This window comes from Choloepus didactylus, chromosome 13, assembly GCF_015220235.1.
Source record: "Choloepus didactylus isolate mChoDid1 chromosome 13, mChoDid1.pri, whole genome shotgun sequence".
NCBI classification, from domain to species: domain Eukaryota; kingdom Metazoa; phylum Chordata; class Mammalia; order Pilosa; family Megalonychidae; genus Choloepus; species Choloepus didactylus.
Window position 1 is genome coordinate 56333680 of NC_051319.1, and position 144179 is coordinate 56477858.

The window sequence follows — 144179 nt, forward strand, 5'->3', positions numbered from 1 at the left end:
AAATTACAATTTGACAAGTAGCTATAGGACAAATTTCAAAGGATGCTATGTGTTACAGTTCCATCATTTTAATTCTTTCCTTCTAAGGAAAGCAACTAAGAAAAAGAAAATTATATATTATATATTTATATATATATAAATTATATGTTATATATATAATTCTTTATATATTATATAAAGAAAATTATATAAAGATTCAGTATTCATAATCCTTTGTTAAATTCCATCTTGTCTGTTGCTACCCCTTCCTCTAGTTTAATCACTTTCCCGATCTTCAGGGATGTTTAGGCAATGATCCCCCTAACCTGTTCATGATGAAAAGGGGTGTCAGCTTTATGAGCAAAGGGGACACATCTAGTTGATATTCTTGAAGAGGCTATTACCTCTGGGTTTTGGGACTTAGCTGAAATAGGAGAACTCTGAAGAATTTAAGTTTCTGAAGAATAGTCTTAGTGAGTGAAACTGTTATAGAATCCCAGATAGGGATCCAGGTATTCTTTAAGGTCTTAACGACTACTGTGACTTGGGCTTATCATATTGTGGTCATTTGACATCTAGGTGAAGCTTGCATAGGAGTAATCTCCAGGACAGCCTCTTGACCCTATTTGAATTCTCTTAGCCAAAAAAAAACTTATTTTGTTGCCTTTCTTTTCCCCCTTTTGGACAAAAAGGCATTCTCAATCCCTCAATGCCAGGGTCAGGCTCATTTCTGGAATCCATGTCCCACATCACCAGGAAGGCCCATTCCTTGGGGGTCCTGTCCCACATCAGGGGGAGGGTGATGAATTTATTGGCAGAGTTGGGCTTAGAGAGAGAAAGTCCACATTTGAGCAACAAAAGGAGTTCTCTGGAGGTGACTCCTAGGCATAATTATAGGTGGGCTTACTCTCCCCTTTACAACCATATGTTTACCCAAGCAAGCCTCAATATTGAGGGCTTGACTTAAAAAGTAGGGGGTTCCTAAGTTCACATAGCATATGTTATGTCCATGATAGTCCATCCATATCTCACATTATCATCACTTAGTTGTACAATCCTCATCACTCTCCATTTTAAACAATTCTCATGACCCAAAACATCTCATAGCTCTTGTCAGCCCTTAATTATCTGTCCCTAGCATTCATGTAATGCTAGTGTGGTATTCCTATTAATTATAGTCACTAGTATGCAATATGTAGATTTTTCCCATATACCTTCTGTTGTCAACTCTCTGTGCCAGTGTCATAGCTTAGATGTATATCATGCAAGCATCTGTGTATATTTGTGGTGCTGATCTGTGGGAAACATGCCTTTAAATAACCCCTTTCAATCCTAATCACCTTCAATACACCTCTGATACTTATTATCCCATTAACAAACAATTGTCACCCCTATTCATTACCATACATTTGAATTCACCATCTTTAACATATCTGAACATATTAGATTATCATTCCCCCTCACTAGCTACTATCTATCACTAGGCCCCCAATATTCTATATTACAAGATACTGATTTTACATTGCTCAGAGAGTTCATATAAGTGATAACATACAATATCTCTCCTTCTGTGTCTTACTTATTTCACTCAGAATTATATCTTCAAAGTTCATCCATGTTGCTATATAATTCAGGACCTTGTTGCTTCTTACTGCTACATAGTATTCCATCATATGTATCTATCACATTTTGTTTATCCACTGATCTGTTGAAGGACACTTGGATTGTTTCCATCTCTAGACAATTGTGAACAAGGCTGCTATGAACATCAGTGTTGCAAATGTCTATTCATATTACTGCTTTCAAATCTTCTGGGTATATACCTAGAAGTGGAATTGCTGGATCATAGGGTAATCCAATATCTAGTTTTCTGAGAAACCACCAAACTGTCTTCCAGAGCAGCTGTACCATTATACAGTCCCACCAGCAGTGACTAAGAGTCCCAATTTCTCCACATCCTCTCCAGCATTTGTATTTTCCTGTTTGTTTGATGGCAGCCATTCTTGTTGGTTTGAGATGACATCTCATTTTGGTCTTGATTTGCATCTCCCTAGTAGCTAGTGAAGATGAACATTTTTTGATGTGTTCTTTAGCTATTTGTATTTCCTCTTCAGAGAAATGTCTTTTCATATCTGTTGCTCATTTTATAATTTGGCTATTTGTACTATTGTTGTTGAGTTGTAGGATTTCTTTATATGTGCAAGATATCAGTCTCTTATCAGACACATGGTTTCCAAATATTTTCTCCTATTGTGTTGGCTGCCTCTTTACCTTTTTGACAAATTCATCTGAGGTACAGAAGCTTTTGATTTTGAGGAGTTCCAATTTATCTATTTTTTTCTTTTGTTGCTTGTGCTTTGGGTGTAAGGTCTAAGAAGCAACCTCCTAATACTAGGTGTTGAAGATGTTTCCCTATATTATCTTTTAGGAATTTTATGGTACTAGCTCTTATATTAAAGTCTTTGATCCACTTTGACTTAATTTTTGTATAGGGTGTGAGGTAGGGGTCCTCTTTCATTCACTTTTAATGACTATCCAGTTCTCCCAGCCCCGTTTGTTGAAGAGACTGTTCTGTCCCAGTTCAGTGGATTTGGGGGCTATTCCAGTTTGCTAATGCTGCCATTTTGCAAAACACCAGAAATGGATTGGCTTTTTCTGGGGGGCATAATATTTACAAACCAGAACATTCCACCCTCTGCACCCCAGAAAAAACATATTCTTTCAAAATACAAAATAGATTCATCCTGTCGCAATATCACAAAAACTTAAATCATTTCAGTAAAATTGGTAAGTACAAGATCCCATCAAAATCAGTTACAGGCATGGTCTGTCCTAAAGCAAAATTCCCCTCTAGCTGTGGACCTGTGAAACTTAGAAAAAGTTATCTGCTGCCTGCCAATATACAAAGGAAGGACAGTCAAAGGATAAGCATTCCCATTGCCATAAGGAGAAACTGAAAAGAAAACAGGGTTTAAGGGGCCAAAACAATTCCTAAACCTCACAGGGCAAACTCAATTAGATTTCAAAGTCTGAGAGTCATTTAGAGAATGACATTTTATCCTAGGGGCTTGAGAGAGTGGGAGTGCAACCCTTTCCAAGGGCCTATGTGGCAGCCCTTTTCTCTCCAAACCCTGGAGTGAGTGCTCCAATATATCCACACATTGGGGAGACCACTTTCTTCTCAGCCCCACCCTCCTCAAACATTGGGGTGCCACCCAGACTCCACCTCTCTGGGACAAAGGCTGTCCCCCCTCTGAAGAGTGGGATGGCAGCCAGGATCTCCCCAATCCTCAGGGAATGTGCTCCACCCTCTCTGGGACCTGGGGTGGCAGCAGTCTTCCTGAGCATCCAAGCAGAAGGCCTGCATTCTGCCTCCAGGGCAAACTCACCCTTTCCACGTGCAGGGGCTGCTCCAGACCTCAATCTCCGTGGCTCTGTCTTTGAAGAAATTTTTCCTTCAATTTGCTCCTTTGTCCCTGCCAGTCCACACCATGGCTTCAGCTATACAGTTCTCTCAAAAATCTCACTGGCTTGGTGTGAAGCACACAGGGGTCAAAAACATCAGACAATTGGACTTTCCACAGATCCTTTCTGGATAACTCCATCTCCAATCCTGGCTTGTACTGAAATGGCGGTTTGGTTCCGTATTTGGTTAAATCCTCACGTGGTGCTGTAGCTTCTGAGGTCCCACTTTTTGGAAGCCTGGAATTTTCCAAATGATCAGTTTCTTATGTCTTCATACTCAAGTCTTCATTTTGTAGCTTATCTCTGTCCTGTCACATTTGACTATAAGCTGCAAGGAGAAGCCAGGCCACACTTCCGGTATTTAGTGTCAAAATCTCTTCAGCTAGGTATCCCAGCTCATCATTTTCAGATTCTGCCTTCCATCCAACACCAGGACACAATTTTGCCAAATTCTCTGCCATTTTAAAAACAGGATTGCCTTCCTTCCAGTTTGCAACGACACATTCAATATTTCTGCTCAAGACCTCATCAAAAGTATCTTTAGACTCCATATTTGTGCCAACAGTCTCTTCAAAGCAGTCTAGGCCTTTTCTATCAAGCTCCTCACAATTCCTCTAGAATCTTCCCCTTACCCATTTAAAAAGCCTTTCCAACATGTTTGTTATTTGCAAACTCAGCAGCACCCCACTCTAGGTATCAAAATATGTTCCAGTTTGCTAATGCTGCTGTTTTGCAAAACACCAGAAATGGATTGGCTTTTTCTGGGGGACATAATATATTCAGAACAGCACAGGGCCTTAACAAAAATCAGTTGACCGTGTATCTGGGAGTCTCTTTCCAAATTCTCAATTCAATTCCATTGATCAATATGTCCATCTTTATGCCAATACCATACTGTTTTGACCACTGTAGCATTTAGTAGCCTTCAAAGTCTGGAAGTGTAAGTCCTCCCACTTCATTCTTCTTTTTTTAGGATGTTTTTGGCAATTTGAGGCTCCTTTCCCTTCCAAATAAATTTGATGACTAGCTTTTCCAAGTCTGCCAGGTAGTTTGTTGGAATTTTTATTGTAATTGCATTCAATCTATAGATCAGTTTGGATACAATTGACATCTTAACAATGTAACTAAACATTGTTAAGATGTCAGTTGAGCATGGAATATTTTTCTACCTGTTTAGATCCTTTTTTATTTCTTTTATTAAAATTTTATAATTTTCTGTGTAGAGGTCTTTTATGTCCTTGGTTAAGTTTATTCCTAGGTACTTGATTTTTTCAGTTGCTGTTGTGAATGGAATTTTGTTTTTTGATTGCCTCTTCAGTTAGGTCATTACTAGTGTATAGGAACATTACTGACTTATGTACATTAATTTTATATCCTTCCAGTCTGCTGAATTTTATTAGCTCAAGTAGCTTTGTGGTTGAATTCTCAGGATTTTTCAAAGATAAGATCATATCATCTGCAAATAATGACAGCTTTACTTCTTCGTTTCTAATTTGCATACCTTTTATATCTTTGACTTGGTGAATTGCTCTGACTAGAACTTCTAGCACGATGTTGAATAATAGAGGTGACAGCAGGCATCCTTGCCTCATTCCTGACCTTAGGGGGAAGGCTTTCATGCTCTCACTGTTGAGTACTATGCTGGCTGTGGGTTTTTCATATACGCCCTTTATCATATTGAGGAATGTTCCTTCAATTCCTACCTTTTGAAGTGTTTTTATCAGAAAAGGATGTTGAATTTTGTCAGATGCCTTTTCAGCATCTATTGAGATGATCATTTGATTCGTCCCTTTTGGTTTGTTAATGTGTTGAATTACATTAATTGATTTTCTTACGCTGAACCACCCTTCTGTGCCAGGAATGAACCCCAGTTGGTTGTGGTGTATAATTCTTTTAATGTGCCTTTGGATTTGATTTGCAAGTATTTTGATTAGGATTTTTGCATCTATATTCATTAGGGAGATTGACCTATAGTTTTCCTTTTTTGTAGTGTGGAATTCTATTCTTAATTTCATTTTCAGATTGTTCATGGGAAGTTTATAGAAACTCAGTTGATTTTCTTTCTTTCCTCTCTTTCTGAGACTCTCATTATCCTATATTAGTATGTCTGATGGTGTCACACAGATCTCTTATGCTTTGTCCATTTTTATTTATTCTTTTTACTTTCTTTTCCTTAGACTGGCTAATTTCATTTGGCCTATTTTCAGTTTCACCAATTGTCTCTTCTTCCTGGTCAAATCTGCTATGAACCCCTCTAATAAAATTTTCAATTCAGTTATTGTAACTTTCAAAATTTGTATATGGTTCTTTTTGATAATTTCTGTCTCTCTATTGATATTTTTTAATTGGGGCAGTGTGGCAGTTGACAACTCTGCCTTGGCCTTCATAGTCTCCTTGCATAAAGCTTCAGGATTAGCCAGATGTGAGAGTTTAGGGCCTTCTTAGGTCTTTCCTGAGCATGCTTGCAGCTTGGTCATGCATACAACCCTATACTTGGGTACGGCCTTCTAGATTTTTGGGAATTTGTTGGAGCTTTTCAAAATCCCCTGTGCCAGTTTGAATGTATTATGTCCCCCAAACACCATTATCTTTGATGTAACCTTGTGTGGGCAGACCTATCAGTGTTAATTAGATTGAAATTCTTTGAGTTTTTCCATGGAGATGCGCCCCACCCAATTGTGGGTGCTGACTGGATAATTTCCATGGAGGTGTTGGCCCACCCATTAGGTGTGTCTGAATTAAATTACTGGCACACCATATAAGATCAGACAGAAGGAGTGAGCTTGCTACAGCCAAGAGGGACACTTTGAAGAAAGCACAGGAGCGCAGATGAGAGACATTTTGAAGATGGCCATTGAAAGGAGATTCTTGATCCGGAGAAGCTGAGAGAGGACAAATATCCTAAGTGCAACTAAGAGTGACATTTTTGAGGAACTGCAGCCTAGAGAGGAACGTCCTGGGAGAGAGCCATTTTGAAACCAGAACTTTGGAGCAGACACCAGCCACATGCCTTCCCAGCTAACAGAGGTTTTCTGGACACCATTGGCCATCCTCCATTGAAAGTACTCGATTGCTGATGTGTTACCTTGGACACTTTATGGCCTTAAGACTGTAACTGTGTAAACAAATAAACCCCCTTTTATAAAAGCCAATCCATCTCTGGTTTGCATTCCGACAGCATTAGCAAACTAGAACATCCCCTATTGACAGCTCATTTCCAAGCTTTTCCTTTTAAGCTTTTTGATTAGTCTATTGTTTGCCGCAGTTGTTAACCTCCACGTCAGGCAGCCATGATGTTAGCAATTGCCTCTATTCTTTTTAACAATTGCTCCTGGGGGATGGTTATTGGTATATGCCAAATTCTGAGTCAGGTCAATAAAGACAGCCTTGAGTGTGGGATTTTCCAGAAAATCATCTGATAGTTCAAATAATAACAATTCTCTGAGAAAGGGGTTTTGAAGGGGCTCTAACCATTTTATGCTCTTTCCAGTGGCTGCCATGGCAGCCACTTCATGGTGATTGAAGGCTACTGGTTTTCAATGTTACTACAGAGCTGGAAAGAGGAAGATGAGAATAGGGCAAGTTAAATTCCATAAATACAATCTTTTTTTTTAAAACTGATATTTGGCTTTTTTTTTTTTTTTTTCATGAATAAACACTTCCAAGATTGTTGCAAGCCTTTGGTTAATTTCGAGTTCTGAGAAAGTTAACTCCGACAATTTTTGTTAAGTGTTCTCATTGTTTTCTTGGAGGAGAGAATTTTCAGTGGTCTTAACTTCTTATTTCTGAATATCTGGTTTTTGACTCTTGGCCAATATATGATGTGCTGATTAAGGCCTGAAACTCCCTGAGGTCCCCTAGGTTTGGTATCTTTACAGGTGGTTTGCAAATGGACTTCAGATTTAACAAGTCTGGTTTGATTGTTTGAAGGACCTCTTTAAGAGTTTATCCTTTGAGCTCTTGGTGGTTTAAGCTGGTGACATAACATGGTCCAAATAAAGGCCCCTGGGGAGCTTGGACATGGAATTTCTCTTTGATTTTTGATGCTTGCCTGTACTCTCTTCCTTACTCTCTTTCTCTTGTTGCACTGTATCCTTTGCCTTTAAATAAAAGCCAATGTAAATATACTCTGTGGGACTTGGTGAATCTTTTCAAAGAACCAAACTGGTGAAATCTTTACAATAATATATCCACACAATAGGATACTATGCAGCTGTAGAAAAGAATGAAAAGATATCTATGGACATATATGGAAAGAGTTCCAGGATATACTGTTAAGTGAAAAATGCAAAGTTCAGAGCTGCATATACAGTATATTATCTTTTATATAAGAAAAGGGAGAAATACAAGGATACATCACTATATTTGCTTGATTTGCATGAAAAAACATAGAAAGGATACACAAAAAATCTATTAAGAATTATTAACTATGGGAGAGGTGGAAGCAAGATGCCTCAACATGTAAAATTCCATATTGTTTTGATTTTTGAATTTTGTGAATATATTAACCATTCAAAAAGTTAAATTGCCAAAATAAATAAAAAAAATTGTCATGTGGCTCAATAGGGGCTCATAATAAATACCAAGAAATAAATATGGAAAAAGAATAGACATGCCATAACATAAACACAAACAACAAAGGTAAATAGCAGCAGCACAAGATACAAAGCAGAAGATTCACCTAGGTAGCATATAAAAAGTTTGGATTATTGCTTTAGCTCAGGATTTCTGAACAGAGGTACTATTGACATTTTGGATGGGATACTTCTTTGTTATGGAGGGCTGTCTTATGCATCATAAAATGTTTAGCAGCATCCCTGGCCTCTACTCATTAGATGTAAGTAGCACCTATCACTAGTTGTGACAACCAAAAGTGTCTTGAGACACTGCCAGATCTCTCCTGAAGGGCAAAATCACCCCCAAGTGAGAATCACTGTTGTAGCTTATCTGAATAGACATTTTCTGAGCAGCTGATTAAAAAAATTAGGGGAGTGGGGATTATTGTAGTGAATGCTTTCCTGCCAACTGATCTATATTCCAGAACTACTCTTTCATTGAAATGTCGACTCTTTCACATTAATAGTATTTTCCAGTTCTTTTTTAATGTAATCATAATCCTGACCCAGCTGATATGTTATTTTGCAACTTCTTTTAAGTAACATTAATGATATATCAGAACATCATCCTTTTTAATAAGATTTAAGTTATTGAATCATTTGGTATGATGTTATTACTTTGAAACCTTTTGTGTGGGAACCAATCCTTATTTCTTTAATGATATTAGAAAAATGGAATTAAATACTACCTGTCCATGTACATACTTTTCAGTAGCACCGCTGATGAGAGTTTGAAGCAAACCTGTTACTGAGTTTTAATTTTTCCTTTGAAGTCTGGAATCTTTTATCTTCCTTCAAGAAATTGTCCAGGGGCTAGTAATATAAGCAATTAATTAATTAGCGCCATGTCTGTTACAATCCCTTTCTGAAAATGACCTAAACCCACAGGCCCCTGGAACGATCGCGGCAGCTCACAATTCTAGCAGACATAGGTATGTAGGGAGAAATAGGAGTTTCTCCTCCCTTAGCTCTACCCAGGGCCTCTGAGAGTGATGCATATGGTCTTAATTATTTTTAAATAAGATTGCTCCGTTTCTGAAGAAACCAAATGCAGCCTGGGATCCGGAGACGGGTCCACAGATTACAGCAACAACCACCTGTGTGAATTTGGTGTCGTCTCCACCCTTTTCCCTGTCTTGTTCCAGAGACTTTTTAGTTAATATGATTCATTTCGGTTCCAGGAGCAGGGAAGTGCACATTTCCCCAGAGAATCACAACGCTTTACTCCGAGTTTGAACTCAGGTGGAAGGGTTTCCTCGGTGGAAGGGAAATATGGTTCGAAGCAGGAAAGCGAAATCCGTTCTATAGCTGCGACGAGAAAATCCACTACGCTTTGAAAAACTGAACAAATCTAAAGACTAGAAAAACGCCCAAATAAATCTGCAGCCGGCAATCAGATCTTTCAACATCCTCCCCCAGCTCCCCGCCCCCAGTGTCTCCAGAGTACTTGCAGTCCCAGCCCAACATCAGCCCGGTGAGTGCGTGCCGACTCCGAACCCCGCGCACCGGCTAAACAGCAAACAGATGCCCGGCCTGCCAAAGACCTCAGCGGCTAGGGCACCGCCCGGGAAACGAGTTCCAGCCCCGTAGTTTCCCGATGGAAAGGCTGACCGCCTGATTGTTTTACTCTCTTTGCTTGAAACGAAAAGGTTTTCAAAGTAGGAGGTCCCCATTTCCCCCAGGCAGGAGTGTTTCGTGCGGGGATCCAGACCCAACCCGAGGACAGGAACTCCCAGCCCGGGCAGATGCTTTCCGCTGGCCCTGCCCTAGGTAAGGCGCCCCTCCTCTCCCCTTTGCTAGGGAGGCAGACACCGCACTCTCTAGCTTTCTCTTGCTCCCTCCTCCAGCGCCGCTCCTCCAACCTCCGAAAAGGCTCCGGGTCTGGTCCGCGTTCTCGCATTCGCTTCTTGGACCAGTGCACCCAGGGCTTTTTCAGGAGGTGAATTTAAGGCCAACGATCTGGCTCTGGAAGTTTGTTCCAACTTGGGTAGTCGTCCCTCAAAGGTTTACTTCAGAGAAGCTCTCCTGCCCTTCCTCCCTGGAAGGTCCCCTTGCACAATATACCACCGCACCCCCTAGCACTATAGGAAGCAGAGATTGCAGACAGCTTATCACGGTGGCTAAAGTGTCCAGGGTGCTCGTATCTGGCCCTTTTTAAACAACTGCTGAAATTTATACCGATCGAAAGCAGTGAGTTCTTCATACTATGAGTTCAAATGACCAATTCCTGAGACAAAGGAGTTTCAAAGAGAGTTTATTGTTAAGCATGAAGCAGGAGATCAGATGGCCTATTGGCCTAAAACTGTCTCCCCCAACTGAAGATAGTCTGATAGTTTTACAGTATCAAAATATGGGCAGGTTTTAGGATAATGAGCACAATGGCTTAAGATGACAAGGTAAGAGATGATCTCATTCTTGAGCATGAGCAAATTGATGACGTGCTTAGTTACAGAATGTATGTGAGAAACTGGTGGATAATGGCTGTGATTTTTAGTAATATAATGAGATCTGGGTCACTTACAGGTTAAAGTTTAAGCTACTGACATGTTAGGTGGGCCAATTTTGTTTGGATCAAACCACATCTAGCAAGATAGTTTTGGAATTGGGGTGATTTCATTCTGGGCTGACTCAAGGCCTTTCATTAATAAACATTAGGGGCTGTCTTTAGTGATCATAAGACTCTAAAGTTGAGATACGGGGTAAAGGGATACAAGTGAGGGTCAGTCACAAGGTTTTTATAGTCACAAGATAAAGGCTATATGGTTATACAATCATTATCAGAGATTAAGGCAGCTAGATTTCAGTTCAGCAATTTCAGGTATTTCTCTCTGTCTATTCTAACCATTAGAAAGTAAAATAAATGTCTATATAATGATTCAGTAATCATAATCATTTGTTAAATCCTGACTTCTCTGTTGCAACTCCTCCCTCTCATTTGATCATTCTCTCAATCTTGAGGGATATCTGGGTGACGGCCATTCTAACTTCTTCATGCTGAAAAGGGGTGTTGACATTATGGGGTAGAGGAATAAAACTGTTTGTTGTTCTTGGAGAGACTGGTACCCTGGGTTTCAGGGCTTATCTGGCCTAGGAACAATCTGGAAACTTTAACTCCCTAAAAAATAAACTTAATAAGTAAAGTTTTTATAGAGTCTTAGAACCTGGGGTATTCTTTAGGATTTTCAGGAACACTGTTAGTTGGAGCTTGGCATACTGTGGCAGTTTGCACTAACTGGCTGAAACTTGCATAAGAGTAACCTCCAGAATCTCCTCTTGACTCTATTTGAAATCTCTTAGCCACTGTAACTTTATTTTGTTTTATTTCTTTCCCCCCTTTTGGTCAAGAAAGTATTGCCAATTCCACAATGCCAGGGCTCATCCCTGGGGGTCATGTTCCATATTCCCAGGGAAACTTACACCCCTGGAAGTCATGTCCCATGTAGGGGGGGGAAGGTATTGAGTTTATTTGCAGCATCTGGCTTAGAGAGAGAGGCCATACCTGAGCAACAAAAATGGTTCTCTGTGGGTGACTCTTAGGGATTAATAACAAGTAGGCTTAGCTTTGCCATTACAGAAATAAGTTTCATAAAGGCAAACCTCAATCAAGGGCTTGGCTTATTAAATTGGGAGCCTCTATTGCTTAAGAGTATACCAGGAATTCCCCAGGTAGGGAAGTTTAATAGTTCTGTGTTTTTTCTCCAGTGCCTCAAGGGACTTTTCAAATATTTTTTCATTTTCTACCCAAAATACTCTGAACTGCTTCAGGGTATTATGTTAACTTGTATAGAATATCAAGATCTCATTCTGTATTCTAGGTTCTGTGGCAAACAAAGCTGAATTAGGTTGTTTAAATAAACTGACCAGAGAGGTTAAATTAGATATTGTGCGACAGAAAATTTAAATTTTGGACAAACTAAATATCTCTTCCTTTGATCTCATACAGAAGTTAAAATCTGAAAATAGAGACAATATCATCTTTTACCCTGTATTCTGGTTTACTTTAGTCCTAACCAAGTCAGCTTCATTCACATCTCTAATTGAAGTCTGATCTCTTTTTCAGCTTCTTTAACAGTTGCTGTATGGAGTAATGCTGACTTTCAGAGCTGGAGAACTCTAACTTTGACGCTTGGGTGTCACACAGATACCCAAAGTTCCAGGGAACTACCAGATTATACACAAAGAACAAAGCATCTCAGAATTAAAGCAAAGGAATAAATGTGACTGCTGTATGAGCTTACAGTCTAGGCCCTAAGTTTCTTATAAGCATTTGCTAAATGAAGCTATTTTCAGAAATAAAACATTTGACAGCTGACTTATAATGGTGTCATCAACCACAACTATAGCAGAAGTTTTGTCTTATCTCACTTTTATTCATTTATGAGGGGTATGTAAAACATAATTTATATACTTGCCTTGCTTATCTTTTAAAGTCCCTTTTGTCAACCATTTGCACTTTTAGAGAAGCATTAGAGCAAAGTAGTGTAACTGACAAGTAAATTTGGTTGTTTCCATGACCTGTAACCTCTTTTAAGAATAACAAAAAAATGACTAACAACATCATACTGTTGCCTAACATCCTGCAGACCAGTATCAGGATGTAACATGGACAGTGAGAACATTGTCAAGTAACTAGGAATTTTATACAATCTCTAAATATATAACTAAAATTTTATCCATACAAATTTAGCTAACAGAAGGATAGAAAATTCCCTTTAATTATTGTAATACTTCCTGAACACTTCCTATGTAATATGCTAAACTATTTTAGCACCTCACTTTTACAAGGTGAAAGATCAAATCCTTTCCAACAGTCTTTCTTTAAAAGGAAGAAGACTTCTGAAATAAAGGATGATAAGGTCAACATAAACATCCACAAGGATATTGTCCTGATATGATATAAACTCTTTCTCTTCTAGACAGAGTATTCAGATGGTTAAGAAAAGCTTTTCATTAAGAGCAGATCAACAATCCACATTATTTTAATAGAGAGCAAACTATACTCCAGTTTTGTATGAATACACAGTTTGACACAAAAGCTCATTAAAAAGTATTATAAATAGGCCTATCAAATTTTTGGTCATTGTTGACTATGACAGAATTCACTTTCTCAAACCTTCTACAACTTTCCATATCCATTCAGGTCTTGTCTTACATATTTAAATGAGTCATTTTATTTTAGGACAAACCATACTCCCTTAAACAAGCTTATCAAATTTTAGTCAGTATTGACTACAATAAACAAAATTCACTTTCACAAACCTACAACTTTCCATATCTACCCAGGCTTTGTCCCACACATTCTTGAGGATAAAACTACACACTTTTCTTTAAAAAGCACATCTTGTATATTTTGCATCTCCACATACTTTAAGTTACCAAAAAGATCTTTGAAACTGTCTTTAAACATCTTACAAAACATAATTATTTTTAAAATAAAGTATTCAAAATAATTTAATTTCATTAAACACAAGCTTATATATATTTTTATCATAATAAAGATCTAATACATGTAATGCTAGCTTATTTTATCAGTAAACTTGTATAAATTTAGGGAGAACATACCTAAGTAGAATAATATCATATTTGTTTGATGTTTTATGTCATCACAAAACAGGAATAGGACTAGACTTTGTCACTGCATTTTTTGCAGCTGTATTTGCTTTTGTTAAAATTTTTTTTAACCATATAATCATCCACAGTGTACAATCAGTTGTTTACAGTATCATCATATAGTTGTATATTCATCACCACATGTATTTGCTTCTTTATTCCTTCTATTGGAGATAAAAAAAAAAAAAAACTCTTTGTTTTCAGAATATCCTAAAATTATGAAATACCTCAAAATCATATGGACTATCAAGCTCTAAAAAATATACTACAATGGTTTAATTTGTCCCAAGCATATCCAGGAAAACTTTTCCACAGCTATCAAGGACATTTTTTTTACTTATTGAATTCCAACAATTAGATTCTATTCAATTACTCCTATCCAAAGGCTATTTATATTTTAATAATAATTTGTTTACTACAGTTGCCTTTGCAAAGGTCATTTTTTTCTGTGCCTACCATTTCTAATCTCCAGGCCCAGTGGAAAGAATTCTAAACCAAGCCCACATCTCTCCCGTCTTTCTGCACCCAACTCTTCCCCCATAGCTGCCTTAGCTGGTTCACTTACATCTGGCAAAGGTTTAAGAGGCCCTGAGGGCAGGGATAGGTGAGACAGAAAGAATAAGCCTGGTCTGTTGAACTTGGATTTTAAAGTTTTAAATGAGGGCAGTGTGATTTAGGACCCTTAAGATGGCCTTGGTGTTGATGAGAGTTCCTATGCTCTTCTTTTAACTGTTTCCAATTATTAAATCTATTTCACATAAAAGTGTGACCTGGACAATTGAAAAAGTCTTTGCCGTTTCCTGAGGCAGACCTCTGCTGCCTTTGGGAAATTCCAGGTGGCAGTTTCTTTCCAATCCAAGTTTGTTTACAGTAATTATAAATTATAATGCCTTGAACCCTGGAGTCTAGAGGATTTTTTTTTTTTTTCCATTTTCTCTGGGACTCTAGGAGTACTAATTTACATATACATATACATATATATATATATATATATATATATACACAGATATATATATATATATATATATATAGTGCTTATTTAAGCAATTTGAATAGAGTTCTTTAAGAATTTTTTTGTTAATTTGCTATTACCATCCAGAGGTATGAAAATAAACATTGACCATGCAGACACAAATAGAAAGTTAGTCACACAAAAAACAGAATCACAGAAATATACTTTTGAGAGGGACAAATAAAGGATTGATATACATCATCTCATCCCATTTCTGCTGTCTTTTGCAGAACAACTCTAACTGTAATACAGTGTCCTTTTCTATAGAACCATTTTCAGGCCATTCCTTTTCTGATTCTAAATCATACTGAGGCCAGACTGTGTTACAGAAATAAACTATTTTTTGTTGTTTTTTCATAGGCTCATAACTAAAATCTTCCCAGCGTTTAAAAAATAGCACAAAGGGCTGTCTTCAGGAATGTTATTAGAATTACAGTTTCCCATTTTAAAGAATTTTCACAATCAGTAATCAGTTAGGAACACTTGAACAATATAAATGCAGTAACACACCAACCAACAAATTTAAACAGACACTTAACACTTACTATATATTTAAGTAACACAGCAATTATTAACTAGAACAAACACACAGATTAACAGTTAAACAGGCATTATACACTTACTTAATTTCATTAAATACCAATTATTGTTGGATTACTTATTTTCTAGGAGTATACTCCACAGACAAACTCAGGGTAAGGCCTTGAACCTCATACAGAATAGTATCCAGAAAACAGAAAGGTTTAGAGGTCGGGGCAAAGGGGGATCATTCTGGAAACGGGACCCAAGCCTCAAACCCAGGTCCAGGGGACTCGAGCCACCATACTAACTTCCAGACCTCCTTTCACCTTGATGACCCACTCACCCAGTCTGATGTCCAGACTTGGAACTGGAAAGTGTTTCTCTGAAGCTTTTTAAGGTACCAAGGGTCTGGCGTGCTAGCAAAGCAGAGAAAAACCCAGTTGCCAAACCTCTAGGCTAAAAAGTCTAGTGCTGCATAAGGCTTGACTGCCGTGTTAACCTGTTCTGCCAGGGCTCTAGAACTTTCGAGCATTCAGACTCCTTGCTTCTTAGGAATCTCGTCCCTTCGTGGTCACCAAATTGATACCAACCAAAAGTGGTGGGTTTTCGGCCCAATATGCTCAAATGCCCAATTCCTGATACATCGGGGTTTCAAGGAAAGAGTTTGTTGCCAAGTGTGAAGCAGGAGATCAGATATCCTACTGGCCTAAAAATCTGTCTCACCAAACTGCAGATAGTCTGATAATTGTATAGTATCAAAAGATCGGCAGTTTTAGGATAATGAGCACAATGGTACAAGATGACAAGGTTAGATATGATGTAGTTATTGAGCAAGCGCACATTGATTACATGCTCAGTCACAGGACATACATAGAAAATGGTGGATGATGAGTGTGAATTTTAGTATTATAATGATGTATAGGTCACTTATGGGTTAAAGTCTAAGCTATTGCGCTTGTCAGGCATTATACAGAACAAATGTGGTGTTCTCTGCTCCATGCACACCACAGCCAATCTATGACACAGTGGTTTCAAAGAGACAAAGAGTTCATTGCTACTCATGAAGCAGGATATCAGACGGCCTATTATCCTAAAAATCTGTCTATCTGCATCTAAGGCGTTCAGAGACTTTATGGACTCAAACAAAGTGGATGGAGTTGCTAACATTACAATAGTAAGTATACACAGGGTTGAGACTAAGCTAGAATAACCATTACAATAGTAACTCTACATAGGGCTGAGACTAATTGAGGTTAAGTAATTTCAGGTATTAACTTCTGCCTATTCTAGAATAGAGAAAGAAAAACATCTATATAATGATTCAGTAATCATAATCATTTGTTAATTCTTAAGTTCTCAGTTACCGGTGGGCCAATTTTGGTTAGAACCAGCTTCCTCTAGCAAGATAGTTCTGGAATTGGTGTGGGTTGGTTCTCTACTGACTGAAGGCCCACTATTAATAAACATTAGGGCTGTCTTTCCTGATCATAAGACTCTAAAGTTGAGAAAGAGGATAAGGGGGTATAAGTGAGGGTCCATCACAAGGTTTTTAGAAACACAAGATAAAGGCTATATAGTTATACAATCATTATCAAAGATCAAGGCAGCTGGATTACAGTTTAGCAATTTCAGGTATTTCTTTCTGGCTATTCTAATAAACTAAATAGTAAAAAAAAAAAAAAAAATCTGTAAAATGATTCAGTAATCATAGTCATTTGTTAAAACCTAACTTCTCAGTTACAAAATCGTAATGGAGAACACCCCAGCAAATCCCATTAATCCAAATACTCCAGCCTTTGATGTCCAGATCTGACCACCCCCTCCCCAGCCGGATCCTAGGAAGCCTCTACCCTATGGTCTTTCCCTTCGGAAACGAAGGGGCCCGCAGCTTAGAATGCCAAGTCCGCCTCTTCTCCCGCCCGGGGGTGGGGTGGGCAGGCAGGGACCTGCATCTGATTAGCTGGGGGTGGGAATCCGTGGTCCCAACTACTCTCTCCAGCCTCTCAATCCTCCCAGTCTCTTTGAGGAGGAGTGACGGTATAAAAGGAGAGGCGGGGGTCTTCTTACCAAGCATCCCGGCCTGGGGCTTGAGCCGCCGCTGTTTTCGCCGAACTTCCACCTGGCCCACGCCCCAGACTCCCGCCATGGGGCCCGCTTCCAGTTCGGGCTTCTATGTGAGCCGCTCGGTGGTCGTTCTGCTGGCGGGGCTGACGACCGCACTCCTGCTGTCGCTGGCGGCGTTCTCCGCCCTGGCCGGCCACTGCGCGTGGGTGCCGCTGTCCGAGCTGCACCGCCGGGAGGCTCCCAGCGCCACGCCTTCCCCGTCCCGCGAGCAGGTGGAGTCGCCGCCAACCCTGCAGCTCGGCCCAGCCCGCCGGCTGGCGGTGGCAGCCACTCCGCGCAAGAGGCGAACCCCCGAGCCCTGGGACCAGCTGCGCCTGCCACCCTGGGTCGTGCCGCTACACTATGAGCTGGAGCTGTGGCCCAGGCTGCGGCCCAACGAGGTCGAAGAGCTGTCGTTGCGCTTCACGGGTCGCGTGAACATCACGGTGCGCTGCGCTGTGGCTACCAAGAGGCTGCTGCTGCACAGCTTCTTTCTGGACTGCGAACGCGCGGAGGTGCGGGGTCCCTTGTCCCGGGGCACCGGGAACGCTACCGCGGGCCGCGTGTCCGTGGACAATGTGTGGTTTGCGGTGGACACCCAGTTCATGGTGCTGGAGCTCGGCGAGACCCTGCAGCCCGGGAGCCACTATGAGCTTCAGCTTAGCTTCTCCGGTTCGGTGTTTCTGGAAAGGAGGAGGGGGCTCTTCCTCAACACCTATACGGACCAGGGCGAGTTCAGGTAAGGGCGGCCCCAAGAACGCACGCAGGACGCCACACCTGGCGCCAACTATCTCCAAGTGCGCGTTTCCTACCCCTTTCCAAAGAGCCTCCAGCCCATAGCTCAAGACGTTTTCTTCCAGTGCCAGGGCATCTCCTTCCTCCCTCTCCTCCAGAGACCTTGATCCTTCCCCTGGCCAGTTTTCGGTTCCTTCCCTGCCCATCCAATCTGTTGCTCATTGCCCCTTTTAGAATCCCTGCTGCTCCAGAAGTATGTTGTCCTCAGAAATGGCACCCCTTTCTTATCTCCTCTATCCCAGGTATTTTTCACCAACGTGGGCAAATTCCTTGCTACTCAAAGTGTGGTCCGCGGACCAGCAGCAGCAGTATTACTGGAAGATTGTTAGAAATTTAGAATCTCTGGCCTCAGCCGATTAAGGATTTGTGTTTAAAAGAGATACTCGGGATTTGTGGCACAAAAATTGGAGATGCGCGGATCTAGAGCTTTCACCCTCAAACCCTTCCCTGCTCGGCTGTTTTGCCTCACCCAGAGCCACTCCTGGCTCAGCTCCCTTCTCTCATTTTCTCTCCGTGACTGCTCTCTGTAACTGCTGCTCTTGCAACAAATGTGCTCACGTTGGAGTTCTTTGTGCCCATATCCGTTTTGGTTAAGGTTCTCAAAAACTAGCCAATTCCCTTAATTCATCCTCTACCAGCCCCTGCCTGGGACTTGAGTCTCGTTTTGCCCTGGAGCATCCCCTACCCCCTCCTGCTTTTTTCAAGCTCTGCAGAGCTTAGGAGCCAGAGCTTTCTGGATTCCTCTGATGAATAAATTAAATTAAACTAAACTAAACTAAATGAAATTAAATTAAAGCGATGGCAAGAGAGCGCCTTTCTGAGTTTGCAAGTCCACGTAATTCACGTGTTCTCTTTACACCCATTTGAGATAAAGTTTCCCACATGGAATGTTTCTATCTCTTGCTCAAGAAGAATTGCCTCTTTCCACGCTCTGTGACCCCATTACTGACTTCCACCGAGAGCTGGGGAGATGGTTTATGTGGAAAATGCCAAAAAGGTCCTTTTTCAAACTGGCACTCTCCTTCACTCACACTCTGGGGGAGAATTTGCAGTTTACACAACTGCATGTACTTTGCCCTTTATTATTAGAGAAAATGTTCTCAGATTTTCTCTGAGGAGGAAGAAACCCACTAAATTACCCCTTAACCCATACCCTGTACTATTTTAAGAACTTAAGGGTTTTAAAAATAAGTTTATTGAAACTAAGATGGCTGCTAGCTGAGACAGGGTGAAAAAAACGCCTCCGTTAAAAACACTAGCTAAAAACCAGAAAGTGACCTAGAATACCAGTTACAGCAATGCGCCAGCTGGACGAGGGCTCCTAGCTCCAGAGGGGCCGTACACTTGGTGAAACCAGGAGTCGGCATTCTGAAACAAGTGAGTAAGCTGGCTGGAAGACCCGCAGCTGCACGGTGGGCTGGGGAAGCCAGGGTTCAGCGTTTGGAGACCGGCTGGCTCTTTAAAAAAAAAAAGGGGGGGGGGGAAACCCAGGAGCGGCTTCAGCTGCAATTGTGGGAACCACGCAGTAAAACACAGCAAGAGGGGGCTGGGCCAGCCTCTCGGTGTCTGGCCAGGAAGATAGCCTGCAGCAGATAACCTTGGGTCTAGGAGAACGGAGGGGAGAGCCGGAAGCAGAAAGAAACCCCGTGGCTAGCAGCTAGCCCCCAGAGGGCTGGATAAACTCCTGCCCGGGGCCATACCCACAGCCCAGAGCCCCGCCAGTTGTCCCACAGCTGGGAAGGAGAAACTGTGCGAGGAGGAGGGGGCTGAGACGCCCCATTCGGCCATTTTTGCCTCAGGCTGAGAGTGTGCCACTGTATGGCCCTGCGGCCCGGGGCTTCCCTTGTGGGACGGTGCACACTGGTGACGTAGCACGGCATTCCCTCGGCTGAGCTCCTGGAGGAGCGTGGCTGGGAGTGGGGATCCGCTTGGAGAACCCAGGGACCCTACGCCAAGTCCGGTGGTTTGTGGATCAGCGAGAGAGAGGGTCTGGGGCTGAACTGAAATGAAGGCTTAGACTCTTGTGGTGGCCTTGAATCTCCGGGAACCTGGGGGATTTGAATATTAAAGCTGTCTTTCCTCACTGGCCTCCCATACACACGCCCCACATTCAGGGCAGACAGCTCCAGCAACACACCCAAACTGAGTTCTCCAACTGAACTCACAAGAATCATTTCCCCACACACCGCGGGAACAAGGTGGAGAACTGACTTGAGGGGTATAGGTGACTCACAGACGCCATCTGCTGGTTAGTTAGAGAAAGTGTACATCACCAAACTGTGTTCCTGAAAAATTAGATGGATATCCCTTTTTCTTTACAACTTGAAAGAACCCTATCAAGCAAAACAAATGCCAAGAGGCCAAAAACAACAGAAAATCTTAATGCATATGATAAAACCAGAAGATATGGAGAATCCAACTCCAAACACACAAATCAAAATATCGGAAGATACACTATAAACTGCAAAATTAATCAAAGAACTACAATCGAGGAATGGAAACATGGCAAAGGATTTAAAGGACATCAAGAAGACCATGGCCGAGGAGATAAGCAACATAAAGAAGACCCGCGAAGAGCATAAAGAAGACATTGCAAGAGTAAATAAAAAAATAGAAGATCTTATGGAAATAAAAGAAACTGTTGGCCAAATTAAAAAGACTCTGGATATTCACAATACAAGAGTAGAGGAAGCTGAACAACATCTCAGTGTCCTAGAAGCCCACAGAACAGAAAATGAAAGAACAAAAGAAAGAATGGAGAAAAAAATTGAAATGGATCTCAGGGATACGATAGATAAAATAACATGTACAAACTTAAGACTCATTGTTGTCCCAGAAGGGGAAGAGAAGGGTAAACGTCTAGAAAGAGTATTCAAAGAAATTGTTGGGGAAAACTTCCCCAACCTTCTACACAATATAAATACGCAAAGCATAAATGCCCAGCGAACTCCAAATGGAATAAATCCAAATAAACCCACTCCAAGACGTGTTCTGATCAGACTGTCAAATACTGAAGAGGAGCAAGTTCTGAAAGCAGCAAGAGAAAGCAATTCACCACATACAAAGGAAACAACAAAAGACTAAGTTGTGACTACTCAGCGGCCACCATGGAGGCGAGAAGGCAGTGGCATGACAAATTTAAAATTCTGAGAGAAAAATTTCCAACCAAGAATACTTTATCCAGCAAAACTCTCCTTCAAATTTAAGGGAGAGCTTAAATTTTTCACAGACAAACAAATGCTGAGAGACTTTGCCGATGAAAGACCTGCCCTACTTCAGATTCTGAGGGGAGCCTTGCTGGCGGAGAGACAGGGAAAGGAGAAAGAGATATAGAGAATTTTAACAGACATATATAGTACCTTACATCCCAAATCACCAGGACACTCATTTTTCTCTAATGATCACAGATTTTTCTCCAGAAGGGACCATAAGCTGGGACATAAAACAAGCCTCAAGAAATTAAAAAAAAAAATTGAATATACTCAAAACACATTCTCCAAACACAATGGAATACAAATAGAAGTCAATAATTTTTGAACTGTAATTCCACTGTTTACTTCCTACATGACATAAAATACACAAACTCTAAGGACAAATCAGTGGTTTTGAACTGAATGTAAAATATGTAATTTTAGACAACTATATAAAGGTGGGGGAATGAAGGAGTATAGAAACATAGTTTATGTGTCCTATTGAAGTGAAGGTGGTATCACAGAAAAACAAGATTGATAGGGATTTAAGAGGTTAATTTTAAGCCCCACAGTAAACACAAAGAAATTATCAGAGAATATAACCATAGAGATGAAAAGTAGAGTTTGGGTTAAGAGAAATGGGGGAAGGGGCAATGGGGAGTTAGGAAATGAGTGTAGGGTTGCTGTTTGAGGTGAAGGGAAATTTCTAGTAATGGATGTTGGGAAAGAGCATTACAACATTCTAAACATGATTAATCCCACTAATGAAAGGCTAGGGAGGGGTGGAATGGGAAGATTTAGGCTGTATATATGTTTCCACAACTAAAAAAAAAAAAAAAATACCGTTTAACTAGATAACTATTGGATGCTAAGGATGAACTTGGATGGGACTGGAGGATAGAGGACAAGTGGCTCAAAGAGACACAGTTGAGACATAAGGAAAAAGAAATATAGAATGTAAGCTTTGTATCATTGTTGAATCTACTGTACTTCTTAGCTGTGCTTAATGGGATTGCATAAAAGAATGTTCTTGTTCATGGGAAGTATATATGAATTATAGTGTATCTTCAAGGATGTGTGCAGCTAGCTCTCATATGTTCAGAAGACAGCAATAGATGATGGATGATAGATAGGGAGGAAAAGAAATAGCGATGTGACAGCAGGTTAAAGTTGGTGGATTGGGCTATCAGGGGAGGGGGGTCAGGGTATGATGGAATTCTGTGTATGGGGCTAGTATTGTTTTTGCAACTGTTCATATAACTTTGAATTTATTTCAAAATAAAAAAATAGATTAGGGTGGTGAATGCACAACAATATGATGGTACTGTAAACAGCTGATTGTATACCATGGATGATGTATGGTATGTGAATATATCTCAATAAAACTGAATTTAAAAAAAATAAGTTTATTAAGCTACCTTCATGAATGTGTAATCCATAACTTTTATTTTAAGTACAGAATGCCTGGGTTTTCTCTTTTAAATATGCATTCATGCTGGAAAAATAATTTTGAAAAGTTTCTCATTAGGATGATATGTTATAGGACTTATGGGCACTTGAAAACTTGAAATTGTGTGTGTGTGTGTGTGTGTGTGTGTGTGTGTGTGTGTGTGTGTGTAGTTCAGGGTGCAGGATCCTTCACAGAAAAAATGGATGCTTTTGGCACACATAGCTGTGAATGTTTTCTGCTATCGGTCAGTAAATTTTCATCTGCTCACCCATCTCTTCCTTCTTCCTGTCTTAGTGTGGCTATTGCCCAAACTGCCCTCTGCAAATATGGAAAACAGAGGTCCCTTTCCATTTTTCTATTGTGCTGCCAACTAGCAGTGTAACTAGAAGCCATATTTTGAGAACATCAAAATTCAAACAAGGAAATCGTAAGTCCTACAGATGTTCATAGACCATTGGGCAGCAAAGGCGGAGACAGAGCTCCAGAACTGTGGTGCCTCAGAAGAGCAGTTATCTTGAAGTTGTTCCTCTTTGCCTCTGCTTCTGAAACCACAAGATTGTGCTTGAAGCAAAGGTCACCAAGAAGCCTCGACAGAATGATGGCTTGCAGTGAGGCAGATTTTTGAAGCCCCACAGACCTGGGTTTGAACCTTAGCTGTGTGACTTAGGCCAGTCTCCTAACCTCTCTGGGACCAGCCTCTTTGACAGAATAGGGGTAATAACTGTCAGTCTTTTCAACTGTGAGGATTAAGTGAGGAAAGGGTGCATGGTGATGGGCACACAGTGGAGCAGCGGTAGCTACTATTATTAAGTCAGATTATAATTGTTAGGGAGAAGCCTTATTGTTATCTAAACATGGACCCTGCCAAGTTCCTGGTAAATGTGAGTCGGAGAAGATTTCCAAGTAAGAAGAATTTGCCCACATTCATGAATTTGTATTTTTCCTGGGAGTCCCCTAATTTTCACTAGAGCATTTGGAGCATGTTTACCTCTCTTCTTTGGTGACTCTTTATCACAGTTCAGCTTTTAAATGATTTTACTTCACGCTAAGGGAAAAGAGGAAATTTGTCTCAGAAAATACAACACATCAATATCTCACACCTCTAAGGTTTAGGATCTTAGGGTTACGATTTTCTAGCCCCAGAGGGTGCCCAAGGATACTTCTCATCTGCCTTCTGCCTTTCTCCACTTGGCAGGAGCCATCATATTGCCGCCATAATGGAGCCTGGGTGCCTTGAACCTGTGCTTCTCGGTGTTGGCATCTGGACCCCTCCTTCCTCATGTAGAAAGTTGAGAGGAAGAACCAAATGTTAATGTCCCTCAGAACAGTGTTTCCCAAACTTCATTCACTGGCATATCACTGTCTTGGGTATTCACATACCTACTGACACATTATTTACTAAAAATGTTAGCTGATTTAAACAAAAATGTTACGTAGTTTTATTCAGAAGGAAACTGTATGCCATTATCATAAATGGAAAATTTATAGAAAGTAATGGTACTGACTGCTACTGAAAGAGTTACTCAATTCTACCTATTATTATTGCCTGATGAGGGCTCTGAAGGCTCTGAATCTGAAAGGTGCTTTCTCTTTGCAAAAAAGGGAAAAGAGAATGAGATGCTTAAGATACATAACACTAAGCCGAGATTTTTCTGTTGATGTAATCAGAAAGACTCAGAAAATTGGAAAAGGACTAACTTTCTCCTGTGAGTACTGTATCTATATAGTAATGTGTTTGGGGGCTGCCGAAAATGTTTTTGCATCCTACACTTTGGAAAAATCCTGTCATCAGAATCACCTGAGAAGCTTGTTAAAAAAGTAGATTCCTGGGGCACAACCTCAACAATTCTAGATCAGTGAGTTTAGAGTAGGGTTCAGAAATTTACATTTTTAACGCTTTCCTCAGGGAATTTTGATGCCCACAATCAGTGCCCCACACTTTAGAAAAACTTTTTATTTTGAAATGATTACAGATTCACAAGAAGTTGCAAAGATAGTACAGAGAGCTCCCTTGTACCCTTCATCCAGTTTCTGCCAGTGGTTCCATCTTACACAATTATGTTAATGTGCAATATCAAAAGCAGGAATTTAACTTTGGCTCTAAGTGTGTGTATAGTTCTATGTCATTTTTTCACCTCTGTAGGTTTGTGTACCCATCACTACAATTGAGAAACAGAACTATCCTGTCATCACAAAGCTCTCCCCTATGCTACCCCTTTATAGTTATATCCACCTCTCCCCACCCCACCCCTAACCTCTGGCTCCACTAATCTGTTTTCCATCTCTACAATCTGGTGATTTTGAGAATTTTATATAAATGGACTCATACACTATGTGACCTTTGGAAATTGGCTTTTTTCAGCATAATACCTTGAGATCCATCCAAGTCATTGTGTGTGTCAATAGTTTGTTCCTATTTATTGCTGAGCAGTATTCCATGGCATGGATGTATGACAGTTTGTTTAACCATTCGCCTATTGAGGGACATTTTAGTTGCATCTGGCTTTGGGATCTTACAAATAAAGCTGCAATATATAATTGTGTGTAGGTTTTTGTGCAGATATGTTTTCATTCATCTGGGGTAAATGCCCAGCTGTGCAATTTCTGGACCATATGGTAAGTGTATCTTTAGTTTTATAAGAAACTACCAAATTATTTTCCAAAATGGCTGTGCCATTTTGCATTCCCACCAGTAATGTATGAAAGACCCAGTTATTTTGCATGTTGCCACCATTTGGTGTTGACACTGTTTTTTATTTTAGCTATTCTGATAGGTGTGTGGTGATATCTTATTGTGGTCTTAATTTGCATTTTCCTAATGGCTAATAATGTTGAACATCTTTTTATGTGCTTATTTGCCATCTGTATATTCCCTTAAGTGAAATTTCTCTTCATTTCTTTTGCCTATTATCAAACTGGATTGTTTGTAGTCTTTTTTTTACTGTTGAGTTTTGAGAGTTATGTAACTATCCTAGATGTGAGTCCTTTGTCAGACATGTGGTTTGAAAACATTTTCTCCAAGTCTGTAGCTTGTCTTTTCATCCTCTTAATGGAGTCTAATTTTGATGAAGGTTTTGATTTTGATGAAGGCCAATCTATCACTTTTTTCTTTTATGGATTGTGTGTTCATGTCTAAGAATTATTCACTAATTCCTAGGTCCTGAAGATTTTCTCCCATGTTATCTTCCGAAAGTTTTGTAATTTTGCATTTTACATTTGAATCTATTATCCATTTTGAGTTAATTTTTGTATAATTTATGAGGTTTAGGTTGAGATGCATTTTTTACCTACCAATATTCAATTGCCCCAGCACCGTTTGTTGAAAAGACTATCCTTCTTCCACGGAATTGTTTTTACATCATTGTCAAAAATCAGTAGGCCAGACTTGCATGGGGCTATTTCTGAGTTTTCTACTCTGTTCCATTGATCTATGTGTCTGTTTCTCCATCAGTACCACAGGCTTGATTACAGTAGCTATATAGTAAGTCCAGAAATTTGCTGAAGTGATTTCCTCACTTTATTCTTTCTTTTTCAGAATTGTTTTAGCTATTCTAGTTCCAGTGCTTTTCCATAAAAATTCTAGAATATCTTTGTCTATATCTACAAAAATTCTTGCTGGGATTTTGACAGGAATAGTGTTAAACCTGTATATCAGTTTGGGGAGAATTGACATCTTTGCTATGTTGAGTCTTCCAATCCATAACCACTTACTATTTCATTAGCTGTTTGTAATTTTCAGCATACAAGTCCTCTACATGTTTCATTAGCTTTACACCTAAGTATTTCCTTTTATTTGCACAATTGTAAATGGTGTCTTATTTTTAATTAGTTTTCCATGTGTTTGTTACTAGTATATAGGAATACAATTGATTTTTGTGTGTTGATCTTGTATCCTGTGAACTTGCTAAACTCGCTAGTTCTAGGAGTTTTTCTTTTAGATTCCTTGGCATTTTGTATGTAGACCATCATGTTATCTGCAAATGGGAACAGTTTTATTTCTTACATTCCAATCCATGTGACTTTCCTTTCCTTGCCTTGCCTGATTATGCTGGCTAGTACTTCCAGCACTATAGCAAATAGCTGTAGTTAAGTGTGGATATTCTTGACTTTTCTTGATCTTAGGGGAAAAGCATTTAATCTTTCATCATTAAGAATGAGTTAGCTGTAGGTTTTTTTGAATATGTTTTTTATCAAGTTGAAGATGCTTCTCTCTATTTCTATTTTTCTAAGATTTTTAAAAATTATGAATGGATGTTAAATGAGGGTTTGTGCAGATTAATATGTTTTTCAGCGTCAATTGCTATGACCATGTGATTTTTTCTTGTTTAGCCTGTTTAGCCTGTCCATATGGCTATGATTGATTTTTGAATTTTGAACCAGTTTTAATGATCCCTCACTCTCTCTCCACCCCTGCTCTCTCCTCTCTTTATGATAAGAGCAGTTGCTGTATAGTAAGCAGCTATTGAAAACTCTTCCAGTGCTGGAAAGAAGGGCTAGAAAGAGAGGAAAAAAGATAAGTGAGAGAACAAGTGTATTTACTTCCCACCTTCCTCCTTCTCTGACAGTGTGACCCTGAGACAAATTTTCTTGTGAACATAATTTCTTAGAAAGTGTTCCCAGGAAAATGGGGAAGCACAACTTGGAAGGTGTACTGGTTTGTACATATATTGTCCCCCAGAAAAAGCCATATTCTTGAATGCAATTTTGTAGGGGCAGATGTATTACGGTTGATTAGACTGGAATTCTTTGATGAGTGTTTCCATGGAGATGTGAGTCAATCAACTGTGAGTGAAATGTTTGATTGGATAATTTCTGTGGAGGTGTTACCCTGCCCATTCAGGGTGGGTGTTAATTGCATCACTGGAGCCATATAAAACAGCTAACAAACAGAAGGAACTCAGACCTGCAACTTAAAGAGACATTTTGAAGACAGCCGTTGAAAGCAGACTTTTGCTCTGGAGAAGCTAAGAGAGGACAAAACACCCCAAGAGCAACTGAGAGTGACATTTTGGAGGAGCTACAGCTTACAGAGAATGCAACCCAAGAGCAAGCACATGCTTAGAGAGGAATGTCATGGGAGAAAGCCATTTTGAAACCAGAACTCCGGAACAAATGCCAGCCACGTGACTTCCCAGCTAACAGAAGTTTTCTGGACGCCATTGGCCATCCTCCAGTGAAGGTACTCTGTTCTTGGACACTTTATGGCCTTAAGACTGTGGCTCTGTAACCAAATAAACTCCTTTTTATAAAAGCCAATCCATTTCTGGTGTTTTGCATAATGGCGGCATTAGCTAACTGGAACAGAAGGGAAAGAAGCCAAGGCAGGGTATGATATCAAAGTCCCATGGAGGAGAGTTCTGGAGAGAGTGTAAGTCACACCTCAGGGTTGCTCCCATGAAGAGCAAGGGAGCAGCAGCATTTATACCCCCACTTAAGTCATTGGTTATGGGCTGGCCCTAGGACCAAGTTAATACCCAGGTACTCTGCTCTTCAGGGTGCAGGCAAAGCTGTTCCACAAGGAGACACAGATGCTGGCTGGTGGGAGAGAGCAGTAATGACAGAGATCTGATGTGATATGGGCAGAGGACTCACATTGTCTTTTACAGGGTAGAACCTAACAGAGGGTGGAGTGCACAGCCAAAAAACCAAAATAGGGTCTGGGGAGGACCTTAGAGTAGGAGCCCTGTTCTTCCCTTTATGGTCAGTGTGACTCTGCAGCTAACCTGACTTCTAATTCACCGAACAGAAGTGACTTAGGCCAGTGGGCCCTAGATAGTGCATCTGGTCCCTGCGGTCTGTGGAAGGTCTGAGGAGATCTAGAAGTTTCCTCTGGGCTGCAGATGCTGACTTGGGAGGTATGGAGGACCACCGTGCAAGGGATCCAAGTGACTGTGTAGCAGAATGCTGCAGAAGTGGTCACCCAGGTGTTGCTCCAAAGGGAGTTGCAGTCAGGCTCAGAGGACTGGCCTGTGAGCAATAGCCCAGGAGAGGGTCACATCGTCAGTGCGAGCCACCAAGCTTGACTGTTATGGAGGAATGACACACAAGACATATGAGTCAGAGAATCCAAGAAGTCCCCTTCTTTCAAAAGGCCTCCTCCTTTCTCCCCTTTCCCAATATGGCAAACGGATGCAAGAGGAAGTTTCTTAGTTCCCAGGTCCTAAGGAAATAAAATAAAAGAACCCCCAAAAGGAAGTTTTGGAGTTTGAATTGACTAGCCACCTGAACAGGACTGTTTTAAACTTGATAGCGATGAATAATCTTTAATTGGCAAGACTGAAAATTTCTTCTCTACTATCAATGAGAATATGCATTCCAATATGTTAAGAGATTACTTATAAAGCAATTTGATTTATATATCTGAGTTCTGGTAAATACATTTTGACAATACTCTACAATGCCTCCCCCTGCCCAATAGTACAAAATAAACATGTCATTAAACACAAATGGCAGTAGTTTTAACATGCTGATTCATCCAAGGTTTCCAAATAAGTATTATCAAGGACTCCATAAAATATCACAATAAGAAACTCTGTATTTTGCAGCAATTGCTCCCAAACTTTGAAAACTATTGTAGAGTATTTTCCCATGCTAAAGGCCAGTTACTAAGCTGGTTGAAGGTTGCTTGTTCACCTGATAACAAATGCATTGGGAAAGTGAAAAAAAAAGTCTGTGTTTTTCCCTTTGCTGGTAAGGACAAATCACTCAAATAGCCCTGGACCATAGAATAGCTACAAGTCATTTTTGGCCATTTTTTAAGAAGTAAGGAGGTCTTTTCTAAAATTAATCCCAATGAATAAATACGGGTCCTTGGTATCCCTTTAAGTAGGGTGATATTGTACCATAACTAGTTACGAGGTTTTTTGGTTTTGTATCCACGTCCTCATTTACTGTGTGAAAGACTTATGTAAGGCTCGAATGTGAGACACAGGGGATCTAACTCCATGGAAAACATTAAAAAACAATGGAAAGTACAGAGCCACCTCCTTTTTTCAGTGGCATAAGTAGATTAAGGAGATTTGGAATGAAGTCTTTTAAATTAACCCGAAGAAAATGCCTTTGTTTGATAAATCTGAAGAATAAATCTACATCAAAAATGCCAACCCTTCTTGACTTGCCCATAGCCATTTTGAGATAATATGCCTTATACAGATCATGTTTTGTACCAGCGATTCTCTCTCCCATCTTTCTGTTCCAGCTTTCTAATGATTACTGTTTCATATTTTTGCATATGGAAATTAAACTGTTTCAGCACCATTTCTTTTTGTTTTTAAAATAACATTTATTTTTTCAAACTTTCAAGTTTATTGTGCAGTGTAGAAAACTGAAAAGCATAAGAGGCAAAAAAACACAAAAGTCATCCAGAATCACAAATAGTTTACAGTCTGACGTATCCTTCTAGGTCCTTTATGTGTATACACACAACTGAGCATACATTTTTATGTGGCGGAGATTACAAAGAGTGTATCATGCTTTTTCATGAATATTTGCCAATTCAGAGTCCCAAAGCCACAAGTATTGGGATAACTAAGAATACATGATAGCAACTCAATTAGGGGCAAAAAATATATTCCTGCCTTTCTTGGGGACAAATACTGCATTCCCTTAATGTTCAATTTAAAATGAGACATAAAGCAAAACTACAGTAAGTATAATGCATCTAAGAGTATTCATTGTCAGATTTATATTGAAATATAACTATAATATTATAATATAATATAATATAAAATTCAATGTTTCCATTGAATTATTTAACAGTGTTTTCCTGTGGTACAGCCAAGAGATGCACATACAGTGGTTACACCAAAATGGAAATATGAACACATCTGCATACATCTGTCCCCCTGCACTTTCTTCTGTCCCTCTGCAGCCAACCTAAAGAAGACGTCCTGATGCATATTCAGCACCATTTTTTGAAAGTCTCTTCTTTCACCACTGAATTGTCTTTGCTTCTTTGTAAAAAAAATTTGTTTCCATATATATGTGGGTCTATTTTTGGACTGTTTATTCTGTTCCATTGATCTGTTTGTGTATCTTTATGCTAATTCCACACTGTCTTCATTACTGTAGCTTTATATTAAGTCTTGAAATGAAGTAGTCTTGAATTCATCCCCCAACTTTGTCCTTCTTTTTCAAAGTTGGTTTGACTATTCTAGGTCCTTTGTGTCTCCATTAGAATTCTAGAATTTTTACACAAAAAAAGAGCCTGCTAGGATTTTGACTGTGATTATATTGAATCTATAGATCAATTTGGGGATAATTCAAATTTTAAAAATTCAAGGCTTCCACCCCTTGAGCATGATATATCTCTCTCTTTATTTAGGTCTTCTTTAATTTCCTTCAGCAATGTTTTGCAGTTTTCAATATACAGATTTTACACGTTTTGTCAGATTTGTCCCTAAGTATTTCATATTTCTTATTCTGTTGTAAATGGTATTTTTAAAAATTCCAATTGCCAAATGTTTGTGGGTGGTTAATTTTTGTATATTGATCTTCTATGGGGTAACCTTATTAAATTCACTTCTTAGCTTAAGCAGCATTTTTGTTAATTCCATTTGGGGGGAGAACCTAAGATGGCGGCTAGGTAAGACAGGGCAAAAAAATGCCTCCGTGAAAAATACTAGATAAAAACCAGAAAGTGACCCAGGACACCAGTTCCAGCAATGCACCAGCCGGTCAAAGTCTGCTAAATCCATAGGGACCATGCATTTGGTGAAACCGGGAGTCTGTGTTCTGAAATGAGTGAGTGAGCTGGCTGAAAGTCCGGCGGCCACGCTGTGGTGTGGGGAAACCATGGGTTGGCATTTGGAGATGGACTAGTTCTTTAAAAAAAAAAAAAAAAAAGGGAGGAGCTGCAGATACGGTGGCGAGAACTACACAGTGAAGCGCCGCAGGAGCGGGCCTTGTGAACGCCTTAATATCTGGCGTGGAAGATAGCCCCTCCTGCACTCACTGCTAAGTGTCTCAGAGCCAGGAGGGCAGAGGGGAACCAAAAGGAGAAAGAAACCTCACCCCTTGCAGCCATCTTGCTGGCGGGCTGGGGATGCTCCTGCCCGGGGCTGGAGCTGCAGCCCAGAGTCATGCCAAGGGTACCAGTGGGATGGGAAGTGTTTCCTTCAACACTGCGCACATGCCACAATATCAGCCATGGACAGTGGCCTTTAGTGCACCCACAGCTAATTGTCCCAGACCTGGGAAGGCGGAGCTGTGTGAAAAGGGGGAAATTAACACGCCCCATTCAGCCATCCTTACAGCAGGCTGGGAATGCCCTTGCACAGCCCAGCAGCCCAGGGCTTCCCTGGAGGGCCGGCATGCACTTGTGATGTGGCAAAGCCTTCCCTCAGCAGAGGTCCTGGAAGAGCACGGCTGGGAAGGGGGACCCACTCAGAAATCCCAGGAACCCTACACCAATACCAAGGACTTGTGGGTCAGTGGCAGAGACAATCTGTGGCGAGACTGAAATGAAGGTTTAGACTCTTCGAACAGCCTTAAATCTCCGGGAACACTTGGGAGGTTTGATTATTAAAGCTGCCTGCCTCCCTAACCACTCAGACACATGCCCCACATTCAGGGGGGACAGCACCAACAACACACCCAAACTTGGTGCACCAATTTAACCCCACAAGAATCAGACCCCCACACACCACAAAGAAAGACAAAGTTGGGGAGAACTGACTTGAAGGGAATAGGTGACTCGCAGATGCCATCTGCTGGCTAGTTAGAGAAAGTGTATGCCACCAAGCTGTAGATCTGACAAATTAAGATTGGGGTTTTTCAAGTCCTAAAAGAACCCTATCAAGTAAAGCAAATGTCAAGAGGCCAAAAACAACAGAAAATTTTAAAGCATATGGTAAAAACAGATGTTCTAGTTTGCTAATGCTGCCAGAATGCAAAACACCAGAGATGGATTGGCTTTTATAAAAGAGGGTTATTTGGTTATACAGTTCGCTCTTAAGGCCATAAAGTGTCCAAGGTAACACATCAGCAATCAGGTACCTTCACTGGAGGATGGCCAATGGTGTCGAAAAACCTCTGTTAGCTGGGAAGGCACATGGCTGGAGTCTGCGCCAAAGTTCTGGTTTCAAAATGGCTTTCTCCCAGGATGTTCTTCTCTAGGCCACAGCTCCTCTTGAAAATGTCACTCTCGGTTGCTCTTGGGGCATTTGTCCTCTTAGCTTCTCCGCAGCAGGAGTCTGCTTCCAACGGCTGTCTTCAAAATGTCTCTCATCTGCAGCTCCTGTGCTTTCTTCAAAGTGTCCCTCTTGGCTGTAACTTCTCTTCAAATTGTCAGTCTCAGCTGCACTGAGTTCCTTCTGTTTGTCAGCTCATTTATATGGCTCCAGTGATTTAATTTTGACGCTGAATGGGCGGGCCAACACCTCCATGGAAATTATCCAACCAGAGTCATCATCCACAGTTGGGTGGGGTGCAAAGAATTACAGTCTAATTAACACTGATAGGCCTGTCCACACAAGATTACATCAAAGGTCATGGTGTTTGGGGGGACATAATACATTCAAACTGGCACACCAGACAATATGGAGAACCCAAACCCAAACACCCAAATCGAAAGATCAGAGGAGACACAGTACTTAGAGCAATTAATTGAAGAACTAAAGACAAACAATGAGAGCATGGCACAGGATATAAAGGACATAAAGAAGACCCTAGAAGAGCATAAAGAAGAAGTTGCAAGAGTAAATTAAAAAATAGAGATCTTATGGAAATAAAAGGAACTGTTGACCAAATTAAAAAAGATTCTGGATACTCGTAGTAGAAGACTAGAGAAAGCTGAACAATGACTCAGCATCCATGAGGACCACAGAATGGAAAATTAAAGAACAAAAGAAAGAATGACAAAAAAAACAAAAAAAATCGAAATGGATCTCAGGGATATGATAGATAAAATAAAACGTCCAAATTTAAGACTCATTGGTGTCTTAGAAGGGGAAGAGAAGGGTAAAGATCTAGAAAGAGTATTCAAAGAAATTGTTGGGGAAAACTTCCCAAACCTTCTACACCATATAAATACACAAATCATAAATGCCCAGCGAACTCCAAATAGAATAAATCCAAATAAACCGACTCCAAGACATATTCTGATCAAACTGTCAAATACTGAAGAGAAGGAGCAAGTTCTGAAAGCAGCAAGAGAAAAGCAATTCACCACATACAAAGGAAACAACATAAGACTAAGTAGTGACTACTCCGTGGCCACCATGGAGGTGGGAAGGCAGTGGCATCACGTATTTAAAATTCTGAGAGAGAAAAATTTCCAACCAAGAATACTTTATCCAGCAAAACTCTCCTTCAAATTTGAGGGAGAGCTTAAATTTTTCAAAGACAAACAAATGCTGAGAGATTTTGCTAATAAAAGACCTGCCGTACTTGAGATACTAAAGAGAGCCCTATTGACAGAGAAACAAAGAAAGGAGAGAGAGATAGAGAAATTTAACAGACATATGTAGAACATTACATCCCAAATCACCAGGACACACATTCTTCTCTAGTGATCACAGATCTTTCTCCAGAATAGAACATAAGCTGGGACATAAAACAAGCCTCAATAAATTTAAAAAAATTGAATTTATTCAAAGCACATTCTCTGACTACAATGGAATACAAATAGAAATCAATAACCATCAGAGACTTAGAAAATTCACAAACACCTGGAGGTTAAAAATGAGGGGGAGATGAAAACATTTCCGGATAATCAAAACTGAGGGACTTCATCACCAGTAGATCAGTCCTATAAGAAATGCTAAAGGGAATTGTGCTGGCTGAAAGGAAGGGACACTAAACAATTGACTGAAACCACATGAAGAAATAAAGATTTCCGGTAAAGATCACATGGTAAATATAAATACCAGTACTACTGTATTTTTTATTTGTAACTCCATTATTTACTTCCTACAGGATCTAAAATACATTAACTGTTATGATAAATCAGTGGTTTTGGACTCAATGTAAAATATGTAATTTTTGACAAGAACTGCATAAAGGTGGGGGAATGGAGGAGTATAGAAACATAGTTTATGTGTCCTATTAAAGTTAAGTTGGTATCAAAGAAAAACAAGATTGTTACAGACTTAAGATGTTAAATTTAAGCCCCAAAGTAAACACAAAGAAAGTGTCAGAGAATACGACAATTTGATTTCTACATAGGTGACTTTTATTTCTTTTTCTTATTTTCTTTTTCTATGTCTAGAACATCTGTTACAATGTTGAATAGAAGTGCTAAATGCAAACATCCTTTTCTTATTCTTCATTTAGGGATAAAGCATTCATTCTTTCACCATTAATTATAATTTTTCCATATTTATTATCAGGAATGGATGCCAAATTATGTCAAATACTTTTTCTACATCTTTTGAGATGGTCAAATGGGATTTCTTTTTAGTTTGTTAATATGGTAAGTTGCACTGATTGATTTTCTAAAGTCAAACCTTGCATTTCTGGGATAAATATTACTTGATTGTGTTGTATTATCCTTTTCATACTCTGTTGTATTTGATTTGCAAAAATTTTGTTTAGAATTTTTGCATCTATGTTCATAAGAGACATTGGCTGGTAATTTTTTTTCTTGCAATGTTTTTATCTGGTTTTGGTATCAAAGTAATGCTGGCCTGAGAGACTGAGTTGGCAAGTATCCTCTCCTCTTCAATTTTCTTAAAGAATTTGTATATAATTGGTATTATTTCTTCCTTAAATGCTTCATAGAATTTCATCAATGAAGCCACCTGGGTATGGAGCTTTCTTTGTAGGATGATTTTTAACTACAAATTAAATTTCTTTGATAGATATAGGGCTGCTACCTATTTCTTCATGAGTGAGCTTTGTTTAGTGTGTCTTTCAAGAAATTTGTCCATTTAATATTCTTTTAATGTCTGTAGAATCTTTAGTGATATCACTTCCTTCATTACTGATACTGGTAATATATATCTTCTCTCTTTTTTTTTACCTGATCAGTCTGCCTAGAGATTTATCTACTTCATTAATCTTCTCTGAGAAACAGTTTTTGCTTTCATTGATTTTCTGTTGTTTTCCTATTTTTTATTTCACTGATTTATGCTTTGATCTTTATTATTTCCTTTCTTCCTCTTGCTTTGGGCTTCATATCCTTCTCTTTTTCTATTTTCTTAAGGTGGATGTTGAGGTCATTGCTTTGTGATCTTTCTTCTGTTCTGATGGAAGTGTTTAATACTAAAACTTTCTTACTGCTTTAGTCGCATCCCACATTTGATATGTTTTTTTTTTTTTCACTTTCATTCAGTTCAAATTGTAATTTCTCTTTTGGTTTTTCTTTGATTAGTGGGTTATTTTAGAACCATGTTATTTAGTTTTCATTAATTTGGGCATTTTCCAATTTTTTACTGAAAACCCAACATTAAAAATTTTATGTTTTTGAGTGCTAGGTTTTATTTTATTGCTTTAAAGAATCTTGGTATTTTGGGGATAAGCACTTAATTTACTTGCAGACCAGTTTGATCCTCTTGAGGCTTGTTTTTAAGCTCTTTCAGGGTTGTTCTAGAGTAGCCTTTACTTTAGGGCTATGTTAGCTCAGTTTTCAGGCATTACTCTTCTGGTCCCTACTGAAAAATTGTTGTATTCTGGAGTTCCTATACTCTGGCTTGTGGGAATTTCAGACAACTCTAAGCACTATTTGAGCTCTGGGATTTGTTCAGCTTCCTACTCCCTGGAAGTTTTTTTCCTGATACCTGCTCTTTGAAGTTTCACTCATGCAGGTTAATATTGGACCAAAGACTCAAGTGGAATCCAATGCAGATTTCTGGAGCTCTTTCTCTCCATAGCTATCTCCTCTCTTATACTTTGCCATGCAATTTATAGCTGTCTAGGTCTCCCAGAACACCATTCTCCATCTCCTCAACTCAGTGACACTAGTGGCCTGTTTCAGTTCCCCTTCCATGTGCTGCAGTTTAGAAATTGCTTCCAGGTACAAAGGCAGGGCAATTGTAGACATTTTTCGTTTCTCTTCTCTTTGGGATCATAATCTTGTGCTTCCTGTTATCCAAAGTCTGAAAAGAGTTGTTTCATATACTTTGCTAAGTTTTTTAGTTGTGAAAACAACTAAAGCAGAATCAGCAAAAGGTGAAATACAGCCCACATTACTCTCTAATGATGGAAAGCAGACATCTCGTCATCTCTAAAATAGGGGATGATATTAAATATAAAGTGATTCCTAAGTCATCTTCATGATATCTTCGTTTACTTTTAGTATTCATTATATTTCATACTTCAAAGCGGGCAGTGCATTGGAAAGGACCCCAGGGTGGGGAGCTGGAGTCCTGGTTCTTGTACTACTTCTGCCGTTTACTGGTTGTGCAAGCAATTGCACAAACTCCCAGGGCCTCAGCTTCACATCTGTGAATTCACCAAGGTCTCTTCCACTTCTGAAATTATAGAGAATGTATAATCCCATTCTTATTCAGAGATTCCTTTAGGCATATTTCTTGCATTCAGTTCACAGCTTTCCCTTGATAAAAGATAAGAAGGAATTGAGAAATATTTTTAGAAAAGAAAATAGAATGATCAAAAGAACAGAATGGCTTAATAGTGTGCAAGAGCTGGAAAAAATTAAGATCTTTTGTTTGGGACAAATGAAGGTGGAAACAGTATGTTATAAATAAATTTTTCAAATTAAAAAAAACAATCAATTTGTGCAGGTGTAGTCAGAGCAAAGAGAGTTGACTTCCTTGCAGTAGCTGTTTATGCAAGTTAATCTGGCACAGTACTTATGGTATGACACACAATAGTGAAATTTTAGTAATATTAGGAAAGAATTTGGAACTGTCAAAACAAGGTCTGTGAATCAAATGTCAGGTACATGGTGTCATTGATGTCACAGAGAAAAAATGTCATTGTTATCCTATGGAGGTATGGAACTCATGTATTTTATGTGGTTGAGCAATTTTCTCTGAAGATGGTTTTGCTAATCAAAGATTTAGATCCTCTATCTTTTGAAAACAAGTATAATTGCATATTGAAAAAGTACACTTTATGATCCAGTAAAAACGCAGCTTTGTTCCTGCCTCTATCCTTTAGTCTATGGAGTAATCTTTCCTGCGTCTGCATGAAAACTCAAGAAGCCCAGGATTTCCTGCTCTTTCATAGGTCACAGATGATCTACAGTCGCTAAGTCACAAACACAGTCCTGATGCAGAAATTAGAAAATCCCTCACTTCCACATGCTTGGGCTTCAGGATGGAAGCCTGCAGTAAGGCATTTCCCCACTTCACGTTTCTACTCCTCCCTTCCCATCTTAATAGCTGCTTTTTCAATCCCACCAGGGTCAGTGGGGCTGGGGGAGAGAAGTGATACATAAAGGAGTTCTTATTTGAACTAATACTTTTGTTAGTCACTCTCACTCTGGTCTAGCAGATGTCTTCATTTTCCCGCACTCTTCAGAGTTTCCTTGCTGCTTCTTGTTCTCTTATAATTTCCTTGACCTGGCAGGATGCTTCTCTCATTTCTTTGTTCTGATGATCACTTAAGACTCTTTTCTTGGCCCCTGGCCATTGAGTAGTGCATCTCCAGGCTCCCTCAACTCATTCTGTGCCTCGAAGCCCCGAGTGCTTCCAAGGAACACTCATACATCCTTTGCCTGGGACAGATGTGTGTCCCAAGGCAGCAGCACTTTTCTGGCTCTGCCTCCAAAGAAGTCAGCCTTTCTCTTGCTTTTTAGATTCCTACCTGATACAAATTTGATCCAGCCACAGTGTCAATTTCAGCTTTCTCAAGAGTGAATTGAGCACCAGCCTCTAAGTCTCCCAACCTCAGGAAATTCTTTGTACTCTTCTCCGAGTGGTCCTGTCTCCCTAGCTCAGGGTTAGAGGGTTTCACATCCTCCCCATTCCCGGGCAAAGGGCTTGGCAAAATCTTAACCCATCCTCTGCCAAGATATCTCTTCTCTGATCACATTTCTCTCCATTCCCTGACCCTCTTCTATGTCCTTGACCTTCTGGAGGGGCCCAAGAGACATGGAACAGGTTCTCAAGGTCATTTACATTGAAAATCTTTATAGGATGGTTTGGCAGCTTTCTTTGGAGTTTTATATCTATTATGTTTTGTTGCCTGGTGGAAACAACAGTTTTAAGATCCTATTACGCAAGTAATAAACAAACATGATTCATGGGCTGATCCTTGAACCACAGTCTGATGCTGTAACATTTGGCTCTACTAAACATTTTGATTTCTGGGTGTGTTGCTGTGTTAAAAAAACAAAAACAAAAACAAAACTTTTCTTGGAGAACACTCTGAAGAGTCTTATTTAATCCTTGACCAGCTTATGTTATTTAGCACTTGTTAACTAGAGCTGTAGGCATACAGAGTTCATAAAATAATTTGAAATGAAATCCCTTACCATGTGGATATTTTTATATGGTAGTAGATTGATCCCCAGGGGCATCAGGTGGTTCTTGACCACTGAGATCTCTTCCAGCACAAAAAAAGTGATGAGTCCATGATTGTCTGGCTATACAAGAGGGCAGAAAAGTGGTTCTGCAATAGTGAGTCCCTGGAGAACAAATTCTTCCAAATTAGCTCCCTCACCAGCTGACCACTCAAAACACAGACTTAGTGGGCACCATGATAGCATGTTCTAGTGAGGTTTCTGAGGTCATGATATCCTTACAGGGTTGCTTGAGCCAAGTGCAGAGAGTGAAGGGAATGAAACACCAGCCTGAGTTTCCCCAGATGTGGCACAATAAACTTGTGTGTGTTGCTTTTCCTGATCTTTGCAGTTAAGGTTGAGAGCCAGAAAGGCTATGTGTTATAGGAGGTTTTCCCTAACTTTGGTCTCTTTGTTTAAAACTGGGTCGGAAAATAGTTGAGTAAAATCCAAAAGAGGTTTTTTTGTTTCATTTCTCTGGAGACCTGAATCATGAAATTGGAATGCACTTGACTAATATTTGATTTATTAAAATAGTAACTCTCTAAGGTGGTCTCTCTTAGCCTTTTTAAACCCATAGCCCCTTTTAATGAACGTTTCCCACTTCTTTGGAGAGTCCAATTTTCTCCCTGCTTCCCAACTTGCTCCTTCTTTGAGATTCATATGCTCTATGAAGTCATCACAGCTGAGATGATGCAGTTGAACTTTACCTTCTGTAGTTTCTGTTACAAAAGCATTGGGCATTTTTTGGCTTGGCAAGTATATAAATGTATATTACAGAATTGGATGTGTTTTTTCACTTTATACTTTTTCATGTTAGTATATCCTCCTTTCTACAATTTTGGGGCACTCATAGACCTCCTGACGGCTGGGCATGAACTCCTGAGGGGACTGCTCCCCTCAGCTCTTGGTGACTCAGTCATGACTACTTCATGGGCTCATTTTTCCATCCAGATGGATTTCTTTTTTTTTTTTTTTTTTTTTTTTTCTTTTACAATGGGGATTTATTAACTAGCAAGTTTACAATTCTAAGTCCATGAAAATGTCCAAATTAAGGCATCAACAGGAAGATACCTTCTCTAAAGAAAGGCTGCTGGCAATCTGGAGCTCCTCTGCCACATGGCCAGGCATATGGAAACATCTGCTGGTCCTTCTCTCCCAGGTTTCAGATTTTAGGTTTCGTTGCTTTCAGCTTCTGGCTTCAGTGGCTTCCTTCTCAGCTTCCCTGGGTTTTTTCTGTCTTTTATCTTCTTAAAAAGGACTCCAGTAAGAGGATTAAGACCCACTGTGAATGAGGTGGGTCACATCTTAATTGGAATAATCTAATCAGAAGGTCCCACCTACAATAGGTCTATACTTACAGGAATGGATTAAAAGAACATGATCTTTTCTGGGGTATAGACAGCTTCAAACCATCACAGGTATTCGATGAATAATAAAAGATCACTTAAATATCAATCACAAACTCTGTGTTCTCCAGTTTCTAAATTCATGAAATAAAGGAATTAGATGGATGCTGTTGGAAGCAGAATAAAGCCATCTGTGTCCTCACCCCAGAGCCTGTCTATATGAAACCTGACATGCAAAGGGGATTCACATTGTAGGTGGAATTGAATTTGCTGATCAGCTGACCTTGAAACACGCTGAGTGACGCCTGCAGATCCATTTTAGTTTGGAAACGCCCTAGAAAACCTGTGGGTGCTGTTGCTGGACAGAGCTCCCTGATGTCAATCCAAGTGTTTGGAGCACAGCTGGGGATGAGTTTGTTTTGGCCCAAATACTGAACTTTGCTCTGGGATACTCCAGGAGCAAATTGCACTTAATAGAGTCACTTGTCTCAATTCAAATAGTTGCCTAGAAGCCAGAAGACCTCCTGGTTCTGAAGATCTTCTATCAACTTCTGTCCACACGTCAATAGATTTCACTCTCAGCTGTTCCATGCATTCATTAGTGTTGTATGAAGTATGTCCAAAGTCAAATTGCTCTGCTGCTTCTGGTCCGCATAGTTCCTGGCTTTCTACCAACTGCCCTGGAGGAGTAACTAAAACCCACACCTCACAACTCTGCCATCTTTTTCCCTCTAGGATCAGAGTTTTATAGCTTGAAGTAGCCCATGAGATCATCTCCTCCCATCCTGGTATTTTATAGAAATGGATGTCTGAGTTTCACTGCAGATCCCAAGTAGGAACTGTGGTAGCTGGATTCCCTGCTCAGCATTCTTTCCACTCTATTGTTTTGGTTGAATCTTCTCTACTTGATCTCATCCCTTTGAAAGACAGCAGTCAAAAACTACAAAACAAACAAATTCCAGTGAAACAAACTCTGCAAATGTACTTCATATTATTTTTGTATATACTAATATCAAGCTGCCTTTATACTATAGTAGCTCCAAGGCTGTGCCCTTACTTATTTGCTATGAATCCGGCTTTTTGTCAAGTATTGTAAGTGATACAGAAGAAGAAAGACATAATCTCTAACTTCCCATAACTTAAAATTTGTTGGCAGAGATAAACTTAACTCATTTTCAGCTTGTGGTCATCTGTGACCTATGGGACCTTTTTAAAATGCATTTGTAATTAGTGATTTCCAAGCTTCCACCCCTACCCTGTACCGATCCCTCTTTGAATTCCTCTATAGTTTATGTGAGTCAAAAATAATTTGTGAGATTGGAAGGAATTTAGGAGAATTCAGGGTTCATATTGTTGGTAAATTTAGTTAAAATTAATAATATAAGAGGTCTAAAAAAATCACAGTATGAGGTAGATAATGTCATTAATTTTTAGCTGGGGAAACAGAGGCTCATAGGGTTATGTGACTTTTCCAGAATTGCTCAGTAGATGGTAGCTGGAGCAGGGTCTTACAGCTGAAGTGGCTGGTGCCAAGACCTGAGCTGAGCTGAGAGAGCTGAGTTGCCAGGCATTGAGGTAGTCAAGATAACAAGCCCAAATGAAAGGAATAGTCAAGTCTTTATTCACTTACTGCGGTGGTGTAAGCAAGAGGAGAAAGTGCTGGCTCCCCTAGTTTTCCATTTTCCTCCTGGAAAAGCGCCGGGGGAGGGTCAGATAGATCATCACAGATGTGGAAATCCTGTCATTGCTGAGGGAGCCCCAAACAAAGAGCTCCTGCCATTTTATGGACTCAGGGACTGAAGGGAGAGAAAAGGGAAAGGACTAAGAGTGGAAAAGCACTGAGTAGTGAGAGTGGAGAAGTGTCTTCAAATGCCTACCTCCTCCCACCCCCACCCCCACCCCTATGGCCCTACCACCAATAAGGAGATCTCAGCAGAGCTGCCTGGGGAAGGCCTTGGCTAAGGGCCCCTGGAAAGGAGGTCTCCAAATGGAGTCGCCTGGGCTAGGAATGCAGATGTGCATAAAGCATGGCCCGCGAGAGGGGCGTGAGTCCTTGACCACAACTCTCTTGTGAGACTGCAGTGCATGGCTGGGCACCAGGGCTGTGTGAGGAGGGCAGCTTTCCCCAAGTCCTGACAGCTAAAGCCTTTGTAGTTGCCTGTGGTCGAGCCTGAAAGATCACACGTAGGATTTTGGCAATGAACTGGACCCTTCAGCTGGTGTTGGAGTCCACAGGCCCCTTCACATTTCACGCAAGCAAGAGTATAATAAAGTGGGAGAGAGTGACTGGGCAAACAGGCTTGTGGGAGATGATAGTTCGGTCACACTGAGGCAATGGATATATCCAATTAGCTGTGAGAAGTTTCTGAATGTACTGACAACAGTGTGTGTCCTTCCTCAAGCTGTGTGGATTTTTATGTGATCGGGCCTCACAGTGGTGGAGGATGGATTCACAGAGGTGGGTAATGGATAGGGCAGGCACTCTAGAGATGACGATGTTATTGAGTTCAACTTTTATTTATCTAAGAGCTGGGCTTGAATCAAGGGTAAAAGTATCAGAGATGCTAAGTCTTAGGTCCTTAGGAAAAAGAGGATCCACAATTTAAGATCCACAACTGTCATCCAAAGCAGATTCCCTGGTCACTGGGTCTTGGAAAATGGGGTAATGAGACTGCAGGTTTATTTTGAGGTAAAAGTTGTTTACCAGGACCCTTGCTGTTGTCAGACTCAGGTAATGTTAGCAGAGAGCGAACCTGACAATTTCCTTAGAGTACTCTTGGCCCTAAGCTTTTTCCTATAATTATCAGTCACTGTGGGATAATGGCATTTTTTGCATTTTCCCATGCAGATGAAGGAAGGAGCAACAGGAATTTGAAAAATCTACCCTTATGTAGGGTATAGTTTACCCTACGGTTATCCAAAAGTAAACATTTTATAAGTTTTCAACAAGGAAGAAGGGGGTATGTGGGAAAAAGAGAAAAATGTAGACGTTCTTCAACTGACTTTTACCTTGGTAGACGATGAAAACAATGAAATATTCCTAAAGAAGTAATCCTAGTTTGAAAAACATCTGGTTCTCAAAAGACTGGCATTACATATTTGCTATAGCTTTTATTGTTTTGTTTGGAAAGGTTTTATAGGCTAATAATGTAATGAAGAAAATATAAGTTTGTGTTTGCATATATATATTTTTTTCTGTCTCAGGTCTTACAAGAATTCCAAGTGCAGTGAGAAGTGGGGTTTGTGTATGGTTTATGGGGAGGGTAGTGAGGAAGATGAACATTCTTGCTCCTTCCCACACAACAGGCTTAATTGTAGGCCATAGTCCCTCAGTATGTGTGTGTGTGTGTGTGTGTGTGTGTGTGTGTGTGTGTGTATGTATATATCTGATTTGTTTTTTAAATAAATATTTTTATATAAAATAGATATTTTAATTTATAAAAATGAACAGATATATTTATGTTTTTTGCTGATTTATTGAGATAAAATTAAATGGCTTTTTCCCACAACTGTATTTCAGGATGCTGCTGGTATCTCATATGGAACCAATATATGCCAGGAATGTTTTTCCTTGTTTTGATGAGCCTGCTCTGAAGGCAACCTTTAATATTACAATTATTCATCATCCAAGTTACGTGGCCCTTTCCAACATGCCAAGCCTAGGTAAGTAATGCTTCTGGTCATCATATACATTATATATATAATATATTTATGTATGAATTTTGTGATAGCTTTTATATCAATAGTTTATCTTGGTCATGTTGATAGTATAATTGTTGCATAATAATTACGTGTTGTTATCAGTGATGACAGTTCACCTAAAATATTCAAATTCTCTAGAAAACTCTGAAGAAAGACAGTGACTTTAAAACATTTTACTTGAGTATTGTCTTCCAACAATTCTGTTGTCAATTTATGTCAGTGCATTCAACCTGCAGGCAGGTCTTAGGGAGAGATAGTAACCACGTAGATGGGTGTGTTTAGAGGGAGTAGTCACTTGGGGTGTGTGTCAGCACCTACATCCAGAAGACGGTAAATCCTAATTGTTTTTATGTTAGAAGCTGAGGACATTAAACTTTTCTAATGTGCTGGAAGCCTGCCAACATATAAGAATACTCAGGAGCTTGAAGAAGTTTGGAGAAGTTTTGGCTTCAACCACTGTTCTTTAGTGATAACAAGCAGGTGGACTTGGTCTGAATCTGGTATACATATGAGTTTTATTTGGCTCACATGTCTTTCTTCTTTTGATTGAATGAGTTTCCTCTTTTTTAAAATCCAAAGATTTCACATCAAAATTTGAGATTTAAAATTTTTTCAAAATGTCAGAAGATCTAGCAACCCTTGGCTGGCAATTCCTGTTTGACAGCAAGCAGTTACAGCTGAGAAGTGGCTGCCTCTGGCAGACTGGGTTTGTGCTGCCACCATCAGCCTGTTTCATATTGAATACTTGGCCCTCGTAGGCATTTGACTTTGTGATTTCTGTTTTAAAGGTCCCAGACTGCCATCATTGCAAACTAGCTGAGACCCAAGTGTGACAGTATTACATCTCATTGACCTAACCTGGGCCTGGGCAGCTCTAGATTAAGTACTGTGAGAAATGGACAGGACTAGGCAGCAATAGAAGTAGGTGGGAGTGGAGATTGTGGGAAGATGATCGAGTACAACAGGAATCAGTCCCTTCACCAGAACAACTATTAAAAAGGCAAGAACTTTTGGAATCAACTATTTAAAAAAGTCTGAAGTCCAGGAGAACACTGTACAGCATCCAGAGAAGAGGAGGTGGAAGAGGTTGGTAAATTATGTTAAACCACCAATTTCACTCTCTGTGCAGCGGCAACCATTGCACATTTGCAGCAGGCAGCAGTAAGGTGCTGGCACAGCTTGCTGGTGCCAGAGTGGGACATAAAAACCTAGATCCCCAAAATCCAGGGGTATTCAGTCTGAATGCTGATAACTCTTTGGACTAGCTACTTCAGATCATTGGGGGCCCCAATCAGAGGGTGGCCATTATTCTAACCCACCCAGACAAAGGTGGTAGAGGAGACTTAAAGATGGTCTGTTTCCTTAGAGCTGCAAAGGACAGTGAAGAGCTGCAATTCCTAGGCAGGTGCTCGCTCCTGCTCAAACTCTTCCAAAAAAACTGAAGAGGAGGGAAGAAGCCCTAATCCATTCTATGAAGCTGACGTCACTCTCATACCAAAGCCAGGTAATGATACCACAAGGAAAGAAAGTTACAGACCAATATCTCTTATGAATTTAGAGGCAAAAATTCTCAACAAAATACTGGCAAACCAAGTCCAACAGCACATTAGAAGAATTATGCACCATGATCAAGTGGGATTTATGCCAGGTATGCAAGGGAAGTTCAACATAGAGAAAATCAATTAATTTAATACACCACATTAACAGAAAGAAGGGGAAAAATTATCATCTTAATTGATGCAGAAGAAGCACTTGACAGCACACAGGATTGCTTCTTGATAAAAACACTTAGAAAACTAGGAATAGAAGGAAACATCCTCAACATCATATAAGAATAAATGGAAACCTACAGCTCACTTCTTACTTAATGGTAAAAGACTGAAAACTTTCCCTCTAAGGTCTGGAACAAGGCAAGAATGGCCACTGTCACTACTATTATTCAACATGATTCTGTAAGTTCTAGTCAGAGCAATTAGTCAAGAAATAGAAATAAAAGTCATCCAAATTGGATAGGAAGAAGTAAAACTTTCCCTATTTGCAGAAGACATGATCCTATATACAAAAAAATCTTGAGAAAGCCACAACAAAGCAACTAGAATTCAGCAAATTCGTTGGGTAAAAGATCAACACCCCAGAATCAGTAGTGCTTCTATACACTAGTAATGAACAATCAGAAGAAGAAATAAAAAGTCCATTTTCAATAGCAACTAAAGGAATCAAATATCTAGGAATAAATCTAACCAAGGGTATAAAGGACTTATACACAGCAAATGACAAAGTATTGCTAAAAGAAATCAAAGAAGACCTAAATAAATGAAAGGGCATTCCATGTTCATGGATTGTAAGACTAAATATTGTTAAAATGTCAGTTCTAACCAAAACAATTTACAGATTCAACACAATTCCAATCAAAATTCCAAGTCTTCTTTGCAGAAATAGAAATGCCAATCATCAAATTTATATGTAATGGTAATCAAAATAGCATAGAGTTGGCACTAGGATAGACACATAGACCAACAGAACTGAATTGACAGTTCTGAAATCAACTCTCACTTTTATGGCCAACTGATTTTTTGAATGCATTTTTTATTGTTAACTTTAACATATATACATAACAGTGATAACTTTCAAAGAACTATTTAACAAGCAGTTGGAGAGCAAATTTCAAAGAATATCATGGTCACAGTTCAACTTCAGCTATTTCCATTACTGTAAAATGTAACATATATACAGGAAGGTGCTAACATTTGATGTACAGATCAAGAAGCAGTCATATAGGTAATTTCAAAAATTGTTATGAGTTACAGTTCCACGATTTCAGTTCTTTCCTTATTATGCAATACAAGGTATATAAAGAAAGGTGAAGACCTTCAAGACACAATTCAACAAGCAGCTGTAGAGCAAATCCCAAGGGATGCTACAGGCTACAGTTCCACCATGTCATTTACCTCCTTCCAGCCATTCCAGCATCCAAGTGTTGGAGAGGATGCAGATAAATAGGAACAGTCATTCATTGTTGGTGGGAATGTAAAATGGTGCAGCCACTGTGGAAGACAGTTTGGCAGTTCCTCACAAAGTTAAGTATAGAATTACCATATGACCCAACCATCCCACTTCTAGGTTTTTCAATCCTCAATGAGAATTGAAAGCAGGGACTCAGATAATTGCACACCAATGTTCACAGTGGCATTATTTATAGTTGCCAAGAGATGGAAGCTACACAAGTGTCTATCACCCAATGAATGGATAAACAAAATGTGGTACATACACACAGTTGAATATTATTCAGCCATAAAAAGAAATGAAGTTCTGATATATTTGACAACATGAATAAACATGGATGAACCTTATCAGACAAAATGACAAATATTGGATTATCTCACTGATATGAAATGATTAGAAAAAGCAATTTCATAGAGTCAGAATCTAGAATATAGGTTACCCTGGAACAGGATGGGGGTAAGGAATAGGAAGTTAATGTTTAAGTTGTGCAGCGCTTCTGTTTGGGATGATGAAAAGTTTTGGTAACAGATAGTGGTGATGGTAGCACAATAGTGTGAGTGTAATTAACAGCACTGAATTATATATTTGAATTTAGTTAAAAGGGAAAAGTTTAGGTAGTATATATGTTACCAGAACAAAAATTTAAAAATTTACATGATGGTACAGCACAGTGAACCCTAAGGGAAACCATGACTATAGTGAATAGTACAAGTAAAATATGTGCTTTCCTCACTTGTAACAAATGTACCACACATTTGAAATGTTAATAATAGGGTGGTGTAGGGGAACCCTGTATTTTAAGCATGATCGTTCTGTAAAACCACAGCTTCTCTAATTTTTTTAAAAAAGAAGTGACTGGAAAAGAGGGGCGGCAGACTGGGTTGCAAACTTGCAGTGCTCAAGGATTTAGCCCTCAATGATGTTCATGTTACTCAAGATACTAATTTGGAACCTGAGATGCTATGGTTTCAATCTTTCTAGTTTGCTTCTCGATGGCTCAGAGGTAGAGAAATCCAAACTACTAGACTATGGGGAGTGCTTGGGAAGAAGCAGCTGTGATAGGTGACTTGAGTTATTTCAAAGGCAGATACTAGTGCTCAGGTTTACAATGATTTGGACTAAAATGAATTTCTCTAGGTCAGTCTGAAAAAGAAGATGTGAATGGAACCAAATGGACTGTTACTTCCTTTTACACCACACCCCAAATGCCAACATACTTAGTAGCATTGGCTGTATGTGACTATGACCATGTCACCAGAACTGAAAGGGGCAAGGAGGTGAGTAAGGAAGATTATTTAGGTAAGAGAAAACTTGCTGACTGCAGCTTGTTCCTCTACTTTTTCTGCATCCAGGGGTTAAGCTTATGATATATCCCATTGTCACCTCCTTGTTCTCTCTGCAGCTTTTTTCCAAGCCCTGATGAAGCTCTTACGTGTGATTTTGCAGAGTGGGATGCCCTAAATCCCACTGCAGCTCTGGAGGGTTTCTGAGGAGGGGCTGCCCCCTAAGCCCACCCCTCACAGGATGGTTCTGAGCCCCTTCTTCCCAGCCTGCTGCGGTTCTCACAGGGGATGGGAGAGAGCAGGAAGGGCTGCCACACTAGCACCATGGAGCTCGGGTTTAGTACATGCTGTTTCCTTAGCCCACGACGTTAATGTCACTCTTAAAGCTCAGGAGATACTCAAAATGTTTAGCAACCAGTATGGCACATGGCACACACCAGCTGATCCAGACAGGCAGAAACAACTGCTGTGGCTGAAAAGACGCATGCAGGCTAAACATCATTCCTCTCCAGAAGTGGGATGGCCATGCTCTTTACGGACACCCCAGAGTTGTGTCTAGTGGGGACTTTGTCCTGAAATACCAAGTTTTTAGCCAATTATACAGTCATTTATATAATAACATTTTAGGAAAATATCAAGGTTATGGCAGGGCTTTATGATCATTTATAGGACTGGTTCACTCCCTATAATAGAGTAGGGAGGTAGGTGAGATCAGTACCTTAGACTCAGTTCTTTCTAGTCAGATCGACTTCACAGGTCTGAGGAAAATTCCTCCCCACAGCAGGCCATGGCCCTTTCCTGGGCCCCAAGATCTTTGAGGCTATTGCCATTGACTCTTGGACACAAGAAAGCTCTGAAAGCCAAGTCCACCACCAGAGAATCATTCAAAGCTTCACCTCTTGCACTTCTCATAATCTAACAATGAAGCAATAATGTGGTGCTGGATGAAACAGTTCATCTTCCTCAGCTGTTGGCTGTAGCCCGAGCCCCCTTACTGAGTAATCACTAATAGATCCTTGACATTCACAGACAGCATGTTGGCTAGGTCAAATGTTCACGATACATGTTGATCAGTCTGTTCAGACATGGTTTGGAAGCACGGACTTAGAGCCTGGCTTGAAGGAGCATGCCCCATAGCTAAAGAGTGTCCATGGCGGCCCCTCAGCATCCACGTCTCAAGTTCCTCATTGCTTTCAGAGCTGCTACAGGTCAGTAATTCTTATAAAGGGATGAAATCTGTTTTGTTGTGAAAGATCAGCTTGGAAAGAAAGCTGGCTGACACAGAAGCAAAGAGGAAAAGGAGCATGGCTAAGAAAGTAATGTTCTTAGCTAGAAAATAGAAGTATGGGATGAATTTATCAGTGGAATGTTGCATTTGGCTATGGCTCAGCTCAATGCTGTGAATGAGTCCACCATATACTGTACAGGGGCACCAAAATATACTCACGGAACAGCGTCCAGCCTATACAGAAATTGCTCATCAAGTAAAAGATAAAAATTTAGTGAAATTGAAAATGTGGTTAATGGGTGGCATAAGGATAAACACAGGAAATGTGACAGAAATTACGTACTTAGAGTAAAATTTAGCTCATACATATGTTTTTAAAGCTATTGCTGTCTTAGACATCAAGGTCTGCTGTGTCTAGAAAAGGCCACAAGAACACACTGGTGGAACAGGTATGATTTTGAAGAGACATCATAGCTGCACTTCTGAAATGTGTTCCTTGCTGACCTGCCATTGTCTACCCTCTCCTCCTGCTCAGTTTGAAATCCCCATCATTTGCTTCTCTATGGGCTTATAGAGGGGTAGTTTATGGGGAGGAACTTTGCAAACTGAAAATGAATTTACAAACATTAATTGTTACTACTGTTATTTTCTAGCAGGCTGCAGTTAAAATGTACATGTTATCTTGAACGTAGGGAGTGAAGACTCATTTCCACTTAGTAGCAGGCCTCCTAACTGTTGCCTTGCAAGACAGAAATGAGGGGAGGTTAAGCAGTATAGAAGCAGGGCCAAGTCCTGGGCCACTGTCCCCAGGATAATGAGGCCCCTGCTGCATGGGGGAGGCCTTAAGGAAGGAAGAGATCCAGGCAGGAGACTTCACAAACAGGTGGTTGCATTTTGTAAAAGAGGAGCATTCCTGAAGCCCTCACATCATTCAAAATTCACATAAATCAAGACAAATTTTCCAGCAGAAATTAAAGTAAAGTAAGGTGGATGTGTTCTTAGAGTGCAAAAACCTGCAAATTTTGTAGTGCTGCTTTTTATTTTCTTAGCATCATCTCCAGTGTTTTGCAGAGGGCTCTTTCTTAAATTAATGGCATTCACATCAGGTCATTTGTTTTAGTTTCCTGATCTCTAATTTTTGTTCCAAGGTTATTGAGTTTCAGGCATGTACTTTAACATTAACGTTAGCAAATCCATAATTTAAAAAAGCTGAGATGATGTTGTAGGATATGAAGTGATTTTATATTACAATAATAATGTATGTTCAAACAAAAGCAGGTTAGTTACTAAAACCATGCAGAGAAGTTTCCAGGTGCCTAAACAACAGCATGGTTACAAAAAACTGACAAAACATGGCAGGGATTTCGTTTTATCTACTAAAGTGGAGGTGCCACATGACAATACCATTTATAGAGTTTGTAATTTGCTTTCTTTTCCAACTTTAAAATTAATGACATTTGTTGATTTTTTTAAATTAGGGGAATTTACCTTATTTAAAAATTTGAAAATTAAATGGGAGTATTAATGTTTTAATTATACTTTTTTTAATTTGCATGATTCAAATTTGCTTTTAAATTGACCATACAGTGTAACACCCACTAACTGCACAATTCTGTTTTCAGTCATTAGAAATATGTCCTAAAGAGGAAAACAAGCATCCAGTGTAATTTTTCATCCTTACACAGAATCTAAATCATCCTTACATAGAATCTAAGTTTTCTGGGGGAGTAGATGTTGGTGTGGACCTTTTTTTCAAAGACTGTTTCTCTGTTCATTTTTCTCCAAAATAAACAGTTCTTTTATTTTTATTTTTTGAGGAAATGTCAGCAAAATAAAACCATTTTTGGAGTAGTTTTAAATATGTATAATGTCACAGGTAGCTATAGCACAAAAATTCCTTTGTTTTTGTAATACATTTATTTTTATGTATTCCTTCTCAATTAAAAGTGCTATATTAAGGTGGCATGCTTAGTTTATGCAGAAATTATAGGTAACGTTGGAATTGGAAATTGGGAGTTAAAATCCTTCTTGAGCATAGCAATTTTAAAAAATTTGATTGACATCTCCTTGTCATCCACCTTATCTCCAGGATGTATAGATCCCCAAACTGAACAAAGATTGCTTTTCAATTACAAAAGTTTTTTATATAAACGATTGAAATAACACACTCTCCAAGGGAACTACTGTTTACAGCTTAAGTGAGCAGCCTTCCAGGCTTTTCTCAACATATGTACACATTTAAACATTTTATTATGTGGCTGCTCCTGAAAAGGTTAAGACTTTAGCTCTAGAGCAGCAGGCAAGTGGGGCAAGCAGGCTGGCACTTTCAAAAATCACTACTTGTTTTCCTAATCATTGCATAATTGTTTTGATTTAGATACGCATCTGGGCCCGGAAGGATGCCATCGCAAATGGGAATGCAGACTTTGCTTTGAACATCACAGGTCCCATCTTCTCGTATCTGGAAGATTTATTTAATATTAGCTACACTCTTCCAAAAACAGGTGAGGTGTCTTAATTTCCAGTGCATTTGGTTTCCTGTTATGGGGATCCTTGGCTGAGGTCCAAGAGTACCCAGATGAGTCTCCAAGCACCATTGTCATTTAGCTGCTATTTTGGAGATAGCCCTGCTGGCCTCTCTTACACATTCCTGAATATATAAAGGTCTGTCTGCTCTTTCTCTGTACGGTGCCATGTGCCTAGAGGTTGTTCAGAGAAATCTCAGGCTTTAGCTCCCTCCTGGGTACTCAATGGCAGCCTAACCTCCTCCAGCCTCTGCTTTCTGTCCTGTGTTCTGTCCTTTTCTCATAATGCACGTGTGCAATGCAGTGTTCTGGATCCTCTTAGTGGGCTTGCATGAGTTACTCCAGTTCCCTTTCATAAGTATTTTTAAAAAAATATTCTTTAGCTGTGAGTCATTGGATTAGGACTTGGTGGTCCCATCTGTAAATTTTCCAGGTATAAAATTGGAATCATGTGTGGATATAATTTGATCCTTGAGGAACTATGTAAATGTTTTCTCTCTCATGGATCTACACAGTATGTTCTTATAACTCTATGAGCCACTCAGCTCAGAAAGTTGTTCAGTGCTTTCTCTCTCTAAATGGAGAGTAGCATTGAAATGTTTTTTGTTCCTCTGACATGTTTAGTTGAAATCTTTGGAAAAAATATGCTCTGCTTCTACTGGCATATGATAAAAGAAGATGGGGAATAAATTTTTGGGAATTCAAGCCTCCTGAGCACCAGGAAGCCAAGAGCCCTGCACTCTAGCATCCTGGCTAAGCAGGAATGGGGACTGAAAGCACAGGGACCACTTCTGCCCACTCAGGGCTCCTGGAAGTGATGCCTGTCAGTTAGGGGATCAGCAGCAAGCAGGAGCCCAGGCTTGGAGACTGAACTCGTGGTACTTCTGTGGCTGGAGGAACTCAAGATAACCCTTGCCTCAAGAAAAGTTCCTTTTGTGTTTTTTCAGAAAAAGAGAAAATCAGAGTTATCCTTGATAGCCTATTCCCTCAAAGCACCCCCTCCATCCATTAGTCACCTCTTCATTATCTGCTACATCCCTACAATTACGGTCATCCCCCTCCTTCACCTTAATATACATCACCAGCATCTCTACCACAACAGCCCTCACCTGGTCTCACCACTTCCCATCTTGCTTGCCCCACGCTGAAGCCAGAGGGGTCTTTTCAGGACAAAATCTGGTCATGTCACTTCCTTCTTAAACACCAAAGGATAAAGTCCAAACTCAGTACTATGTCGTTATAACAGTGCATCCCTTGCCAAACTCTTGGGACTTTTGGTAGTTCCTCACAGTGCGGCAGGTGCTCTAGCACTGTGTCTGCCCCTCCTACGTGCTTATTTTTGTCCCTTATCCTCCAGATTCTTGCACATGCAGTTTGTGCATCCTGGAATGCATTCTACCCATTCTACCCACCTGAGTTATTTCTGTATTTCTCAATGCAGTGTCCCTTCCTCCAGGAAGTCTTCCCTGACTACTTTTCTCATGCTTCCACAGCATCCTGTGCACCCCTCCATCAGAGACCTTGCCCTGCTGTACCTTAATTATCTTTCCTGTTAGATCAAGAGCAACTTGGGGTCAGAATCTGGATTGTCTTTTTCTTTGTACCCCCAGGGTCTGTGACAGTGCTTGTCTCAGAATGGGAAACAATAAACTTTTTTGATGGGAGGAATAAATAGATGCAATTAGTTCAGTAATTCCACTTAAATTCTGACTAGATTATCAACTCCTGGAGTCAAGGCTATATTCAACATGATTTTGTATCTTTGACAATATCTTGCCCAATGTTAAACATAGGAGGTGCTCAATTGAAAATGTGTTGATTGATAGGTGATCAAAAAAAGCAGCTTCTCTACTACTTGATTTTTAGGAGAAAGATAAATGAAAGTTATCTAATTATTTTAACTTCTTGCTGAATCATTAAAAATACAAAACAAAACACCTTCTGTACCAGCATTCCCATAGATGCCATACTCTTCTCAGTGAGTCAGGCGAAAAGCCATTTGGTTTATTACTCCCATATTGTTCTTTTAGCTTATCTTCTTGCAGCTTGTTCAGTGAATTCTAAGCCTTAGAATCTAGGTAATATAAACTGTGCTTATGTGTCTATTTTATAGAATAGCATTTTTCTGCTAGGCTATCATTTTAATTCAGTCTATTTAAAATCAATGAGATCATATATTGTTTGTCCTTTTGTGTCTGGCTTATTTCATTCAACATGACATCTTCAAGGTTCATCCATGTTGTCACACATACCAGGACTTCATTCCTTTTTATGGCTAAATAATATTCTATTGTATTTATATACCAGTTTTGTTTATCCATCCATCGGTTGATGGACACTTGGCTTGCTTCCATCTTTTGGCAGTTATGAATAATGCTGCTATAAACATTGGTGTGCAAATACCTGTTTTTGTCCCTGCTTTCAGATATTTGGGGTATATACCTAGTAGTGTGATTGTCAGGTTATATGGTTGTTCTATACTTAGCTTTCTAAGGAATTGCTAAATTGTCTTCCACAGCAACTGCACTATTTTACATTCCCACCAACAATGAACGAGTGTTCCTGTTTTTCAGCATCTTCTCAGCACTGTTTATTTTCCTGTTTTTAATAGCAGCCATTCTAGTGGATATGGAATGGTATCTCATTGTGATTTTTATTTGCATTTCCCTGATGGCTAATGTTGAGTGTCTTTTCATGTGCTCTCTGGCCATTTTTGTATCTTTTTTGGAAAGATGTTTGTTCAAGTCTTTTGCCCATTTTTAAGTTGGGTTGTTTATAGTCTTTTTGATACGTTAAAGGAGTTATTTATATATTCTGGATATTAATCCTTATCAGATATGTGGTTTCCAAATAATTTCTCCCATTGTATAGGTTGTTGTTTTAGTTTCATGATAAAATTCTTTGAAGAGCAAAAGTTTTTTAATTTTGATGAGGTCCCAATTATTTATTTTTTTCTTTTATTGCTTTTGCTTTGGATGTAAAGTCTAAAAAAACCATTGCTAACACAATATCCTAAAGATGCTTCCCTGTTTTCTTCTAGGAATTTGATAGTTTTAGCTCTTATATTAAGGTCTTAAATCCATTTTGAGTTGATTTTATATATGGTATGAGGTAGGGATACTCCTTCCTTTTTATTTTTTGCAAGTGGAGATGCAGTTTTATCAGTAGCATTTGTTGAAGAGGCTATTGTTTCCCAGTTGAGTGGTCTTTACTACCTTGTCAAAAATCAGTTGGCCATAAATGGGAAGGTTGATTTCTGAACTATCAGTTCTATTCCATTGGTCTATATGTCTGTCCTTGTGCCAGTACCATGATGTTTTGATTACTGTGGCTTTGTAAATAAGTTTTAAGATCAGGAAGTACAGGTCCTCCACTTCATTTTTCTTTATCAAGATGGCTTTAATTATTTTGGGCCCCTTACCCTTCCATATAAATTTAATTATTGGCTTTTCCATTTCTGCACATTGGAATTTTGATTGGGATTGCACTGAATCTATATATTGCTTTGGGTAGTATTGACATCTTAATGATATTTAGTCTTCCAGACCCTGAACATGGACTATTCTTCCATTTGTTTAGGTCTTCCTTAATTTCTTTTAGTAATGTTTTGTAGTTTTCTGTGTACAAGTCCTTTACAGCTTTGTTGAGATTTATTCCTAAATATTTAGTTCTTTTAGTTGCTATTGAGAATGGAATTTTCCCCCTTGATTTCATCTTCCAATTGTTCATTGCTTGTGTATAGAAACAATACTGATTTTAGGGTGTTGATCTGTATCCTGCCTCTTTACTGAATTAATTTATTAGCTCTAGGAGCTTTGTTGCAGATTTTTCAGGGTTTTCTGTATATAGGATCATATTACCTGCAAATAGGGAAAGTTTTACTTCTTCTTTTCCAATTTGGAAGCCTTTTAATTTATTTTTCTTGCCTAATTGCTCTAGCAAGAACTTCCAGTACAATGTTGAGTAGTAGTGGTGAGAGTGGGCATCCATGTATTATTCCTGATCTCAGAGGGAAAGCTTTCAGTCTTTTGCCCTTAAGTAGGATGTTAGCTTTGGGCTTTTCATGTATGTTCTTTATCATGTTGAGGAAGTTTCCTACTATTCCTAGTGTTCTAAGTGTTTTTGTCAAGAAGTTTTTGACACTATATTTTGTCAAATTTGTGCATCAATTTGAGTTGATCATGTACTATTTTCCTTCATTCTATTAGTGTGGTATATTAATTTATTTTCTCTCTGTTGCACCAACATGCATACCAGGATAAATCCTGCTTCATCATGGTATATAATTCTTTTATCATGGTGTTGAATTCAGTGCTAGTATTTTGTTGAGGATTTTTGCATCTGTATTCATAAGAGATATCAGTCTGTAGTTTTCTCCTCTTGTGGTATCTGTATCTGGCTTTGGGATGAAGGTGTTGTTGGCCTCATAGAATGAGTTAGGGAGTGTTCCCTCATCTTCAATTTTTTTGGAAGAGTTTGAGAGTTTAAGCAGAATTGGTACTAATTCTTCTTTGAATGCTTGGTAAAATTCACCTGTGAAACCATCTGGTCTGGGCTTTTCTTTGTTGGGAGGTTTTTGATGGTTGATTCAGCTTCTTTACTTTTCATTGATTCTAGCTCTTCCAGTTTGAGGTTAGGTCTCTGATTTGATGTCTTTCATCTTTTTTAATGTAAGTGTTTAGAGCTATAAATTTCCTTCTCAGCACTGCCTTTGTTGTATCCCATAAATTTTAGTTTGTCTTAGGCTATTTTCACTTTTAGTATTTCTTTTTTCTCCTTGGCCTGACTCGTTTTAAGTGTCTTGTCTTTGAGTTCACTGATTCTTTCTTCTGTCATCTCCAATCTGCTCTTGAAACCATTATGGGCATTTTTCATTTCAGTTATTTGGTCTTCAACTCCAGTAGTTCTGTTTGGTTCCTTTTTAAAATTTATATCTCTTTACTAAGACTCTCATATTGCTCATTCATTATTTTCCTCATATTCTATAGTTCTTTCTCTGTGCTTTCCTTCATCTCCTTGAACAGTTTTAAGATCATTATTTTAAAGGCTTTTCTTGATATAGCTCTTTGTTTGTGTTTTCTGTATTTTCATTTTCTTCCTTTGGTTGGGCTGTTATTTCCTATTTCTTTGTTTGTCTTGAACTATTTTGTTGCACACTGTTCATTTTAATATTTTAAAATGTTAACTCTGGGCTTTACTCCTTGGGATGTCTATTTTTTGGTTGTGTAACCAGCTGGTGATAAGACAGATTTTCTTGAGCTTCAGCCCTCCTATCAGGAAGGTCTCCTGAGGTGAATGCAGTGTACATGGGCTTCCCTGTCTTTCCTGGCCTATGTCTTGTCCTGGGCTTATTCTTGTTCATTGTTTTGTTTTCCCTGTTTACAGGAGTTTGGTTGTTCCCTCTGTTTCCCTGTTTTCCTGGAGACATACCTCCCTCTCCCAGGTGTTTGAAGCCAGCAGGATTTTGTCCCAAACTGTCAGCCTCTATGGTTTTTTTACATTCCTTTTGTTGGCTCATACTACATTTGCAAATTCTGGGAGGAGGGTCACCCTGAAGAGCACTTTCCCAAGTCAGTCTTTCCCACCCAAAATGGCCAAAGACTCACAAAGGGGTCACAGTGTCCTGGGGAGGGGATCAGGAAGGGCACCAAAATCTTCTCTGATGGCTTCCCACAGCTGAGCTTTCCTGGCCTGCCCAGCAAATGCATCCCTTCAGCTAACTGTCCCTGCAGCCCTGAGGAAGTGTTCTGTCTTTAAATCTCCCCTGTCTCCTGTCTGAGGAGGGTTGAAACAATGACTGTCACTACCTTTCTCTGTGGCAGGTTGAAACAGTAGCTGCTCTAGGAACCAGGACCCAGTGATCTGACTTCACTAATCAAAAGCCATGATCAGTGATTGGCTGTGTTTACCCCTGTTCTTGGGGAAGAGGATTTGTAAGTCCTCTTTTGAAGCTAGCCATGGACTGGGCCCTGAGACAGCCTGCCATGAACATGGGGGATGGGTGCTGGTAGCCACAGAACAGAGAGAGCAGTTAACAGTTCTTTACTTTAATTTATCTGCCTCTTCCTCTAGCTCTTCTTTGGATGCTGTACAGTGTTCTTCTGGCCTCTGGAGTTTCAAAATAGTTGTTTCAAACTGTTCCTAATGTTTAATAGTTGTTTTGGTGAAGGACTGAGCCCTGGAGCTCTGTACTCTGCCATCTTCCCTGGAAGTCTCTCTCCATTTTTGAGTTTTGATTATGCTCTTAGCTTGTAACAATAGTGGATTGTATTTTGGTAGCAAGAAAACTCAGGTGATAGTACATGAGGTCAGTTATAAAGCAGTGATATAATGACCATAATCAATGAGAATTTACTGAGAAAATACTGAGTACATATTACTTTTGTAGGTGCCATATAAATGCAGAAGAAGTGGATGGTTGGGGCTTTTTTCAAGTAGTTTAAGGAGATAACTTCTAAATCTTAGAAACAAAAGCAACAAGTTACATAAGCAAGAGATAAAATAACTAGCTAAGTAGAAGTCTGAAAATAGAATGGAGAAGTGGCCATTGGAGTACCCAAAATATATAAAGAACATCTACAAATGAATAAGAAAAATACAACCCAACAGAAAAATGAGTATAAGGCATGAGTAAATGTTTTGCAGAAATGGGTCCTGTTAGGTTGGAGTCGTTCAGGAATCCACACAACACAGCGAGTCATGGTTTAAGTAGAGTTTAAGGTTTATTAGAGGAAGAAAGCAGGTGGGAGCCAGCAAAAAGAAAGAAAGAAAATGGCTCCAGCTCTCTGTCTGAGAGCAGCATTTTTTAAAGGAAAAACCCACACTGGGATGGGAGGGTGTTGGTGGGGAAGGGTGCCTGCTGAGTGTGTCCTGTGCCTCGATTGGGTGAGTGCCTATCAATTTCTGGGCTGATTGGTTGCTAGGGTTCTGAGCATTATTCTTCTTTGAAATGTAACTGTGTTATCTATCTAGGGAGAGCAGGCCTTTCTGGTTGTTCATCTTATGGGCATATCTGATCTTGCCTTATCCGCCCCCTGGGGGTCAAGGCGCCACCATGGCTGGAACAGCCTTGAACAGCCTTCATCCTTTAGTTTATGGCCCACCTGGTTTTTCTGAGATAAACTGCAGGGTCCCTAGTTCATAAATTCCTTGTATATACTAGATTCTTTTTCTGGAATCTGACATTCCTGCCTTTTATTTTTAATAAAAAATTGGTACAGGTTTGGGTTGAATTTTGGGTTAACGCTTTAACTTAGCTCAAAGCAACCTTTGTAGGGAATAGGGACGTCACACTCTTAGCTACTTCAGGCTGGGCATGGACAGAATTGGGGAAGAGTTGCTTTGAACTAAGTTCTGGCATTATTAGATTGATGTTTGGATATCTTCTGCTGGAACTGGCTGGTAGTGAGGCTTTTGCTGTGGCAGGAGCAGATTTTCAAATTTTTGTTGCAGTAGTAGTATGTTTTTGGAGTTTTGCTGGTGAGTCACGGCTGCTATTGACCTATTGATAAATTTAATTAGACATTGTAAGAGGCTAGGAGCAAAAAGGAAAATTAATATAAGAATAATTACTGGCCCCATAAGGGGGAGTAGAATAGCTTGTAGAGGCATAGAAAAGAATGAAAGAAAATTTGAGAGAAAGTTTTATTGAATATTGCTTAGAAAAGAATGAAAGAAAGTTTGAGAGAAAGTTTTGTTGAATATTTCTTACTTACTCAGACTTACTCAGCATTTTAATCCCTCCTTTTTATGAGACATTTTCTTATTGTTAAGAAATGGTATCTTGTGAGCATCTCTCATGAAAGGGAAAGTGAGTGGAGGTTTTTTTTCTTATAACTGATTTTTGCTGAGCAAGGGTGAATAGGTTCTTATATTAATTTGGAAGATGCTCTGGACATAAACTTACAGATACAATACAGGCAACAATGAGACAAATGACAAGCAGAATAAAAACTATGGTAATAAGGGCTATTTTCTATTTCATAGTAAATTCATTGACCATTTAGAAATGCATTTAGTTTATTATGGGATTTTAACATGATTATTATTATCTTGCATATGATTTAATATTGAAGAGACATTGTTATATTTATTTGGTATATAAGTGTAGTGCTTAATGCTAATGAATGCTTATGTTTTTTTCCTGAGCTGCATTGGGTGTTAAGTTTACAATACCATACATGCTGTCCCCTCATAGGAGCAGGCCTTAGTGTTAATTATGTTTTTAGGTTTCAACCACACCACACTGGCAATTACAGCTCTGGGAGGTATCTTCTTTGTACAGTTGTTGTAGCGCAGCATCGTTGGTCCTCTGGGAAACAGGACAGTGGACTCCAGGGTTCCATTGGACTGTTTCACAGCACCCTCTGGCACTGTGCAGCAGAGCCAGTCTGGAGGCAATGTTCACTTGAAAAGCTAAAGTGATTGAGTCTTTTCTGGCAGGCAGAGGCAAAGGTGTTTGTAGTAAAAGGTGTTTGCAGTAACAGCATGTGTCCATTTACTTCTGGAGCACGTCCATGTGATGTGGTTGACACCCTTATAGTTTTACGGACCACAGAAATGGGTCTTACCAATAACTCTGATGGGGAGAGAGCATGCAGGCACAGTACTAGGAGCCTGGTTTAAACATGCAAGCACTTTCATTAAAACAGAGGTTTAATTTTTCTTTGCATTTTATTAGGGTTATGTTAGATAATGGGTAGAACGTAATTTATATATTTGCCTTGCTTCTTTTAAAAGTGTTTCTTTGTTGTTGTTGAAGATGAAGCTTTGACTTGTAGCTAACTGCAAGCACTTTTAGAAAAGCATTAGAGTAAACATAGTTTTATTCACTGGCTAAACAAGGCTGTTAAAGGGACCTTGTGCTAGTGTTATGGGTTTGTTTGTTACACTTTAAACCTATGGTTTCTATTAGAAAAGTCCTGAGCCTTCTCAGGTCATGGTTCAGCCAGTTTGGGTTTCATTAAGTAACCTCCCATTCAAATGAGAGTATAGGAATAGACAATAATTTAAAAGTAAAGAGTGCTTAATACAAGAATTTAAATGAACAATCAAGGACATAATACTGTTAACATGAAGTGCAAGAAGTTATTTTGATAAAACAGACTTTTTTTGCTTCCTACACTGGTTACTCAGAAAAACACTTCTACAATCTTTCATTAAGAAATAACATCTTAATAATTTAAGGATGCAGGGGTATTGGCCTACCCCACCTCAATGGTTGCTAACATGACCACAGACATAGGGGACTGGTGGTTTGATGGGTTGAGCCCTCTACCATAAGTTTTACCCTTGGGAAGATGGTTGCTGCAAAGGAGAGGCTAGGCCTCCCTGTAATTGTGCCTAAGAGCCTCCTCCCGAATGCCTCTTTGTTGCTCAGATATGGCCCTCTCTCTCTAGCTAAGCCAACTTGAAAGGTGAAATCACTGCCCTCCCCTCTACGTGGGATCAGACACCCAGGGGAGTGAACCTCCCTGGCAACGTGGAATATGACTCCCGGGGAGGAATGTAGACCTGGCATCGTGGGATGGAGAACATCTTCTTGACCAAAGGGGGATGTGAAAGGAAATGAAATAAGCTTCAGTGGCAGAGAGATTCCAAAAGGAGCCGAGAGGTCACTCTGGTGGGCACTCTTATGCACAATATAGACAACCCTTTTTAGGTTCTAATGAATTGGAATAGCTAGCAGTAAATACCTGGAACTATCAAACTACAGCCCAGAACCCATGAATCTCGAAGACAATTGTATAAAAATGTAGCTTATGAGGGGTGACAATGGGATTGGGGAAGCCATAAGGACCACACTCCACTTTGTCTAGTTTATGGATGGATGAGTAGAAAAATAGGGGAAGGAAACAAACAAACAAACAGACAAAGGTACCCAGTGTTCTTTTTTACTTCAATTGCTCTTGTTATTCTTGTTATTTTTGTGTGCGTGCTAATGAAGGTGTCAGGGATTGATTTAGGTGATGAATGTATAACTATGTAATGGTACTGTGAACAATCGAATGTAGGATTTGTTTTGTATGACTGCGTGGTATGTGAATATATCTCAATAAAATGAAGATTAAAAAAAGAAGCAAAAAAAATAATTTAAGGAAACTTTTTTTTTTAAATAAAAATAGCAGGAGATAGTAACATGAGGAGCTTGCAGTATGGTGAGGAATGTTTATATTTTGTGGATTATACCCACAACATTGAATATTAATTACTGCTTTGGGTGGTGGTTAAAATATTTAATGCTATTTTGTTTTATAAAACAACTTTTTTTCTTTGCATTGTGAGGTTCTATTGTTAAGCAGTGTTATTACTAGTTTTTACCATTTTTTAACTTTGACCACAGAAATAATTGTTTTCACAAACTTTTTACAGCTTTCTGTATCTATCTTTCAACCTTGACTACGGAAATAAATTTTCCATTCTACAAAGCTTCTGCAACTTTCTGTATCCATCCAGGCTTCATCCCACATTCCTATCCAATCAGTCATTTAGGACAAAGCTACTTTCCTTTTCCCCTTAATTAGAAAAACATTCCTTATACCTTCTAAGCAACATGCTATTACCACCAAAATCAAACTTGTTACAATGATGCTAAATATTTAAAATATTTTAGTCAATGCATTTTGAAACAGTAATAAACAATCTTTTGGCCTTTTTAAAAAAAAATATTTATGGCTTTTAACTGCTTAGCTTGTCTTGAAGTACCAACTTCTAATATAGGACTTGGAGGAAATGAATCATTTGTTTTAGTTATTATACTAAGACTTTTTACTTTTTATTATTTGGAAATTGTATTTTAGTGTTTTAGGGTGAAACTCTGTTAAATATGCTTTTATATTAGAAGGAATAACTGGTTCTTTACCATCAGAACACAAATCATTAGTTGGCATATGAGAACAACAAGGCTCCTTAGCTTTTTTGAGCTCTATAAGAGAGGGAGTCAAAGTTCTTATTATCAGATTCCTCAGTAGGGATATTATTTTATGATACTGGTTTGACAATTTGCGCTTTTGCTGATTTTTAAATTGTATTAGTTACTTTTGATGTTCTTCCAGCAATTTCAGGTTTTTGCAAGGGCTCTTTTGACCAGGTCCTTTCTTGACTTCTTAATTTTAAAAACTGACAGGCTAGCACATTAACATTATTATTTCTTTTATTTAATTGCTTTGGAAGGCTTTATATTAAAGCAGAGGTGGAAGTCCGCATATTTTTAAACTGTAACTTTTCTTTTAACTTAGAGATTTCTTTGTCTTTCTTGAGACAGTTTGCTATAGCTAGCCATACTACACATAAAGGCCAGCTGACTGCAGCTATAGCTCATTAACAATTTTAATGACACTTTCCAAATTTAGACCAATTATTAAGAATAGTTTTTAAGGGAGATGTAGCTGGCACATTTTCAGTTTCCCATGGCTGAGCAGTAGCAAAAGAAATTATCAAGACAAAACATAGAAGTAGGAGCTGTTTAAATGTAACTGGTTTTTCACACAACTGCAAACTATGCAAACTGCACAAAATTTAAAAGGAGAACTACAAATCTGGGGTTATGGTTAGTGGGGCTCAAACCCACTGAGTTTGCATACACGACCCTTGGATTAACTTAATTAGCCTTTCTACACAATAGACTAATTGAAACAAAAGAAAGCAAAGTGACAATAAACAAAAGATTACACACTTACCCAGCACAGGGAAAGTCTCAATTGCAAAGTTACCTTAACTCAGATGCATTTGGTGTTCGTCTGCAGCAGGTGCTGCCACCTGGACTTCCCAGTCCCGGTACTCTAGGAAAAATTTCTGGGCAGCTGGTAGGCACAGAGCTGAGGGGTCCAGGGGAGCCCCACAGCTGATGAGACATGGATCAGGGCTGCAGTAAAGGCAGCAGGTGTCTCTTCATGGTTGCTAATTGTTACCGTTTGAAAACACGGTTTGAAATAGTTTTAAATAGTTAGGCTCGCCTGATCTCGCATTAAATAGAGAAATAACTTTTCTTTTTGCTAGGGGAGAGGGAAATTTCAAAGTAAGTGATTTGTGGCTTAGAAAATTGTTTTTTATCTTTGGAAACTTTATATCCTTTCTTTTGGAGTTAAAGAGAGTGACTGTTTTTGCCATAAGACTTTAGAGGGGCTGCACTGTAGGAGGTGAGGAGTTCTTGCCTTATCCATCCATCTTCCGGTTGCGCCAGGTGCATGCACTCCGGGCTTGTGCTGCAACCCCCTGCCTGGGAGAGGCGGGCTGGAGTGGGAGATTCATGGACAGCGAGCAGGTGCACACACAGGTGGGGTGAGGTGAGGTGGAGGCGACAGCAAAGGGACGAGAAGGGAGGGGAAGGGGTTAAGGAAGAGGGGAGGGGAACAGAAGGGGTTAAGGGTGAGGGAAGGGGATCAGAAGGGGTTAAAGAGGAATTGGGAGAGGGAGTGTAGTTACAAGGGGGATGGTTTGCAGGGTTAAAGAAGCAGAAGCTGCTTAAAGGCTTTTCAGGGTTAACCTGTAGAGAGGAAAGCGGAAGACTTAGGAGGTTTTTTTGTGAAGGAGGAGGATTTGGTAGGAGGCAACGGAGTGGCACAAAGATAGTCAGGTCTGAACAGTTTAGAATGAGATTAGGAGCTTCAGATTACTTGTCATTGCGGTGAATAAAATTATCAGGTTCAGTGAGAATTTGCCAATCGAAAGTGCCATTTTCTGGTCAATGCTTTTGTTGCTCTAAAGGATATTGCAGCCAAATTGTATTGGTTCTACTTCCTCTTTTAACAGAAGTTTATCAAGATTGAGGAGTAAACATCCGAGGGGAGTAGATTAAGGAGGAAATGCAGTTTTGGAGTCACTTAAAAGTGACTGGATATTACCCATGATTATTTAAGAAATTTGAGAGACTTGTGGTTTGTTAGGGAACTTTGCTCGCTGGAGGCTTAAAGAGATTGCCCCTTAGAGATTTACGGTCCCCCCTCTTCTTTAGAGGCTTACGGTCTCCCTGAATGAGGCTGACACGAATTGGGGCTATGCTCGTGGGAGGCTTACGGAGATCGCCTGTGAGAAATTCACGGTCTCCCCACTCCTTTGAAGGCTTATAGAGGCCACCCAAAATGTTGTTTAAGTGAGACTCACAACCCAGATCCATATGACCCGTTGCAACAACAAAGCAGGCGTCCCTGGTTTGTCTTTGAGGGTCAGGAAATTGCATTCAGTCTTTTGCCCAAGGCATCCCCTGGGTTACTTTGACTGCTGCAATAGGGAAAAATGCTCCCGGAGCATTACAGAGTTTTGACTGAGAGCTCAGATTTTGCTAGGCTTACAAAGCCGGGGTGCTGTGTTAGAGCAGGCTTAGGCACCACACTGGGGGCGGGCCGGAGTTTCCATGGGACACCAAACGAAACTCTTGAAGGGAGGATCTGGGCAGAAAGATATCACTTACTACCTAGGGCCGAATTAGTTGTAGATATGTGAGAGCTGTGAGGGTGTGGCCAGCATCGCGTCAAGGTGGTCTGAGTTGATGGACTCAAGCCGCTGAATGCATGGAAATCTGAACAGCTGTAGTTCAAGGAACAGAGTTGACTGGAAGACTGCCCAGTTGCCCTGAGGGGCCGGGAAACTCAAACCTCAGTCGGTCCTCCAAATGGGATTGACCAAGAGGCTGTCCCATTGCCCCCTAAGGGGCCGGAGACTCAAGCCTCAGTTGAACATCTGTCCTGGATTTTCGGCACCAAATGTTAGGTTGGAGTCATTCAGGAATCCACACAACGCAGCGAGTGATGGTTTAAGTAGAGAGTTTAAGGTTTATTAGAGGAAGAAAGCAGATGGGAGCCAGCAAAAAGAAAGAAAGAAAATGGCTCCAACTCTCTATCTGAAAGCAGTATTTTTTAAAGGAAAAGCCCATGTTGGGATGGAAAGGTGTTGGGGAGGAAGGGTGCCTGCTGAGTGTGTCCTGTGCCTCGACTGGGTGAGTGCCTATCAATTTCTGGGCTGATTGGTTGCTAGGGTCCTGAGCATTCTTCTTTGAAATGTAGCTGTGTTATCTATCTAGGGAGAGCAGGCCTTTCTGGTTGTTCATCTTATGGGCATATCTGATCTTGCCTTATCCACCCCTGGGGGTCGAGGCACCACCATGGCTGGAGCAGCCTTGAACAGCCTCATCCTTTAGTTTATGGCGCACCTGGTTTTTCTGAGATAAGCTGCGGGGTCCCTAGGTCATAAATTCCTTCTATATACTAGATTCTTTTTCTGGAATCTGACAGGTCTAGAAGAATTGACTCAAGAATGAGTTGGGAAGAAACACATATATGTCAGCGATTCTCAAACATTAGCTTGCATTGGAATCTCCTGGAAGACTTGTTAAAACAGATTGCTAGGCCCAACCCAGAGTTTCTGATTCAGTAAGTCTGGGGTGGGTCTCCAGAATTTTGCTTTCTAATAAGTTCTCAGGGAATGCTGATGCAGCTGGTCTGAGAACCATGATAAAAGTTATTGGTACTATTCTAAATTAGGGATTGGCAAGCTATAGCCTGTGGGAAAAATCTAGCCCATTGTCTGTTTTTGTATGACTCATGTAGTAAGAATGGTTTTTACCTTGTAAATGGTTGGAAAAAAATCAAAATAAGTTTAATATTTCATGATGTGAAAATTATACAAAATTTAAATTTCAGTGTCCATAAATAGTTTCATTGGAACCCAGTCATGCTCATTCATGTACATAGTGTCTATGGCTACTTTTGCACTACAATGGCAGGGTTGAATAGCTGTGAAGAGAGGACATGGCCCACAAGGTCTGAGTGGGTTTATGGGTGGTCATATTATTATTTAAAAATAATTAGTTAATCATTAAGATAAAAATATTTTATTAAAATAAGATAAAACAGAGTCATGTGCAGACCAATGATGATAGTTTATCAAGAAACAAGGATTTTGTTAAATCCAAGTCTAGTAAAAAGTAAAATTTTTAAATAGTCATGAGGGTTTAAAAGAAATGGCTTCTTAGAGGTGGTGAGCTTTGACTGATAGCTTTCTTGGCATTAGTGGATTGAGCAGAGAACTTCCTGCAAAATGGAAGGATATGAGCAGAGGAAGGCTCGGGGGTTGTATAGAGCAAAAAGTATTGGTTTGAGTGGAGCAAAGCTGTCTTGTGTGAGGGATGGAGTGGGTTGGTGGTGGTTGGCAAAAAGGAAGTTTAGAAGAATGGGAAGCTCAGGTTGAGGCCCCTCCCTGTGTGCATGCGCAGATTTTAAAGCACCAACCAGAGGAGGCTATGTAATGACCTGCATATACTTTACTACATGCTGTGGACTTCAGCTGTGTGTAACGTTAAATTACTTAACCTAGCACAGCCTAGAACATTCCCTAGGCAAGTATAGCATGGATGAATTCATGGTATTTCTTCCATTTAGAAAAAGAAAATAACAACAAAATATTTGTTTTTTGAATTTTAAAAGTAATAAATGATCACACTGTAGAAAATTTGGAAAAATAGAGAAAAGCACAAAAAGGAAAAAAGGTCTTTGGTAATGCTACCACGTGTTGACAACCTTTACTAACATTTTGGTATGTATTTTTCCTGGTATCTGTATTACTCTCAATTTCTTTCTCTATATTTGTTTGTTTTTAACAAAAATGGCATTACAGAGTTGACACTGTTCTTTGAATTACCTTTTAAAATTTCACAGTATATAGCAACATGATCCAGATAACTAAATATTCTTTTGTGTTATCATTTGTAAGACATAGAATGACTACATATCAATTTACCAAAATAATTTATTTATTCCCCTGTGGTTGAACATTTGGACTGATTCCTCGTTTTTTCTTAGTTACTTTAAAAACACTAAAGAAGTTTTGTAAGGAAATGTTTACAAATATCTGTGCTGTTTGCCTTCGTATAAATCCCCAGAGTAGAATGGTTCAAAGGGTATGAGCATTTTAAAGATTATAAACCATTTTGCCAGATTGCTCCAGAAGCTTGTGCCAAGTTATACTCTTATCAATATGCTATGTGCCAGTTTTCCTATACCTACACCAAATCTTATAAATTTGAAAGATAAAATTATATCATTGTTTTATTTATTTATTTGTTTGTTTATTTATTTACTTATTATTGAATTATTTAAAATATTAAATAAATAAAAATTAAAGAAATAAATTAAATAAATTTTAAAAATTAATAAAATATATAATTAAATAATTAATATAAATTAAATAATTTATTTAAAATTATTTTAAATATTGGATTTTTAATTGAATATTAATTTAATTTAATATTTAATTTTTAATATTTTAAAAATTATTAAAATTTAAAAATTAATTTATTAAAAATAATATAAATTAAATAATAAATTAAAAATAATTAAAAATTAAAAATTAAATTAATTAAATAAAAAATTGCAATATTTGATTAAATTATTTATTTATTTTAAGGAAGTTGAACACTTAAACAAGTTTTTTGGCTGTTTGAATTACCTCTGGTGAATTGTTCACACCTTTGTTTTTTTTACTTTTTCATTTGTCAGAGTTCTTTAAGTATTAAAAAATATTGTCTAGTTTTTTTAATAAACAGCCCATATTTTTTGAAGTTTGTGGTTTGTCTTGCACGTTTGTTTATGGTGTCTTTTTGGTTAAAAGTATTTGATTTTTTTACAGTGAAAACAATTTATGTTATGTGTTCAGTCTTTGGTATTAGTCTTTGGAAAGCCTCCTTTTCCTTCAAATTATAAATATTCACCTCCAATTTCTTTCAGCACTTTTATCATTTTATGTTGTGATATTTATATCTGGAAATACCAAATTTTTCAGAAGAGATGATTTCATTTTTCCCTCCTTTTAAATCCACTCAGATATGATTGCCTTGCCTAATTTTGACAACCGTGCAATGGAAAATTGGGGACTACTGGTGTTCCATGAGTCACTGTTGTTGCTGCAACCAAATGATCAACTGACAGGGAAAAAGACGACCATCTCCTACGTTGTCTCTCATGAGATTGGACATCAGGCATGTGGTGAAATGTTCTTTCTCATTTCACAGGAGTATTCTGCAGCTGCTCTACCAAAACAAGAGCAACAAAAAAAAAAACCCTGTTGTGACAATGATTAGAGCAGGGAACAGAGCTGTGTGATCAGATTCTGGGTGGAATTGAACTACTGGTGATGGACTATAGTAATGAGACCTGACAGTCCAGTTGAGGACTGGATATTTACCTCCAGAGGCTAACTTTGCCCCCACAAAATCTGCTTCAGGAAAAATAAGCCAAGCAGAGCTAAGATTATTTGTTTTTCATTCCATCTTAAAATAAGGGATTATTCAGAAAGCTCTCTGAAGGAGAGCCACATTTTATCAGCAGATTGTTGTAAAGGGCTGCATTACTAAATGTCAGTGTGGTGAGCAAGAATTAATCCTCAGGCAGCATCCTCCAAAGCAGGATACATAAGAATTCATTTCATTAGATCTATATGCTTTCACACTGGTGATTTTAGAAGTTTAATTATTTGATTTGACAGAGATTAATACTTGCATTTGGGCCTGTACTCCACTAACACAAGTTTGTCAAGAAAGAAAATAATCTTCAAAACTGTTATCTTCTAAGTTATGTAGCTCCATAAGAAGTTTTGGAAAAGAGTAATTTACTAGGACTGAGTGACACCCTGTTCCACAGTCAACATACACTTTCATAAACTTTGATCAGTCTCTGAAAGTGTCATTTCTTTTTTATTATAGCCTAATAAAACATTGTTTTGGAGTACAGGCTGCTAACGATTAGTACATCACAGATATTTTAAGAATTTGGTTAAATACCAGGGCATGGAGTTATTGGTTTGGAAATGATTGTGTTTTTCTTTCTTGATTCTGTTCATCATCCGTTTAATCCTTTCTTTCTCTTAAGCTCCAATAGAAAATACTTACAACTGAACCATGCAGCAGAATATATGATTACTTCAGTGAGTTGTGCATGGCACAGATCAAATCATGTTCTTAAAACATAACAACAGCTTACAGCAAAATCCTGATGTAGCCTGTTTAGAGTATGAGGTGCTGTGGTTCATATGTGTTAAATCAGCATCCAGGACTTCTGCCTTATTTAGCTTAACACAACTTTTGGACAAAGTAGACAGTTTAAGAAATGTTACTCTTGATGGGTTGAGCCCTCTACCATAGGTTTTACCCTTGGGAAGACGGTTGCTGTAAAGGAGAGGCTAGGCCTCCCTATGGTTGTGCCTAAGAGCCTCCTCCCGAATGCCTCTTTGTTGCTCAGATGTGGCCCTCTCTCTCTGGCTAAGCCAACTTGAAAGGTAAAATCACTGCCCTCCCCGCTACGTGGGATCAGACACCCAGGGGAGTGAATCTCCCTGGCAACGTGGAATATGACTCCCGGGGAGGAATGTAGACCCGGCATCGTGGGATGGAGAACATCTTCTTGACCAAAAGGGGGATGTGAAAGGAAATGAAATAACCTTCAGTGGCAGAGAGATTCCAAAAGGAGCCAAGAGGTCACTCTGGTGGGCACTCTTACGCACAATTTAGACAACCCTTTTTAGGTTCTAAAGAATTGGGGTAGCTGGTGGTGGATACCTGAAACTATCAAACTACAACCCAGAACCCATGAATCTCGAAGACAATTGTATAAAAATGTAGCTTATGAGGGGTGACAGTGGGATTGGGAAAGCCATATGGACCACACTCCACTTTGTCTAGTTTATGGATGGATGAGTAGAAAAATAGGGGAAGGAAGCAAACAAACAAACAGACAAAGGTACCCAGTGTTCTTTTTTACTTCAATTGCTCTTTTTCACTCTAATTATTATTCTTGTTATTTTTGTGTGTGTGCTAAGGAAGGTGTCAGGGATTGATTTAGGTGATGAATGTACAACTATGTAATGGTACTGTGAACAATCGAAAGTGCGATTTGTTTTGTATGACTGCGTGGTATGTGAATACATCTCAATAAAATGATTGAAAAAAAAAAAAAGAAATGTTACTCTCACTTACCTAAGTTTTTATTTATTTATTTATTTAATTTTAGTGAGATTGTTCATATACCGTACAATTATCCAAAGATCCAAAGTGCACAATTAATTGCCCATGGTACCATCATACAGCTGTGCATCCATCACCACAATTTTTTTTTCAATTTTTATAACATTTTCATTACTCCAGAAAAGAAATAAAAACAAAAAAGAAAACTCAAATCCTCCCATACCCCTAACCAGACCCCCTCCACTAATGACTCACAGTATTTCGCTTACCTAAGTTTCGAACATCACAATTTTAAAACAAAAATTATTTTCAGTCATTGGATGTGAAATATTTCAGAGCAATATGTGGCTGATATCTCTTCATGTAAAAACAATGTGATTTTTGGAGTCCTGTTTTTAAGTTTTCTTATTGATGGCAAGTAGTTTAATTTTGTCTTTTGATCTTATATTTATCTAATGTGAAACTACAATAAATATCACCTAAATTTAAGAAAGTTTTTTTCCTCCCATCTCCAAAAAGTGGTTTGGAAACTTGGTGACCATGAATTGGTGGAATGATATCTGGCTCAACGAGGGCTTTGCATCTTATTTTGAGTTTCAAGTGATTAAATACTTCAATTCTGAACTCCCAACAGTAAGTATTTTCATTAAATTTAATTAATAGTTTTTCTTGAAATTAATTATAAAAGTAATGTACATTTTTGAAAGTGTGTAAAATACAGAAAATACAGGAATATTAAAATATCTATAATAACCAGAGATAATCAGTGTTATCTTTTTGGTGTGTTTTTCCTTTCAGGCTTTTACTTATCATAGATATTTATAAAAGAGGGGATTATACAGAATTTGTAATGCTTTTTCTACTTCTTATTATATCATGAGAATTTATACAAATCATTAAAATTTTTTGAAAACAAATTTTTAATGGTGGTCTAATATTTTATTGTATCACCTTATCAGGTGTATGTATATAACTTTTCCTAATATTAGATTTTAGATTAACTTCACTTATAGGAATAAATTAAGCCTAAATTTTAAAGCAGCTGCTATAATCATTAGTCTATGACTTTAATAAGTAATATGCTGCTTTAGTAGCTTATATTAAATATTATCACTGATATTGTTTTGCTGCTTTGAGTAAAGAGTAATACTGAAAAATAAATTCATGGACAGACAAATCTGACTTTTTCAACTATGGTTTATATTTCTGATACTTACCAGAGTAATTAGATGGTGCTTTCGGAATGGTATGATAAAGTCAAATTGATTGCTTTTATTTAAATATTTAAATGTTTAGGTATAATATATCTTTTTTTTTTTTTTACTATTGTGTAAACATACAACATAAAGTTTCCCATTTTAATCACTTTCAAATATAGAATTCAGTGGTATTAGTTACATTCACAATGTCATGCTACCCTTACCAGCATCCATTACCAAAACTTTTCCGTCATCCCAAATAGAAACTCTGCACCCATTAAGCATTAACTCTTCATCCCACTCCTGTCCCTACTAAACTGTAATCTACTTTTGTCTCTATGAATTACATATTGTAGTCATTTCATACAAAAGAAATCATGCTGTCCTTTCGTTTCTGATTTATTTCATTCAACATAATGTCTTCAGGGTTTTTACATATTGTCGCATATATCAGGACCTCGTTCCTTCTTATGGCTGAATAATATTCCATTGTATATATATACCACATTTTATTTTTCCATTCAGCAGTTGATGATGGATATTTGGGTTGCTTCCACCTTTTGACTATTATGAATAATGCCACTATGAACATTGGTGTGCAAGTGTCTGTTTGAGTCCCTGCTATCAATTCTTTTGGGCATATATGTAGAAGTAGGATTGACAGGTCATATGGTAATTCTATGTTTAACCTTTTGGGGAACTGCCAAATTGTTTTCCACAGTGGCTGCATCTTTTTACATTCCCACCAACAGGTTCAAAATTTCCTATTTTTCCACATCTTTGCCAAAACTTATTTTCCATTTTTATAATAATAGCCATCCTAATAGGTGTGCAGTGCTCTCTTATTGTGGTTTGCATCTTTCATGTGCTTATTGGCCATTTGTATATCTTCTTTGGAGAAATGTCTATTCAAGTCCTTTCCCCATTTTTAAATAGGGTTATTAGTCTTTTTGTTGCTTTGATTGTTGCGGTGTAGGAGTTCTTTATATTCTAGATATTAAACCTTTATCAGATATATAGTTTCCAAATAATTTCTCCCATTCTGTAGGTTGTCTTTTCACTTTCTTGATAATATCCTTTGAGGCACAAAAGTTTTTAATTTTGTTGAAGTCCAATTTATTTATTTATTCTTTTTGTTGCTCGTGCTTTTGGTATAAAGTCTAAGAATACACTGCCTAATCCAAAGTCCTGAAGATGCTTCCCTATATTTTCTTCTAAGTGTTTTATAGTTTTAGCTCTTGTATTTAGGCTTTTGATCCATATTGTGTTAATTTTTGTATATAGTATGAGGTAGGGGTCCATTTTCATTCTTTTGCATATGTATATCCTGTTTCTCCAGCATTATTTTTTGAAGAGACTGTTCTTTCCCCACTGAATGGGCTTAGTACCCTTGTCAAAAAGCAATTGGCCATATCTCTATGGGTTTATTTCTGAATTCTCATTTCTGTTTCATTGGTCTATATGCCTGTCCTTGTGCCAGTACCATACTGTTTTGGTTACTATAGCCTTGTAATAAGTTTTGAAATTGCGAGTGAGTCCTCCAACTTCATTCTTCTTTTTCATGATGGTTTTGGCTCTTCAGGACCTTTTGTCCTTCCGTATGAATCTGATGATTGGCTTTTCTATTTCTGCAAAGAGGGTTCTTGGAATTTTTATTGGAATTTCATTGAAACTATAAATTGCTTTGGGTAGTATTGATATCTTAACAATATTAAGTCTTCTGACCCATGAACATAGAATGTCCTACTATTTATTTAAGTCTTTTTTGATTTCTTTTAGTAATGCTTAGTGGTTTTCTATGTGCAAGTCCTTTACATCCTTGGTTAAATTTATTCCTAGATATTTGATTCTTTTAGTGCTATTGTAAATGGAATTTTTTTTCTTGATTTCTGCTTCCAGTTCATTACTAGTATATAGAAACACTACTGATTTTTGTATGTTGATCTTGTTTCCTGCCAATTTACTGAACTCAATTATTAGCTCTAATAGCTTTGTTGTACATTTTTTGGGACTTTCTATATATAGGATCATGTCATCTGCAAATAGTTAAAATTTTACTTCTTCCTTTCCTATTTGGATGACTTTTATTTCTTTTTCTTGCCTAACTGCTCTGGCTAGAACTTCTAGCACAATGTTGAATAACTTTGGTGACAGTGGGCAACTTTATCTTTTTCCTGATCTTAGAGGGAAAGCTTTCAGTCTTCCACCACTGAGTATGATGTTAGCTCTGGGTTTTCCATATATGCCCTTCATCATATTGAGGAAGTTTCCTTCTATTCCTATTTTTTGAAGTATTTTTACCAAGAAAGGATGCTGGATTTTGCCAAATGCCTTTTCTGTGTGAATTGGGATAATCATGTGGTTTTCTCCATTGTTTTGCTAATGTAGTATATTACATTAATTGATTTTCTTATGTTGAACCATCCTTGCATAGCCAGGATAAAACCTATTTGATCATGGTGTATGATTTTTTTTATGTGCTGTTGGATTTGATTCGCAAGTATTCTGCTGAGGATTTGCATCTGTATTCATAAGAGAAATTGATCTGTAATTTTCTTTTCTTGTAGTATCTTTATCTGGCTTTGGTATTAGGGTGATGTTGGCCTCAGAATAAGTTAGGTAGTGTTCTCTCCTCTTCAAATTTTTGGAAGAGTTTGAGCAGAATTGGTATTAATTCTAAGAATGTTTGGTAAAATTCACCTGGGAATCCATCTGGTCCTGGATTTTTCTTTTTTGGGAGGTTTTCGATGATTGATTCAGTCTCTTAACTTGTAACAGGTCTGTTGAGGTCTATTTCTTCTAGAGTCAGTGTAGGTTGTTTGTATGTTCTAGGAATTTGTCCACTTTGTCTAAATTGTCTAGCTTGGCCTACAGTTGTTCATAGTATTCTCTAATGATCCTTTTTTTTTCTGCACTCAATGATAATGTACCCCCTCTCATTTCTGATTTCATTTATTTGCCTCTTGTCTCTTTTTTTTTCTTTATTAGTCTAGCTAAGGGTTTGTCACTTTTATTGATCTTCTCAAAGAACCAAATTTGGTTTTGTTAATCCTCTCTATTTTTTTATTCTCAATTTCATTTATTTCTGCTCTAATCTTTGTTGTTTCTTACATCTGTTTGATTTGGGATCAGTTTGATATTATTTTTCTAGTGCCTCCAGGTGTAAAGTTAGGTTTTGATTTTAGCTCTTTCTTCTTTTTTAATGCATGTGTTTAGGGTTATAAATTTCACTGTCAACACTGACTTCACCACATCACATAAGTTTTGTTATGTTGTGTTCTTGTTTTCCTTTGTCTCAAGATATTTACTGATTTCCCTTGCAGTTTCTCCTTTGACCCACTGATTAAGAGTGTCCTGTTTAATTTCCATATAGTTGTGCCTTTTCCAGTTCTCTGCCTGTTGTTGATATCCTGCTTCATTCCATCATGATTAGAGAAGGTGCTTTGTATTATTTCTGTCTTTTTAAATTTCTTGAGACTTGTTTTGTGACACAACTTGTGGTCTGTCCTGAAGAATGATTCATGTGCACTTGAGAAAAATATATATCTTGCTGTTTGGAGGTGCAATGTTCTGTATATGTCTGTTAAGTATAGTTCATTTATCATATTATTCAAGTTCTCTGTTTCCTTATTGATCCTCTGCTTAGAAGCTGTATCTTATTGATAAGAGCAGTATACTGATGACTCCAACTATTATTGTAGAGATGTCTTTTTCTCCCTTTAGTTTTGCCAGTATTTGCCAGGGTATCTTGGGGTACCCTGGTGTTGGGTGTATGAATATTTGTGATTGTTATTTCTTCTTGGTAGATTGCCCTTTTATTAATATATTGTGTCCTTCTTTGTCTCTTACAACAGTTTTGCATTTAAAATCCATTTTTTGTCTGATATTAGTTGAGCTATCCCAGCTCTTTTTTGGTTTCTATTTGCATGGAATATCTTTCTCTAAACTTTGGGTCTAAGGTGTCTTTGGGTCTAAGGTGAATCTCTTGTAAACAGCATACAGTTGGATCATGCTTTTTTATCCATTCTGTCAATCTGTGTCTTTCGATTGGGGATTTTAATCCATAAACATTCAATATCTTATCCTTTCAGCCTGCAGAGCTCCCTTTAGTAATTCTTATAGAGCAGATCTCTTGTTAATGAACTCTTTCGGTTTCTGTTTATCTATGAATATTTTAAACTCTCCCTCATGTTTGAAGGACAGTTTTACTGGATAAAGAATTTGGGGTTGACAGTTTTTCTCTTTCAGTATCTTATATATATCATACCACTGTCTTCTTGCCTCCATGGTTTCTGATGAGAAATTGTCACTTAGTCTTATTGCAGAGCGCTTATATGTGAAAAATTGCTTTTTTCTTGCTGCTTTTAGAATTCTGTCTTTGTCCTTGGCATTAGACATTCTGGTTAGTATGTATCTCAGCATAGGTCTATTAGGATTTATTCTGCTTGGGTATGTTGGGCTTCTTGGACATGTATATTTTTGTCTTTCATAAGAGTTGGGAAATTTTCAGCCATTATTTCCTCAAATATTCTTTCTGCCCCTTTTTCTTTCTCTTTTCCTTCTGGGACACCCATGATGTGTATGTTTGTGCTGTCATTCAAATCCCTAAAACCCTGCTCAATTTTATCCATGCTTTTCTCTATCTCTTCTTCTGTGTGTAAGGTTTTGATTTTCCTGTCTTCAAGGTCGCTGATTCTTTCTTCTTCCTGTTCAAACCTGTTGTTGTATGCCTCTAGTGTGTTTTAAATCTATTCTATTGTGCCTTTCATTCCCATAGTTTCTGTTATCTTTCTTTTTATACTTTCAAATTCTTCTTTATGCATGCAGATTTTCTTAATATCCTTTATCTCTTTAGCCATATTTTCCTTCATCTCCTTGAATTGATTTAGGAGATTTGTTTGAACATCTCTGATTAGTTGTTCCAAGTTCTGTGTTCCCTCTGAAGTTTTAATTTGTTTCTTTGACTGGGCCATATCTTCCTGTTTATTTGTATGGCTTGTAGTTTTTTGCCTAGTTATCAGCAAAAAACTACAAGCCATAGATAAACAGAAACTGATTATATTGATTAGTTTACTCTGAAGGTCAGTTTCTCTTTCTTGCTTAGGGTTTTATTGTTGATTAGCTTTCTGTTAAGGCTGTTCTTTGACACTTGGTTCAACTTATTCTAGACCTTTAGAAGCCCATGTTTAAGATTTTTCAGCCCTTCTTTATCTGCTTCTTGCCCTGGATATGTGATATAATTTTTTTTTTTAGATTCCAGTGTTTGTGCAATTGTTTCACCTCCAGGAGAAAGCTTCCTTTCCTCTATTCCTTCTCCAAGAATCTTGATTTGTTCTATTTCTTTCTGTTTTGCCTTTATAGTTTTTTTTTTTTTTAAACTTGTTTCATTGTATATAGCTGCCTTTGCCTGGATGGAAATTTCTGGGAAGAGGATCACCCTGCAGAGGACTTTCCCAAGTCAGTATTCCCCAGTCAAAATAGGACGAGGGACCCATGAAGGGAGTACAGAAGAGCTCCAAAGTGCCTTGGGGAGGGGAATCAGGAAGGATGCTAAAAACCTCTTTGATGGCTTCCCAAAGCTGTGATTTCCTGGCCTGCCCAGCAAATGCAGTCCTTCCACTAGCTGTTGCCCACAGCTCTGAGGGAAACCCTGTGTCTTTAAATCTCCAGGGCCTCTGCCCCTGTTTGGGGTGGGGTTGAAACAATGGCTGCCGCTGCCTTTGTCCAGGGCTAGTGGAGACAGTAGCTCAGAGACAGGACCCAGCGATCCAACTTCACTAATCAAAAGCTGTGATCAGTGATCAGCCATGCCCATCCCTTTTCTTGAGGAAGAGAATCTTTATGTCCCTTTCTGTTTCCAGCAAGCTGGCCAGGGACTGGACCCCAAGGTGACCTGCTGCAAGAATGTGGGATGGGCGCTGGCAGCTGCCACATGGAGAGAGCAACTCACTGGTCTTCACTGTAGTTTGTCCTCTACAGTCCTCTCGCTCTTCTCTGGATGCCGTGCAATGTTCTTCTAGCCTCTGGAGCCACAGAATAGTCACCTCAGACAGTTCCTGCCTGTTCAACAGCTGTTTGGGTGGAAGGACTGAGTCCTGGAGCTCTCTACTCTGCCGTCTTCCCCAGAAATACCCCTAATCTCAGTATTTGAAAGTGTTTTAGGAACATTGGAGTTTGTGTTTCTGGGATCCCTCAGAAGTTGATGTGGCTCAATCTTTTCTTTTATAGAATGAGATCATTTTTTCTAACATTTTACATGGCGTCCTCAGAGAAGATCATGCCCTGGTGTCTAGAGCTGTGTCCATGAAAATGGAAAATTTCAAAGCAACAACTAAAATAAGTGATCTCTTTGACATATTTACTTACCACAAGGTAAAAGCAAATATGTATGTATGTGTGTGTATATCTTTTTTTCTGCAATCTTCCAGAAAGCTATACAAGATAAAGTCCAACGATCATAGATTATTATGCTATGAAATTTTTGATACAAATAAGCTTAACTTTATTCACTAGGTGAGTTTCAGAAAATATGGTTAAATCAGTTCGCATCTAATAAATACTTATCAAGCCTATATTAGGTACCTAGTACCATTTAACCATTATAAATAGACTTAAAGAATTTGCTTTCTAAAGGCAAGCCCTTCTGTTTGGTTGAAACTTATTTTTGCCATATAAATATCTCAATTTCAACAAAAGTTTGTTTGCCCTATACTCTTTATATGTAGGACATTTGCTCACCTTTTACCTATTAATCACTGACAGTTACTACTTTATTGGCATATTTTGGGATAACCCAAACATTCAACTAAGGTGGAAAAATGCAATCAGGAGCATAGCCCAGAATACTGTTTACAAAAATAGAATATGTTAGTATTTAGACATTTAGAATTTTGCTCCAATAATGGGTGGCTTCTTACATCCTAGGGAGCATGTATGGTCCAGATGCTTTCTAGTTTCCTGAATGAGAATTTGTTTATCAGCGCACTCAAGGTGAGTTTACAACATTTCTGTTATATGGATGGCAGTGGATGTAAGTTGCTTTGGCATGTTATTCTTTTTATCCTTTTTTTTTTTTTACAGTCATATTTGGAGGCATTTTCTTACTCAAATGCTGAGCAAGATGATTTATGGAGGCATTTTCAAATGGTGATTATCTTACTTTCTGATACATATTTGCTGATTTATTTTTTACAATATAGGGTAACAGGATCTGGAGACCATTTTCGTGTACAGCAGTACCACAGGGAAACAATTTTGCCTTGTTTGTGAAACTTCCTTACGTCAGAGGTTGTTTTTTTTTTGTCTTCATTACTATATCCCCAGTGCCCAGAACAGAGCATGGCACATGGGTCCATAAATATGTATGAGGGAATGAATGTATGACGTAAGGAGTCATTCATATGTACAGATGAGCATCATTCTCTATTTGGCTCAGAATATCATACATTGGAGATTATTACTTAAATGAGGAATAGAGTAGCTCCCTAGTTTCTTTTAGAAGATTGCTTCCTCAAAAAGGTTTTGATGATAAAATATCTGCTTTTGTGGTGGTTTTTAAAAACAGGCCATAGATGACCAGAGGGAGATTCTTTTGCCAACAAATGTAAAAAGCATAATGGACAGTTGGACATACCAGAGTGGTTTTCCAGTTATCACCTTAAATGTATCCACAGGCATCATGAAACAGGAGCCATTTTATCTTGCAAAGGATAAAAATCAGACTCTCCTAACCCACAAGTAGGTAGATTTTCTCCTCTTTGTCATCACCTTTCTTGGGGTTGAGCTCCCTTCATATGGAAACCAGACTGAGGGTGCAGAAGCAAAACCCCTGCTGGGTACATACCCTTCGGAAAGTGACTCAGGGACAGTGACCTTGTGTTCCACTCAGGGATGTTATTGAGGTGCTATTGATGAGGCAGAACCCCAGATGTGCTGAGTAAGGCCAGACACCTGCATTTAGGGGTCTGAGGCACTGCCTTTTCCCCTGGAATTTAGGGCCACATCAGTGACAAAAGATACAAAGCTTTGGGGTGTTATGTTCTCTCTTTTTTCCTTCAGACAGATGATGAATTACTCAGGAGAGGCAATAAGATGCCCACATTATTAGTTAAGAGAAAAAGAGGTCCTGTTGCAAGGTAGTATTCTCTTCCCTGGAAATGGAACTGAGCATAAGAGGTGTGTGCATGCCTGTGTGTGTGTGCTTGTGTCTATGAGCAGATGTGCATGTGAGTGTGTTTGTAGTCATTCCTACAATATTAGAATTATGGCCTTGAGATTCAGTTAGACCTGGGTTCAGATATTGATTTCATCAAAATTCAAACCGTAGATAAATTTTATTGAAGTCTCTGAGCTTCAGTTGCCTTATCTTTAAAATGAATGCAATAACACACATCCCAAAGGATTGTTCTAAAACTGAAATGAAATAATGAGTGCAAAGTAGCACAGCATTAATCACTTTCCCCTTCCCTTCCATTTCTTAACTTGTTAGATAATTTCAGCTATTTTACTACTTTTGATCTTCATGTCTTGTAGTACCAGCACAAATGAGTAACTTTAAAATACCATCACCAAAAGTTTTAGGTGGTCCTACTCTTTTTTAAAAGTTCATGGCAGAGAAATGGAGACCTAAAGGTTCCTTCTTATTGTAATGGTCTGTGACTTTCGAGAAGAGCCGTGCATCTTAACTATGCAGGTAAACACAGGCCCACAGTTCAAAATCTTTGAGTAACCAGACTTGTGCATATTTGCGCAAGATTGGAGCTATTATCCAAATTCTGGTAGTGTGTCTCTTCAGACGACTACTGTACTCCCCGAAGGCAGTTGTTTCATCCAGGTCACATCCACCAATGTGGAAAGAATGGAGGCATCCTAGGCATCCAATAAATATCAATATCCTGGCTGATTCCTATTGAACACTTTTCAGATGGGGAAAAAGTTTGAGGCTTAAAAGTATTTTGAAATATGTGTCAAGCTTTTTCTCCTTAAATTACTTTTCATCTCTCTTGGCAGGGACAGATTTAGGTCTGTGCAGCCTTTGAACTACCCCTGGGTGAGGCCAGGTGCCTCTAAGTTAATATAAGCAGGCCTTGACAGTTTCAGATACAGCACAGTCTTATTAGCTATCTAAGGTATAAGACAAAGTAAATCTATAAGACACAAGAGAGAGGAGTAAAGAAATAGCCAAAGCAAAACCAGCCTGTAGGGAAGGACAAAAGAACTCAAGTTCTGCCTGCTATTTTAATCATCTCATTTAACATTGACTCAGTTTATTTTCTTATGTGTGGAAATTAATTGTATGTTCATTTTCTTTCCTAATAAGTAACACATGGATTGTTCCCATTCTTTGGATAAAAAATGGAACTGCACAATCTTTGGTCTGGCTAGATAAAAGCGATAGTAAGTAGCAAATTTTAAACTCATCTTTATATATATATAAAGGCAGAGAATGAAATGTTGAAATGTCTAGCTTTGAAGAGCTATTTCATTTAAAACTAAAGTATTGTATCATTCTTGTTGAACATATAGCTTTAAAGAAAAATTTGAAATCAAAAGCTATTTGTGGAAAAATATAATTATATGATAAGATCAATACATATTTTAGAATTTCTCTACTTTTTTTCCTGTTTTTGTTTTGGTGAGTCTATTGTTTAGAAATAAGATTGTATAACATAAACATGTATGAAAGTCTTTCATAAGCACCATTTCAAACTATTCATGTATTCCATTGCAGAAGTATTCCCTGAAATGCAAGTTTCAGATTCTGACCATGACTGGGTGATTTTAAATTTGAATATGACTGGATATTATAGAGTTAATTATGATAAATTAGGATGGAAGAAATTAAATCAACAGCTTAAAAAAGATCCTAAGGTATGGTTGTTTTGATGCTTTTTATTAAATATAATTAATAAAGCACTATCCAGCCTTTTAGAGTGCTCATAAACCTGTATGAGAAGAGGAGATTCCTCTCCCATAGTCACCCCCAGGCATACTGGACAGAGATTTTTTTTTTAAATTATTCTTAGAGGAGAGTTTGGTTGAATGCATTGCATTTTTTAACATTAACTTGCTTTTTCACAACAATTTCACCTTTCCACGTAGGAAATCAGATAAATTTTTCTATTAATCATTAGTTTTGTGATCTTAGTCAAGCTACTTAAATGCTCTGGTTCCATTTCTTCACCTTAAAATGGAAGTAATATCACACCTTATTTGTCATGAGGATTAGAGATGATGTAGGTAAATATATCTTTAAATGTTCTAAGTCCATTATAGTTACTCAGTATATGCTAGAAAATTTTAATAGTACTCCTGAAAGCATATTCCTCAAAGGAGAGAATTGAATTCACAAAATATCAATAACACAATAGTCCAATATCCCTTTAAATTATAAAATGACTATAAGTCATTATATAGGTACAAACATTAAAACTTTGGCTAGCTCTAATCATACAGATTCTACTTGGTGGAAATAAACCAAGTATCCTTTGGTGGAGATGGATGCTGGCTTTGCTTAAGGTTGACTCTGCTGCAACTTGCCATGAAATCCTGGGCATCTCACTTAGACCCCATTTGTAAAACTTCAGTGTTCAACTAAACAGTATCTTAGTTGCCTCCCTACTCTAAATTTCTCTGAGACACGCAGCAGCCTCTCTAGCAGAGGAGGCAGTAGAGCATATTGGTCTGGAGCTTGGGTTTTGGGTCACATAGACTTGATTTCATATTTTTGTTCATTGTTTACCAGATGTGTGACCTTGGGCCTCTTATTTGATCAATTGCGCCTAAATTTCCTTGACTGTATAATGGGTGTAATAAGCCAACCATATAGGGTCATTGCAAAGATTTGGAGAGGCCTTTGTAGCTTAGTTTACTATATATTTTAATATGTGTGCTTCAGGGAGCACTTTGGCAAAACTCACTGCCATAGTTAATCCTTATGAATTGATGCTAGAGGGATCATTTATCAAAAAGCGATGTATAATAAATTATGGAGACCATGCTCAGTAATGATCACTTCTCTGCAGATGAGATAATTCACATGAAAGTGCTTTGTAAGGAGCAAGGATCTTTAAGTGTTATTATTTTGAAAATTCTATTTTTACTAAAAAAAGTTCCTTTTTTACTGAACATATTTGGAATTCTGCAGGCTATTCCAGTAATTCACAGGCTGCAGTTGATTGAGGATGCCTTTTCCCTGTCTAGGTAAGTATATTTTATTTTCTGATGGTTTTTGAGCATACTTTAAGAAGTTGATTAAGATTTTTATACTCAAGGGTCATGGTTTTATGTGCCATTTAATGAGATCTGATCTGTATTTTAAGACACTGCAGAATTATTGATTTTATTTGTATTAGATTTACTCAATATGAGCTATGCTGCTAAGTATTTAACCAGGTAAATTAATATATGTTCAGAATTTAAAATGTCATACAATAAAAATTAAGGAGTATAATAAATTATCCATTGTGTTCTTTCTTTCTTTGGCCTGTCATAATTTTTGAGTAAATGTCTGCTTATTTTATCCCTCATTTCTTGACTACTATTTCCCTCTGTGACCCACAGCTCATTTCCTTGCCCACGACTTTGCTGAAACTCTACTCTAAGATCACTGTTGATACATCCTCCTGGCAACTTCCTTTTTAGATTCCTGAGACCCAGATTCTCCAGCCTGGTTCTCCTCCTGTTTCTGACTTCTCTTCCTGCTGCTGTGAAAATCTTCAAGACCAATCAACCAATCAGTTAATTTCTTCTCTCATATTACATTCTTTCGTATGGCTTCAGTGATCATTTTATTATGTACTTGTACAGTGTCCAGCAGATGTAAGGTACTGAATAAATGTTTGTGGAAAACATGTTGATGACTTCTCAGTCTACGTTTTCTACTTGCCTTTCCTTCTGTCTTCTGTTTATCCTGTGGTTGTTTTGAATTCAGTGCCTTAAAAACTGAACTTTATTTCTGTCTCTAAGTAGCTCCTGATATCAATTTCTCTCTCTCTCCCAAAATCCCCACTATTCTTCCCATCATGCAGACTTGAAACATCAGTGGTTTCCTTGACTCCTCTCCCTCATTCCACCACCCATGCTCAACCAATCACTATGTCTTATCTATTCATTCTTAGTAATGTCTTTTGGATTCTCATCTTACTGCTTCCACACTAAGCCAAGTTTTCATCATCTTTTGCCCAGCCTATTGCAAAGTCTCCAACCCTCTGTTCCTTTGAATTCTGTTCTGTCTTCTTCAGCACTATTGCAATAAAATTTTAGGCATAATTTTATGATTTACCCCAATTGTTTAAATAACTAAGTACCTTCCCACCAAATCTAAACTCCTCATCCTAACATTCAAGGCTCTCCACAGGTTTGACTCATGTTACCTATTAGCACCCACTTCTCACTATGCACAAATAAACCTCTGCCTCTTTTAGCTTGGTCTGCCCATCACACTCAGTCCCACTTTATCTTCTTTGCACTGACTGCCTTCCCTTCTCTCTCTCTGACTGTTTCATTCCTACCCGTCCTTCATTGCCCTGCTCAAGTTCTTCATCCTTGTGACATTTCCTGACTTCTCCATCATGTGTGTATCTTTTCCTTTTTTGCTACTTGGTAGTATTCATTGCCTTTTCTGAGAACTTTCATTTAAAAGCTCCTTATGCATAAGTCTCAGCTCCTCCCTGAAATAATAAGTTCCTCAGTGGTAGGTGAGATTAGTGTTATATATACTAATTTGTGTTCCCACCAATAGCTAACAGAGAATTAGATAGACAATTACTCCTAATACCTGTTGAATGGAAATTATGATCTCATAAGTATACATAATAAATGCACAATTATTCTATTGCCCACAATCAGCCCAACATTTGGCCTAGATTTTCAATAGCCTTCAAGAATTTGGGTATTTCAATGTACTAAATTGAAATAGAATGCCTTCAACAGTGCTTGGGTTCCATCTTATAAATAAGATGATACCTTAACCCTTTAGCTTCCCAACTTATTCATATACCTTGATTGAAGTCAGGCATTGAAGCATGGTACAAATACAGAAAGTGTACAAATCATTTAGCAAGTGAAGGTATTTTGAGTGACTGTTTCTTTAAACCAACAGAAACAATTATATTAAGATTGAAACAGCCCTTGATTTAACCACGTACCTTGCTGAAGAAGATGAAATCATAGTATGGCATGCAGTCTTGGTAAACCTGATAACCCAGGATATTTTTTATGATATGAACAACCATGCTGTATCCCCATTACTAAAGGTAATTTCATTTTCTGTTATGTGGTTTTAAAAAATCCTCTTTCTCTGTCCATATTCTAGCCAGAATCTGCGAGACAGTTCTTTCCCAAAGGAATAGTCTATTACTTCCATATTTTTTTTCTAAGTCATAGCTGATTATTCTTGGAAGAAAATACCTTAGTCAGAGACCTGGTCTAGGAGGCGAGTAGGAGAGAAGTTTGGAAGGGTTCTTTTTTGTAGGTAAAGTGAGTCTTAAGAAACCAGGTGAAAATGGTATGCCTTTTTTCTTATAAAGAAGTATAAGGTCTGTTAGCAACTGTTTCCCTAAGAGATTGTTAGGCAAACAGATGACTTTTAGCAACCTTATGCTCACAGTTGATATAATATGATCTGTAGGGGTGACACTTAAAACCAGAGAGATATATTCTAGAGAAAGTAAAAGTCTTGAAGCTGCTTTTGACTTTGGGAAGAGAGAGAAGGAAATTAGAATTAATGAAGAAATGACATACCACCATAACTGAAAAAAAATATAAAAGGGGAAAAACTTCCATTAGGTCTTAAAGCATGATCATACAAAGATGGCCCAGTAAAATCAAAGCAAAAGTCAGGGAGCAACCCTTTTGTTCTGTTAGGGGGCTATTCTAGTTTGCTAATGCTGCCAGAATGCAAAACACCAGAAATGGATCGGCTTTTATAAGGGGGTTTATTTTGTTACACAGTTACAGTCTTAAGGCCATAAAGTTTCCAAGGTAATGCATCAACAATCAGGTACCTTCACTGGAAGATGGCCGATGGCATCCAGAAAACCTCTGGTAGCTGGGAAGGCACATGGCCGGCATCTGCTCCAAAGTTCTGGTCCCAAAATGACTTTCTCCCAGGACGTTCCCCCCTAGGCTGCAGTTCCTCACAAGTGTCACTCTTAGTTGCTTTTGGGGTATTTGCCCTCTCTTAGCTTCTTCAGAGCAAGAGTCTGCCTTCAACGGCTGTCTTCAAACTGTCTCTCATCTGCAGCTACTCTCTCAGCCTCTGTGTACTCCCCAAAGTGTCCCTCTTGGCTGTAGCTCCTCTTCAAAATGCCACTCTTGGTTGCACTGAGTTCCTTCTATTTGTCAGCCCATTTATATGACTCCAGTGATTTAATTTAGACCTACCCTGAATGGGTGGAGTAACACCTCCATGGAAATTATCCAATCAGAGTCATCACCCACAGTTGGGTGGGGCGCATCTCCAGGGAAACACTCAAAGAATTACAATCCAATCAACACTGATACGTCTTCCCATACAAGATTAAATCAAAGATAATGGTACTTTGGGGGACATAATACATTCAAACCAGCACAGGAGCACAAATAAACATGAATGTGTGTCAAGTGATGAGTTTCTGGGTCACCCTGAGGGCAAAATGGCAAATACCTTAAAGTTGCAGACTTTCTTTTTTACTAATGTCCAAGTGCTGATGGCACTTAGTTGAATGTAGGGATTGGCATGAGTAGAAAGTGGCAATTAAATGTTGGTGGGATTGGGTTGTCTCACTGAGAATATCTGATGACTGGTTCTGGATAAGGAAGTAAAAACTAGTATTTATTTTTAAATAATTTCATCAAATAGCTTCCAGTTTGTTTGTATTGGTAAAGATATGACTTTTATAATCTTATTTACCAGTTGGTGGTTCAATTGGAGAAACTTGATTTTAGATTCAGAAGTTTACCTAATAGGCTTCAAGGTGACTGCTTGAGTTTGTCCAAGGCATCAACAGTTCTCATTTTCTTGGATGTATTTATACTTAGCATGGAAGTTTTGAGGTAGAAAATTTAATATTTTTATAGTTTTTCTCTATTTTGAAGACCACCTAAAATGTTTGGAATGATAGTAAATGATAATTAAAGCTAGTCTTTGGTGAGTTCCTATTAGGTGCCAGGCACTGTGGCCAAGCAACTTACATAAATTATCTTGTTTAATCCTCACAATACTATAATATTGGTACCCTGTTAAACTTATTAGGAAACTAAACTTAGAAAGCTAAAAAATAAGCCAGTCACACATTTACTAGAAAAGATCACTTCTGAAGAAACAGCAGTCACTTTTCTATTAATGTCATTTCAGATACAGAGAAATACAGTGCAAATTCAGTGTTGTGAGCTCGTGGTAACAGTATATTTTGTTTATTATTTATAGAAATATCTATTAAAGAAACTTAACAAAGTATGGAATATTTATTCAACTATAATTCGTGAAAATGTGGCAGCATTGCAAGATGACTATTTAGCTCTGTAAGTATCAGTGGTAACTGAATAACAGTGATTCATATTAATAGACAGGCTTCCAGATTCATAACATAAAATCTAAATACCAATAATTTATTGATAGAGTCTATGTATTATTTGAGGACAGAAGCTCTGGGATTGGTGGGCTACATGTATCCTAATAGGAAATACCATAATAGTTTGAGATCTTAAATTATATGTAAGGCACATTCTTGTACACACAGGTGTTTATAGTTTTTATCTTAGGCTACTGGTTGAAACTCTAAGTTCATCCTACTGTTGGTAAAGGATTGTGCTAAGCAAAGCCAGCCTTTACCAGTGAATTGAAGAGCCTGGAGGAAAAAAAGTCCTCTCTATGTATTATTGGTAACAGAAATTCTCCCATTATGCAAATTTGATGAGAGAGGTTGAGAATGAAATATGTCAGTCATTTATGGGTGAACGTGAGTAAGCTTTGTAGATGATTTTCACATCATGGGTTGGTGAGGAATGTAAGCATGTTGCCTTAATGGTCTGGGCAGAAGCTGAAAGTCAAAGTGGGGCTAGTAGTACTGCTTATCTCCCTGTGACTTGAGTTCTATGTTTGTAGTCTGGCCTTCTGGATATAAGGGAGGGAGTAGGTAGCCAAAAACAGTACAGGAATGATATCTACATATTCTTTCTAGTCAACATCAAACTCAAATCAATTAAACCAAGCAAGAAATAAAAATATACAAAATGTGATTATTCTCTCTCAAGAACATGCTTCTAAGAGGGTAGAAATTTTAGTACTAGTGCATAGGGTTTTTAGTGACTGGAAGGACATAGGTTTCCATGGACATAGGTAGGTGGAAGACAGTGAGACTGGATGGAAGAGAGAGTGGGTAAGCAAATTGTAGGAATGAATAGGAAGGCAGACGTGTGCTTGCTCACTTAAGCAGTATGTGCTTTAACCAACCATATCTTTGATTCACATTAATTGGACTGAAGTGCCCTACTTTATATTAGTAGCATCCTGGGGCTAGTTATCCTCGGCACAAAATTAGGAAGTTAGAGTGCTCTTCCACAGAACTCCATAATGCTGCAGCCAGCATGGGGTTGGGATGGGTGGGGAGAGAGAGTGAATATGTAAATGAGTGGCCAGATCTGTCTTGCAGAGGACCCCCACCTTTGCACATTCCACTTGGGCTTATCAGAAAGTCAGGCCGGGCTGGGTTGAAACTGGAGGGTGGAGTAATGAAGATTTTGCTCTTGCATTTGAGTTCCTTTACCCCTGACTCCCAGCTTGGCAAGGGTAGGGAGACACCGCAGGCACTGCTTACCTGGATTTCCTATTGGTCTTCATCGTATTTTTTTAAACTAATTTTGTTTTCAACCATAATGTATACCTTTGCTCAGCTATAAAACAAAACGAAAAGCCCCTATTTCTTTCCTCCCCTCCCCTCCCCTCTCCTTTCTTTTTTCCTGGATATAAACCTAACAGCCAGGGAAGTAAAGAAAGAAGCAGAAGTTTTACAAGGTGAGGGGGGGGGGGAGCCCTATCTTCTGCTTTTCTTATAGAAAGAATTTATTTTTAGTGTATTAGATCGGATACTCTAAAGTCATTTTTCTTATCCATAAGGCAATTCTTGTAAAAGGCAGGAAAAATAAATTGGCAACAAATGTGAGTATGTGTATACCCGTGTCTGTTTGAGGGAGATGAAGGCTGGCAATAATTTATTTCTAACTTCCAAAAAATACCAGTCTTAGGAGCTTTTTTGGTGCCCCAGAGCTTTTCAGCAACTATTTCTCTGAATCTTAATTAAATGTTTGTCATCCACAAAAGCCATTAAAAAAAAACAAAAAAAACTGGTGTTATTGGAAGAATGTTTTAAAATACCCGTCCTTTTATTAAACACATTCTTGGAGGCAGATAAAATAAATGTATTAATGCAAAATAAATGTAGTAATGCAAAATAAACTGTTTCCTTTGATCTTTCTTTCAAGAATATCACTGGAAAAACTTTTTGAAACTGCATGTTGGTTGGGCCTTGAAGACTGTCTACAGCTGTCAAGAAAACTGTTCAGAAAATGGGCAAACCATCCAGAGAATGAGTAAGAGTAATATTGTAATTCCCTTGTTTCTGTCCTATATCAGCACCAACAATCTCTCTTTGTGATGCTCTCTACTCCAGGAGTGATTATTTTGTTGTTGGTTAATTTCTTCTACTATTCTTTTCAAAATACCTTTTTAACAATTATCTAATGTAGATCTACATATAACAGTAGAAGATTAGAATTTATGCAACAAATTGTCACCCCAAGACCTTTCCTTATCAGTGTATTCTCCCAATAGGCGCTTAACTTTCAGTCTTGTTTTGAGTCCTGTGTAGCTGTTCTTTTTTATTGTTTATCATTGTTACATATCTAAATGCATCAGAGCCTCTCTCTCTTGACTTTTCAGTTTCCCTGAGGACTGAGATTAAGACTATGACATTTTGGTTTATTGTCTCTAGTATACCATCTCAGATGGACTCTTAGAAATGCAAATAATGAGATATTAGACCAAACGGAATGATCAGCACATACTCTCCAAAAAATTCTAAATTGCTTCTCCCTTAGACTCCTTGGTTTCTAAACTCATTTATTGGTGATTACCTGTCATGTGTTAATGCTAATGACAGTTGTCCCAATTGCCTCTCTAGATCCCTACTATTGATGTTTATATCTGAGATCTCAAATTTTCTTCATATTTATATTACTAAATATATGACAAGTTGGATAAATGTATAACAACTACTATGAGAAATATCATTTTGTGTTATACTTTTCAGAATACCTTATCCAATCAAAAATGTGATTTTATGTTATGGCATTGCCTTGGGAAGTGATAAAGAATGGGACTTTTTGTTAAATATCTACACTAATAAAACAAATGAAGAAGAAAGGACTCAACTTGCTTATGCTATGAGCTGCAGTAAAGACCCATGGATACTTAACAGGTGATTATGGCCAACTTATCTGTAAAGTCCCTGGAGGAAGAATGCAATTCCCAAGGGAGAAAAATAGTAATATAATATATAATATATGAAAATACTAATATAAGAATTAAAACAATGTGTATTTGTGCATAACTAACTTAGAACCATTTGGGATTTTAATTCTATTTACTTATATTAGCCCTTTATATTGGATTTTTTTTCAATTGTACTTTTGCAGATACATGGAATATGCCACCACTATGTCTCCATTCAATTTTACTGAAACAAATGTAGTTGAAGCTGTGGCAGCAACTGAAGTTGGCCAGTTTGTCGCAAAAGACTTTTTAGTCAACAATTGGCAAGCTGTGAGTGAAAGGTAAGAAAGAAACTGAGGTCACTGATTTGATGCTAAGAAGCTTAGCTTTAGACTGAATAAGTCACAGAAGGCCTCTGCATTGACTAAAAGAAGTAGTGATTTCCTGCATTTATTCTCACCACAAACTGGCTGTGATTTCTGGTGAGACTTTTCGTTTGTGGTGAGACCATTCATTCATTTTGTGAAGCACATCACCCTATCTTTAAGAAACAATAATGCCCGTTACTACATTGGCCTGGATGTTGCTAATGTCTTTTATTTGACAGGTTCCCTTAATATATCTAGGTTCTATATGCTTGAATTTTTTTTGTTTCTCACCTTTTAAGGATAAATCTGCTTGCATCATAGACGCGTCTTTGTTGGGTAAAATATACATTAACATGCAAAAAAAAAATGCTATGCCATGGATAACTGGGGTCTTTCTAGAAAAGTACTCAATTATACATTCTTAAAATCCCAGACTTAATATGTCCCACAGATACACACTGCAGATTTAGTGGATACAAAGTAGGTAAAAGTTCAAACACCTGTAAGGTTGGAAGATTCTCTTTGTAAATAAGTTTATTCCTTTAGAGGAGAAAGTATTTTTAGACTATAAATGTTTAAGAATGTGGATATGGTTCTCTGACAGGGCAAAATAAAGGAACTATTTTTTTTTTTGTAAATACTGATTAAGCACCTTTACAACACCAAAAAAAATGTATTTTAAATTCAGAAGTAAAAACAAAAATGTAAATAAAAGCTCATTTTCATAGTACCATTTTTTTCTGGCCCACATATTGAGAAAAATCTCTCTGTGTCCTGTTTTAAATTATTCAGTTTTCTTGGTCCGTTGCTTCAGGGGGCCCTATAAATTCCTTACATTTCCTGGGATCCCTAAGACCTTGTGTCTTTGTTTTTGCTTAAGTCATTAAATTCATTCCCCTCCTTCTGATGCCCTACCTCCCAGTGGGAATTTAGGGGTTGAGATATAAATCAGAATTACTTATTCAGTCCTCTTGAGCCTTATGGGGTTATCTGTCAGTCTCGGGGTCCATGGCCAGCCTGGGTCTGACACCAGCCTTTGCCTATTCTGTGAAGCCACCTGTCCCTTATGGCCTTGGTCAGGTTGCCCGAGATCATTCACCTCAGCTACAGGGCTTGGCTGTTCTCTTCCATAGCCTCTCGCTAAACTTTCTAGCAGCAGTTATGAAATTAAGATGCTCAGAGAAAGGCTCCTTTAAGCAATACATCCTGATTTGCATGAGGACTCAACATGTAATCACCACAGGCTGTCACACTCTCCATTCTGCTACATTCTTTGTACTGACCCCTCTCAGCCTCTAGAAGTCAGTGGACTAAAACTTAAATGATTAGGGCATGTTTCTAATCCATTAGATTTCTCAATCAAAAATTAGAAGATGTTTGGTACGTTACTTGTGACGAATATACCAAAGTAATGTTAACAGTGGGGGAAACTGGAGCCCTAGTATATACAGGAACTCTCTCTGTAATGTTCTTGCAACTTTTCCATAAACTAAAAACTATTCTAAAATTAAAACTTAATTGAAAAAAATTTGAGTATGCACCACACCTGTGCCTCTATCATATAGGCATTATGATAGGAAAGAGTAAGCTTAATTGACTTCAGGTGTGTTTTAAGTTTTATTCCTTAAAGAACCTTTTTTTTTTTTTTTTTTTCTGTATTGAGAGACTAGGAAGATACTAGCAACATACTGCTGAGGCTTAAATTCCACTCTCTGGGAAGTCCATTATCTAGTACTTTATTTAAATGGTCTATGTAACTATATTAAAAAAGAGTATACAAGGAGATCCCCCCTTTTTTAAAAAACTGTAAATGCATCTTATTATCCTCAAGCAGTTCGTAGAATTATAAATGCATGGATGTTTAACCATGTCTTGGAATATTTTTATCTTTTAGGAGACACAATGCCACATTCATAAAATAGATTTCTATTCTATTTGTGATAAATTCATCTTAGTTCGCCCCTCATGCACACTGTTACAAAAAATCTTTCATACTCAAATAAATTTGCTTTCTACATCTAATAAATTTATTTTGGGCATTCAATTTAAACTCACTATGTTCTCAATCTTGCTAATGGTTTTCTTCTAATAGGTAATGATACTATTTATGGCTTTCAAGAGTAATTAAACATTCAATTTAAAAATAAAAATATTATATACACTCAAAATGGTGCAGGAATGTTTACTTAGTTCTTTGTATACCAGAATATTTAATTATCACTTAGTAAACAGTTATATATGAGATGAATATTTGCAGTTCACCAGTCTTCACATAGTGATATAGTATAAAAGTATAAGTGAACAAATGATTATGACAATTTAAATTTTGTATTAATTATGTGAAAAGTATTTTATTCTAAATTTGCTAAAATGTGACTCTTCACTAGCAAATTAGCACTTAACTTAGTATTTCTCAAGTGTGTTTTACTGAACATTACTCAGGGAAGACATTAATAAACCATAAATGAACAAAGATGACAGTAGCCCAATCAGTTTGGAAACTGTCTGTTTAAAACCCCTACTTTTTGCAAATTCATGGTGTATGTTGGCATCATACAGGCTCCAAGAAGCCCTGCAGAAGGAAGCCTAGAATTTTCCACACAGCTTTGACTGCCCAGCATCTAAGAGCTGCAGTACTGCAGAATTCCAGCTTGAGGTGTGCTAATGCAAACAAAATATCATTTTCCTAATAGACTGGTTGTTCCAGGAGAAAGGCAGAGGAGAGAAACTAAATTCTCCAACTCTCTCATCTAGGTCTAGAACTAGAGTAGAATATATCTATGGTTTGCCTATTAGTTGACTAACATCTAGGCCTTCGTTTCTACTTCTATAAAATGAAAGATGTTGCATTTGATCAATTCCAAGGTTCTTTCAGTAATAAAACTAGAACTTGTATCCTCCAGCTCTGATTCCCAGGCTCTTTTCTTTACTTCCTAAAACATAAGGAAATGCTGAATTTTTAATTACTGATTTTGTGGGATTACTATCCAAAAGATTTAATCTTTTAATGTGTTCCTGACACCTCAAGTGGCTATACTTTTAATAGCTTAATGTTATATCTTTTAAACATTTTGACACCCCAACTGGTCCAATATGAATCTTACCCTCTTCTTCATCGAACACTTGATTCCTTCTCCAAATGTTGTCACCTAGAGTCCCAAGCTCACAAACTTGGGCTCATTTTAACTTCCACTCTGTTGTATTTCATGACAGGAAGCACAAAGTTGAAAGTGTTAAATAGGAAGACAACTTAGATGGTACCAGAAGGCCATTCCTAGGGCCTGGCAGCCAGAGCAGACTGGATGCCTTGGTGCCACCATGAAGCGATATTAGAACATCCTGTGGTAGAATCTGAGGATTGCAAGAAGCAGGAGATGACAGTGACAAAGTGGACAAAGGGAGCCCACAGGGAATCAGACCTTGCAGTGAGAGGGAGAGGAGAGGAAATTTGAGAAAAGAGAGCCCCAGATGGCCAGCCAGATGAGAGTCCCCAGCTCACTGCGCCTGCACTAGCACTGAGTGTTACACATTTTTAAAAAAGGTTATAATGTCACACGTTGGCGCTTGTCTTGATGTTAATTAGCATGTATTTGAATCCTCTCGGTGGGAATAAACAATTTGTACTATGGATGTTTTTGTTCAGTAATATTTCAAGAGATTGTTTTCTCAAGAAGAGTGATGTCATCTCTGCCTCCAAATATGTCCTCTTGAAGTTGGCGAGAAGAGGCAGGAATGAAGTGTGGCTGGCACCCAGATAGGTGCTTCAACACACATGATCTCATTTACTCTTCAGATCAAGCTTCAAAGTACATATCATTCCCCATTTTTACAAATTAGTGTCTTGCCCAAGGTCACAAAGCTCTTAAATGATGGAAGTAACTTTTCTCCTGTGTCTGGTAGAAAATCACACATCTGGCACCCTGGGTATCTTACCTCTGTCTCCCTCCCCCCCCTTTTTAAGTTGGAATTTGGTTTTTACAAATTTTGCCATGTTTCTTGAGTGGTCCCACAGGCTTTTTCTACCTGGACAATTAAGATGAAAAACTGAGACATATTTCCTCTTTCCCCTTAGAAAAATGCAGGTTTGCTTTGCTGAGTTAAATAGGTCTCTTGCCTTCCACTTTGCTTAAGCAGACACAGCTTAAGTTACAGCTGGGAACTTAAAAAGAACAAAAGCACAGTTTTCTTTCACCTTTGATTGTATATTATGCCAAAGTAATTCTTATGATTTTTTATTTCAAGTTACATTTTTGAAGTAAATCAGTTGTGTTTATTAACTAACATGGTAGTGCAACTGTTTTGTTTTGTTTTTTTGTCATGTCCATTATATTAACCCTATTTTAATTTTTATTTGTTTACTGCATCCCAAAGTCCTTGATTTGCTTTTTTAACCACAGCAGTGTTTTGGGCAGGTAGGTATCTGCTGTTTTTCCATGGCAATGCTGAAGGAGAAATTTCAGTTATCATATCTGTTTGAGGGAGCTCAGATAGAGCGTAGTACTTACTTAGTCTTCAGCGATCACTGATCTTTTGAGAATCTCGTAAGTTATGGATCCTCTCTTCAAAAAGCTTACACAAATACAAAATTTTAAATATGCTTTCAGGGTGTTTGAGTTATAGTTTCTGAAATTGATCCAGTATTACCTACTGGTTTTGGGTTTTTTTTTTTTTTTTTCATTAGAAGTTGTGAATTTATAGAACAATCAGTGCATAAAATACAGGATTCCCATATAACACCCTATTACTAACAGCTTGTATTGGTGTGGTACATTGTTACAACTGATGAAAGCACTTTTTAATAATTGTACTAGTAACTATAGTCCCTGGTTTAATTTACAGTTCACTGTGAACTGTTTATTCAGTTCCATGATTTTAAAAAATTTATTGTAGTACCATATATACAACCTAATAATTCCCCTTTTAGCTACATTCTAATATATAACTCAGTGCTATTAATTATGTTCACAATGCTATGCTACTATCACCACCATCCATTACCAAAACTTTTCCATTGTCCCATATAGAAAGTGTACATTGTAAGCTTTAACTCCCTATTTCCTCTACTCCATCTCCTAGTACCCTCTATTCTAGATTCTGACTTTATAAGTTTGCTTATGCTAATATTTCATATCGGTGATATCATACAGTATTTGTCCTTTTGGGTCTGGCTTATTTCACTCAACATGATGTCCTCAAGGTTCAGCATGTTGCATGTATCAGGACTATGTTCCCTTTTACAGATGTGTAATATACCATTGTGTATATATACCACCTTTTGTTTATCCATTCATTGGTTGATAGATACTTGGGTTGCTTCCATTTTTTGGCCATTGTGCATAATGTTTCTGTGAACATCAGTGTGCAAATATTCTTTCAAGTCCCTGCTTTCAGTTCTTTTGGATATATAGCTAGATGTGATATTGCTGGGTCACGTGATAATTCTATACTTAATTTCTGGGGAACTGCAAAACTGTCTTCCACAGAGGCTGCACCATTTTACACTGCCACCAACAATGAATCAATGTTCCTGTTTCTCCACATCTTCTACAATACTTATAATTTTCCGTTTTTTTTTAATAGCAGCCATTCTCAAGGGTGTGAAATGGTAGCTCATTGTGGTTTTGATTTGCATTTCTCTGATGGCTGATGATGTTGAACATCTTTTCATGTGTGTGTGTGGTTTTGTTTTTGTTGTTGTTGTTGTTTTGTGTTGTTTTTGGCCATTTGTATATCTTCTTTGGAGAAATGTCTATTCAAATCTTTTGCCCATTTTTAAATTGGGCCATTTGTCTTTTTTGTCATTGAGTTGGAGGATTTCTTTATAAATTCTGGATATGAAACCCTTATCGGACATGTGGTTTCCAAAGATTTTCTCCCATTGTGTGAGTTGCCATTTTACTTTCATGATAAAGTCCTTTAAGCACAATTACCTACTGTTTTTTAAGGGGCATGGTTTGCATGTTTATTTACTCCCTTATAAATTTTCTTAATTCAAGGCATAAGAACTGCTGTTTTTTTTAAGAAAACCTTTTTAAACTTTTAAAACTACACATTATATAAATTATTTAACTATAAATATTTCTTTAGTGTTAATAAAATTTTTTACATAATACATTTTCTATTAAAAGACAAAGTTAAACTAGTTCATGCATGCTTTTGCTTAGATTTAGGAGATAGGAATTAATAGGGGCATTAATATACTTTGCATTAATCTACAGTATAAAATGCAGCTTTCTCTTGCAAACTGTTTTCCGTTCCTGATTAGCATCTTGTTGCTTTGTAGGTATGGAAAAGAATCATTGATTAATCTGATGTATCTAATAGGGAGATCTATAACTACAGATTTACAGATCATGGAGGTAAGTACTTTAAATATTGTGAAATGCAATGATAATTTGGAAACCACTTTTTATATAATTTGGAGTTGCTAATAATATCTTCATCTGAATTTTTACAGTCTGTGCTCCCAGTGGTGCTATTATTACTGTGAAAAAAAAAGTGGTTTTTTTTTTTTACATCCTGCCCCTAAAATAGAGACTGTTCTTGTTCATGGAGGTTTGGATTCATCCTTTCTTACCTGAATTACTGCAGGAGACTCTGGCCCAGCTTGGTTTCCCCCACATCCCATACTTCACATTACTGCCAGTCACTGCCCTGCTCTAAAAGCTTCAGTTGTTCTTCATAGTTGTCAGAAGAAATTATAGAATCTTTTCATTAGCATATGAGGCCCTTCATAACCTCGCCCCTTGCCTTATTCTCTAGCTTCATATTTCCCCACCTCCACACTGAGTGTCAAAGAGCAAGAATGATAGACAGATGTCCCCACACAACTTCCCTTAACTTCACTGAAACACTAACAGATTTTCTTAAATTATCACTTGGTTTCACGTCTTCTAAACTTCAGAAATGCTCTACCTTTTTCTCAGATGTACCCTCTCCATCGTTGTCCTTGGCCGGACAATTCCTAATCATCCTTTAAAGCTCCTGCTCCAGCCACCTATTCTAGGGACATTTTTGTGAACTGATTTATACCTCCATGCTCCTCCATGCTCCCAAATCGCCCTGTGACTCTATCATAGCCTTCACCACATTGCACTATTACCAGTTGTGTAAATCTGTCTACCCCCTGAAGTAATAATGAGCCCCTTAAGATTGAGACCATATCTCAGTCATATCTGTATTCTAGAACCTGCCACGGGCTTGCCATTTCTTGGCTCTGCTTTCTTCTGAGCGGAATTTCTCCTTAGGTGGGCTTTCTCCACATGATGGCAAGCAGGATTATATGATCTTTAGCACTCTCAGTAGAAGAGGGATCCCGATTTCTCCATCAGCAACAAGTTCTATCCCTGAGAAAGGGTCTCTGGTTGGGCCTATTTGGGTTGTGAGCACCAGTCACTGCATCCACAGAGGATGAAATACACTGGGTGGCCTTGCCGGAGTCTTGTACCCACACCTGGAGACAGCCCCAGCCAAACCACAGGCACCGGGAATGGGAGAGGGTAAAAAGGAGACCCTATCCGTGGAAAGTAAACTCGGGGCAAAAGCAAATGTTTACAAAAAGCCACACACCTGTGAAGTGAAACAACAGTAAAATGTAAACATGTCCTCTACACACCCAGTAGCATGACAAGAATGAGAGATTTACAATACCAAATGCTGGCAAAAATGTGGAGCAACTGGAACTCTCTCACCCTCCTTGTTGGAATGTTACTTGATACAACCACTTTGGAAAACTGGCAATTTTTTAAAATGTTAATCAGATGTATATGACTAACAATTCCACTATTAGGTTTTTGTTTTTTTTTTTAAAAAAATGCAATTTTGAGATATATTCACACAAAGTATACAATCAGTAGCTCACAGTATCATATAGTTGTGCATTCATCGCCACAATTTTGCAACATTTTCATTACTCCAAGATAAAGAAAAAAATAAAAAAGAACACCCAAAATAGCCCATACCCCTAATCCTCCTACTATTATTTATATATATATTTGTCTTTATTTTATTACTCACCTGCCCATGCACTGGATAAAGGGATGTCAGTCACAAGGTTTTCACATTCACCCTGTGTGAGAAACAAGCACTATTCCTAAAAAGGAATAAACGCTCACCCGATTGTGGAGGTCTTGCAAGAACAGGCGCCCAACCAAAATGTGGGGGTTGGTGCGCAGAACAATAGATTCAGCAGTATTTATTCCCTAAACCTAACTGCAAGTCCCTCCCCTGTTTCTCCATCAGCTGGATACTCCAGAGGTTACATTCTATTGGACAAGCCTAACTAGCCTGGGCAAATTTGAAACATGCAGCCTGCCCAAATTGGAAACATTTGAAATACATTTCCCATGCAAATTTGCAACATTAGGAACTGTTGGAACAAATCTCCACCCCTGACTATGATGGGTATGCCCAGGCCTCTTTGGAGCCAGTCTGGGCTAGTTTGGTAACAAGTTATGAGGCTATTTTGAGAACCTCTATTCCAAGGCTTCACCCTGCAAGGATAGTAGATTGTGGGCGCATAAGCAGGGGGACTGACTGTAGAAAGTGGGCGGATAAGCAGGGGGACTGACTGTGGACTACAGTTTGTCTTTTTAACCTGCTACCAGTTCCTTAACTGCCCCACCCTGCTAGGCACACCTGTTCTGTGTGAAAGCTAAACTTAATCTCATTCTCACACCCTGTCCCACCATCAAAGCTATATAGTTATACAATCATCATCAGAATCAACAGATTCAGGTATTACTTTCTAGCTGTTCTAAACACTAGAAACTAAAAAGGATTATCTATATAATGCATAAGAATAACCTCCAGAATGACCTCTCAACTCTATTTGAAATCTCTTAGCCACTTAAACTTAATTTTTGTTTCATTTCTTTTCCCCCTTTTGGTCAAGAAGTCTTTCTCAATCCCATCATGCCGGGTCCCTGGGAGTCATGTCACATGTTGCCAAGGAGACAGACTTTCACCCCTAGGAGTTATGTCCCACATAAAGGGGAGGGTAGTGAGTTTATCTGCAGAGTTGGTTGGGAAAGAGAGGCCACATTTGAGTGACAAAAGAGGTTCTCCATGGGGTGATTCAGGCATAGTTATAAGTAGGCTTAGCTTCTCCTTTGCAGGAATAATTTTCGTAAGGACAAGCCCCAAGATCGAGGGCTTGACTGATTAAATTGGAAGTCCCTAATGCTTGTGAGAATATCAGGCATTCCCTGGATGGGGAAGTTTAATATTTCCAGATTTTTCCCCAGTCCCTCAAGGGGACTTTGCAAATACTCTTTTTTTTCAGCCCCAAATACTCTGGGATGTATTGGGGTGTTACATTAAACTGTACAGAATAACAAGATCTCATTCCCTATTTGAGGTTCCGTGTAACTATGTTGTTTGAATAAACTGGCCATATGGGTTAAATTGGTGTGCTACAGAGAATATAAATTTTGTACTTAATAAATGTCTCTTAAATAACAGTTAAAACTCAGGACTATATGTGACTGCTGTGAGAGCTTACAATCTACGATAAGCCTTGTGAACACTCTGTACTCCTGCATCATCGATTGCCCAATCTCTGCACATGTTCTATCTCCTGTTAACCTACACTCTTGAATTCAATTATCAGCATTTGCTTATTATCATTAGTTTATATTAGTGAGGGCTTACAATATCTGTCCTTTTGTTTCTGGCTTATTTCACTCAACATAATATCCTCAAGGTTCATTCACCTAGTTGCATGCCTCATGATGTCATTCTTTCTTGTAGTTACTCAATATTCCATTGTATGTATACAACACAGTTTGCCCTTCCATTCACCTGTCAATGTACCTTAAGGCCACCTCCATTCATTGGTAATCATGAACACTGCCACCATAAGCACTAGTGTGCAAATGCCTATTCGTGTCCCTTCTTTCAGTTTTTCCAAGTGTATACAAAATAACAAGGTTGCAAGATCATATGGCAGCCCTATACTTAGCCTCCTGTGGAACCACCACACTGCCCTCCAGAGGGGCTACACTGCTCTACTTCCCTACCAACAGTGAATAGGTATATCTCTCTCTCCACATCTTCTCCAGCACTTATATCTCTCTGTTTATTTTTTAAACAGTTTTATTCAAACACTATATAATACATCCTAAGTGAACAATCAATAGCTCCTGATATAATCACATAGTTATGCATTCACCACCACAATCTATATGAAAACATTTCCATTTCTTCCACAAAGAGGAAAAAATTACAAGAATGAAAAACAAAAAAAAGTAAAAAAGGAGAAACAACACCACCAACTACAAGAATCCCTTACCCCTTCCTTATATCCACCTCTTATAGCTGTGGTATGTTGTCTTTGTTATAGTTAATGGAAGAATATTACAATGTTACTGTTAACTGTAGACCCTAGTTTGCACTGATTGTATTTTTCCATATATCATCACATTTTCAACACCTTGCAATGTTGACATTCACTTGTTCTCTCTCATGTAAAAACTTCCTTACATTTCTACATTTAATCACCATCAATGTCCACTTTAGATTTTGCTGTTATACAATCCCAGTTTTTATCCTCTATTTTTCCTTCTGATGTCATACATGCTCCTAGACTTCCTCATTCAACCATGCTCACAGTCGTCTTTTTTCAGAGTACTCACAATATTGTGCTATTCAGATACTCACAATAATATGCTATCCATTTCTGGATCTTTACAATCAATCCTGTTGAATATTCTGTACTCCTTCGGCATCAAATGCCCAATCTCTACCCTCTTTCTACTGCCTGATAACCTGTGTTCTTAACTTTAACTCTCAGAGTTTGCTCATTATAGTTAATTCATATTAGTGAGACCATAAAGTATTTGACCTTTTGTTTCTGGCTAATTTTGCTCAACATAATGTCCTCAAGGCTCATCCATGTTGTTGCATGCATCATGACTTTATTCTGTCTTACAGCTGCATAATATTCCATCGTATGTATATACCACAGTTTGTTTATCCATCCATCCATCGTTGGATATTTGGTCTGTTTCCGTCTCTTGTCAGTCGTGAATAATGCCACTATAAACATCAGTGTACAAATGTTCTTTTGTGTCCTAGCCTTCAGTTCCTCTGAGTATGTACTTAGTAATGGAATTGCTGGTTCATATGGCAATTCTATACATAGCTTCCTGAGGACCCACCAAACTGCCTTCCAGAGCAGTTGCACCATTCTACACTCCCACCAACAGTGAATAAGTGTACCTCTTTCTCCACATCCTCTCCAACATTTGTAGTTTTCTGTTTTTTTTTAATTTTATCAAATAAAAAAAAAATTTCCAAATAAAACAAAGCAAAGCGATGGGAAAAACAAATATCCTGAAATAACTTCATTCCTTCCAATATACTCCTATTTGGAAGTATATTTTTTAATTGGGCTGTTTGTCTTTTTGTTGCTGAGTTGTAGGATCTCTTTATATATTCTGTATGTTAAACCCTTATCTTATATTTGTTTTCCAAATATTGTCTCCCATTGTGTAGGATGCCTTTTTACTTCCCTGACAAAGTCCTTTGATGACCAAATTATTCAGTTTTGAGGATCCAATATATCTATTTCTTCTTTCATTGCTTGTGCTTTGAGGGTAAGGTCTAGGGAACCACCTCCTATCACAACATCTGTAAGCTATTTCCCTACATTTTCTTCTAAAAGTTTTATGGTCTTAGCTCTAATGTTTAGGTCTTTGATCCATTTTGAGTTAATTTTTTATAAAATGTGAGGTAGGGGTCCTCTTTCATTCTTCTGGATATGGATATACAGTTTTCCAAGCACCATTTGTTGAAGAGGCTGCTCTGTCCTCTACTTTAGGTTTTTACCCAAAAGAAATGAAAACCTATGACCACATAAAGACTTGAATATGAATGTTCATAGTAACTTTATTTACAATAGCCCAAAACTGGAAACCATCAAAATGTCCATCGATAGATAAATGGATAAGGAAAATGTAATATATCCATACAACAGAATACTACCAGCAATTCAAAAGGAGTGAATTCATGTAGTAATATGGATGAATCTAATCTCAAGATACTTATGCTGATTAAAAGAAACCAGACACAAAAGAGAACTTATTGCACAATTCCATTTATATAAAATTCTGGGAAATGCAAACTAATCCATAGTGACAGAAGGCAAATCCCTGTTTGCCTGGGACAGAGGGAGGGACTGCAAACGGGCATGAGGAAAATTTTGTGGGTGATAGAAATGTTCTGTATCTTGATTGTGGCTGTGGTTTCAAGGTGTATACATTGGTCAAAACTCATTGACTTGGACACTTTAAGTGGAAACAATTTATGATTCATAAGTTATATCTCAATAAAATGACAAAAATATATAAGTACAAATTAAATGCCAAGGCTCAGAACTATATTAATAAGAATAGAAAGAGCCTGTGTAAATAAGAAAGGAAAATCAAGCTCCCCACCCCCACCGCCAATGGCAAATAAACAAATCAATGCATGGTTCTCAAAGGCCTGACATTTGATCATAAGCAAAAAGGGGAGAAACAGCCAGTTACATAGTTATTACCAGAGAGGAAGAACCACTAATTCCTAAGGGAATTAGCTTTGTTTGGGTTTTGGCCTGCCTATGGCTTAGCTGTCAGGACCTGATTTATCTGGGATTCCTTGGACAAAGGAGAGAAGGCCACATCCAGAACGTGCTGGAACAAAAGCTGCTAGAATATCAAGGCTCAGTTTGTGTTCATATCTTCTAAACGCATCAGTTCCTCATTGTTTCTACACAACTCAGTAAAGTTTTCTTGTTGTTACTGTCGAATGAATGAATAAAGTTTGTATAAATTTAGCAATCTTCAAAGTTCCAAAAATCTCTAGTCACTGACAAGAAAATGCAAAACTGGATTTACCACCATTGAGCAGTGGTTAAATTATTGCAACTTTGAGAACAAATAAATTAGCTACTATAAATACACTTGTCAAAAAATGTAAATGCCCAACAGTCCTACCATGACATATCAGTTCACATGATAGCATCTAAAATAACTAGTAAAAACCAAGGTGAAAAGGAGGTTATATGTGTCCTCCTTCCTCCCACTGTTGCAGTTTCCTTACTCCCTCATCATCTCTGACTCCGGCCTTTATGCTCCACCCTGCTGGAAGCCTGGCCTTATGCATGTCCTGAAACATGCAGGAAGCCCCACGTCCATTCCCACAGACCCCCACTTCCCTTGCACCCACTGCAGGAGCCAGATCATGGGCACCCCCAGTGGTGTGGAGCTGTGGGCATGCAGTCCCCAGAGGCTGGCAGGGAAGGCGAAAGCTGGAGGTTTGTTCCTGGCTCCTTATCCAGCCTTTCCCTAGAATCTTACTTTTCTTTTACATTGTAATTAAGGCTTTGTAGTCCTATTACTACTCAATTTCAGGTGCCTTAGGGTTTGAGTTTTTGTGAGCTGGTATGAAACATTACCTTGTATGTGTTCAGAATTCTAATCCACAGACATGGAAGTGGACTTTTGGTACATAACTTATTGGTCAGTTGGGGTCTGTCCTATATGTAAAATTGAGGCAAATATTCCCATAACCTAATGTTTGACCTTAGCCAATGAGGGAATTTAACCTATGGACATATCTACTAAGTATTCTTTAATAAAGGATAACATTTGTAAAGGCACGAATGTTAAGTTCCAGTTTTGAGTTTTGGAAGCTGCAGAGTTTCTTTTGAGATAAGAAAAGGGATCCCAGTATCTCTGTCCACAAATCTTGTATAATATTCAATATGCATTCATAAATATTTATTGAGTACCTACTATGTGCTTTGGGAACACAGCAGAGAATAAGGCAAACTAAATTCCTGCTTTGTGGAGCTTCTAGTCCATATCTTATTCTTCAAGGGTAGGTGTGGTCTTCATCACACTGAGGCATCCCAAAGACACAATCTAGGGGTACACGTTTCTACTCATTCAAACCATCATCATCCTTTTGCAAAATCGTGTTGCTGCTTAGCGCAAACTGTGTCTTTTGTCTAAGTGAGATGTTAGATTGCATTTATCAACTGTCTCTGTCTTTTCAGCTGCAGCAGTTTTTCAGTAACATGTTGGAAAAGCGCCAGAGGCTCAGAGTTCATGCCAAATTACAGGCTATAAAGAATCAGAATCTGAAAAACAATAAGCGGAATGCCAGGATAGCTGAGTGGCTGCGGAAAAACACATAGCTTAATGACCACTTTCAGCACACCTCTTGCATATTATGATGTAGTTTTGTCTTCCAATACTTTGTGACTCTGGAGGACACATGTTTGTTATTTGTATTTCAGTCTCATTTACTACTCAGAGTCCTGTTTTTCCCCTCTTGACACTTGGCTCTGAGGCTGGGGATTTGCTGAGGTTTTTGCCAACACTGCTGTATTTCTAGGGAGGGTTTCACTTTATCTTGGGCTAGAAACTCACAGAATTTCCTTAAAATGCTTTTTAAAAACAAATTCATCTCAGAAAGTCTTTCTTACTCCATTGTGATGGCCAGTGGAAGATTACATCATTGGCATTAATGCAGAGCACAGTCTTTTCAGAGGAAAATACAGATTTGCAATACCCTATGGTTTATTTAGTTCAGCGTTTTAAAAAGCAATGAGAAAATAGCATGACAGTGTAAAGAGATAGAAACCAGAAAATTAGCATTCACTAGAAAAAAAGAAAAGCAAGTTTTAAAAAGAAAAAACAGAGAATTTTATGAGCTATGTCAAGTGCCTTAAAGACAAGAGCTGTGTCTTTTCCTCCCACTTCTCTCTCCCCGTAGTAAGTCACACTTTACTGTTTACTGAACTTCATGATGTCACAAAGACACTTGATTGTAGGATCCAATGAAGTGCCCTTAGAATCACTGTTGCAGAGGCCAAAATGGAGATGCAGGCTCTGCCCTAAAGCTCTTGGTTGTGGGACACACCCTATTTTAGCCAAAAATAATGATGCCAAAAGGCAGTAGCAATGATGGCCTAATGTTCAAGGCAAAAGGAAATCCCAAATGAGGGGAAAAGAGAACTAAAAAACTGACCAGACCATAATCCTTACAGCTTTGCACTCAGGGGATTGAGTTTGAAATGTGATTTAACTTGGCCAAATTGAACCTAATTATAATTTGGACCAACTTACTTTAAACATTTTATGAAATTAGCTTAGTCTTGTTACCACCTGATTAAAACAGTATAGCTAAGGAAATCATTCCTAGCCTAGATTTTGTGTATGTATGACTTACTCCTGATTTTTTCATTGTTTTTGTTTTGTAGAATAGCGGTAAAACTATAGCTCTCCTACCTACCTCAGAATGATATTGTAATGATCAAAGAAAATTATTTCAATTGAAAGCCTTTAAAGATATTATATAAACTCAAGGAAATGCTATCTAGGGTTTTTCCTCTATTTCTTGTATATGTGAATGAAGCCACAATGAAATGCAATACACACTGAGGAAAATTTTGTGTCACTAGAGAACATTCTCCCTGAGTGAGTGGGAGGCTCTGGGGCTTGGCCATGTGGACATACCAAACACAGTCTTGAACCACAGATCATAGGTCAGAGATTTTTTTCTTTAAATTTAGAGGTTTAAATTGTAAGCAATAAAACATCTCCATGTCTTCAAATTGTTGCTCTGTGTAAGATACTTCCCACAAAACATTGATTAGTTACAAAGGGAAGATGAATAACTTACAGTGGGAGAGCCTCACAGACATCACCTTAATTGAGTGATCAAAGTGAACATCACAGTGTGCTCAATTAAAATTTTGTTCTGTTTAATAAAACAAATGACAAAAATACTGTTTCACTTGTGTTATATTCCTGACCGAGCTGCATAACCTGACAAACCCAAATTGAGGGACATACCACAAAATAATCTTCAAAAGTGTCAAGGTCGTGAAAGTCAAGGAAAGACTGAAGGAGATTAAAGATACATGGCAGCAAAATGTAGCATGATTCTCATCTGGCTCCTTTTGCTATAAAGGACATTATTTTGGGACAACTGGAAAATCTTAAATGGAGTCTGAGGATTCGATACAAAAAGATGCTTCAATGTTAATTTCCTGATGTGATGGCTGTGTTGTACTAATGTCAGAAATATCCTTGGTTGTAGGAAATATATAAGTATTCAGGTGTGAATGACACATCAGTGGACAATTTACTCTCACTGGTACAGGGAAAAAAATCTTTTTACTGTACCTCCAATTTTTCTATAAGATTGTTATTAAATAAATTAAATTTGTAAAGAAATAAAAGTTATTTGTTATTAAATCTGCAATGCATTTTTCTTTCAAATGTGATGGCCAGTGTCATGGTTCTTAAGTTATCTATTAAAAATTTTAATAAGCACAAAGTGAAAATATGGGTTATTCCAAAAGACTCAATTTTTGTTTCAGTCAACATTTTCCATCTTCAATTAGAGGGACTAAAAATTTTATATATATTATTCAAAATTAACAAAAATATATAATGTAAAAGAAATGTAAATCATTTTTTCAAATGATTGTTTTGTAAGTGTAGCATTTGTACTTCTGAAGTTATTAAAACTGCTCTAAGTCTTTGGGGGAAATTGTATTTACATGGATGAATGTAACCTTGAGTCACTATGGCAATGATTTGACTTATTCTATGCTATGGTCATGTCTAAATAATATATTGCCATTTCATATAAGTAATGATAAATGGTTTTAAGTCTAGAAATTGTATCATGTATAATTATATAATGCTATATAACTATGCATTTTTAAGTATTAATATCTTGATTTAATGTAGGTAAACATAAAAACTCCCAACTAAGTACATAACTACCAGCTCTTTCACTACCTTCTTCATTGGAGAAAATGTAACTAGATGAAAAAAAATTATTTTGATTTGGTGGCTATAACATTACTTCAGAATTTTAAATGGGATTTAGAGAAAAAGAATGAAAAATAGAGGTAGATCTTTACCACTCTATTTAAAAAATGGATATTCTTGGATCAGAATTTTTTAAATAATTAATTACAGACTTTATCAGAGACTTTCCCTATCCAAACTATATTTTTAAAGTATATGTTATTTGCTAAAAAGTTTATTTTGTGAAAAATAAAGGCTATTTGTGTATGTAAAATACAGTATATATATGTGTGTGTATGAACATATAATGTGTGTGTGGGGTGGTTTGAAGATGCATGTTCTTAAGTTTAATCCATTCCTGTGGGTGTGACCCCATTGTAAATAAGATCTTTTGATGAGGGTACTTCAGTTAAGTATGCCCCACCTCATTCAGGATGGGTCTTAATCCTATTACTGGAGTCCTTTATGAGAGAATGAAGTTCAGACAGAGAGAGAAAGCCATGGAAGCAAGAAGCTGAAAGCAATGAAACCCAGAAAGAAGGGAGAATCCAGCAGGTGTCACCATGTGCCATGTGGCAGAGGAGCCAAGGATCACCAGCAGCCAGCCTTTGGGAAGAAAGTATTGCCTTGATGATGCCTTGATTTGGACATTTTCCTGCACTCTAACCATGAGCAAATAAATTCTCATTGTTTAAGCTGAGCCATTTCATGGAATCTGCTTTGAGCAGCCTAAACTGTGTGAATGCCTGCCTGTCCTAGATTGAATTGCACTTTGATTCTTTTGACTGTCACAAAAAAGAAATAGGATACTAGGAGAGACAAATCAAAGACTTCCTCTCTCTCTCTGCTTCCTCTCACAAACAATGTCAAGCAAAATGAAGATATCACCATGTCTGCTTTCAGGCTTCTGCTGAAAGTGGGCTATTTAGACAACTTGAAGAGTTCTGAACCCTGGGATTCATATATAGATCGATATCAGAGGAGTAAAGGGGCTCTAAGCACAAGGTTTGCAGGAGTTTCAAGTTCTCCATTCTCTGCAGTGATCATCCCGTCGTTTAGAATGGTCCCGCCAATCTCAGCATATCTTACGCAGATCAGCCCAGTCTATTAGTAATATCAGTTCCTATGAGAGAGAACAATCTTTACATAGTCTCAGGCTTCCTATAGACGATTATCCTAAGGGTGTGTCACAACAGAGAGAAGCTATGGCTTCTTCAAGGAACTATTTTTTTTCATTTATTGATAGTGAGCAACAGGTCTACCTGACCACCCGGCTCCAGAAGGTACCTTTACCTGTGAGCTCCTGTGAGAGCTTGGCAGGGTGAGATTACTAGTCCAACAATTCACCTCTTCCTACAGTGGAGGTTCTCCCTTACTCCCTGTTCCCTGACAAACATATAACCCAAATTTTAGCAAAAATATACTCATTTTATAAATGAAATAAGTTCAGAGAGGAGTTATGACCTGCCCAATTGGAAGTACCATAATATAGTAGAAAAGAGATGTGGTTAGCAGGTAAAAACTACCACCTGCTGCATGGCCTCTGTGTGTGATACACTGAGCTGTGTGCTACACACACTTTATCTCATCCTCAGAACAACCCTATGAAGCAGTATATCAGTTAAAGTCCACTCAGAAAAACAGAAACCACTTCAGTTATTTTGACTGACAGCACTTAGAAGGAACCGGTATAGGATAACTGAAAGGCAAAAGAGTAACAATGACATAACAGACATAACAGACATAACACAGAGATATGCAGGAAGCAGCCACCCCCTGTAGGGTGGGGGCAACAAAGGGAAGAGGTGGGTTGTTAGAACCTAGAAGCCGGAGCCGCTGCCTCAGAAGCTCATTGGAAGGCCCCTGCAGAGGTCAGCTCAGTTGGTGCAGCTATCTCTGAGAGAACACCCTAGACTGAGTCTGGGAGAGTGAGAGAAAAACCTGGGAACTGGAACCCAACAGCCACTGGTGGAATGAAGAGTCACTGCTGGGGCGGTGCTGAAAAGAACAGGAAGCAAACAGGAAGGAGCAAGTTCCTCTTCCCTCCTCAGCCTTCCCCTGACCGTCAGCTCCCCCTATTGGCAGAGCCCAACAGGGAGCTGCTGGCAAGGGAAAAATGTGGTTTGTGAGTCCCAGTCCTCACATCACAAAGCAGAAAATAAATAGGTGGATTGGAATTCAGAGACAATGGCTTAATGACTGTACTGGTTTGTATATATTATGTCCCTCAGAAAAAGCCATATTCTTTAATGTAATCTTGTGGGGGCAGACGTATTAGTGTGGATTGGGTTGGAACCTATTTGTTCAGTGTTTCCATGGAGATGTGCCCCACCCAACTGTAGGTGATAACTCTGACTGGATAATTTCCATGGAGGTGTGGCCCCGCCCATTCAGTGTGGGCCTTCATTAGTTTACTGGAGCACTATATAAGCTCAGATAGAGGGAGCTCACAGCTAGCTGTAGCTGAGACAGACATTTTGAAGATGGCTGTTGGAAGCTGATGCAGACATTTTGGAGAACACCATTTTGAAACACAACCTGGGAGCAAGCAGACACCAGCCACATGCCTTCCCAGCTAACAGAGGTTTTCTGGACGGCATTAGCCATCCTCCAGTGAAGGTACCTGATTGTCGATGCCTTACCTTGGACACTTTATGGCCTTAAGACTGTAACTGTGTAACCAAATAAACCCCCTTTTATAAAAACCAATCCATTGCTGGTGTTTTGCATTCTGGCAGCATTAGCAAACCTGAACAATGACCAACTCAGGCCAGTACAATTCTTCTGATATTAGCACGTGGGGAAACAGAGGCCTGAGGTCACAGTGCTAGCAATGGGAGAAGCCAGAATTTAAGATCTGCTCTGTCTGGTTGCCAAACCTCATTTACCTTTGGGTTTTTCTTTCACTTGTTAACTGAGGACATGGTCAGAACAGTTTTTTGTTGGGAAGCCTCATTTGAAAGTTTTAATACACACACTTCTACCATCGTCCAGAAATACAGAGTGTTAAGTGGATAACTTGGAAATAATAGGCAGTGCTTCATGTAGACATGGCATTCAAAAAAAGGGGAAAGCTTTGTAAGAGTAATTTTCTAAAAATATTTGAATTTGAACTTGTATTGAAAAGGAATGTTAGGTAAACACATTTAAATAAGTTGTTGCATCTACTTTGCAGGCATTATTTGTACAGATTTTATGGGTTTGCAGAAGTCTTAAATGGCTAGCTTCATGCTGTTACTACGCTATTTTTTTAAAGTTTATAATTGCATCAAAACATTTGTTAAAAAAACAAAATTAGAAGTATGGACAGAATGTGGAGAAATAGAAACACTCATTCATTGCTGGCGGGAATAGCACAGCTCCTGTGGAAGAGAGTTTGGCAGTTTCTCAGAAAGTTAATTTTAGGATTACCATATGACCTGGCAATCCCACTCCTAGGTATTTACCCAAAAGAATTGAAAGCAGATATTTGCTTTCTCTGTTCATAGTGGCATTATTCACAATTAACAAAAGATGGAAGCAACTCGTGTCCATCCATCAACTGATGAACAGATAAACAAAATGTAGTATATACATACAATGGAATATCATTCAGCAGTAAAAAGGAATGAAGTTCTGACACATGTGATTAACATGGATGAACCTTGAAGACATCATGTTGACTGAAATAAGCCAGACACAAAAGTATTGTATGATTTCAATGATAAGAAATAATTAGAATAAGCAAACTCATAGAGTCAGAATCTAGAATAGAAGTTAACAGGAGCTGGGTTGGGTGTAGGGAATGGGGAATTAATGCTTAAATTGTACAGAATTTCTATTTGGGTTGATTGTAAAGTTTTGGTAATGTATGGTGGTGATGGTAACAAAACATTGTAAATGTAATTAACAGTATTGAATTATGTATGTGAATGTGATTAAAAGGGGAAATTTTAGATTGTATATATGTTATTAGAATAAAAATTAAAAGATCAAACATACAGCTGTACAACACAATGAACCCTATTGTAAACTATGGACTATAGTTAGTACAATTATAAAAATGTTTTTTTCATGAATTATAACACATTTCATACTAATGCAAGGTGTTAATAACAGTGATATATGAGAACTCTGTATTTTATGTATGATATTTCTGTAAACCTACACCTTCTCTAACAAAGAAATTATTTAAAAATACCACAAAAATTATTTTATAGACTGTAAAGGAAGTACAACATAAAGATATTTGCAACTTTATGGATTTGAATATAGCTTAGGAATGTACTTATATTACTCATGAAAGCCAGCTTTAGCTGAAATGATGAGTGCATAATCATATACATCATGAAAATGATATAAGAGAATCCAAAGTTAAAAATATCAGAAATTCAATAATTGTAAATTCTAATTGCAGATGTCAAATCTGTGGGAAATGTTAATGTTGAATTTATTGATGTATATTAAATGTCCTTTTTAATTTTTTTCCTTTAAAAGCAATTAATGTGGGGTGGGTTTTTTTGTTGATTTTTGGGTTTTGCTTTTGTTTTTTGTTTTTTATATAGTTTTCAATTTTTGAATTGCAAATCCCCTTCTCAGAACATCCCATTCCTCAGTGGCAAATAAAAGGACTACACTGCATTAGTGATTTTCCCTAGGACTTCTTGGAGGTATTTTATAGATTCTGTAAATATAGATAAATAATAGTCAATTTTTGATTATTCAGTCACCAAGAGTTGGGGTGGGGTGGGCAAAAAGAAGGCCCAGCATGGTTCTTGTTACCCTCCCAACCCACCCATCCACCTGGTTCAATTAGAATAGCTCCAGTTGTGTTGGTTGCATATATTGGATTTTATTTAGAGAAAAGTCTTAAAAACAATGTTTGAAAACTGAAGGACTCTATGATCCCTAGAGTCATTTGAGGTGTTGCATCATGTTCACATCTGGTTGCCCATTCTTTGAGAGTCATCTACACAAAAAGCCCTGGTCTGCAGCCTCTGGAGGTTACACATGTTCTCTCTTATCTCAGTGACCCTTGACCCCTGAAATGGCTCACCCTTGATTGCAGAGGAGGCAAAACAAATTATATTTAATGGAAATGGAAATTCTAGAACCAATGTCTATTTTGGTCAATATGCCCTTCACACAATTATTCTTGAGTTAGTAGGGTTTTCATTTGTTGGTTGGTTGGTTTTTAATGTTTTATTCTGGATTAGGGCTTTTGCGCCATCTCCTGGAAACATTTATTTTGTGTGTACTTCAAGATAGCATAGTTCAAGACAATTTAGTCTCAGAGGTATCTTAAAAATATTTATTAATAATTTTAAAAGATGTAAAATATATGGTGATTACAGGAAATGGGCACATATAGGAAATGATAAAGGAGAAAACAAAAATCCATAGATAACTCCTATGAATCTCTAACACATGAATATGTTTTCATATGGTTTTGATTTTTTTGAAAACCCAAGCTTGAGATCAACACTATGTTGGTTTAGGTTGTGGCCATAGTACGGATACGGACATGTTGCAAAATATAACATTCACCAAGAGAGCCCACTCTCAGTCATGCTTGTGTTTGTGAACCTTAAAACTTGCTTTGCCTGTTATGAAGGCATGGGTCTTATGCTCCCATTTAACAGTGCAGGGCCAGGGTATGGGAGAGGGGTGGGGGAGTGGATTAAGCCTTAGGAAAAGTGCCATATATTGCCTAGATTCACAGAAAACAGATCACCAAGTTACCATTCTCAATCGTAAATGTGTCATCGATGCTTTCCATTAGTAGACATGTGATAAGCGCCAATTTTCAAGCTGCTGTGGCACATACTACATATTTGGAGAATCGTACAGATCCTGCCTTGAAGCAAGGGAAGTCTGGGAGAGGAGACAGGTATGTAGATAACTAACTACAATACAAGCTTGGAAACATAGAAGCAGGGTGCTTATCCTAACTGGGCAACAAGGGGGTTTTACAGTGGCAATTTTAGAGGGACATCATGGGAAAAGCAAGAGTGGGTCCTGGGTTGGGGGTATTCCTGGCATTTAGTGTCAGGTTAATGGAAGGATGCAGTGAAAATGAGGCTGGAAAGGTAGGACTCCCTCCGGTCATAGAAGGCCTGGAAAATCATGCTGAAGGCAACAGAGCACCAAAAAGTGATATGCAAAGTTGTAACTGAGAAGTTAGAATTTAACAAATGATTATGATTACTGAATCATTATATAAATATTTCTTTTACTTTCTAGTGTATTAGAATAGCCAGAGGGAAATACCTGAAATTGCTGAACTACATGTAATCCAGCTGCCTTGATCTCTGATAATGATTGTTTAACCATATAGCCTTTATCTTGTGACTACAAAAACCATGTGACTGACTCTCACTTGTACACCATTATTCTGGTTTTCAACTTTGGAGGCATATGATCACTAAAGACAGTCCCTAATGTTTATTAATGAAGGGCCTTGCCAGAACTAACACACCCTAATTCCAAAACTATCTTGCTAGTTGGGGCTGGATCTAACCAAAATTGGCCCACCTAACATGTAGTAGCTTAAACTTTAACCTATAAGTGACCTATACCTCATGATAATACTAAAAATCATACCCATCATCATATCAAGGCTGCCATTTTCTATGTTCTGTGACTAAGCATGTGATCAATTTTTGCAAACTCAGTAATTAGATCATCTATAACTTCATCATCTCAAACCGTTGTACTCAATACCCTATACCCATCTTTTGATACTGTAAAACTATCAAATCTACTGCAGTCACAGAAACAGACTTTTAGGCCAACAGGCTGTCTGATCTCCTGCTTTGCACTTAACAATAAACTCTTTCTCTCTTTGCAACCCTGGTGTCTCAGGAATTGTTTATTTGAGTGCATCAGGCAGAGACCCACCACTTTTGATTTGTAGCAGTCTGGCAACCCCAGAAGGGACAAAGTTTCCTAAGAAGGAAGGAGTCCAACTGCCTGAAATTTCTAGAGCCCAGGCAGGACAGGTAAACACAATAATTGAGCCATTTGCAGCTGCTTCCTCATTTAGTCTAGACATTTGGCAACCAGGTTTTTCTCTGCTCTGGCAGTACTCCATACCCTCAGTGCCTTATAAAACTACAAAGAGAAACAGTTTCCAGTTCCAAGTCTGGACATCAGACTGGGTGAATGGGTCATCAAGGAAAACGTGGGTCTGTCAGTCAGTATAGAGGTTTGAGTCTCCAGGACCAGGGTCTGAAGCCCAGATCTGGCTTCCAGAAGAGTCCCCCTTTCCCCCAACCTCTACATCTTTCTGTTTTCTGGGTAACATTCTATATGAGGTGCAAGGCCTTGGCCTGAGTTTGTCTGTGGAGTATATTCTTGGAAAATAAGTAATCCAACAATTAATTGGTATTTGATGAAATTAAGTAAGTGTATGATGCCTGTTTAACTGATAATCATTGTGTTTGATCTAGTTACTAAATGGTGTATTACTTAAATATATAGTAAGTGTTAGGTGTTGGTTTAAATTTGTTGGTTGGTGTGTTACTGCATTGTATTGTCCAAGTGTTCCTAATTGGTTACAGATTGCAGAAATTCTTTAAAAGGAGAAATTGTAATTCCAATAACGTTCTCTTTGTGCTATATTTTGAAAAATTGGAAAGATTTTAGTCACGAGCCTATAGGGAACAAAAACAAGAAATAGTTTTTTTATAACACAGTCCGGCCTCAGTATGATTTAGAATCAGGAAAGAAATGGCCTGAAAATGGTCCTATAGAAAGAGACACTGTATTACAGTTAGAGTTGTTCTGCAGAAGAGAGCAGAAATGGGATGAGATGATGTGTATTCAATCCTTTATTTGTCCCTCTCAAACATTTATTTCTGTGTTTCTATTTTTTGTGTGACTAAATTTATATTTGTGTCTGTCTGCATGTTCAAAGTATATTCTCATACCTCCATATGGTAATAGCAAATTAACAAAATGTCTTAAAGAGCTCTATCCAAATTGTTCAAAGATACATAAGCATGATATATATATATATACATATATATATGCATACACACACACATATATATACATACATACACACATACATACACATACACATTAGTATTAGTATTCCTGGAGTCCCAGAGAAAAAGGAAAAAACCCTCTAGGCATTAAGGTTCAAGGCTTTAGTATTTGTAATTATTGTAAAAAAAACTTGGACATTGGAAAGAAACTGTCACCTGGAATTTCCCAAAGGAAGCAGAGGGCTGCTTTGGGAAATGGCAAAGACTTTTCCAGTTGTCCAGGTTGCAACTTTAAGTGAAATAGACCTAATAATTGGAAACAATTAGAAGAAGGGCATAGGAATTCTCATCAACACTAAGGCCACCTTAAGGGTCTTAAATTCCACTGCCCTCATTTAAAACTTTAAAATACAAGTTCAACAGACCAACCCTCATTCTTTCTGTCTCACCTATCCCTGCCCTCAGGGCCTAACCAGCTAAGGCAGCTATGTGGGGAAGGGCTGGGTACAGAAATATGAGGGAAGGCTGGACTTGGTTTAGAATTCTTTCTACAGGGCCTGGAGACAGGAATGGTGGGCACAAAAGAAATACTGCAGAATAAGTCATGGTTGCTCCCAGAGAAGTCCCCAATTTTAAATTATTTTCTTCTAATGATACCTTTGAAATGGTAATCACAACAAATCATTATTAAAACATAAATAGCCTTGGCATAGGAGTAATTATATAAGATCTAATTGTCAAATTTCAGTAAGTAATGGAAAATGTCATTGAGAACTATGGAAACATTTCCCTGTATTTATGCTCAGGACAAATTAAACAATTATCAGTGTATTTTCCAGAGCTTGGTATTCAGTATGCTTTTGAGGTTGCTCATAATCTGGGGATATTATGAAAATAAAGGTATTTGTTTAACATCCAAGAGAAGGAATAAAAAAAGGCAAACACAGCCACAAAAAAAAGTGCAGTGACAAAATCTAGTCCTATCCTGTTTTTATGATGAGTTTTTGAGTCAAACAAATACAATTTTATTCTACTTAGGTATGTTCTCCCTAAATTTATACAATTTTACTAATAAAATAAGCTAGCTTATATCCATTAGATCTTTATTATGGTAAAAAAATGTAATTTTGTGTTTAATGAAATTAAGTTAATATTTTGAAAAACTTTATTTTAAAATAATTTTGTTTTTAAGATGTTTAGACAGTATAAAAGATCTTTTTGGTAACTTAAAGTATGCAGGTGTGTAAAATATACAAGATGTGCTTTGTTAAAAGAAAAGTGTATAGTTTTATCCTCAAGAATATGTATGACAGAGCCTGAATGAATATGGAAAATTGTAGAAGGCTTGTGAAAATGAATTTTGTTTGCTGTATTCATTGCTGACTACAAGACCTGAATGGATATGGAAAGTTGTACAAGGTTTGTGAAAGTGAATGTTCTAGTTACCTAATGCTGCTGGAATGCAAAACACCAAAAATGGATTGCCTTTTATAAAAGGGGGTTTATTTGGTTACACAGTTACAGTCTTAAGGCCATAAAGTGTCCAAGGTAACACATCAGCAATTGGGTACCTTCACTGGAGGATGGCCAATGGTGTCTGGAAAACCTCTGTTAGCTGGGAAGGCACACAGCTGGCGTCTGCTCCAAAGTTCTGGTTTCAAAATGGCTTTCTCCTAGGACGTTCCTCTCTAGGCTGCAGTTCCCCAAAAATGTCACTCTTAGTTGCACTTGGGATATTTGTCCTCTCTTAGCTTCTCCGGAGCAAGAATCTGCTTTCAACGGCCATCTCCAAACTGTCTCTCATCTGCAGCTCCTGTGTTTTCTTCAAAGTGTCCCTCTTGGCTGTGGCAAGCTTGCTCCTTCTGTCTGAGCTTATGTACTGCTCCAGTAATCCAGGCCCACACTGAATGGGTGGGGCCACACCTCCATGGAAATTATCTCATCAGAGTTGTCACCTATAGTTGTGTAGGGCACATTTCCATGCAAACAACCTAATCCAAATGTTCCAACTTAATACCCACTAATATGTCTGCCTACAAGATTGCATCAAAGAATATGGCTTTTTCTGGGGGACATAAAACGTTCAAACTGGCACAGTGAATTTGCTTATTGTAGTCAATGCTGACTAAAATTTGATAAGCTTGTCTAAGAAAGTATTGTTAGTCCTAAAGTAAAATGATTCATTTTAATACGTAAGACAAGACCTGAAAGAATATGAAAAGTTGTAGAAGGTTTGTGAAAGTGAATTCTGTCTGTCATAGTCAATGATGACTGAAAATTTGATAGGCCTGTTTATAATTTTTTTAATGAGTTTTTGTGTTAAACTGTGTATTCATGCAAAACTGGAGTTTAGTTTTCTCTCAGTTAAAATAATGTGGATTGTTGGTCTGCTCTTAATGAAAAGTTATAAAAAGTTTTTCTTAACCATCTGAGTACTCTGTCTGAAAGACAAAGATTTTATACCATATCAGAATAATATCCTTGTTGATGTTTATGTTGACCTTATCATCCTTTATTTCTGAAGACAAGTCTTCTCCCTTTTAAAGGAAAACTGTTGCAAAGGATTTGTTCTTTCACATTGTAAAGTGAGGTGCTAAAATATTTTAACATATTGCATAGGAAGTGTTTGGGAAGTAGTACAATAATTAAAAGGGATTTTATATCCTTCTGTTAGCTAAATTTGTATGGGTGACATGTTATTCATATATTTAGAGATTGTATCAAATTTCTAAAAATGACAATGTTCTCACTGTCTGTGTTATATTCTGATACTGATCTGCATGGTGTTAGACCACAGTATGATGTTGTTAGTCATAGTTTTAGTTATTATTAAAAGAAGGTTAAAGGTCATGGAAAAAAACAAATTTACTCATCAGTTACAATGCTTTGCTCTAATTCTTCTCTAAAAATACATGTGGTCAACAAAAAGGGACTTTAAAAGAGAAGCAAGACAAGTATATAAATTATGTTCTACCTGTTAATTAACATAACCCTGGTAAATGTGTAAAGGTGAGACAAGACAAAATTTATGCTATGGCTTGTGGTTTATTACCCCAACATAAGTCAACTGTCAAATGTTTTTATTTCTGAAAATAGTTTATTATAGAAAATACTTATTAAAAAAATCAGGCCTAGATTGTAAGCTCTTACATCAGTCACATTTATTCCTGAGCTTTAACTTTCATTTCTAAATTCTGAGATGCTTTGCTCTTTATATATAATCTGGTAGTTCCCTGGAACTTTGGGTATTTGTGTGACACCTGAGACTCAGAATTAGTGTTCTCCAGCTCTGAAAGTCAGCATTACTCCATACAGCAATAGTTAAAGAAGCTGAAAAAGAGATCAGACTCCAATTAGAGATGTGAATGAAGCTGACCTGGTTAGACTAAGGCAAATCATAATTCAGGGTAAATGATGATATTGTCTCTATTATAAGACTTTAACTTCTGACGGACCAAAGGAAGAGATGGGCATTTTGTCAAAATTTGGTTTTTCTATATCACACTAATTTAACCTCTCTGGTCAGTTTATTTAAACAACCTAATTCAGCTTTATTTGCCACAGAACCTAGAATAGGGAATGAGATCCTGATATTCTTTACTGGTTATGGTAGTACCCTGATGTATTTCAGAGTATTTGGGGCAGAAAATCAAAAAGCATTTGCAAAGTCCATTGAGGCACTGGAGAAAAAAAAAACATGGATTAAACTTCCCCACCTGAGGAATTCTTGCTATTCTCTTAAGCAATAGGGTTCCTGAGGAATTCTTGCTATTCTCTTAAGCAATAGGGTTCCCAATTTAATAAGCCAAGCCCTTGATCTTGAGGCATTTCCTTATTAAACTTATTTCCGTAATGGCAAATCTAATCCTACTTATAATTAATGCCTAAGAGCCACCACAAAGAACCTCTTTTGTTGCTCAGATGTGGTCTCTTTCTCTAAGCCAGACTCTGCAAATAAATTCAATACCTTCCCCCCCTAAATGGGACATGACTTCTGGGAGTGTAAGTCTCCCTGGCAATGTGGGACATGACTCCCAGGCATGAGCCCTGGCATAGTGGGATTGGCAATACTTTCATGACAAAAAGAAGGGAAAGAAATAAAACAAAATAAAGTTTCAGTGGCTAAGAGATTTCAAATACAGTCAGGTTTCAATAAGATATTGCAAATTGCCACAGTATGCCAATTCCAAAAAACAGTGTTCCTGAAACCCCTAAAGAAAACCCCAAGCTCTAAGACTCTATAGAAGTTTTATATATTAAGTTTATTTTTCAGTGACTTGAAGCCTCCAGATTTTTCCTGTGCCAGATAAGCCCTGAAACCCAGAGGTACTGGTCTCTCTAAGAAGAACAAACAATTTCATTCCTCTACTCCACAATGCTGAAGCCTCTTTTCAATATGAAGAATTTAGAATGGCCATCACCCTGATATCCTTCAAGATTGAGAGAATGATCAAATGAGAGGGAGGAGTTGTAATAGAGGAGTTAGGATTTAGCAAATGATTATGATTACTGAATCATTATATAGATATTTCTTTTACTTCCTAGTGTATTAGAATAGCCAGAGGGAAATACCTGAAATTGCTAAACTGAAATCCAGCTGTCTTGATCTCTGATAATGATTGTATAACTATATAACCTTTATCTTGTGATTGTAAAAACCTTGTGAGTGACCCTCACTTGTGCTCTCTTATCCTGTATCTCAACTTTGGAGTCTTATGATCACTAAAGACAGCCCCTAATGTTTATTAATGGAGGGCCTTGAGTCAGCCAAGAACTAACCCACACCAACTCCAAAACTATCTTTCTAGACAGGGCTGGATCTAACCAAACTTGGCCCACCTTATGTGCAGTAGCTTAAACTTTAACCTATATGTGACCTATACCTCATTCTAATACTAAAAATCACACCCATTATCCACCATTTCTCACATACATCCTGTGACTAAGGATGTCATCAATCTGCGCATGCTCAATAATTAACTCATCTCTAACTTTGTCATTGTGAGCCATTGTGCTCATTATCCTAAAACCTGCCCATCTTTTAATCCTATAAAACTATCAGGGTTACTGCAGTTTGGGGAAACATATTTTTAGGTCAATAGGCTGTCTGATCTCCTGCTTCATGCTTAGCAATAAACTCTTTCTTTGAAACCCCAGTGAATCAGGAATTGGCCATTTAAGTATATTGGGCTGAGAACCCACGACTTTCAATCAGTATCAGAGATGTGAAGGGCTCAAGGTAAATATAGAGGATTAAGATCAGAAGGTAACCCATAGATGTCGAATGTGTGAAAAAGAGATGGAATTTCAGTGCATCTAAGAAGCAGTACAAAATCTGAAAACTGTAATCTATGAATAATTGCTCCTATATAAAGTAAAATTTGGATCCAACTATAAAAAAATCTGAGAGCAAACATATGGTTCTGTGGATCTTGACTAATATGTATGCAGAATCTTCCAACATTATTTAGTGCACCCTGAGTAGCCAAACCTGCAACCCTTTGCTTGGAATTGTAAGCCACAGACAGGTTTCCAGAGAGTCCCTGGGGCCCAAATGACTTCACAGAGTAGCAGAGGAAATGGAGCAGAATGAGGAAATGCACAGATAAGCCACCCTCGCTATCAGGACAGCATGGTGGATGAGACATGGTGGGTAGCTATCAGCTTTGCAGTTACTGGTTGTGCTGGTTTGAATCTGTTATGTACCTCATAAAAGAATACGCTCTTTTAATGCACTCGTGTAGGGCAGACCTATTGTGGATAAAATCTTTTGATTAGGTTGTTTCCATGGAGATGTGACCCACCCAATTGTGGGTGGGACTTTTGATTAGATTATTTCTATGGAGATGTGACCATGCCCATTCAAAGGGGGTCTTAATTAGTTTGCTGGAGTCCTTAAGAGAGCACAGGGAGAGAAAGAGAGCTCAGAGCTGACACAGACACAGATGCCTTGTGAAGCTGAGAGAGACATTTTGGAGAGAAGCTATAGTATATAATCCAGAGTTTGCCCCTGGGAGAAGCAAGCAAGGACCACAGGAGCTGAGACAGAAACCCAGAGACATTTTGGAGAAAGCCACTGAAACCAGAAGCTAAACCAGGAGAGAAGGTTCAGCAGAGCCAGCCATGTGCTTTCCCATGTGACAGAGGAACCCCAGATGCCATCAGCTGTTCTTCAGAGAAGGTATCTACCTTGTGATACCTTAATTTGGACATTTTTCATGACCTTAGATCTGTAAATTTGTGACCTAATAAATCCCCATGGAAAAAGCCATATAATTTCTGGAATATTGCATTTTGGCAGCTTTAGCAAACTGAAACACTGGTTCTGATCAGTAAAAAGACCTGGGACATTCCAGCGTTAACTATAAGCCAGGAACATATGTTAGCCATGACTGCAGACTTATGCCCAGAGCAGGGGTTTGATGGAAAAAATTTCCAAGTCAACACACATAATTACTCCCAGTTCATCTCCCATTCTCTTTCCTCAAACAACTGCTTCAGAAAGAGTGGCTCCCATGCAAAGATCACAGATAATCAGAAAGGACCAGAATGGGATCTCTGCAAAGTCACTGGAAAAAAATAACAAATAACATTGAAGAACAGATATACCATAAAGCAGAAGAAAATATTTAACAAATTTCTCCATGGCATAAATATTTCTTCTTTGAAACAAGGGATCAAATCATCCTTTATGAGGATGAGAGAGAGAAGCCCAGAGACATTTTGGAAAGAACCATTTGAAACCAGAACTAGGAGAGAAGGACCAGCAAACATCTCCATCTGCCTTCCCATGAGACAGAGGAACCCCGGATGTCAGCAGCCTTTCCTCAGAAAAAGTATCTTCCTCTTGATGCCTTAGTTGGGACATTTTCATGGCCTTAGAACTGTAACCTAATAAATCCCCATTGAAAAAGCCAACCCAGTTCTGGTGTATTGCATTCCAGCAGCTTTAGCAAACAAACAAACAAAAAAATGCCTCAAGAAGAAAATTTTCAAAATACCCTACATTCTCATTATCCCCATTTAGGATCTATTTTCTTAACAATGAAGTGTTTATATCATTCTTCCTTTAAAAAAAAAAGTTTCCATAACACCATTTTAATGGCTACATTATATTTGGTTATTTTGTTTCATGATTAAGTGGTTGCTATATTTTTACTCTTCCAAACTGGCAACTCTAAAACTGGGCAATTAATACACTTGTAGTCAAATTTTGCAAAGATCTTCATCTTTCCTTAGAATAAATTCCCCAAAGAATAATTATTGGGTCAAAACTTTTGTTATGTACCAAATGTCTGTATTTTTTTGATTAAGGAGTGTGGAAAGGCATTTCTAGAAGAGAGAATACAGGAGCAAATTTAGGTACAGTGAGTACAAACTGTGTCCTGAAAATGGGCAATAGTCCATGAAATAATAAGTACACTATGATATTAGTAAGTCAAATTAGTAAAGCAATATTGCTAAATGGTAATACATAACAGCAAATAAATGGTAAATATAATAGCAAAGAGTAAATATAATAGTAATAATAATAAAATAATTCAATCTTTTAATAGAAAACTATCAGCCTGCACATCATGTTCACTTATACTGATCTCTGTTGAGGTTAGAAATTACATAAAATCATTTTAATGATTTTTCAAAATGGAGCTGCTGGAGATACTTAAATTTCATAACTCTACACTCTCCTTTCTGTTGCTTTATGTAATCTGCCTGGCAGCCATTCCATTTTTATCAGTGGGAATGACATTCTCTAGAGTCTATGTAAACACTGGGAAACTATTTCAGTGCACTTGGTGTTCAGCTTTATCATAGCCTCAACATGTTTACATTCCCACTAGACCCTTCTGAGTTATGTAGACTTCCCCTACCAAAAGCTCTGGCTCACAGCAGTTCCGTCCACCTAGAATGCCTTTCCTACTCAGTCTGTGCTTGGGTTTCCCCTGTCCATTTTTCAAGATTTACTTAATTGGCACCTCTTCTAGGAAGCCTGTCTTGACGCCTCCTTTCCCAGGGAAAGCACCCCACTCCCTTTTCTGACCCTGTTTATTTGATTACACTTCTCCTTTTAATAGACCTGTAAGCCCTTGAAGATAGGAACCACATCTTATTTGACTTTTTATTTTTAGCACATGCCTAACTGATAAGAGGTACTTACTAATGCTTGCTCATTGAACAATTCAAATAGTAATTACATGCAAACTTGTGAGATCTGGTTGGTTTGTACAGGTTAGTGTGAAATCCCAATACATCCCAAAGTAATTTGGGCAGAGAATAAAAATGTGTTTGCAAAGTCCTCCTGAGGGACTGGGAGAAAATGTGGAAACATTAAACTTCCCCACCTGGGGAATTACGGATATTCTCACAAGCACTGGGGACTACAAATTTAGGAGGCCGAGCCCTCAATCTTGGGGCTTACCCTTCTGAAGCTTGTTACTGCAAAGGAGAGGCTAGGCCTGCTTATAATTGTGCCTAAGAGTCACCCCCAGAGAACCTCTTTTGTTGCTCAGATGTGGCCTCTCTCTCTAAGCCAACTCAGCAGGTAAACTCACTGCCCTTCCCCCTATGTGGGACATGACTTCCAGGGGTGTAAATCTCCCTGACAATGTGGGACATGACTCCCAGGGATGAGCCTGGACCTGGCATTATGGGATTGAGAAAGCCTTTTTGACCAAAAAGGGGAAAAGAAATCAAATAAAATAAAGTGGCAGTGGCTGAAAGATTTCAAATGGAGGCAAGAGGTCATTCTGAAGGTTATTCTTCTGTTATATAGATATCCCTTTTTAGTTTTTAGTGTATTGGAATAGCTAGAAGAAAATACTGAAACTGTCAAACTGCAACCCTTGATTCTTGAAGACTATTGTATAACTATATAGCTTACACGGTGTGAATGTGTGATTGCCAAAACCTTGTGGCTCACACTCCCTTTATCTGTGTGGACAGATGAGTAGAAAAATGGGGACAAAAATTAAATGAATAATAGGAGGAGATGAAAGGGGCTGGGATGTTTTAGGTGTTCTTTTTTACTTGTATTTTTATTCTTATTTTTATTTTTTATTTTTTGGAGTAATGAAAATGTCCAAAATTTGATTGTGGTGATGAATGCAAAACTATATGATGGTACTGTAAACAATTGATTGTAACCATGGATGATTATAGGGTATGTGAATATATCTCAATAAAACTGAATTAAAAATTGATTGGGGGAAGGGAGTGAGATATGGAAACTTTGTACTTTCTGCATGTTTTTGTAAACCTACTGTTCTAGTTTGCTAATGCTGCCGGAAAGCAAAACCCCAGAAATGGATTGGCTTTTATGAAAAGGGGTTTATTTGGTTACACAGTTACAGTCTTAAGGCCATAAAGTGTCCAAGGTAACACATCAGCAATCGGGTACCTTCACTGGAGGATGGCCAATGGTGTTCGGAAAACCTCTGCTAGCTGGGAAGGAACACGGCTGGCGTCTGCTCCAAAGTTCTGGTTTCAAAATGGCTTTCTCCCAGGACGTTCCTCTCTAGGCTGCAGTTCCTCAAAAATGTCACTCTTAGTTGCACTTGGGATATTTGTCCTCTCTCAGCTTCTCCGGAGCAAGAGTCTGTTTTCAACGGCCTCTTCAAAATGTCTCTTATCTGCAGCTCCTGTGCTTTCCTCAAAGTGTCCCTCTTGCCTGTAGCTCCTCTTCAAAATGTCACTCACAGCTGCACTGAGTTCCTTCTGTTTGTCAGCTCATTTATATGGCTCCAGTGATCAACTTAGACCCACCCCAAATGGGCAGAGCAACACCTCCATGGAAATTATCCAATGAGAGTCATCACCCACAGCTGGGTGGGGCACATTCCAAAGAAACACTCAAAGAATTACAATCTAATCAACACTGATAATGTCTGCCCACACAAGATTATGTCAAAGATAATGGTGTTTGGGGACACAACATATTCAACCTGGCACACCTACAACAGCTCTAATAAAAGTTAAATTAAAATATTCCAACATATAAAATAAAAATTAAATACCCTGGCAAAAAAAAAAATGAAATTAGCAATTGAAATATTTTATTTTACTTATTAATGGTGTAAAATCCTATTTGGCTCCCTGTGATGCTTCACATGTCAACTTGGGTAAGTTCTGGTGTCCAGTTGTTTGGTCAGGCAAGCACTAGCCTGATTTTTAGTGGAAGGATATTTTGCAGATGGATTTGCCCCTATAATCGGTTAATCTACAATCAACAAAGGATATTGCCCTCAGCAATGTGTAGTGTCTCCTCATCCAATCAGTTGTAGCCAGTACTGAGGATTTCAGAAGTCAGAAAAAGTATTTCTCTCTCTACAATAGCCAGCCAGCTTCTCCTGGGGAATTCAATTTCACCTTCATCAGGTTTCTAGTTGTAGCCTGCCCTATGGAGTTCAGATGAGCCAGGTTCAGATGAGCTAGATTCAGAATCACTTTTAGTGGATTTTCCAGCTTATGGCCTGCCATACAGAATTTGGGATTGCAAATCCCCATGGTTGTGTGAGCCAATTCACATTATTATTATATATTGCACATACTGTTCCAGACCACCACAATAAAGCAAATGTCAGAATAGAAGAGATAGTAATGGTGGAAGACAGCCTTGAGCACCTCCAGTGACGGAGCGCCTTATTTCTGGCTCAGGTTACCAGCTCCCACTTTTGGACCTCCATGGTGATTCTTATTAGGTCGTGTACCTTCTCAAAAATATTACTTATTACAGTTTTACTGCATAGCAGCAACTTAATCAAACACAGCAAACCTGCAATAAAAGTACCCTGAGAGTAAAAGAAAGGATTATTCTTATTTGGGTCTTTTCCATTAGAGGGTCCGATAAACCCAGCGAGAGCTTGTCCGGTAGCTGCTGAGGAAGACAGCTAACACATTTAGGAAGATAGAGCTAGAAAGCTGTTTATCACAGCCCCTCACTAGATTCTCATGACTCTCAAAGCCAATGCCTTAATTATTTCATAAGCCACATTACACATCATGAGAATTTATTTAAATTATTTGGCTATAAGCAATGAATTCACTTTATAATTCTCTGTGATTTCTTAGCAATTAGTGTACACACACACAGAAATTCAAAGTGAGTAATCTCACCTACAAATTATTTTTGAAACTAATGAAATGTTTTAAATTCAATCAGTACATAATGAAGTGGAAAATATTATGGTTTATAGATATTAAATTAGATATTTATTATATTTGACAGAGTTTTTTTTCAATATTTTAGAGTTAAACTTATTTTCAGGTCTCAGACATCTTCGTAAGCAACTGACAATTGAGTACAAGTAGTTGTGCTATCCTCTGGCTCTAGTACCTACTGTCTCTAGTCCTGGACCACTTTGGAGAACTTGGTCCATACTTCCAAAGGCACATGATACACACCTTCCTTCCTTCCCCATATGGACTTAACATGACTAGAACTGGACTCAGTATCTTTTCCTACTATTCCCCTCACACTCCAAAGGGCAAAAGCTCCATGTGCCCTCCTTTGTATCTTTTATCCCATGTATGCAGCTAACACCCAAGTCCATTCCTCCTCTCCTTCCTTACCCTGCTTCCTCAGTTAGTACCTAAGGCCCATTGACTAAATCTCACAATCGTTCCTAGAATAAATCTGTTCTAGTTTGCTAATGTTGCCAGAATGCAAAACCCCAGAAATGGATTGGCTTTTATAAAAGGGGGTTTATTTGGTTACAAAGTTACAGTCTTAAGGCCATAAAGTGTCCAAGGTAAGAGGCTGAAGGATGGCCAGTGGTGTCTGGAAAACCTCTGTTAGCTGGGAAGGAACGTGGCTGGCATCTGCTCCAGAGTTCTGGTTTCAAAATGGCTTTCTCCTAGGATGTTCCTCGCTAGGTTCAGCTTTTCTCCAAAATGTTACTCTCAGTTGCTCTTGGGGCATTTGTCCTCTCTTAGCTTCTCTGGAGCAAAAGTCTGCTTTCAAAGTCCATCTTCAAACTTCTGCAGCTAGTCTCTCAGCTCCTGTGCATTCTTCAAAGCGTCCCTCTTGGCTATAGCAAGCTCGCTCCTTCTGTCTGAGCTTACATAGTGCTCCAGTAAACTAATTCTGACCCACCCTGAATGGGTGGGGTCACACCTCCATGGAAACACTGAAAGAATTACAATCTAATCACACTGATATGTCTGCCCACACAAGATTACATCAAAGATAATGGCATTTTGGGGGACGTAATACATTCAAACCGGCACACCGTCTTGCTTCTCCTTCCCAATTGCTAACAATATCAGACCCGTAACCCCTTACCTGTACTTTCTTTAGTGGTATACCTGCCTCCTCCTTCTGACTCCTGTTATTCCCATGCTTTAAACTAGTGATCGTTCTTAATAAGCATAGAGCCCAAGGTGCCATCATGCAGTGCCTTCCACTTCCAGGCCCCTTAGCAGCCTCCTCTCCTGCCACACTTCCATGCATGCTGAGTTCCAGCCCCATTAAATGGCTTGCTGCTCACCAAATCAATGATGGCCTTCCCATTTTGTGCCTTTGTTCTTGCTCAAAGCCCTCAGTTTAAAATCTTCTTTATGAACATTGTCAACCTTTACAACTCAACTCAGACATCCCCTTCCTTGTGAAGTCTTTCCTAAATCTTCCAGGCAGAGAATGCCCTCCTCTCCTCTGGTTCCCATGGCAATTCGTGTGACTTTATAAATATCTGTATATTCCCATGTGAGCTGCTTTGGGCAGGATCCATACCCGGCTCATTTTTGCTCTCCTACCAGATAGTACCAAGGGCAATGCTGGAACACGGTAGGCACCTGGTAAATATTTGTTGAAGTAGTAAATGAAACGCATGTTGCAAAATGATTACAGGTCCTTGCCAATGACCCATGAAGCCAGCAAAATAATGGATGCAGCAAAACCCCATGCCAGCAAGAAGACATGGACAGTTTCTTCAAGTTCATTGAGTGAAGCGTAATCCCTAAGAGAGAACGTCTGCTCTCAGTAGTAAGTTATGTCAAATACGGAAAAAGTATACACTTAGTTACACACAGAATTATTTGTGTTGATTTTCCCAGGTTTATAATCTGTAATGATTATTGTCGAAAGGGTAGAGCTTGATCTGTAAAAGTTACTTCAGTCTTTGGCCATTCAAATAAATGTGTGAGATTATTTTTGAATTTGATAAATGCTAGGAACCTCTTGGTCTTTCTGCAAGAAGGGTTCACTGCCCCAGGAAGGCCCCTCCCCCTCCTGTGTGGGGTGTAGTCAAGCTTGGGTGACCTACTACCTCTCCTTACAGCTCTATCCTCTAGGCCCCTCCTGGAACTCCTGCCTTGTCTGGGCCTGAGCAGTTTGATACTTTTTGGGTGCAGGAATTTTCCTGGGATCCAAATTCTCTTTCCTTTTCTCACCTTCAGGTCTTGTTCCTTAGGACCAGAAGCTCCAGTTGGGAAAGTGAGTTGATTACAAAGGGGTAGTCATGACAAAGTGCAACCAGAATGTAAAGGGAATCACACATAAAGGGAATCATAGCCTTTGAGAGGATGGAGCAGGGTTAACAGGATAGAGGGGGATGGGGAAACCACTCATGGGTACCAAGATAAGAATTAGAGCATACACTCAAAGAAATTCAGTGTCCTTTTGCTAAAAACTTTTTATTTTGAAATAATTTTAGATTTAAAGACAAGTTGCAAAAATAGTACAGAGAATTCTCCCAGCTTCCCCTAATCTTATACAACCATAACACAAAATCAGGAAATTAACATTTATGTAAAACAGTTACCAATCTAATCTACAGACCTTGTTAGAATTTCACCAGTTTTCCCATTAATGTCCCTTTTCTGGTTAAGGATCCAATCTAGGATTCTACATTGAATTTTGTTGTCATGTTTCCTTAGTCTCCTCCAATCTGTGACAGTTCCTCCGTTTTTATTTTTCTCTCATGACCTTGACACTTTCGAAACGTACTAGATGGTTATTTTATTAGTGTTCTATTGCTGCATAATAATATGACCACAAACCTAGCCCCTTAAAGCAATGTACACTTATTATCTCACAGTTTTTGTTGTGGAGTCTGGACATGGCTTAGCCGAGACTTCTGCTTCAGGCTTTCACCAGGTAGCAGTTAAGGTGTGCACAGGGACTACAGTCTCATTTGAGGGTTGCCTGGGGAAAGATCCACCTCCTGGCTCTTGTGGTTGTTGGAGGCATTCAGTTCCTCACAGGCTGTCAGATTGAGAGCCTCGGTTTCTTGCTGGCTATTGGCCAAGGACCACCATCTCCATGGGCAGCCTCCTAGATGGAATTGTTTCTTCAAGGCCAGCAAGAGGGAGTTTCAGACGGGCATTTCAGTCTTCTGTAACGTAATGGTTTACCTCCTGTCACCTTTGCTATTAGTTAGAAGCAAATCACAGATCATGCCCACACTCACGTGAAGGGGTCTATGCAAAGATGTGAACTCCAGCAGGTGGGGATCAGAAGAGCCATCTTGGAGACTATCTGCCATGGTTATTCTGTGTACAGTTCCTCACTTTGGGTCTGCCTGGTGTTTCCGCATGATTAGATTGAGGTTTTGCATTTTTTTGTAAGAATACAGAGAAATGATGTTCTGGCATTCTCAGTTCATCTTATCATCTTATCAGATGTTGATTTGTTTTTCAACTGGGCATTAACTTTGGTCACTTGGTTAAGGTGATGTGTACCAGTAAAGCTACTGTGCGTGTGGTAACAGTAAAGTGTAGTATAGTTATTATATTTCCCTTGGTACTAATAAGTATCTGTGGGTTGAAACTTTGAGACCATGCAAATATCCTGTTTTTCATTCTACTTTCACTTACTAATCTTCGCATTCATTGATTATACTTGCCTGCAACAATTGTTACCATAGTGTTTGCCTAATGAGGATTTTCTATTTTCATCATTCCTTTTACATTTATTAATTGGCATTCTACTGTAAGGAAGAGCTCCTCCCCCATTTATTTATTAATTTGTTTATGTATTTATAGCAATATAGATTCATAGATATTTATTTTATTCTGTAGATTATACTAGAGTACTTTCATTCTTTATTTTTTGTTCAAATCGTTCCAACTTTGGCCACTGGGAGCTTCCTCAAGTTGGCTCTTGCATTCTGGCACCATGAGATGTTCTAGGTTTATTTTGTATTTTCCCAGCCCCAGTTCTGGGATTAACTGTTTCCCCCAAGAAACCCTGGTCCCTTTTATTGGAGAGTGGTAGTTAGAAACTAGTATCTGGGTGCTATGTGTATTCATTGCTACTGGGAACACCATTGTTTCCAGCAGGTACAGCTAGAAAATATATATATGTATATTAACACTTAAGTACACACATCTATAATTATTTAAATATCTATCCATCTGTGCCTGTACATATATGCTATGAGTTCATACCTATATCTCTGGTTCCAATCCAACACCTTGAGGTTTGTTGTAACCTGCTGCATTTCCTTATTTGTAATTTCTTTCTCTGACGGTAAGAAACCTGTCTCTTCTTATCTAAGATACATTTACTTATTTGTTTGATCCTAGTATACATACAAAGTATTTTAAAAATTGATAATCCATATCCCCTGTGACAAACAAAGTTACTAACTAGAGTATAATATTTGTTTATGGTTTGTTTTGTCTTTAGCCTTACAGTATGTGCTCAAAATTTTGTTTTTCAAAGTTACTTAGGTTAGTTTATTTCTTGCCCACCTCCTTCAATGTGATCATGTTATTCATCTGTAATACAGGTAGATTCATTTGTTACTTTTGCATTCCACTTTGGACTCTCCTCACATCTTGGTTATTTTAATTATTTGTGGTTTGGGTATGTGAAACATTACCATGGTTTTAAGAGCCAGAGCTATATAGAAAGGTATATCAACTTAACAAAACCTTGAGTGGACAATGACGGTGGTTAATTGTACAAATACAAGAAAGTTTTTACATGAACTGAAATAAATGTATGTCTCTATTACTACAAGGTGTTAATAATGTGGTGATATATGGGAAAAAATATAACTGATGCAAACTAAAGTCTATAGTTAACAGTGACACTGTAATAGTCTTTCATTAATCGTAACAAAGGCACTATACTGAAGTTAACTGTCAATAATAGAGGGATATAAGGAAGGAGTATTGGATACTTTTTCTGGAAGAAATGGGAATGTTCTCATATAGACTGTGGTGGTGAATGCATAATGATGTGATTATACTAGGAGTCATTGATAGTAGTACATTTAGGATGGAGTGTATGGTGTGTGAATAAAGTTTTTTCAAAAAAAAAAGGTATGTCAGAGAGGTGTCCTGTCTCATCATCACTACTAACTGCTCCCATACTCTCCTCTTTCTACTCCCTTTTCACCCACCCCCATAGGTAACCACTCTCTTTAGTTTCTGCTTTATTTTTTTTTATATTTATTTTGTACAATGAGCAAATACATATGTATTTTCTTATATGCCCTTCTTTCTTATTGAAGGGTAGTATAATCTAAACACTCTTTTGTATTTTGTTTCTTTTAGTTAAAAATATATTCTGGAAATATCTCTATATTTCACTTTGTAGAGAGCCTTCTTATTCTTTTTTTCACAGCTGCATAGCACTCCATGTCTATGGTACACATGGATGGATGTACCATGGTTTATTCAACCACTCTCCTACATATGGTCATTTAGGTCTTTTCCCAATATTTTAATATTATAAACAAGGTTACAATGAATAAACTTGTGAGTTGTGTTTCTTTTAATTACAATATATTATAAATTAATATACAGGTGGCTGCGAAACTGAAAATAAGTTAATATAATTCACAAGCATAAAGATCTTTACACTCCAGGAGCTAATAGGTAAACTAAGGAGTGTTTTATATATGAATTCTTCCTTTGAAAAACCAACCAATTTTAAATTAGATTCAACTTATTCTCTAGAAAACCTGAGGACATCTGAAGCAAAAGAAATACTTTCTTAATAAAATCATGTCAAAGTGCCATTGATTCTAGACTAGTAAATTTAGTGAGGTGTTATTATATTTGAAAAATACTCTTCTATCTTTTAAAATTAAATTCCTTTTTTTAAAGAAATGACATGAAGTTCTTCTGAAGACTTACCAGTTAAACCATTATTTTAAATTGTATTAGATTTTGCATCAGAAACTTGAAAATGATAATGATACAGGATAATTATGTTGTATGATTTATTTTACTCTTTAAATTGAAGAAATAGGAGGAAGCAGCACTTTCAATCCTGTGATGCACTGTTATATTTTAGTACTTCAAGTTAAAAAAAATTTTTTTTTAGTTGAGACTTTTCCTGATTGGTTACAGTCCTTATCCTCTAGAAGATTTCCTTGTCTAGTTTTAAGAGGATTACGTTTCTCACACTTGGCCCTTGATTTATTTGTTCTTTCTCAGTGTTACTGTGGTACCTTGTGTGGTAAGAACAGTGAAGAGGGCTTCTCCTACTGATTGTTTAAGAACAAAGCCAAATGTTGGTCAAATATTATATATTTGTAGGATGTGATTAACTGTGGTAAAGTCTGGTAGGATTTTACTTTCTTTGAGGCTTGTCAGTCCTTAGATGGCAAGATGAAACACATTTTTGATTTTGCAAAGCTTACTGTATAATCTCAAGAATACAGAAATTGCCTAATGAGTAGAGAGTTCAGGTCAAATATACTTCATTCTGGTAGCACCTAAAGGCTTTGCATCATTGCCAGAGGGGTTGCAAGCTCTTATAACTGAAGATTTTGTTTCTTTTCCTTGTTCATTGAAGCAAAAGCAATTAGGAATGGAATGGCCGTTTCTACCCTATAATTTGCAAATGAACAGTGTGGGTTCATTGCTGGTGATGTGGTTTTAATGACTCACAAGACAATATCCGAATCCTTGTGGCAGAGGACAATGTTTAGAGGGTTGTAATTTAGAGATTAATACATTTCTTAGACACAGCTTATAATCATGGCTTAGTTTTCTCTTGGGACAACACAGTTTTTTCTTAAATGCTTTTAGCATATATATATATATATGTAGCTATGTACACTGAAATATAAAAACAGCCAAGGGTAATTTGGCATCAATATTAGTTGAACACTTGAAGTCGAGATATGAGACTGAGCAGTGGAGTCCAAATTCTAGATTCACAGCTTAGTGAGAATGGAAGTTCGGATGCAAAGATGAACCATCATTATCTAGTTTCATGTGATTTTAGAAGAGACTCACTATGGAAAAGAGTTGACATTCACATCCATGCCCTCCCTGCTCCATTTATTCACCTCTCCTCCTCCCCACCACTATTGTAAAAAACATTAAATTGTAGGGGCACCTTAGAGACCTTATTTTTTTCCCCAGGGGGTTCTATGGTTTCTCAGTGAAACAAAGGAAACAAGGCAGTACAGTTTCTGTTTCTTTCCAGTATTCTTTCCTTCTTTTTCCTCCAGTTTAAAGGTATGTGTACTTTCTCTTTACCCCGCTACCACTTCAGCATGACAAAGCCACTCTCACTAAGAAGTAGGTAGTAATAGAACCGTGTACGTTTATCATTTGGAAGGTGCTCCTTTTCAAATGACGCATTTTAAACTTGATTCCCTCTGAGGCTGTTAGAGAAGAGGTAAAGAGCAAGCCACAGAATGTTTTTTCTGAAGATGTATTGCCATATGAATGTGCTTTAGTGAAGAGTGGAAGAAAAGTGGGGTTCCTTTGTGGCAGTGTGGACTGAAATGAAAATGAAAGCTAAGAAATTAGTTTGAAAGGGCTGTAGGGGTCTGGGAGAAAGAACCTCCACATTTAAATACTTGAGATGAGCCCTTTTGAAGCATATTTATCTGGATCGTGTTGAAAATGGCCCTGTCTTCTTGTCTCATAAAAGAGATTTTTTTCCTTCTCTGCTCTTCATTGACTGGGCAGAGTAAACAGACAGGTTTCTGTTTTTTGTTTTTAAAATAATCCTTATGATTGCGTAGAGGAATTTGTATGTATAATTGAAGAGATCCAGATTATAAATAAGGTGTGGGCAGAGAGGCCCTCACGGGGGCTGATCTGTATCTGACCCGGGGTGGGGGAGTCTTCGGTGGGGGGCTGGTTTTTGAGTAATGCCACGTTGCAGTGTTCCCGGTATTAGCAGTGACACTTATGGGGTTGCACTGTGTTCTGCGGGTTAGCAAATTCTCTGCTGAGTGCACTTTCAAATTATTTTAAATATACGATACTTGTTTTCACAACATTTTATGCGGAGCCACAGAAGTGTGTGTGTGTTTGTGTATAAGAAATTATAGCATAAAACTATCCCTAGGAGTCTTTATGTATTGTAAATAAAGTTAAAGCATTCACATTGTTATCCAAGAATAATCTCAAAGGCTTAGATCGAAAAGTACTTTTGATTTTTATGGATAAATGACAATGGGGATTTTTTTTTAGAGGTTATCGAGCAGTTTTGTGGCTTTGAAAACAGTTGAATCAGCTGGGAGAGAGCAGGAAGGGAATGACTTGTTTGATCAACTGCTCAGTAATCAGTTCTCTTTACCAAATATGTCCCCGGTAGGGCTTGACTCACCTCTCAATTATCTCAGAGACCTGCCATTTTTAGCAAGTGAGATTAAAACAGCTTGATTCTCATGCTGGGATTGTTTCTAATGAAAATCTTTTGATTCAGACACTGGACACATTTGAATGTTCTCTGTGCGTATATGTTGGGTGTGTTTTGCTTCCAAATATTTTTCAGGGATATCTTACAGATAGTATCTCTGAATCAATGGCTTTATCTGCCACTAAATAAAAATAGCAGCATTTGGGCTAGAGTTTAAACTGAACACTTTTCTTGCTTTGAGAATTTGCTAGTGTCCTTAGGGTGGAGGTAGAAAAAAATACTTCTTCCTTATGCGAGACGCTATCAATCGGCTTACATAACTTCAACCACATGCGTTAGGAGTGACCTAAAGATAAGTGTAAGTGATTAAAGCATGAGTAATTCAGCTGCAATTCATCTCAAGGACCCTTCGCTTGGAATGAGTGTGAAGAGGTAAACCAGGACCTGGTGCGGTTTCCTTAGGAGATTGTTAGGTTCGGAGCCGTTTCAAGAATCCACACAACGCAGCGAGTCAAAGTTTAAGTATAAAGTATAAGATTTATTAGAGAAAGAAAGCAAGTGGGAGCCAGCAGAAAAGAAGAAAAAGATAATGGCTCCAGCTCTCTATCTGAGAGCAGCATTTTTTAACAAAAAAAGGAACCCACGTTGGGTAGCGTGTCTGCTGTGTTGTTCTGTGCCTCAATTGGGTGAGTGCCTATCTAGTTTAGGGCTGATTGGTTGGTAGAGTTCTGAGACAATATTGTTTTTAGGAAAGCAGCTGCGTTATCTAACTGGGGAGAGCAGGCCTTTTTGGTTGTTCTTCTTATGGAGATACCTGACCTTGCCTTACCCGCCTTTGAGGTGCCACTGTGGCTGGAACAGCTGTGAACAGCTTTGAACAGCCTTCATTCTTTAGTTTATGGGGCACCTGTTTTCTTGTGAGATAAGCTGTGGGGCCCCTGGGTTAGAAACTCCTTCTACATGTTAGTTTCTTCTTCTGGGATCTAACAGTGATCTCGCTCCCAAGGGCCCTTCATAGAGTGGGCAGTTTGTCAGGGGTTGTGATTCTGAGGATTAAAGGTAAATACATTTTATACCTCATGAGTCCTGTGTATAAGCCAACTACTTCCTCTGATGTTCAATCTGAGAAACAGATAATCTATTCCAATGCTGGAGAAAAAAAAAAAAAACTGGCTGTGTAGGTCTATTCTGATATACCCTTTTCTGAAAGGATTTTCAAGAATACAATTTTCTGTGTGTGACTTTCTTCTTTTATACTAACTTCAAAATCCAATCCCAAGGTCAGATGTGACTCTCGTGCCTGAGGTTGGAGCCTTTTCCTGATCCACCCTTTGAGATATGTGCCACTGCAGAAGAGCAAACTAAAGGAGGCAAACTCAAGATTATCTCAAGTGCATCCTCCCCTATTTCTTGTTTTTTTTTTTAAAGGCTTGTGTGACTGGCATGGGTTACATCCCCTCCCATGGGTATGTTTTTTGAGGAGATGGTGGTTGTATTTAAAGCAAATCTTAAAGCAGCTTAACGTTCTGAATAGGACATGGGATTTGGGGTGTATTAGTCAGTGTTCTCCAGAGAAATAGAACTGACAGGATATAATACCCTGAGATTCTTTATAAGGAACTGGCTCTCATGCAACCATGGGGGCTGACAAGTCCAAACTCCGTAGGGCAGACTGCAAGCTGGAAACTTTGATAAACGATGCTGAAGTTCAACCGATTTCGCAAGGGAAGTTGACTGACTGACATGGAGACAGACATTTTTCTTTCTGACTCCTAAAATCCTCAGTTCTGGCTTTCAGAACCCCCAATTGATTTGATGAGGAGACTCCCCTTATTGCTGAGGATACTCTCCTTTGTTGATTGTAGATGCAATCAGCCCTAGATGTAATCAACCAACTATAGATGCAAATCCATCTATGAAATAGCTTCACAGTAACAATCAGGCCAGTGTTTGCTTGACCAAACAACTAGACACCATAACCTAGCCAAATTGACACATGAAAGTAACCATTGCTCAAGGTTGCAAAAACCTGGTTTCCAAATCCATGCAGCCTGTGAGGAACTCTGTGACCTAAATGATCTTTCTGGGCCTTAGTCTCCTCATCTGTAAAATAGGGTTCGGCACACAGTAGGTGCCTGATGATTGGCAGCCATTAGCACAATATTGACTAGATATTTATTGAGCATTGACTATGTACTAGTTCTTGGCTTGCTGGAGGTAAGGAAAGGTGCAAGATGGCTCTCACAGAGCTCAAGACCTAATAGAAATAGGAATTCACATGCAAAAATCGAACTCACACTAGAAGGAAGATGAATGTTCCAATCAACACATGCTCTGCTGCTGCCTAAGTTTCCTGCTCATGGTGAATTAAAGAGCTTGTGCCAGATGTAAATCAATGAACTGCTTTCTTCAGGAAGAAATCTTGTTATGAAGAAGGATGCCAGCTAAATTTCCCAATGCGCTTGATTTACATTCTGGTCCAAGCCTGTATCTTTCCCCACACTGGTACCACATAATCCCTCATCTTGGGACCACACTTGGACTTGCCCTGCTCTGGGAGTCTGTTTGCTGTGTATTGAAATGATATTAATGATCTTGAATCCCCCAAAACATTGTAAACATGTTGACCACAAATAGGATGTAAACAAATTGAGAAAAACATGTTTTTGTAAAAAGGGATAACCTGGCACTTGTGTGATGCCAGCCGAATGGGCACTTCTTATTTAAAAAACCAGTGCAGGCACCACTTCTGCACGTGTCAGGTTGAGGCACTCGCTCAGACTCCTGGCTTCAGTGTCTGTGGCTTCAGGGCCACTCGCTCAGCACTGGGACCAGTGTCTCCCGCCCTGGGCTTGGGATCCTCCACCCAACGCCATGTTGAACCTGGCTCTCAAGCCTGCTTATTAGAGGTTAAAGCAGGAGGTCCAGCAGCTGTGTGTCCTCCACCATTAAATGTATGGCGTGCTCCTGACCTGGCTGTTGTGCATTGGTCATATTGGCTGCTTATGATTAAGCAAGCAAATAAACTGCATTGAGCATTCAAATTGGAGTTGTCAGGGATCTGCTTTCTAGTGCTAAATTTACTTTCGAATTCTATCTGCTTTTGGTTTGTTACAACTACATTTACACGACTCGTTACTCTTGTCACCTGGGGGACCTCTTCTCTTGGTGCGTTCATAGATAATCTGACATCAAGTTACGACAAAACAGAGAGTTTGTTAAACTGATTTCAAACACGTTGTATTTCTATTAAATGCAGTAACCCAGAGTATACCACATTGCTTCCCACCCTATGCTCGAAAAGGAGAATCTTTCCTATCTGCCCCTAAGCTGGGGAACTGCTGTTTCTCATGCTGAAGTTTAGCGGAGGTGGTGGCAGTGGATTCTCGCTGATTCTTTGCAGGGGCGCTTAACCTCTGTGTGCGCATGCGCACGCGCCATGGACGCCTTCAGCAGACCGTGCCATCTGTTGACTCTTAGAAAGAGGTTTCCATTTGTGTAAAATAAAATCCTTTACGGTTACAAAAGAAACCAATTATATCGAAAGACACAAAATGTTAAAAACAATTTGTGATAGTAACGTATGCGCTTCATTATTAGCACGTTAAATAATAAACCTGGCAGCAGGTCTGAGAACAAGCATTGTTATGAAGTAGTGATGAGCATAAAGGACATAATGACATATCTACGACTCTAATGTATTATGAAAACGTCTGTGGTTTTTTAACTGGTAATGAAGTCACAGATACTGATAACACTGTTGTAGTTTGTTGCTTACATTATAATACAAGAAAGTGCTAGAATTTCAGTTAGGTTTAGTGACAATTGATGTGTATTCTTTACCTATCTGTGTTCAAAGATCCCCTGCATTCTCTGGTTAAGTATTCCTGCCATGGAAATACCAACCAGGGGAAAATAGGGCATTCTGAATCTTTTTATTACTTTTCCTGGGACAGGTATCTTGAGCCCTTAATAAAATCCGATTGCCATTTCTGTCCCTGGTGAAATTCTATTATAATTTTATTTTGCATTATTTGGAATACAAAGGAGCACACACACACACACAACATCCCCAATCTATTTGTAGAAACCTGCATTTTACAAAGGACTTAAAGACACCTCAGGCAGAAGGATTGCATAAGATACTCTTTTCCCCCAGAGCAGTTCTTGCCTGCAAAGATGATCATAATCTCTTGGTCACATCTATTCCCATGAGAAGGAAAATTTGTTACATGAAGAAGCTAGAAGGTTTGGAACCCTTTGGGAAGATATTCTAGAGAAAGCTCCAAACAAGCATCCCAGAGGAAAAGGGATCTTCGAGGGCTACAGTAATCAGAGAAGACTTCTTGGAGAAACAGAGAGAGAGTTGAAGGAGGGCATTAGGTATGAGGTGGGAGGTGGGTAAGGGGGATTGTTGAGGTCAGGTCACTGTGGCCGAAGTGAAGGTATGCTGGGAGAGGAGCCTGGACCTGTAGGTTGGAGGTGGGTTATGAAGGATCTTCATGTGATGTCAGGGGTATGAGATATTATTGGCAGAGCAGAGTCATTGAAGTCTCTCAATAGTAAAGAGATAAAGAAATTTCTGATTTAGGCATACTAACCTGAAGGCAGTGTACTGGTTGAATTAGAGGCGGGTAGAAAACATGAGTAATAGTTTTTGGATCAGACAACAAGACTGGGTGGAGAAAATTACCATACCTATTTCCCCTACCCTTAAGGTTTCCCAGAATTGCCTGAAGATAGGATTCACTTGGAGAGCTTATTAATACTGCAGAATACTAGGATTCTCCCATACAAATTGGGACCCCAGTAGGTCTGGGATTCAGCAGGGAATTTGTGAGTTTAAAAACAGCCCCAGGTGATTTTATCTTCAGACAAACTGGAAAATACTCCACAGGATGTTAGTTGTTTGGCTGATTAGGTGTGAAATTGTGTGTGAGGCGTTAAGGTATTATACAACTCAAATTACTATCGCTATTACTACTAACTACCATTCTAATTAGGATAAACTCTACCAGGTGGAGAATGGAAAGGACAAATCTATGTTAGGAATATTAGGAAAGAAAATCAATATTACTTTCTAACCTAATGCTGGGAATTGGAAAGAGGGATCCAAAAGAGTGTGCATTCCAAGGTGTTGAACCTAAGTGTTGGGAGATGAAAGTGCATTGATAGAAGTAGAATTTCCAGTTGTCGGTGAGGGCTGGTAGTGCCTAAGAACCAGCAGCAATTTGGTAAAGCATAACTCTTAGATTCCTTTGGTAGAAATGGTGACCTACAGTCAGCATTGGTGGTTGATCAGAGATGGTGAAAGCAGCGGGCTGGAAGCCTCCTCTGGAGTGTGATCCTTGCTGGTAAATAAGCCCTGGACTGTGCATCTGTGATTAGCATCTTGTATTGGCTTCGCCTAAGTAACACACACACACACACACACACACACACACACACACACACACACACGCACGCACCATGTTATACTGAAGTATCTTGAAGTAAAGCACTTAGCTTTACTTAGCTGCTGTAGCAAGAGTTCCATTGAGTGCAAGTTGCATTAGAAATTTGTCAAAACACTTGAGCAAGGAAGTCAAACAACTAACATCCTGTGGAGTATTTTCCAGTTTGTCTGAAGATAAAGTCACCTGGGGCTGTTTTTAAACTCACAAATTCCCCACTGAATCCCAGACCTATGGGGTCATAATTTGTAGGGGAGAATCCTAGTATTCTGCAGAATTAATAAGCTCTCCAGGTGAATCCTGTCCTCAGGCAATTCTTGGAAACCTTAAGGGTAGGGGAAGTAGGTATTTAGAGGGAAGCTTGGGAATGATCTCTTAACAAGTGACAGTTGAAACCTTGGGAATGGGTGAGAGTTCCAGAAAGTTACTGGAAATGTATGACATTACTGTGCCTTATTGTTTTCTAAGGAGATAAGTATAAATGGGGAAAAACAGAGGCTTGAGAATTCAAGGTCTGCTTAAGCAGGAGCAGGTGTTCTCCAGTGTTGCCCGCTCCACTCAAGATGTTAAAAACTGAGTAAGCTGCAGTCGATTTGCTAGTGGAACACCTGGCCAAGAAGAGTGTCAGGGTAGTCTGGAGGAGTCAGTTGCAGGATTTAAGAGTGGGCAAGTGTTAAGGAACAGATACCCAGGAAAGCAGATGGATTTTTCAGGAAGTCTGGCTTTGAAAGAAAGTGAGATGGGAGTGGCAGGAAAGAGCAGGAGAGAGCCACATGTGTCCAAATGAAGGCCACTCAAATGAGAACAAGCAAAGGCTATTTATTTGGAGCCTAGGATAGCAAGGGTATCAGGCACTGTCGTTTGTGTTAGGTAGAGACAGATGGGCAGCAGGGAGTTGGAAAGCTTCAGTGGGAAAAGAGGAGGCCTCAGGTATGCCCTGACTGGAGGCTGTTGGTAGGGGAAAGCTGGAGACAAGAAAATTAGAAGCAGGGCATCCTATGTGACTGGTTTGAGGAGCATATTTTGCTTTCTCCTGTTGGTCCTAAATTAGAAGCAGGGACAAAAATTAGGGAAGCTGAATGTCTTTGATCAAGTCCTGGTCATTTGGAGCTGATTGCTGCAGAGGTTGTGGTTTGGCTTGTCCAGCTAGTTGCTGCAGAGGTTGTGGATCAGAGTTCTATTTTCATATCTGGTCTGGCCATTCTGTGTTTGTATTTGCAGTCTCTCCCAGGATTAAGTTACCAGGGATGTATGATATTATGTGGCTTACTTTTTTTTTTCCCAATTTGTCTTTCTAGTGATCAGAAATGAATGAACAATCAGAAAAAAACAATTCCACTCCAGAGGGACACAAGGATCGAAATTCTCCTGAGAAAGACTGTCAAATTGGACAGAAGCAACTGGTATGGCGTTCAGATTATACGATTCCATGTTAATTGGGGAGTTCCCAATTTGGGGATCTCTGAGATGCCCTTGGAAGTGGGTGGGAAGGTGGGTCAGGCCAGGACTCCACAGGAAGGAGCTCTGCTCGCTTTTGCTTCCTTACCCTGCTCACACTGTACTGGTTCCACCTCATGTTTCTCCCTGTCATCTATCATGTCCTGTGACTTCTGCCCCAGATTCTGTTTGGTAAAATCCTGCCCTCAGATAGTGTATTTGGGGAGAATATATTCTAATGTTTTTATTTAACAAATCCTATTTCATCCTTATTATGTGCTAATCATGGCTCTAAAATTCTGTATATGTTAATTCATTTAGTCTTTATCATAATCCTATGAAGTAGATACTCATGTTAATTCCATTTTATAAAATGAGAAATCGAGGCTTTGAGAAGTAGGAACTTGCTCAAGGTACACCACTAACAGGTGGCAGAGGCAAGACTTAATTCAAGTAAGCTGGCACTTCTTAACTCTTTGCTATGCTACTGGGTATAGAAATAAATATTACTAAGTTATGCTTTGTTGCAGCCCAAGAGGGCCATGCCAATCCAAAGGCCAAAGAAGACAACGAGCATTTTCTGATACATGAACTTTTATTCAGGGCTTACTTACAGGGTGAGAAGTCGTGGAGAGATCATGATGACTCTCTCAGGCTGGACAGGCATTGCACTCACAGGGAAGTTGACCGTCCGATGCAAAGAGGACAGAAAGCCTTTTATAAGGGTTTAAGACAAAGACCCTCCTAAGGGTGGGGGGAGCATAGATGCAGGAACAGGTCATGCTGACCTGGGGGGGTGGTGCAGGAGGGACTAGAATAACACTTGAACAATTACATTTTGCTCTTTTTGTGAGACTAAGAGCTTCTCACTTCCTGCCTGCTTCCCATAAAGTTACATTTTAAGGTCAGTTTACCCTTTTTCTCTTCACTGGCTTAGAAAGACAATAAGTTAAACATTTAGCCGCCTAGGTCATTGTTCTAGTTTGCTAATGCTGTGAAATGCAAAACACCAGAGATGGATTGGCTTTTATAAAAAGGGGGTTTATTTGACTACACAGTTACAGTCTTAAGGCTATAAAGTGTCCAAGGTAACACATCAGTAATCGGGTACCTTCACTGGAGGATGGCCAATGGCGTCCGGAAAACCTCTGTTAGCTGGGAAGTCATGTGGCTGGCATCTGCTTCAAAGTTCTGGTTTCAAAATGGCATTTTCCCAGGACGTTCCTCTCTAGCAAGCTTGCTCCTCTTCAAAACGTCACAGCTTCACTGAGTTCCTTCTCTTTGAGTCAGCATGTTTATATGGCTCCACTGATCAAGGCCCACCCTGAATTGGTGGGGCCACGCCTTCATGGCAATATCCCATCAGTTATCATCTACAGTTGGGTGGCGCGCATCTCCATGCAAACAACCTAATCAAACATTCCAACTTAATCCCCACTATTATGTCTGCCCCACAAGATTGCATCAAAGAATATGGCTTTTTCTGGGGGACATAATACATTCAAACTGGCACATTCCACCCCCTGGACCCCAGAAAAACATTTTCTTTCCAAATACAAAATACATTCATCCCACAATACCACAGAAACTTAAATCATTTCAGTAACAATAGTTAAGTACAAGATCCCATCAAAATCGAATATAGGCATGGTCAGTCCTAAGGCATACTTTTCCTGTAGCTTTGGATCTGTGGACTTAGAACAAGTTATATGCTTCCA

At 38.4% G+C, this 144179-nt stretch overlaps 2 protein-coding genes across 2 annotated transcripts in view; both read left to right on the top strand.

The window, feature by feature from the left end:
• Nucleotides 1–17348: 17348 nt before the first annotated feature.
• On the top strand, nucleotides 17349–107402 carry LVRN (laeverin). The gene is made up of 20 exons (XM_037801560.1): nucleotides 17349–18046; nucleotides 44021–44163; nucleotides 48343–48482; nucleotides 52094–52220; nucleotides 69056–69210; nucleotides 71710–71823; nucleotides 78618–78761; nucleotides 79314–79379; nucleotides 79470–79535; nucleotides 79954–80126; nucleotides 81709–81785; nucleotides 82120–82259; nucleotides 83536–83591; nucleotides 85492–85645; nucleotides 87799–87893; nucleotides 89853–89960; nucleotides 90680–90847; nucleotides 91065–91202; nucleotides 97513–97588; nucleotides 105271–107402. Exons 1-20 carry the CDS (start codon nucleotides 17349–17351, stop codon nucleotides 105409–105411), a joined length of 2979 nt encoding a protein of 992 aa, XP_037657488.1. The 3' UTR covers nucleotides 105412–107402.
• Nucleotides 107403–142331: 34929 nt separating this feature from the next.
• Nucleotides 142332–144179, top strand: part of ARL14EPL (ADP ribosylation factor like GTPase 14 effector protein like) — a 7880-nt gene continuing 6032 nt past the window's right edge. The window contains exon 1 of the mRNA XM_037800703.1: nucleotides 142332–142427. Coding sequence (XP_037656631.1) covers nucleotides 142332–142427 — 96 coding nt within the window. The remainder of the gene's footprint in view (nucleotides 142428–144179) is intronic.

Coding starts and splice junctions, on each gene's coding strand:
- LVRN (XM_037801560.1), top strand. CDS start 17,349: ATGGGGCCCGCTTCCAGTTCGGGCTTCTATGTGAGCCGCTCGGTGGTC. Junction 80,127..81,708: donor CAGACTCTCCTAACCCACAA/GTAGGTAGATTT, acceptor TTTCCTAATAAG/TAACACATGGATTGTTCCCA. Junction 81,786..82,119: donor CTGGCTAGATAAAAGCGATA/GTAAGTAGCAAA, acceptor ATTCCATTGCAG/AAGTATTCCCTGAAATGCAA.